Source organism: Salmo salar, chromosome 26 (genome assembly GCF_965601325.2).
Source record: "Salmo salar chromosome 26, fSalSal1, whole genome shotgun sequence".
In the NCBI taxonomy this organism is placed as follows: Eukaryota; Metazoa; Chordata; class Actinopteri; order Salmoniformes; family Salmonidae; genus Salmo; species Salmo salar.
Genome location: NC_138316.1, coordinates 1,371,838 through 1,511,471, shown reverse-complemented (window position 1 = coordinate 1,511,471; position 139,634 = coordinate 1,371,838). Strand labels below are relative to the sequence as shown.

General features: G+C 41.2%; 3 protein-coding genes across 5 annotated transcripts; all 3 read right to left on the bottom strand.

Moving 5' to 3' along the window:
- Window positions 1-10,321: 10,321 nt before the first annotated feature.
- On the bottom strand, window positions 10,322-15,843 carry rab14 (RAB14, member RAS oncogene family). 2 transcript variants are annotated; one of them, XM_014174799.3, is made up of 8 exons: window positions 15,696-15,843; window positions 14,734-14,792; window positions 14,436-14,489; window positions 13,539-13,716; window positions 11,241-11,307; window positions 11,038-11,125; window positions 10,884-10,914; window positions 10,322-10,775 (listed from the first exon to the last, which is right to left on the bottom strand). In XM_014174799.3, the coding sequence occupies exons 2-8, from the start codon at window positions 14,783-14,785 to the stop codon at window positions 10,598-10,600; spliced, it is 648 nt and encodes a 215-aa protein (XP_014030274.1). In that variant the 5' UTR covers window positions 14,786-14,792; window positions 15,696-15,843; the 3' UTR covers window positions 10,322-10,597. The 2 variants fall into 2 exon arrangements, with proteins under 2 accessions (XP_014030274.1, XP_045564049.1); XM_045708093.2 differs by lacking the exon at window positions 15,696-15,843 and adding an exon at window positions 15,104-15,290.
- A 51,197-nt stretch (window positions 15,844-67,040) lies between these two features.
- Window positions 67,041-123,911, bottom strand: c5 (complement C5). Of its 2 annotated transcripts, none has more exons than XM_014174798.3 (40): window positions 123,764-123,911; window positions 123,328-123,523; window positions 122,753-122,909; window positions 122,532-122,602; window positions 119,622-119,716; window positions 119,422-119,504; window positions 119,189-119,279; window positions 118,757-118,859; window positions 118,367-118,499; window positions 117,973-118,088; window positions 97,308-97,511; window positions 95,586-95,789; window positions 95,098-95,307; window positions 94,781-94,930; window positions 94,273-94,402; window positions 94,012-94,077; window positions 93,686-93,889; window positions 86,634-86,718; window positions 86,256-86,341; window positions 85,588-85,736; window positions 85,024-85,260; window positions 84,561-84,621; window positions 83,440-83,529; window positions 82,850-83,062; window positions 82,504-82,582; window positions 81,866-82,118; window positions 81,599-81,770; window positions 81,264-81,469; window positions 72,269-72,424; window positions 71,862-71,924; window positions 71,230-71,323; window positions 70,878-70,917; window positions 70,198-70,300; window positions 68,850-68,924; window positions 68,565-68,670; window positions 68,388-68,474; window positions 68,111-68,200; window positions 67,849-67,932; window positions 67,611-67,749; window positions 67,041-67,498 (listed from the first exon to the last, which is right to left on the bottom strand). In XM_014174798.3, the coding sequence occupies exons 1-40, from the start codon at window positions 123,826-123,828 to the stop codon at window positions 67,366-67,368; spliced, it is 5,079 nt and encodes a 1,692-aa protein (XP_014030273.3). In that variant the 5' UTR covers window positions 123,829-123,911; the 3' UTR covers window positions 67,041-67,365. The 2 variants fall into 2 exon arrangements, with proteins under 2 accessions (XP_014030273.3, XP_045564857.2); XM_045708901.2 differs by having other exon boundaries at window positions 123,472-123,523.
- Window positions 123,912-124,227: 316 nt separating this feature from the next.
- Window positions 124,228-128,866, bottom strand: prdm12b (PR domain containing 12b). The gene is made up of 5 exons (XM_014174797.3): window positions 128,338-128,866; window positions 126,834-127,024; window positions 126,482-126,637; window positions 125,942-126,056; window positions 124,228-125,779 (listed from the first exon to the last, which is right to left on the bottom strand). The coding sequence occupies exons 1-5, from the start codon at window positions 128,552-128,554 to the stop codon at window positions 125,346-125,348; spliced, it is 1,113 nt and encodes a 370-aa protein (XP_014030272.1). The 5' UTR covers window positions 128,555-128,866; the 3' UTR covers window positions 124,228-125,345.
- Window positions 128,867-139,634: the final 10,768 nt, after the last annotated feature.

The following is a 139,634-nucleotide window of genomic DNA, read 5'->3' as shown; positions in this document are numbered from 1 at the left end:
GTGCTTTGCTGGTGACAATGTCTGTGATTTATTTAGAATTCAAGGCCACACTTAACCAGCATGGCTACCACAACATTCTGCAGTGATACGCCATCCCATATGGTTTGCACTTAGTGGGACTATCATTTGTTTTTCAAAAGCACAATGACCCAACACACCTCCAGGCTGTGTAAGGGCTATTTGAACAAGAAGGAGAGTGATGGAGTGCTGCATCAGATGACCTGGCCTCCACGATCACCCAACCTCAACCCAAATGAGATGGTTTGGGATGAGTTGGACCGCAGAGTGAAGGAAAAGCAGCCAACAAGTGCCCACCATATGTGGAAACTCCTTCAAGACTGTTGGAAAAGCATTCCAGGTGAAGCTGGTTGAGAGAATGCCAAGAGTGTGCAAAGCAGTCATCAAGGCAAAGGGTGGCTACTTTAAAAAATCTAACATGTAAACTATATTTGGATTTGTTTAACACTCTACAATGTAGAAAATAGTAAAAATAAAGAAAAACCCTTGAATGAGTAGGTGTGTCCAAACTTTTGACTGGTACTGTATATCCATTGATTATTGAAGAATGTAATTTATAAATGCCTCATGAGCTTAGTGCACTCCATGAGAACACAAAATATAAGCTTGTTTTTCTCCAATGTTTGTAAACATTGTAAATATAAACAAACACTGTATAGCGTCATATCATGGTTAAAACAATCATTTTGATATCATGGATGGTTAGTCCTTGCATCCATAGCTCTATCTATTAATCTGAGAGTGGTTACATTTCTCCAGGCCATCCCTCAGCTTTTTACCAAAACAGAGGCGGGGCGACCATTTTGTTATTGTTTCATCTATGGATTTGTCCTTTAAACAGCTGCATATTATCAAGATATCAAAGGGTCACCAACAATAGGCCTATAGCAAATGTAGCATATGGTATACATTTTTCACATGTAAATAGCACTTTTCAGTAGTGCTCAAAGCATGCCATTCCATGAGCACAGTATTTATTTTTCAACTCGAATCAATGAGCCCAATCAGTCCTCCATGACAACAAAATAATAAACAAAATAGTAGGGCTGGCTAATAAGTCCTTAGTTTTGGGGTTATGTTCAGGTTAAACAATTCGGTTAATCTATACTTCCATATTTCAAAGTCCTATTATCGAAAATCAAGGGGTATAAGATTTGTTGGAATGACTGGAATTCTGATAGACTTTGGTTTTTAATGTAAATATATAATTTAATCATATTATTATATGTAGTAGAAAGCGATGGGTTAGAAGAAGCCTACATAACCAACCCATAAAGTAAAATGTATCATCCATATATGGCCAGCTATGTAAACTTTAACATTGATTTATCCTGCAATATATGTTGTTTAATTGGTGACAAACATTTTTGTCTTCCTCTAATGCCTCTTAAAGGGAAAGTAATCCAAAAGTACTGCAATGTAATGAGATTATATTACTGAGTTTGGGTAATCCAAAAGTTACGTTACTGATTACAATTTTGGACACGTAACTGTAATGGATTACATTTAGAAAGTAACCACCCAAACCTCACCATAACCCTAACCTTACACATAACCAAATCCCTTACCTAACCATTTTAAATGTCAACTTCAATGGGGTAGGGACGTCCAAAGGATTCTGAATATCACGGACCATATGTTTATCATCTGAGAGCTATATCCATGAATACTGGTGTGAGACACAGACAGCGGCCTGACCATAGAATTAGGAATTAGAATACTTTTATGACATAGCCTGACAATAGATCACAGACAGTAGTTATTTTCTGAGGGAAATTTTTGATCATTTTGAATTTTTGAAAAACACTTCAATTACATTTCCTCCTCCGAAACTTGAGATATGGCATCTATGGAACAAGGATTTTCAACGCAATATTTTCCAGACTAGTGTGTCAAACAACTGACCAATAAATATTAATGTGGGCGTGGTCTGTCACATAAATTCATATAAATCAGACACAAATATTTGTATTGTAACCAAACTTAGTACACATGTTCCAAACCCTGTCAAGACTCAACATATCCAAGCAAATTCGGATTGACCACAAGGTAGCGCTACAACAGGCTCATATTTATCTCTTGATCTGTTTCACTCAGTGTTGAAATCTGTTTGACTCCGTGTTGAAATTGAAAACCTCTATGGTTATTGTGCTGTGTTGATATACCTCCCATTTGAGGTCTGGATTGTGATTCCTAGGATTTTTGTGTGGTGTCAAAATCTGACTAATTGTTGTAAATACTTATTTTGCTCTTTTTTCTGTTATTCAAAAGTGGTTCCTCTCTAGGTTTCTTCCTAGGTTCCTGCCTTTCTAGGAAGTTCTTCCTAGCCACCGTGCTTCTACATCTGCATTTCTTGCTGTTTGGAGTTTTAGTCTGGGTTTCTGTACAGCACTTTGTGACATAGGCTGATGTAAAAAGGGCTTTATAAATAGATTTGATTGATTGCTGCTGACAAACACTTTCACATCCAAAGTTTCAGATATAGAGCTGGAGAAGTTCGTCATAAGGTGGCTGCAGCTTGCACCAGACAGAGACGGAGGCAGAAAGGAGAGGACAAAACACAGCAAGGAAAGGGTGGATAGACCCAGAGAGACATAAATACATTTACATACACACATGCATCCAAAAGTTACTAAATTCCCTTAGTGGTAATACTATACATTTCTCCATGTTCTCGGGAAGATACAGTAAAAGGCAAAACTGGTCAGAGTTAGCAACAGTTTGACTTAATTCTCCATACTGGCCAATGATTATAAAGGTGATTCGGATCCAACAATAAATTCATACATTGTGTCCCTGGCCTGAGAGGATGGAAGTTCAACATGTAGCTAGCATTTTAGCCAGGTAGCCTAGGACAACAAAAACTAGAAGCGGGTACTGTATGACAGAGTCATAGATCATTCAGGCAACATGAAAGAGGAGGATGGCATTGGCGTTTCTCTACAATTAGGGTGAGTCAATATGTTTTTTCTACTTGCGCGCGCACACACACACACACACACACACACACACACACACACACAAATTAGTACCATGGACAGCCACATCATATTTAGCTTACATTGATTGGACTAAATCATTTTTGGTAACTTTTAGTTGTCACTATTAGACTAAGCATAGGTGCTTAGGTTATGTTGAAGTTGAAATGGTGCTGGAATAGTGGAGGCAGCTCCTGTTTTCTTTGCGACTTGGTGTAACTCTCCATGGTTCTAAATCAGTAGTTGTGTAGTTGTCCGAAAATGTCTTAACCTACAGCATGGTGAATGAAGTTAATGTTTATGTAACCGTTTGTTACAAGCAATATGTTTTGTGGACTTCACCAGACATATGTTGCTCTCCGGTTTTGTGATTAAACAAAGGTGTGGTTGAATTTATTGTCTCGGCCTTAGGCCTATATATCACGGTGTCAAGGCATATGAACTAACAGGTTATACAGCAAGCAACGCAATTATCGCAACACATGTCATGGATTTTTTTTCCTGGCTTGATTCCTCGGTGATTTTACCCCCGCACCACTACTACAACACAATCAAATTGTGCAACATCTGCCGGGACTGTTGTGTTACCCAATATTATATTAAGGTGATAGGACGACAAGTGGTTTGAAGTGCGTGCACCCAGGTGGAATTGGCATCCAAAATAACGTGAAAAAGCAAAAAAGTGATATCATTACTGTAATTAGCCAAATTGAATATGTCAATTCCTTTAGACATATATTTTAAGATGAAAAATCACCCTGAAAATGTACCTGTCCTTCAAATGAGGGGGAACTATTTTACCAGACGCCATTCTGCTGCCCAGTTGTGATAGCTATTGGTTGAAGTATCACTGCGCAGGTCCGTGTGGACAACGCAAGTCCCTACAACGCGCAATGCCGTCGAGGGCACGCCAAATAAAAATGTGATTCACAAAACCACAAGATATAAATGAAAATGAAATAAATACATTTCTTCACATTTTCAAACAGTCCATTTACATTTTCCAAAGAGGCTATACATTTGGGTGAGTTTTTTTTCACACCTGAGTAGCCTCGTTTCAATGCCAAAAATAAAATTAAACCATCTAGTGTTAAATAACTACACAATGTCAAATACAGGTAGCCTAGTCAAATAATTAACATCCAATCACATTAACTGTTACTCTCTCGCGGGAATCCCATTAACGGTCCGTATGTAGCCAAACGTAGCTGCTGCGCGTTCCGTTTGCTCAAAAATGGATGAATGGTTAAAAAATGGTTTAAAAAAGTAAGGCAGACTGGTAAGTCCATAGAAACCAGCTCTACTGTACTGCTACTACCAGCAGTACTACACCTGCACCTGTCGACGACACAAGTTGTTCTGCTTCTACGAGCACATTCAATGCTAGCATCAGTAATTATACATTGTTGTTAGCCCAGCTAGCATGGACACTGACAGTTGTGCATCTGATGCAGCCGAAGAGCTACTGCCCCTTACCCGGGAAAGCACTGAACAACAGACCGGGACATTGGACCATCGAAGAGACGCAAATATGATGAGAACTACATTGATTTGAGGTTCACTTATATTGGGACTAGTGCCTTTCCTCAGCCACGGTGTGTTATACGTGTAAAAGTACTATCTCACAATTCGATGTAACCACTCTTGCGCAGACGTTTAGAAACAAAACATGCCAAATTGAAAAATAATCCACGGGAGATTTTTTGAGCGAGAATTAAGACGACTTTCGAGTAGTAAGACATGTATAAAAGCAACAGATACCATTAATAAGAAGGGGCTAGAAGTATCTTATATGGTGAGCTACCGAGTGGCTAGAACAGGCAAGCCCCAAACTATTGTGGAGGACTTAATTCTTCCTGCTGCCGCGAATATGGCTGGGACAATGCTGGGGGAAAAGGCCAAAAAAACTATACCTTCATCAAACAACACTGTTTCGTGACACATCAGTGACATGGCAGGAGATGTTTTGAAACAATTACTGCTTCGCATACAAGCCAGTGAATTCTATGCGTTACAACTGGACGAGTCAACAGACGTGGCGGGCCTGTCACAGCTCTGGTATACTTATTTTTATGGGGGTCAATTAAGGAAGACATCCTCTTCTGCAAACCACTGGAAACCAGGACAACAGGAGAGGATATGTTTAAACTACTGAACAGCTTTGTGACATCAAATGGACTTTGGTGGTCAAGATGTGTTGGTATCTGTACTGATGGTGCAAAAGCCATGACTGGGAGACATAGTGCAGTGGTAACTCGCATGCAAGCAATTGCCCCCGACGCCACTTGGGTACACTGCAGCATCCACCGAGATGCTCTTGCTGCCAAGGGAATGCTTGACAGCTTGAAAGACGTTTTGGACACTACAGTGAAAATGGTTAACTTTGTTAAAGCAAGGCCCCTGAATGTATTTTCTGCACTATGCAATGATATGGGCAGTGACCATGTAACACTTTTACAACATACAGAAGTGCGCTGGTTATCAAGAGGCAAAGTATTGACACGTTTTAAAATTGAGAGACAAGTTTAAAGTTTTCTTTACTGACCATAACTTTCAATTGTCTGACCACTTGTATGATGACGAGTTTCTCACACAACTGGCCTATCTGGGTGATGTTTTTTCTCTCCTGAGTGATCTGAATCTAGGATTACAGGGACATTCCGCAACTATATTCAATGTGCGGGACAGAATTGAGGCTATGATTAAGAAGTTGGAGCTCTTCTCTGTCTGCATTAACAAGGACAACACACAGGTCTTTCCATCGTTGTATGATTGTTTGTGTGCAAATAAACTCAAGCTTACGGACAATATATATATATATATTTATAGCGAAGCACCTGAGTGAGTTGGGTGCGCAATTACACAGGTACTTTCCCGAAACGGATGACACAAACAACTGGATTCGTTATCCCTTTCATGCCCTGCCTCCAGTCCACTTACCGATATCTGAACAAGAGAGCCTCAATTACATTTAATCAGAAGTCACTGTCAGATTTCTTGATTGGGCATTGCTCCAGAGTATGCTGCCTTGGCAAATCGCGCTGTTAAGACACTGATGCCCTTTGCAACCACGAACCTATGTGAGAGTGGATTCTCAGCCCACACTAGTATGAAAACTAAATACAGGCACAGACTGTGTGTGGAAAATGATTTAAGACAGACTCTCCAATACAACCCAACATTGCAGAGTTATGTGCATCCTTTCAAGCACACCCTTCTCATTAACCTGTGGTGAGTTATTCACAATTTTTGATGAACAAATAAGGTTTAATATGTAAGATGGTTGAATAAATTATTGATTATTATTATTTGTGCCCTGGTCCTATAAGAGCTCTTTGTCACTTCCCACGAGCTGGGTTGTGACAAAAACTCACACTCATTCTTATGTTTAACAAATGTATTGTATAGTGTGTGTGGCAGGCTTACAATGATGGCAAAAAAAACATTTGAGAGGGCGCTGACCCTGATGCTAGAGGGGGTATGCAGCTGGAGGTTGAATGTTTGAAGGGGTACGGGACTATAAAAAGTTTGGGAACCACTGATATAAGGAAATCAGTCAATTGAAATTAATTCATTAGGCCCTAATCTATGGATTTTACATGACTGGGCAGGGGCTCAGCCATGGGTGGGTCTGGGAGGGCACAGACCCACCCACTGGGGAGCAAGGCCCAGCCAATCAGAATGAGTTTTCCCCCACAAAAGGGCTTTATTACAGACAGAAATACTCCTCAGTTTCATCAGCTGTCCGGCTGGCTGGTCTCAGGAGAAGCCGGATGTGGAGGTCCTGGGCTGGCATGGTTACACGTGGTCTGACATTGGAGGCGGTTTATAGTGGAAAACTTAACATTCAATTCTCTGACAACAGCTCTGGTGGACATTCCTGCAGTCAGCATGTCAATTGCACACTCCCTCAAAACATGAGACATCTGTGGCATTGTAGTGGCCTTTTATTGTCCCCAGCACAAGGTGCACGTGTAATGATCATGCTGTTTTATCAGCTTCTTAATATGCCACACCTGTCAGGTGGCTGGGTTGTCATTGCAAAGGAGAAAAGCTCACTAACAGGGATGCAAAGAAATTTGTGCACACAATTTGAGAGAAATAAACTTATTTGGTGTATGGAATATTACTGGGATCTTTTATTTCAGCACATGAAACATGGGACCCACATTTTACTTGTTGCATTTATTTTTTTGTTCAGTATAGATACGTACCAAATCATCTTTAAAGAGAAAGATGCACATCCCTAGTTGCCACACACAAGATTGCCCTTAATCCAGAGCTGTTCTCAGAACAAAATCTAATTACAGAAAGGTCCAAACTGAGATAAAGAGTTGTTAATCTATAAATATTTTACCATGGTTAAGAGGTGGTCCTTCAAAGCCAGTATTATTACACAAATCATTTTTATAATCGGGTCTTGTCAAGAGCATCTGTGCTTAGATTCACAGGAGTAAAAAAAATGTACAATAATGGTTATCTAAATAAAGTAATTCAATAATGAAAGTACATTATGCGATCTCAATTGTACATTTGCTCAAGCCAAAAATGTTACATTAATCAAAGAAAATCATTACAAACAAATGGCTAGCAATCAGTGAACCAATTCCAACACTTAAGATTTTTGACCAGGGACCATATGTATCAAGCCTATCAGAGTAAGAGTGCTGATCCAGGATTAGTTTTGCCTTTTAGATCATAATGAATAAGACTACATGGACAGGGGGGACCTGATCCTAGATTCTCTCCCACTCAGCTGCTTTGTGAATATGAGACTAGAGCTACGTGATGGAGCTACATTTAATGAGACCAATTTAAATCCTTCTCAACACTTCCAAGGAGACCGTTTGGGGAAAAGCACAACAACTAATATTAGCCAGTATCTTCATGCCACCAAAAAACTTCAGTGAAAGGCGGACTGGACCAGTCTTTTTACAGTGCATCGAGCTTTGAGAAATTGCACTACAGTTGTATCTTTAAGCCCATTTTCAAGATAACACTACTGCTGCGTCGCGATACTGGGCCCTGAAATACAGCACAAGCAAATACAGATTGAACATAACACACTAACACCTCTGAAGGAAAAAAAAAACCCTTCAGAATCATAGCTCGACATCTCTCCGACTAAGAAATCACATACATCAGTGATGTCAAGGTAAATGGAAATATGTAATGACTTCAACGAAAGATTAGTAAGAAAAATATATTTCCCAAAACATGAAAAACATAAGCTCTCTACAGAATGCACCACGTGCGGTCATCCCAATGTGGAGATCATTGTTGTGAAATGGTTGAGGAATGAGCTTTCCTGTCCTCTGGGGTGTATTCATTAGTGCAAAACGATTTGCAGTCGAAAACATTTTGCAACAAAAACAAGGGTTTGTTATTGGACAAATGCAGGTAGGTCCTTACCCGTTTGCTTTCATTTGGTTCATAGTGTATACACCAGAGGAATCTGGTGGGAGGAGCGATAGGAGGAAGAGTTCATTGTAAAGTCTGGAATGGAATCATAGCATCATGGGAGGAGCGATAGGAGGAAGAGTTCATTGTAAAGTCTGGAATGGAATCGTAGCATCAATCACCTTATCAACTTGTTTGACTCCGTTCCATTTCTACCATTAAAATGAGCCCGTCCTCCTATAGGGCCTCCCACCAGCCTCCTCTGGAATACACCCCTGCTAAGAAATGAAGAAAAGGGACAGGAACCGCTTTAGGTGAGTAGCTAAGATAAACTGCTCTCATTGTGTGGCTCTGATAGCGCTCCTGGATGCTCCATTACAAGAAGGGAATGAATCTGGTGTTATTAGAACCGGAACAAACCAGACAAAAAAGACAAAATATTTTTGTGCCTTTGAACAGGGTATGGTAGTAGGTGTCAAGAACTGCAACACTGCTGGTTTTTCATGCTCAACGGTTTCCCTTGTGTATCAAGAATGGTTCACCAACCAAAGGACATCCAGCCAACTTGACAAAACTGTGGGAAGCATTGAGTCAACATGGGCTAGCATCCTTGTGGAAAGCTTTCGACACATTGTAGAGTCCATGCCCCAACAAATTGAGGCTGTTCTGAGGGCAAAAGTGGGTGCAAGTCAATATTAATGTGTCCCTAATGTTTTGTACAATCTGTGCATATGATCTGAAGAGAGGCAGTAAAATATATCAAAATAGAGTTATGAATCTAATATAGTAGCCTATTGAATTTACAGAAAGGCGTTCTACATTAGTTTGCATAACAAGTTAACACTAAATTAGGCAAAAACAATCACAGAGAGAATGATATGGGGGGTGTGATCAGGGGTCGCGTCCCAAATGACGCAATATTACCTATGCAGTGCACGACTTCTGACCAGAGCCCTATGGGTACAATTTGGAATGCAACCAGTGAGATGAAGTCCCTGAGATTACATCAATCAAAGGGAGAGAGGTACATTGCTGAACCACCTCACAACCTCAGTTCACCAGCTAAGTCCTACTAAAGTGCCCCAGGGGACAAAGGAGTGAGATATCCCTCTAATACAAAGCCGCAGGATGACCAATTTTCACAGCCACCATAGATCCACATACAATACTCCCATTTGAATCACAGCTGGAGTGGGCATCTGAGATGTCTCACTGATCAGAATCTCTACTGATGGGGTGTATTCATTGGACAATTTCAGGTTAGTCCCTCCCTGTTTGCTTCCATATGGTTTCTAGTGACCCCCCCCGCTGGAGCTCCATCTCCACAAAAGATGGAGCTCCATCACAAAAAAGTGCAAAGATTTCTCTTGGACTCCACGCCCAGTGTTCTGTCTAACTTTCCAATAGTACATGCTACAGGTCAGATCTCTCTCATTGAGGCACCTAAGAAATTTGACAATTTGGTCTTTCACATGCTCATATTCTACATTATACTGTACCCATCATTTCCCACTAATTTTCATTAAAATAAATGGGTAAAACAAATATTTTATAATAATTATATCGAACAAAAAGTCAATCCAACGTATTCCAAGACCGATAAAATCTCCGGAAACATTTTAAAAGAATGAACAATTTGGTAAATGGTTATACACTTTGAGTGACTCATGCATCCATTATCTTTGGTATCTGTGCCTGTTTGCTGAGTATTTTGCAGCCACTCTTAATAATTGAATTTGAATTAAAACAGCACTACATTCAAAACACCACAAGAGTGATGAATCATTCCATTTATAGTTATGCACATCATGGTTTCTTCTGTGGATAGAAAAAGGCTTTTTCTTCAGTAGAGCAGCCAGCCAGAAAAACCTATTTTCTCTGTTGCTGTGTTCTAATCACAATGTGTGACCCATGAGGCTTGCTCATCTCATCATAGGTGCTAGGTGCACTGGGTTATGTAGGCTATGGGCACATACAGCATAGCTGTGTGAGATAGATATGGGGAGACAGAGAGAGAAAGAGAGAGATGAGAGGGAGATGGATGTAGATGGCTGGGAGTGGTATAAAGCCCATCCCTGGCTCAGAGCCTACTGGGGCCCAGACTGTCAGTGCCTTGGTGGAGGCATGTGGGCTCCTGGGTGGTGGAGGGAGGCGGTGGCACAGGGGGCAAAGGTCAGCTGGAGGGTCAGCGGGTGGGGTCATTAGCAGCTGCAGCCTTCCTTCTGGGGCTGCGGTTCACTGGTCAGCCGGCCGCCCTGCGGGGCGGAGGGCTTGTGCTGGACACCAGACTCGGCGGCGTTCAGGTCCAGGCTTCCGTCCTGAATGTTCTGGTAGATCTTCTTGGCTGCCTCCAGGAACGCGTCCTCCACATTCTCACCCCTGGGTTACAGGAAAACAACAGACTCAGGCACAATGGACTGACTAGTCCCCTAGTAACTTCAATGCACTCTTTGATGCAAGTGAAAACATTTGGGTGTGTTAACTTACGTCTTTGCACTAGCCTCTAGGAACAATAGACCTACAAAAACAAAAGACTGAATTAGGTTCATTAGAAAAGTTGTTTCGCAAATAGAAAGTGATTGTTCAAACTTTGATTTCCCATGATCTACAGTACATGGAGATCTGCTGTGATAAACCTTACCGTTCTCCTCAGCAAACTGCTTAGCCTCCTCATAGGTTACATCTCGCTGGGCCTCCAAGTCTGCCTTGTTACCAATAAGAATGATCACCTGGGGAGATAGCACACAGGCCAGGGTTGTCATGGCAGCATGGAAATATTCAACTGTCTTGTAAAGACATCCCACAGTCTGATCAGGAGTTCAGATTTCCAGCTGGCTGACTCACAGTATTAGGGTTGGTGAGGTTTCTAGCATCAGTCAACCAGCTGCTAAGGTGGTTGTATGTGCTTCTCCTACAGGAAAGGACAAGAGAACATTTGGAACCATAACAATAATAGAATTTCAGTTCAAATGTACAAAGACGTAATACCAGATAAGTCATTGTGAATACAAGACAATGGAAATTGGACAAAAGGTTAAATGCGGTTACTGAATCCATGCTAATTCTCAACACTCGAATGCTGGGCACCTTATGGGCTGGTTTGCCGAAACCCAGATTTTGCATAGGCCTGGATTTAAAAAGCACTTTAAATTGACATTCTCCATGAAACATGCTTTTCTTCCAGGGCTAGGCTTAATCTGTGAGGCTAGATAAATAATCAATGTAATAGTCGCCAGGGCCAGCGTTATGGGTGGGCCTTAAGGGGCCTGGTCCGCGCTACTGTATCCCCTTGCCCGTCCAAATCAAATATTGATCATTTATTTGAACGGGACGCGAGCCGACAGAAAGACGCATCAATCAAGTCACCAGAACCAGCATTCCTCTGTCTCAGTGTGGTGTGGCCCGTGTATGTGATGCTGTCTGGACAAAAAAACTATGGCATGTCATACTCTTTTTGTCCAGACAGCACCAGATGTACACTATATATACACAAGTATGTAGACACCCCTTCAAATTAGTGGATTTGGCTATTTCACCCACCTTCGTTGCTAACAGGTGTATAAATTTGAGCACACAGCCATGCAATCTCCATAGACAAACATTGGCAGTAGAATGGCCTTACTGAAGAGCTGTGACTTTCAACGTGGGATGCCACCTTTCCAACAAGTCAGTTCTTCAAATTTCTGCCCTGCTAGAGCTGCCCCGGTTAACTGTACGTGCTCTTATTGTGAAGTGGAATCGTCTAGGAGCAACAACGGCTCAGCCGCAAAGTGGTAGGCCACACAAGCTCACAGAACTGGACTAAAGCACGTAAAAATCGTCTGTCTTCGGTTGCAACACCCACTACCGAGTTCCAAACTTGCTTTGGAAGCAATGTCAGCACAATAACTGTTTGTCGGGAGCTTCATGAAATGGGTTTCCATGGCCGAGCAGCCGCACACAAGCCTAAGATCACCATGCGCAATGCCAAGCGTCGCCTGGAGTGGTGTAAAGCTCAACGCCATTGGACTCTGGAGCAGTGGAAACGCATTCTTTGTAGTGATGAATTACGCTTCACCATCTGGCAGTCCAATAGACGAATCTGGGATTGGCGGATACCAGGAAAACGCTACCTGCCCAAATGCATAGTGCCAACTGTAAAGTTTGGTGGAGGAATAATGGTTGGAGGCTGTTTTTCATGGTTCGTACTAGGCCCCTTAGTTTCAGTGAACAGAAATCTTAACACTACAGCATATAATGACATTCTAGACCAGGGGTAGGCAACCCTGTTCCTGGAGTGCCGCAGGTACTGTAAGATTTTGTTCCAACTAGGCACCACACTTGACCAACTGAGCTAATTGATCAGTTCAATGATTGCGTAAATTCAACACACCTGGTCTTCCAGGTCGGTTAAATCAAAACCATGAACTGCCTGCAGCACTCGAGGACCAGGGTTGCCTACCCCTTTTCTAGACAATTCTGTGCTTCCAACTTTGTGGCAACAGTTTGGGGAAGGCCCTTTCCTGTTTCAGAATGACAATGCCCCCCCGTACACAAAGTGAAGTTCATACAGAAATGATTTGTCAAGATCGGTGCGGAAGAACTTGACTGGCCTGCACAGAGGCCTGACCTGAACTCCATCGAACACCTTCGGGAAAAATTGGAAGGACGACTGCGAGCCAAGCCTAATCGCCCAACCACACTAATGCTCGTGGCTGAATGGAGGCTGTTATAGCAGCAAAGGGAGGGGACCAACTCCATATTAATGCCCATGATTTTGTAATGAGATGTTCGACAAGCAGGTGTCCACATACTTTTGGTAATGTAGTGTATATCCAACAGTAACAAACTAATGAAAATGGTTTTGTGTTATTTGAAAAAAAATCGAATCGTATTCTAATGTTACCTAAGACCTTCATAAACACAACCAAATTATTATATTTGCGATAGCATATATGAAATGTATTAATAACACTGTTAAATGTTGCAGTCAAGCTCATTCGCTTGAAGGGGGGGGGGGGGGGGGGGTCCCTCGAAGCAAAGCAGTTCTAGCGTAAAACATTTTTGTCCCCTTATGGAAATCAAATGCCCGTCCAACTGCTTAGTTCTGGTGCTGGCCCTGATAGTCACTTCAAGTAAAGCCCTGCTGAGATCCTGGCCTACCTGGTGATGTCATAGACCATGAGTGCCCCTGCCGCTCCCCTGTAGTAGCTGCGTGTGACGGCCCTGAAGCGCTCCTGTCCCGCAGTGTCCCAGATCTGCAGTTTGATCTTCTGGCCGCTCACCTCGATTATCCTTGTGCCAAACTCGACTCCAATAGTATGGGGGCAGTCTGCCATGACTGTTGGGAAAACAGATAGGCCCTATTAGCTTACTAAAAGTATCTATTGAAGAGAGTATCTTGAGTGCAGTGCACATTTCTTGGTTTGTTAACAGAGGTGTATTCACTAGGAACCAAACTAAACAGGAGGGTCTAATCCCAATTTGTCCAATAAATCCTATTCTGCATGGTGACTATGTTGACTTGTGTCTGTATTCTGTTTGTATATTGCTGTAAATGTACTTGGCAAATAAAGATCATTATGATACTGAAGAAACACTTGATTCTGTTGCAAAATGTTTTGCCAGTGTGCACTAATGAATACATTTACATTTTAGTCATTTAGCAGACACTCTTATCCAGAGCGACTTACAGTACATTTCATTTCATGCATTTTTTTTTTGTACTGGCCCCCCGTGGGAATCGAACCCACAACCCTGGCGTTGCACACACCATGCTGGCGTTGCACACACCATGCTGGCGTTGCACACACCATGCTGGCGTTGCACACACCATGCTGGCGTTGCACACACCATGCTGGCGTTGCACACACCATGCTGGCGTTGCACACACCATGCTGGCGTTGCAAACACCATGCTGTACCAACTGAGCCACAGGGAAGGCCTGGATTATGTAACCTTGAATGGAAAGTAAACTTTGTAAACATGCAGTGGTACAATAACATGATTGTGTACAATCTTCCATAAAGGAGACACCACTGCTTTTTAGACCATACTCACATTTCTTTTCTGTGAACTGGTGAAGCAGGCATGATTTCCCTACACCCATATCCCCTGTAGTGGGAGAAAACAAAGCAATATAGGCAACGCTTACAATTATTCAAAGGCTTATATGAAACAGTAATGTTGAAGATTTATGGGAAGAGTGTTGTAGTTATGCTCATTTATAAAAGAGTTCAGGTTAAGTTCTCATTGAGGGCACTTTTACATAAGACCAAAACAACTGCGATGAGACATCAACTAACATTCAGATTCGTTTCAGTGAGCTATGTAAAATATGGGAATCTTGGCCACTTACCAATAATAATGTATTTGAAGATGTAGGAGTAGTTGTATGGAGCAGTAGTCATTTCGGCTCTTGAATAAAGAAAGAAACGTCCATTTTAATTAAACGTTCTAGCTAGCAATAACACCAACCAGAATGTAAACTACAAACAACCATGTCACAACCTGAGGCCCATTACAACAGTCAAGCTGGAATTGAAAACCATAAGCTAACTATAACGTTAGCTAGGTAGCTAGCTAGCAAACTGATACATTTTGTCGTCATCTAGCCTATGCCATAATAAACATATTGCGAACTGCAAATTCTCTTTGGTTATCTACTCCGATTTCAGAACACTCTCGTCAGTGTGCCAGAGCACAGAAAACCTGATGAATTTACGAACGCTCAACACCCGTTGAATATGGCCCGTGCTAGTAAACGTCGGCAAAAAAAACGTAATTAACGTGTTGCCAGCACAGCAACAGCCACCAACTACTAGGGTGAGTAAAATGTTCAGAGTGAGGTGTTCTCTGAGTTAGTTTTGGTGCATGACTGCCGTTGTGAGATTAGAACACTCGGACCCTATTCCTCCGCCAGAGCGTCCAGTGTGCGCTCTGAACACTCATTTACGAACGGACAATCTAACAACGCTCTGAATTTACAAACGCCCAGAGCGCACTCTGGCACTCAAAAGTAAATTTACGAACACACCCTAAGTTAGGCCTATTCGATTTTTTAAAGTGTGGTGCTAACTAGATCAGAGGAAAAGGGCGAAACAGTAATGGAATGGGGAAAACCTAGCGTGCACATTGGCAACTGTAACGTTGGCCAAAGGGAACTCCCATTCAGTTGCTAGCTAGTTAGCTAGCTGACTCTTGCACAAGTTAGCATTAGCTAGCTAACGTTACGCATTTAGCTAATTTAAAGTAACGTTGAGCGGTACCAAACTTGAATTCCCCAATTTCAGATAAACATGATACATGTCTTTGTTTTACCTTCTATTTGAATACTTATCTAGCTGTCTAACCCGGCGATCTGATGAATCGGTCCTTTTAAGAGGCTTTCACAATTCTTCATCAATAACAGCTAGCGCAACCAAGTTCAGCTGTATACCGCAACCTACTGGACAGGAGTACACTCAGCTAACGCTGCACTGATATGGAAGTGATAATTTTTTTACCATGGGGTTTTTCCAATGATGTGTAACTGATGTGATGATGTGTATAAATGACACTGTTGGGGAAGCTTCTCTGAAAAGACAGTTTACCAAGCGACCAGTTACTTCACTCTGAAAGAAGTTAAGCTAGGCTAGTGGCCAATCCTCAAAAATGGCTTTAGTTTTTTGAGATACCCCTACCAAATGTAGAACAAAACACAACCATGTTTAAAAAAAATCTGTCTCCCATTTATGAAATGGATTGTTGTGAAAAATATTTTACTGCAAAAAGGGTTACATTTATATATATTGGGACACACCAAAACATGCAGAATAATGCCTGGCTGGAGGGGGGCACATATCAAATCAAATTTTATTTGTCACATGTGCCGAATACAACAGGTGTAGACCGTACAGTGAAATGCTTACTTACAAGCCCATAACCAACAATGCTTTCACTTTTTAGGGTATAGGGGGCAGTATTTTCGTTTTCGGATGAAAAGCGTGCCCAGAGTAAACTGCCTAATACTCTGGCTCAGAGTCAAATATTTGCATATTATTAGTAGATTTGGATAGAAAACACTCTGAAGTTTCTAAAACTGTTTGAATGATGTCTGTGAGTATAACAAAACTCATATGGCAGGCAAAAACCTGAGAAAAAATCCAACCAGGAAGTGTGGAAATCTGAGAATTGTAGTTCTTCTTTTGAATCCCTATCGAAACTACAGTGTCTGAGGGGTCACGTTGCACTTCCCAAGGCTTCCATTGGCTGTCAACAGCCTTCAGAAAGTTTTTCCATCATTCTCCTGTTACTGGGCAGAGAATAGTAGCTCAGTCAATGAGTGGACTGCCTATGGACAAAGGACTTGGTGATGAGCACGCCCCTCCTTCTTTTTCTTCTGTATTGTCCGGTTGGAATATTATCGACGTTTTATGTTAAAAAATACCCTAAGGATTGATTGTAAACAACGTTTGACATGTTTCTACGACCGGTAATGGAACATTTTGACCTTTCGTCTCTGGTACTGCGCTCGCGCGTTATGCCTTTGGATCTGAACGCACAAACAAAATGGAGGTATTTGGACATAAATATTCTAGTATTTCGAACAAAACAAACATTTCTTGTGGAAGTAGGAGTCCTCGGAGTGCATTCTGACAAAAATCAGCAAAGGTAAGAGAATGTTTATAATACTAATTCAGAGTTTTCTTGATGCCAGAACTTGGCGGGTAGCTGTATAGCTTGCTTCGATAGCTGAGCTATGTACTCAGAATATTGAACAATGTGCTTTCTCCGTAAAGTTATTTTGAAATCTGACAAAGCGGTTGCGTCAAGGAGTAGTGTATCTATAATTCTTTCAATAACTGTTGTAAATTTTATCAACGTTTATGATGAGTATTTTTGTAAATTGATGTGCACATTCACCGGAAGTTTTGGTGGGAATACATTTTCTGAACATCACGCGCCAAAGTAAAATGCTGTTTTTGGATATAAATATGAACTTTATCAAGCAAAACACACATGTATTGTATAACATGAAGTCCTATGAGTGCCATCTGATGAAGATCATCAAAGGTTAGTGAGTATTTTAGCTTTACTTTTGGTTTTTAGAATGCATGTCCTTGCTTGGAAAATGGCTGTGTGGAGTTTCTTGTGAAGTTTATGTCCTAACATAATCTAATTTTATGCTTTCGCCATAAAGCCTTTTTGAAATCGGACAATGTGGTTAGATTAACGAGAGTCTTATCTTTAAAATGGGGTAAAATTGTTTGAGAAAATGAAATTATGAGATTTTTGCCCTTTTGTATTTCGCACCATGCTATTTCACTGGCTGTTGAATAGTGTGGGATGGTCACGTCCCACCTAGCCCAGAGAAGTTAAGTAAAAAAAAAAAAAAAGTGTTAAAACATTGATTTCTTATAAGGATTTCTTAGAAGCTTCCGGGTTGGAGTCCCGCTCCTTGAACGTAGCAGCTCTACTCTTTAGCTCAGTGCGGATGTTGCCTGTAGTCCATGGCTTCTGGTTGGGGTATGTACATACAGTCACTGTGGGGACGACATCATTGAGGCACTTATTGATGAAGCCAGTGACTGATGTGAGAACACTAAGGTAACCTGCCTAAATGACTACTGACCCGTGCACTCACGTCTGTAGCCCTGAAGTGCTTTGAAAGGCTGGTCATGGCTCACATCAACACCATCATCCCAGAAACCCTAGACCCACTCCAATTTGCATACCGCCTCAACAGATCCACAGATGATGCAATCTCTATTGCACTCCACACTGCCCTTTCCCACCTGGACAAAAGGTACACCTATGTGAGAATGCTATTCATTGACTACAGCTCAGTGTTAAACACCATAGTGCCCTCAAAGCTCATCACTAAGCTAAGGACCCTGGGACTAAACACCTCCCTCTGCAACTGGATCCTGGACTTCCTGACGGGCTGCCCCAGGTGGTAAGGGTAGGCAACAACACATCCGCCATGCTGATCCTCAACACGGTGGCCCCTCAGGGGTGCATGCTCAGCCCCCTCCTGTACTCCCTGTTCACTTGCCAGGCACGACTCCAACACCATCATTAAGTTTGCCGATGACACAATAGTAGTAGGCCTGATCACCAACAACAACGAGACAGCCTATAGGGAGGAGGTCAGAGACACCGTGTGGTGCCAGGACAACAACCTCTCCCTCAACGTGATCAAGACAAAGGAGATGATTGTGGACTACAGGAAAAAGAGGACCGAGCATGCCCCCATTCTCATTGACGGTTTTGCAGTGGAGCAGGTTGAGAGCTTCAAGTTCCTTGGTTTCCACATCACCAAAAAACTAACATGGTCCAAGCACACCAAGACAGTCATGAAGTGGGCACAACAAAACCTATTCCTCCTCAGGAGACTGAAATGATTTGGCATGGGTCCTCAGATCCTCAAAGGGTTCTACAGCTGCACCATCGAGAGCATCCTGACTGGTTGCATCACTGCCTGGTATGGCAACTGCTCGGCCTCCGGCCACAAGGCACTACAGAGGGTAGTGACTCCAGCCATCCTGGTCATCGACTGTTCTCTCTGCTACCGGTATCGGAGCGCTAAGTCTAGGTCCAAGAGGCTTCTAAACCGCTTCTACCCCCAGCCATAAGACTCCTGAACATCTAGTCAAATGGCTACCCAGACTATTTGCATTTTCACCCCCTCTCTCCACACCACTGCCACTCTCTGTTGTCATCTATGCATAGTCACTTTAATATCTCTACCTACATGTACATACTACCTCAACTAACCGGTGCCCCCACACATTGACTCTGTACCGGCACCCCTCTGTATATATTGTTATTTTTTTCTGCTGCTCTTTAATTACTTGTTACTTTTATCTTTTATTCTTATCTGTATTTTTTGGAAACTGTACTGTTGGTTAGGGGCTCGTAAGTAAGCATTTCACTGTAGTCCGCGCATGTGACTAATAAAATCTGATTTGACACTCAGATTTTCTGATTTGACACGCAGTGAGTGAACGCCCTACAGAATACTAAAGCTGCATGAACTGTCAAGGTTAAACATGGCCTGAGAAGAAGTGGATCGTTTTTATGCACTGGTAATTGGCCTTGATATGGTCCAGGGTGGGCCCAAGTGGCCACGGCATTGTGGCGAAGGCACTCTGAAATGGAGACAAAGGACTCCTCTCCCGCCACTAGATGACTCCTGTATGAAGTGTCACCTGCTGGTGGGATCCACCAAGGTGGGCATCCTTTACTTCCCAATGCCACTTGCAATTGTAACTTTCACTCTAGTCCACATGGACCACAGTTTCATCTCCCTTCACGCTTTCTATTAGCATCTTCAGCCTGTCAATCTGGTGCCCTGCATTGTACACAGGTGTACTGAAATGGGGCATCTCTTCTTGTGTCAAAAAGACCCGTTTTTCGATGCTGGATAACCTTTTTTCCAACATTATGACCTTTATTTCACACTCACCTACAGAGAGCCATCGTTTTTTTTTTTGTGAATGGGGTTGACCTACTCACCCACTCCAGAACATGACATTGGTTTTGGTAGTAAGATCAAGAGACACTGGGAAAGTTTTTCATGGTTTGGGCTAGGCCCCTTATTTCCAGTGAAGGGAAATCTTATTACATTACAATTACATTATAGATTTACATGATATACAATTCTGTGCTTCATACTTATTACATTACAATACAATTACATTATAGATTTACATTATATACAATTCTGTGCTTCATACTTTGTGGCAACAGCTTGGGGAAGGCCCTTTCCTGTTTCAGCATGACAATGCCCCCGTGCTCAAAGCGAGGTCCATACAGAAATGGTTTGTCGAGATCGGTGTGGAAAAACTTCACTGGCCTGTACAGAGCCCTGACCTCAACCCCATCAACCACCTTTGGGATGAATTGGAACACCAGCTGCAAGCCAGGCCTAATTACCCGACATCAGTGCCCAACGTTCTTGTGGCTGAATGGAAGCAAGTCCCCACAGCAATGTTCCAACAAATAGTTGAAAGCCTTCTCAGAGAGTGAAGGCAAATCAGCAAATGGGACCAACTCCATATTAATGCCCATGATTTTGGAATTTACATTTTTTATTGAACCTTTATTTAACTAGGCAAGTCAGTTATGAACAAATTCTGCCTTGTTCAGGGGCAGAACGGCAGATATTTACCTTGTCAGCTCAAGGATTCGATCCAGCAACCTTTCAGTTACTGGCCCAATGCTCTAACCACTAGGCTACCTGCCGCCCCGATGAGATGAGATGTTGGAATGAGATGTTCGACGAGCAGGTGTCCACATAACTTTGGTCATGTAGTGTGTATACAATGCATTCGGAAAGTACTCAGACCCCTTTACTTTTTCCACATTTTGTTATGTTACAGCCTTATTCTAAAATGGATTAAATATAATTGTCCCTCATCAATCTACACACAACATCCCATAATGACAAAGCAAAAACAGGGTTTAGACCCTTTGCTATGAGACTCGAAATTGAGCTCAGGTGCATCCTGTTTCCATTGATCATCCTTGAGATGTTTCTACAACTTTATTGGAGTCCACCTGTGGTAAATTCAATAGATTGGACATGATTTGGAAAGACACACCTGTCTATATAAGGTCCCACAGTTGACAGTGCATGTCAGAGCAAAAACCAAGCCATGAGGTCGAAAGAATAGTCCGTAGACCTCCGAGACAGGATTGTGTCGAGGCACAGTTTTGGGGAAGGGTACCAAAAGATGTCTGCAGCATTCAAGGTCCCCAAGTGGCCTCCATCATTCTTAAATGGAAGAAGTTTGGAATCACCAAGGCTCTTCCTAGAGCTGGCCGCCCGGCCAAACTGAGCAATCGAGGGAGAAGGGCCTTGATCAGGGAGGTGACCAAGAACCCGATGGTAACTCTGATAGAGCTCCAGAGTTCCTCTGTGGAGATGGAAGAACCTTCCAGAAGGACAACCATCTTTGCAGCACTCCACCAATCAGGCCTTTTATGGTAGAGTGGCCAGACGGAAGCCACTCCTCAGTAAAAGGCACATGACAGCCTGCTTGGAGCCCACAGGACTCTCAGACCATGAGAAACAAGATTCTCTGGTCTGATAAAATCAAGATTTTAACTCTTTGCCTTGAGTGCCAAGCTTCACGTCTGGAGGAAAACTGCCACCATCCCTACGGTGAAGCATGGTGGTGGCAGCATCATGCTGTGGGGATGTTTTTCAGTGGCAGGAACTGGGAGACTAGTCAGGATCGAGGGAAAGATGAACGGAGCAAAGTACAGAGAGATCCTTGATGAAAACCTGCTCCAGAGTGCTCAGGACCTTAGACTGGGGTGAAGGTTCACCTACCAAAAGGACAATGACCCAATCACACAGCCAAGATAATGCAGGAGTGGCTTCAGACAAGTCTCTGAATGGCCCAGCCAGAGCCCTGACTCGAACCGATTGAACATCTCTGGAGAGACCTGAAAATAGCTGTGCAGCGACGCTCCCCATCCAACCTGACAGACCTTGAGAGGACCTGCAGAGAAGAATGAGAGAAACTCCCCAAATTCAGGTGTGCCAAGCTTGTAGCGTCATCCACAAGGAGACTCGAGGTTGTAATCGTTGCCAAAGGTACTTCAAAAAAGTACTGAGTAAAGGGTCTGAATACTTATGTAAATGTGATATTTCTGTTTTTAATTTTGTAATACATTTGCAAACATTTCTAAAAACCCATTTTTGCTTTGTCATTATGGGGTATAGTGTGTAGATTGATGAGGGGGAAAAAATATTTTATCCTTTGTAGAATCAGGCTGTAACGTAACAAAATGTGGAAAAAGTCAAGGGGTCTGAATTCTTTGTGTGTGTGTGTGTGTGTGTGTGTGTGTGTGTGTGTGTGTGTGTGTGTGTGTGCGCTTCTTTATTATTTTACTCTAACCCTACCTCCCCTAAATTGGAGTAAACTATATGGACAACAATACTTTGGCTTCTACTTCCAGCTTAAACATCTTTTACACATTTTCCGGACACAGTATATTTTACGTTAGTTATCTTTTGTTTGTTTTTAGTCCCATCTTTCAGCTACCTCAATCACGCCCATCTATGTCTGAAAACCATCCAGTTTTGATTTCTAGCTGCCATATTTGTTTCCACTGTGCTGTGATGTTTCACAAAAAGTCTGAACATTTCTATTCTCATAGTTTCTACAGATTGTAAATTCAAGATAAACATTTTTACTAAGAGTATTATTGATAGATTGACTGTGACTATTCAAATCACCCAGCAGTGCTATTTGCAGAGTTAGCTCCAAGTAAATGTTGCAATTTGTCAGCCATTCCTGAACCTGCGACCAAAATCAAGCTACATATGGGTAGTACCTAAACGAGTTATCTAAGTTTGGAATCCGGTGTCGTTTTGTGTATCAGTTCATAAACCATTTGCCATGGAATCGGTACATCGCAAATCTCCTCCCAACTATTTTGCAACCTGTATGGCGCAGCTGTCAATTTTCTGGTCCTTAAAAGAAACTGGTCTAATTTATTTATCACAGTTTTCTTTAGCTAATTTTGGTCTTTAATGCAGGGCCGACGGACAAGTTCTTTACCTTCTCCCCCTTCCTCTTGCCTCTTCCATTTTTGTGGTAATGCTGCAATCAGTTGTTTGTAATTTTGGATAGAGTAGAAATGTCCATATATTTTTGTTAAATACATGTGTGACATAACTCCACCAGTCCTATTTGTAATATTGTTTGCAAAGATGATACTGTTTAGAATTTTTTTTAAATGTTTTTTGATCAATTAGCTTATTTGAGTTTAATCATATTTGTTGTAATCTTTGTTCTGTCTTTTCTGGTGGATTAAACTGAAATTGCAATAAGCTTTCAATGACTTGTTTTAAAAATAGCAATATTTTGGAAATTATTTAATCTTAAAATAACTGAAAATGAGAGGTTGTAATCTGAATGAAGAGAAGGCCATTCTTGAACACGGGGTGAGCCATTCTTACTAATCTGCTAGAGAACCAGTTTGGATTTAAGTATAGTTTTTGTATGACTGAAGCCTTAAGTGAGAGGTCCAGTGCTTTAATATTGTACGGTTCTGCTTTTATTTTCTTAGTGAACCTTGTGTTCTTTTTCTTTGTGTTCTTGAACGTAGCCCTGTTCCTTTGTGTTCTGGAACGTAGCCCTGTCTTTCATTTTTGTTCATTGATTTCACCTGTGTTCGTTTCTCACCTGGTCTTATCAGCTCCCTATTTAATTCAGTTGTTTCTGTTTGTATGGTTGTGAGGTATTTGTTTTTGACTGCCTACCTGTGTTTGACCATTGCCTGCGGCCACGATTCCTGCACTCTGCGATGCCTTAATAAACATCTGCTGCGCTCTGCGCGTGAATCTACACCCTTTTCTCCCTGAGTATTCATTACAGAATACCTCACCCAAAAACGGAATGAATTCAGCGGAGCTACAGAGGTGCCTAACCCAGCAAGAGGAGCTTATGGAGGAAATTTGCCATCTTCTCCGCCAGCCTATCCCTACTCCTCCGATACCAGGTATCTTAACCCATAGCCCTCCTTCGTTCATACCCATGCCTGGAAAATATGACGGTTCACCTGGGAAATGTCAGGGATTTCTGATGCAATGCAGAACATGCATTGAGCACAACCCCACTAACTTCGCCACTGACAAGAGCAGGGTGGATTTTGTGTTTCTACTCACAGGCAAAGCCCTGGATTGGGCCACCGCTATATGGACTGCCAACAGCACAGAACTCTGATCCGAGAACCATTTCCACACGCTCTTCAAAGAGGTATTCGATCACTCTCCCTCTGGTCGTCCTATAGGAGACCTACTCATAGAACTTCAACAAGGACGCAATTCAGCTGTCGGGTATGCCCTCGAGTTCTGCACCATGGCTGCAGGGAGTGGATGGAATGGGGCTGCTTTACTTACCGTCTACCGAAGTGGGCTCAACAGGGAACTTCAGGTGGAGCTGGCCTGTAGAGGTGACGTTCAGGACTTAAATCAATACATTCGTATCGCCATTGACCACCTTATCGCCGACCGCCAAAGAACTCTGCCACCCAGGAACCCAAAACCTTCTCTTTCCATGATACCGTCATCCCGTCTGAGTCTTCCAGAGCCCATGCAGTTGGGCCATGCTCCTCTCCCATGTATCAAACGTCAAAAACGAGCTCAATGCCATACAACACTCCTTCCGTGGCCTCCAACTGCTCTTAAACGCTGGTAAAACCAAATGCATGCTTTTCAACCGATCGCTGCCCGCACCTCTCCCACCCCGCACCTCTCCCACCCGAATAGCATCACTACTCTGGACGGTTCTGACTTAGAATATGTGGACAACTACAAATACATAGGTGTCTGGCTAGTCTGTAAACTCTCCTTTCAGACTCTTAACTTCTTTGGGATAGGGGGCAGTATTTTCACGGCCGGATAAAAACCGTACCCGATAAACTGGTTACTACTTTTGCCCAGAAACGAGAATATGCATATAATTAGATTTGGATAGAAAACACTCTAACGTTTCTAAAACTGTTTGAATGGTGTCTGTGAGTATAACAGAACTCATATGGCAGGCCAAAACCTGAGAAGATTCCATACAGTAAGTGCCCTGTCTGACAATTTGTCCTTCTGTTGCATCTCTATCGAAAATACAGCATCTGTGCTGTATACGTGACATTTTCTAAGGCTTCCATTGGCTCTCTAAAGCCGCCAGAAAGTGGAATGGGGTGTCTGCTGTCTCTGGGCGAAGAACAGCAGCAGAATTTGTGAGTGGTCAGCCTGGGGACAGTGACACTGGAGATGCGCGGTCACGAGACTACTCCATTTTTTTTTCTTTCAGCCTTTGAATGAATACAATGTTGCCCGGTTGGAATATTATTGCTATTTTACGAGAAAAATGGCATAAAAAAAAAAAGATTTTAAACAGCGTTTGACATGCTTCTAAGTACGGTAATGGAATATTTTGAATTTTTGTCACGAAATGCGCTCGCGCGTCACCCTTTGGATATTGACCTGAACGCACGAACAAAACGGAGCTATTTGAATATAACTATGGATTATTTGGAACCAAAACAACATTTGTTGTTGAAGTAGAAGTCCTGGGAGTGCATTCTGACGAAGAACAGCAAAGGTAATCCAATTTTTCTAATAGTAAATCTGAGTTTAGGTTGTCCCAAACTTGGTGGGTGTCAAAATAGCTAGCCGTGATAGCCGGGCTATCTACTCATATTGCAAAATGTGCTTTCGCCGAAAAGCTATTTTAAAATCTGACAACTGATTGCATACAGAACTCCTTTATCTATAATTCTTAAAATAATGATGTATTTTGTGAACTTTTATCATTAGTAAATTCACCGGAAGTTTTCGGTGGGTATGCTAGTTCTGAACATCACATGCTAATGTAAAAATCTGGTTTTTGATATAAATATGAACTTGATTGAACAAAACATGCATGTATTTTATAACATAATGTCCTAGGAGTGTCATCTGCTGAAGATTATCAAAGGTTAGTGCTGCATTTAGCTGTGGTTTGGGTTTATGTGACATATATGCTTGCTTTTGAAAATGGCTGTGATTATTTGTGTCTATGTACTCTCCTATTATAATCTAATGTTTTGCTTTCGCTGTAAAGCCTTTTTGAAATCGGACAATGTGGTTAGATTAACGAGAGTCTTATCTTTAAAATGGTGTAAAATAGTTGCTTATTTGAGAAAATTGAATTGTGGTATTTTAGTTGTTTCGCGCCGTGCGACGCTGTTGGCTAGGGGTTCCGCAGGCGGCACGTCTGTCCTCAACAGGTTAAACATCTCCTATCCAAAATTTAATCTAGAATCGGCTTCCTATTTCACAACAAAGCCTCCTTCACTCACACCGCCAAACATACCCTTGTAAAACTGGCTATCCTACCGATCTTGGACTTTGGCAATGTCACTTACAACATAGCCTCCAACACTCTACTCAGCAAATTGGATGCAGTCTATCACAGTGCCATCCGTTTTTCACCAAAGCCCCATACCCACCCACCACTGCGACCTGTATGCTCTAGTCAGCTGGCCCTCGCTACATATTCGTCGCCAGACCCACTGGCTCCAGGTCATGTATAAGTCTTTGCTAGGTAAAGCTCCGCCTTATTTCTGCTCACTGGTCACGATAACACCCACCTGTAGCACGCACTCCAGCAGGTATCTCACTGGTCATCCCTAAAGCCAACAACTCCTTTGGCCGCCTTTCCTTCCAGTTCTCTGCTGCCAATGACTGGAACGAATTGCAAAAATCGCTGCAGCTGGAGAATTACATTTCCCTTACTAACTTTAAACGTCAGCTATCTGAGCAGCTTACCGCTGGGTGGGCTATGTACAGCTAATCTACCTACCTCATCCCCATATTGTTTTTATTTACTTTTCTGCTCTTTTGCACACCAGTATTTCTACTTGCACATCATCATCTGCTCACCTATCACTCCAGTGTTAATTTGCTAAATTATAATTACTTGCTACTATGGCCTATTTATTGCCTTACCACCTCACACCATTTGCACACACTGTATATAGACTTTCTTTTTTTTCTATTGTGTTATTGACTGTACGCTTGTTTATTCCATGTGTAACTCTGTGTCGCACTGCTTTGCTTTCTTGGCCAGGTCGCGGTTGTAAATGAGAACTTGTTCACAACTAGCCTACCTGGTTACATAAAGGTGAAATAAAAATAATAAACATCTGCCACGCTCTGCGTGTGACTCTACACCTTTTTCTCCCTGAGTATTCATTACAAATATTTAATAACTTATTCCCTGTGAATTCATATTCCTTATAAGTATGCCCGTTTAATTTTGTCTGGCTGTTCCAAATAGTGTTTATTTTTTATTTTTTTCCCCCTCATAATTTAAAAAAACAAGTCGTTTGTGTAGGCAGGGTCTTAAGTAAAAAGGTAAACTGGAATATGACTAAAGAATTAATCAGGGAGATTTTTCCACAAATAGACAGGTGTCCTTTTCATGGTAGCAAGATCTTATCTAATTTGGTTAACTTTCTATCAACACTTTATTGTAGTGAGATTATTTCTTTTGGGGTATGAATACCGAGTATGTCCACTTCACCGTCGGACCATTTTATTGGTAAACTACACCATTACATAATTGTTTTTTTTAAATATTTTTTTTTACGATCCAACACGTAGTGTACATTTATCATAATTTGTCTGTAATCCAGAGGTGGGAAAGTATCTAGATCCTCTGAGGCTGGGCAGGGATCCAAATTGCGGCTTTAAAAGATAACATGAATCTTCAGTGTACAATGACACCTTTCTTTTTAAGCCCTGAATTTCTAGCCCTTGTACTTTTTTTTTTTTTATTTTTTTTTTTTAACTCCTTGACAATTTAATACTTTCTGAGAAGTACCCATTATTTACTATTTTACACATAGGATTACTATAACTTTAACCCATTTGTATAAGAGATTCTCCAAATTTAAAACAGTCCAGGCATTTATATATATAAGTTCCAGTCATACTTTATCAAATGCCTTTTCAAAGTTGGCTATGAATACCAGGCCTGGTTACCCATATTTTTTTAGTGTTCTATTGTTTCCAGTACTTGTCTTGCATGATCTCCAATGTATCGTCCATGTAAAAAAAAAATATATAAATTTTTTCATTTTTTTTTTAATTCCATTTTAATTTAACTAGAAAAGTCAGTTAACAAATTCTTATTTACAATGACAGCCTGGCAAAAGGCCTCCTGTGGGGACGGGGGCTGGGATAAAAAAAGAATATAGGACCAAACACATCACAAGAGAGAACACAACACAAAGAGAGACCTAAGACAACAACATAGCAAGACATCAACACATGACAACACAGCATGGTAGCAACACAACATGGTACAAACATTAATGAGCACAGAGGAACCGGACCGCAGATCATCGCCGGAGGCTCCGTACTGCAGGCCGCCGCCGGAGGCTCCGGACTGCAGGCCGCTGCCGGAGGTTCTGGATTGGGAACTGTCGCCGGAAGCTCTGGACTGGGAATGCGCACTGGAGGCCTGATGCGTGGGGCTGGCACAGGTGGCGCCAGACTGGTGACACGCACCTCAGGGCAAGTGCGAGGAGCAGGCACAGGGCGTACCAAGCTGGATAGACTCACTGGAGGCCAGGTACGTGGGACAGGCACAGGATATACTGGGCCGTGGAGGTGCACCGGAGGCCTCGAGCGTAGAGCTGGCACAACCCGTCCTGGCTGGATGCTTACTTTCGCCCGGCAAACGCGGGGCGCTGGCACAGGATGAACTGGGCTGTGAATACGCACTGGCGACACAGTGCGCAGCGCCGGCGCAGGATATCCTGGACCGAGAAGGCGAACTTGAGACCAGGAGCGCTGAGATGGCACCACCCTTCCTGGCTGAATGCTCAACCTAGCTCAGCAAATGTGGGGTGCGGGCACAGATCGCACCAGGCTGTGAATGCGCACTGGCGACACAATGCGCATCGCCGCATAACACGGTGCTTGCTTAGTCACTCGCTCCCCACGGTAAGCACGGGGAGTTGGCTCAGGTCTCCACCCTGACTCTGCCAATCTCCCCGTGTGACACCCCCCCCAAAACATTTTTTGGGGGCTGCCTCTCGCACTTGCCTCATGGTTGGTATAGTGCCTCGTAATATCGCCGCTCCGCCTTCGCTGCCTCAATCTCCTCTTTAGGACGGCGATACTCCCCAGCCTGCCTCCAGGGTCCGTTCCCGTCCAATATCTCTTCCCAAGTCCACTGGTCCCTTCCACGCTGCTTGGTCCTTTGGTGTTGGGAGATTCTGTCACGGTTGTCGTAGGAAGGAGCAGACCAAAGTGCAGCATGTGTGTCGTTCCACATTTTATTTTCACTGTGAAACTATGCAATACATTCACAATAAACTGAACGAACAAAAACAACAAACCGTGACGCAGAGTAGAAACATACACTAACTCTAAATCAATCTCCCACAAACCCAGGTGGGAAAAATACCTACTTAAGTATGATCTCCAATTAGAGACAACGATGACCAGCTGCCTCTGATTGGAGATCATCCCAAACAAAACCCAACATAGAAATACAAAACTAGAGCATGACAACATAGAAAAACTAAACTAGAAAACCCCCCTGTCACGCCCTGACCTACTCTACCATAGAAAATAACAGCTTTCTATGGTCTGGACGTGACACACGCAAAGCAGCCACAACTGTCAGTAAGAGTGTCCATGATTGAGTCTTTGAATGAAGAGATTGAGAAAACTGTGCAGTTTGAGTGTTTTTATTGCAGCTCCTTCCAGTCGCTGGCTGCATCGAACTGAAAAAATGAGCGACCCAGCGATGGACAGTGTACCGTCTAACCATACTCCCAATTACTTTTATGAGGTGACTACCTCAAGCTCTAAACCCACAGAGGTAGTAATCACACCTGTGGGGAGAGGGGCATTATTCTTACAAAACCACATGACCTTTGTTTTGGAGGTGTTCAGAACAAGGTTAAGGGCAGAGAAAGCTTGTTGGACACTAAGAAAGCTTTTCTGTAGAGTGTTTAACACAAAATCCGGGGAGGAGCCAGCTGAGTACAAGACTGTATCATCTGCATATAAATGGATGAGAGAGCTTTCTACTGCCTGAGCTATGTTGTTGATGTAAATTGAGAAGAGCGGGGGCCTAGGATCGAGCCTTGTGGTACTCCCTTGGTGACAGGCAGTGGCTGAGACAGCAGATGTTCTGACTTTGTACACTGCACTCTTTGAGAGAGGTAGTTAGCAAACCAGGCCAAAGACCCCTCAGAGACACCAATACTCCTTAGCCGGACCACAAGAATGGAATGGTCTACCGTATCAAAAGCTTTGGCCAAGTCAATAAAAAAGCAGCACAACATTGCTTAAAATCAAGTGCAATGGTGACTTTGAGGACCTTTAACTTCCCTGGGCTAGGTGGGACGCTTGCGTCCCACCCTAGTCAACAGCCAGTGGAATCGCGTGGCGCGAAATACAAATACCTCAAAAATGCTATAACTTCAATTTCTCAAACATATGACTATTTTACACCATTTTAAAGACAAGACTCTCGTTAATCTAACCACACTGTCCGATTTCAAAAAGGCTTTACAGCGAAAGCAAAACATTAGATTATGTCAGGAGAGTACCCTGCCAAAAATAATCACACAGACATTTTCAAAGCAAGCATATATGTCACAAAAACCAAAACCACAGCTAAATGCAGCACTAACCTTTGATGATCTTCATCAGATGACACTCCTAGGACATTATGTTATACAATACATGCATGTTTTGTTCAATCAAGTTCATATTTATATCAAAAAACAGCTTTTTACATTAGCATGTGATGTTCAGAACTAGCATTCCCACCGCAAACTTCCGGTGAATTTACTAAATTACTCATGATTAACGTTCACAAAATACATAACAATTATTTTAAGAATTATAGATACAGAACTCCTTTATGCAATCGCGGTGTCAGATTTTAAAATAGCTTTTCGGCGAAAGCACATTTTGCAATATTCTGAGTACATAGCCCGGCCATCACGGCTAGCTATTTTGACACCCACCAAGTTTGGCCCTCACCAAACTCAGAATTACTATTAGAAAAATTGGATTACCTTTGTCAGAATGCACTTCCAGGACTTCTACTTCAACAACAAATGTTGTTTTGGTTCCAAATAATCCATAGTTATATCCAAATACCTCCGTTTTGTTCGTGCATTCAGGTCACTATCCGAAGGGTGACGCGCGAGCGCATTTTGTGACAAAAAAATTCAAAATATTCCATTACCGTACTTCGAAGCATGTCAAACGCTGTTTAAAATCAATTTTTATGCTATTTTTCTCGTAAAATAGCGATAATATTCCAACCGGGCGACGTTGTATTCATTCAAAGGCTGAAAGAAAATAATTGTGAATTCTCATGAACGCGCATCTCCAGTGTCACTGTCCCCAGGCTGACCACTCACAAATTCTCCTGCTGTTCTTCGCCCAGAGACAGCAGACACCCTATTACACTTTCTGGCGCCTTCTGAGAGCCAATGGAAGCCTTAGAAAATATCACGTTACAGCAGAGATGCTGTATTTTCGATAGAGATGCAACTGAAGGACAACAAATTGTCAGACAGGGCACTTCCTGTATGGAATCTTCTCAGGTTTTGGCCTGCCATATGAGTTCTGTTATACTCACAGACACCATTCAAACAGTTTTAGAAACTTTAGAGTGTTTTCTATCCAAATCTAATTATATGCATATTCTCGTTTCTGGGCAAAAGTAGTAACCAGTTTAAATCGGGTACGTTTTTTATCCGGCCGTGCAAATACTGCCCCCTAGCCCCAACAGGTTAAGGTTGCAGTGACACATCCATAACCTGAGAGGAAACCAGATTGCATACCAGAGAGAATACTATAGACATCAAGAAAGCCCGTCAGTGGCTTATTTAGTGGGCCTATAGTTTTTCCAACACTTTTGATAACACTTTTCTACGCGCTAAGCATTTTTGCTAGAATTTTGGCATCACAACGCTGAAGGGGTCTCCAGATTTTTATATTTACCACCTGGGTCCTGTTTCAGTGATAGTGAAATCAGACCTTCTTGCTGAGTATCTGATAGTCAACCCTTTTTATAGGAGTGTTTAAAACATGTTAATAATGGATCTTTGCGTATTTTGAAAAATATGCCAGAAGGGGCTGTGTTTTCAGAACTGTGCCCAGGAGAGTTTTAGGTGGGTGTTTTCAATCAGGAACGTTTTGTGAAGGTTTTCCATTGTGACTATCAGATTATTATTTTATTTTTTAAATCTGACCATTTATCCTTACTTCTACAGCTTTTCCATTTATCATGGTGGTAACATCATCTCTGTGAAGATATGTTTGAATTAGGTTTCCCATGTTCTTCCTTTTGCTCACAGTGGATGCCAGCCTCTGTCATCTCTCCTGGGCCTGACTTGCACGTAAGATCCCTTTGCTTCTCATCTCCATTCTTCTTAATTTCTTCAATCTGCCGAGCTTTCTTTTTAAGCATCCTTTCTGTATTTTTGATCTTGTCCGTCAGTTTGGACATGGTCTGCTTTCTTTTGGGTTTTTAACTAGATGTCAGGGTTCTCAGAGATGGCTGAGGCTGCTCCATGACTTGGACCATGATGGGGGTATCTTTATTTGGAGCCTCGGGTTCATCCATAATTGACGGGGGTGTAAGATTTTATATTGCCTGTGTTTGTGTTTTTATTTTCATAGTACTTCATGGAATTCTGTCTGAATTTCTGCTGTTGTTTTTTATGTTCTTTTAGGAGTCAAGTCTGCCACAGACTGAAGAAGTCCATTTATTTTAGTTTCTTTGGTACCTGTGAAAATATGGAAATTAATATAAATCTGAAGAACAGTCTCTCCCTATTCCTCTTATGTAATTATATAAACAGCTAAACCCTATTAGTATGTAATTACAATGCAATAACAAGATTACAGTGTTACTAGTGTAACTATTGTGTTACAGCACAGGTATAAAAGCAATGTCATGTGCATTGTTACCAAACCTTTCTGTAAGGACATGTGAGTCATCAATAACACTCTTGTCTGAAACTTTTCCCTCTATATACCTCATTCTTTCCTTTCTTCTGTAATCCTTAAGCAGCTCTGGATTTCTGTACAGTTCCTCTCTGTTTCTTCACCCTAGCTTTTGATGCAGCCCTCTTTCTTTCCTTATCTGCCAATCTTAATGTAATGGTCCTGTGTGTAGCTGGTGTAGAGAGTCAGGCGTAGGACAGCAGATATGAGTAATCAATGTACTTTACTCAAAATACACAAATACAAAGCAATATAGCGAGCCCACAATAACGGACCGATTTACAACGACCAATCACTCACAAAGAAACACGGGGAACAGAGGGTAAAATAATGAACAAGTAATTGGGTGAGTGAAACCAGGTGTGTAAGACAAAGAAAAAACAAATGGAAAATGAAAAGTGGATTGGTGATGGCTAGAAGGCCGGTGACGTCGACCGCCGAACACCGCCAGAACAAGGAGAGGGACCGACTTCGGCGGAAGTCGTGACACTTAACCCTTGTGTGGTGTTCATGTTTTTGTTATTAACCAAAGTATGTGGGTCTGATGGGCCCACAACATTATTGGGTTATTAAAACAATACAGCCATAACAATTTACGTAAAAATACTTAATACTTAGACGTTGACATATCAATTACAAGCAATATAGACAGCATACATGGTCAATATTTGCCATTTACCTCTGCTAGATCACATTTCTCAATAAATATTCATTTTTTTAAATAAAATGTGATTTTTGTAAACACAAATCTATTATAATCAAGACATGTTTATCTTGAACAAATATAAATGAAACAAGGTTTTCATCATTATTGATGTTTATTGCTTTGAACTGAACAAATTGGAAGGACAAATTTTACAAATAGTATTTTATGGAAAGGATAAATTAAGACTGGTCTACACACCACATGAGGGACAGAGTTTTACTGTGTGTGTTGCAAATGTATTTCTTGCAGCTCTTCTTGTTGCTCCCGGCTACAATCTAGAATGATGAAAACACTTGGTTCAGGAATTTTACTAAGATCTCACTCACTCACATATATTGTTACAGCAGGATAAGGTAGGAGAGTCAGATACGCACACACATGCAACAACATCACTCACACTTACTTCCAGTATTGGAGTTGTTGGTTCTGTGAGTCAGGCGGATGGGGCACCAGCATCTTCCTCCTGAATCATCCTCACGATGGTGCAGAAGCTGGGGTCATTTTTGCCTTTCTTTGGCACGTGTGACACTAGGGACGTGTCGGTCGTGAACACAAACTTGCATCCCTTGGTTCTCCTCAGGGGCTCCTCCATCTGGCTTTCCCGTATACACTTGCAAGTTCCACGCATATGATGAAGCAGCATCACAGGCAGCCCAGATCTTGATTCCATATTTTGCGGGTTTAGACGGTATGTACTGCCTTAAGGGGCAGCGGCACCTAAATGGCATAAGCTGCTCATCAACAGTAACGTTGACCCCAGGGTTGTAAAACAGGGGAAGGCGGTCCACCCACTTGTCCTTCACTGACATGATTGCAGCTACAGTGGTTCCTCCTTTAAAAGTTGCGTCATACTGCGGCACACCCTGCGTGCTGCTGCAGCATTCTGTGGCACGTCATTTAATTCTCAGCCATTTCTTCTGTTACTGCAAGTTGTTGCTAGTTTGACCACCATCTTTGAGAAGCATTTGATAGTATTCCGTATTGGCATTACCAGAGAATTTAAAACCTTTTTTGTAATAACATAGTATATGGGATTGATTTTAAGAAATGTGTCTTAATTAATTTGATTAATATTATGGTGTTTCCTTTCAGAGAGAAATTGTCAGTTTGTAAATTCATACCGTTTTTCGCACAATGGACGTTCAGGCCGAGGAGTAGGGTTGATTTAAGCATTCTGGCCTTACAACGGCCGTCAAGCACCCAAGCTAACGTTGGCTAGCTATAATCAAGTCAATAAACGTTGGGTAATTAGTTAGCCTATAGTTAATATACTGGCATGTTTGATGTATAACTACTAACAATAGGTAGCTAGCTAACATACTGCTGTAATGATATGCTATGTGGCTCGTAAGGACAGCGTAGCTAACAAATTGCCAGCCAACATAACCAACATAACATGTAAGGTAACTCATTAGAAAAGTCATTACTTTATTACATTGAGTAGCAAGCTACCCCTTGGTCGTTGGGGCAAATCTGGTCTGTGATAGGAGGGGGGGTCTTCACACCTAGCTCGGCTATTAGACTATTCTTTAGTAAAGGTTGAATAGTCTATTGTTCAGCTATTAGCCCTCCTCCCCAACTTGCAACAACTTGCTGTTCCCATCTCATTCCTTTTCCTCTTCCACGCGTCATCATTGTGCTCCTGAGTGGCTCGCTTGTGGGCGTGCTGGCAGGATATGGCAGCATCTTCGGTTGTGCGTCAAGAATTCTGCATACAGTAGCACATTTGTATGAAGGTGTGGTTATTCACAGGCAAATTGTTACATGCTATGGAGGAACATTTGTGTTTTTTTGTTTTTGTCGAGAGCAAAACCTTTTTATTTTCAATCAAAAATAATTGTTCTGAAAACAACTTTTTTCCGAAACAAAGGAAGTCAAAGCGGACACATACGAAGATGGCATCTCTGGTAAGCAGCACTGGGCTGTATTCACATATCTGCTGCTTTAGATTGAACAGTCATATCTCAGTTATTATTTTCATATCTATAAAAAATAAACAGGTGTCTTTACTTTCAGAGAGCTAGCTGACCAAGGGGTCGAAAATGTAGATATTGCCAGATGTTCACTGTCTGAGGAACAGGCCTTGGAAGCTTTATTGCTGGCAAAAGTGTCCATAACCAGATGTAATTAAACTGTTCTGTGTTCTTTTTCTCCATCTCTGCATGTCTTGTTGTACATGGAACCTGTCTCACATGCATTAATTTAAAAAACCTGAAGATGTCAGCTGCTAATTTTCAGATTTCCGCCTCATAAACACAGCCATTTTCACTGGACTATCTGTTGCTGCCAAGTCATGATTTCCCTGGGGGTTAGCCTTGCAATAACCAAGTGGTGAGACACATAGCCCTCTATATTTAAATGTTTCAGGTACACTCCGATAGGTGTCTGCGTCACATACAGTATCTTCTATTGACATTATCTTCTATTGTTTGTCCTCATGTGTCTGTTTTTCAGCATAAAGTACTCTGTAGCCACTTAGTGTGGACACCAGGTGAGACCACACACACACAATAACAGTCTCTCTTCTTCACTTCATCCCTCTCCCCCTTCTCCCTAAATCCTCTAGGTTATATCAGCTGTTTTAGTGAACCCCTCCTGCATGTGAACTGGCTGACACAGGGCACAGCATGATCATAGGTTAGATGTCACTTGGTCGGGTCAACAGGAAGTATTATTAAAGAGATGCTTTACATTGAAATACAGACAGAGATGTAGTAGTCCCAGAGTTAATGATCCAATGTTTTGTATTTCACCTCCTGATTTAAGATGACTGACCGTGTTAGAATAAAAAAAAACAAGGCTTAATCATGCTCTCTCTATCCATCCGTCTCTCATCTGCAGGTATGTTTTGATGTGAGAGAGGAATCCAGTCCCGTCATCGCCACCTAACCCACTCTTAAGATAACCTTCGGGCCAACTGGGGGCCCAAAGCTAGTTAGGAGACACCGCAATTGTGATGAACTGTGAGAATATTAGGGTAGCACTGTAATTCATGAATCATATGCTGTCTGCTGCTGTTCTTACCTCTTTCCCTTTCTGTCTTCTACACCTCTCTCCCCACCTCGTTTTTCTTCCTCGTTTTATAATGCACACCATATGTGCACTGAAGTACAGATTGAACTTGTATTTATAATATTACAACTATCATAATTATAATGTATTTATAACATCTGGATAATTAACTTCTTTCAACAAAGCGTTTCACATTCTCCACTGGTTGAAATTAAGTATCTCAGATTAATGCAGATGAATGGAGTTAGATACGCATAGTTTTTTTTCTGTATATATGAATTACAAATCAATCATGTTTCTAGTCTATTGCATAGTTACAATGTGTAATCATTGATGTCCCAGGAGCAGGAGTGGTAATCACTGTTGAAGTGTATAATTGTAATACATGCATGTAACAGTGCCTCGTCCGGAGTGTCCGGCAACAGTGCCTCGTCCGGAGTGTCCGGCAACAGTGCCTCGTCCAGAGTGTCCGGCAACAGTGCCTCGTCCAGAGTGTCCGGCAACAGTGCCTCGTCCAGAGTGTCCGGCAACAGTGCCTCGTCCAGAGTGTCCGGCAACAGTGCCTCGTCCAGAGTGTCCGGCAACAGTGCCTCGTCCAGAGTGTCCGGCAACAGTGCCTCGTCCAGAGTGTCCGGCAACAGTGCCTCGTCCAGAGTGTCCGGAACCGGGGGAGACGGCCCACTGTCCGGAACCGGGGAAGACGGCCCACTGTCCGGAACCGGGGGAGACGGCCCGCGACCCGGAACCGGGGGAGACGGCCCGCGACCCGGAACCGGGGTAGACGGCCCGCGACCCGGAACCGAAGGAGTCGGTCTACGATCCGGAACTGAATAAGTGTATATTTAACTGTGAACTAAATTAATCTGCCTACAGCGTTGACCAGAAAGAGTCTGCCTACGATCCGCAACAGAGTGAGTCTGTCTACGACCCTGAACCCAATGTGTCTGCCTACAGTCTGGAGGGCAGTAGGCCGGAACCAGAGCCACCTCCAGGATAGGTGGGTTGGGGAGGGGGGGTGTAGCACAAGTGCCGTCGTTGACGGCAGCCACCCTCCCTTCCCTCCCTTTTTGTTTAGGGGGGTATTATTTTTAGTTTTTTGTTGTGGTATTGGGGATTTTTGTGTTTTCTTTTAAGGTGCATTCCGGGGTCTGCACCTTTAGGGGGGGGGGGGGGTACTGTCACGTCCTGACCAGCAGAGGGAGTAGTTGGGTAGTATTTTGGTCAGGAAGTGGCAGAAGTCTGTGTATGTGTGTTCTGGGATGTCTGTTTCTATGTTGGTCTGTGTGGCTCCCGATCAGGGACAGCTGGTTATCGTTGTTCCTGATTGGGAGTCATATATTAGGAGTGTGTTTGTCATCTGGGTTTGTGGGTTGCTTCGTTAGCACTGCTATTATTGTAAGTATAGCCTGTTAGCCTGTCTTTAGTCGTTCTTGTTTATTGTTTTCCATGTTTGCTTTATTCATCGTCATTAAAAGATGAGTATTCACATCCGCCTGCGTTTTGGTCTATTCAACACGGCTACACCTGTGACAGCGTGTGCATGATCGTGATATAAAATATATGTCATAGTTTCCTTTTTCATGATCATAATCTTGTGAAGCCCGAACCCTCCAAGATCCCCCCACAGTTCCCCAATAATGTCCCTCAACCATTCGAGACCCCTCCCACAGTCTCCCCCCAGAAAAAATACAATTAATTCCATTCCCAACCCCCAAGAACCCCCCATTGCACCAACAACCAAGAGAATGAACTAAAGAGAAAAAAGGAAAACACAGAAGAAAACAGCAAACAACAATGCAAAAAAAATAAAACAAAACAATAAATTTAAAACAAAGGACATCAAGGGCAACTGAAATCATAACAGCAATGCCTACTTTATATGTTTGTGTGCATGTCTGGCACTATTACATGTATATGTGTGTTCTTGTATTGTAACGCCCTGGCCATAGAGGGGTTTTTTGTTCTTTATTTTGGTTAGGCCAGGGTGTTACACTGGGTGGGCATTCTATGTTCCTTTTTCTATGTTTTTGTATTTCTTTGTTTTGGGCCGAGTAGGGTTCCTAATCAGAGGCAGCTGTCTATCGTTGTCTCTGATTAGGAATCATACTTAGGCAGCCTGTTTCCTTTGGGGTTTTGTGGGTAGTTGTTTCTGTTGTGTGGTTTGCACCGACAGAACTGTTGGCGGTCGTTTGTGTCTTATGTTCAAGTGTTTTGTATTATTAAAATTCAATATGAACACTCACCACGCTGCATCTTGGTCCCCTCTTCCAGACGATCGTTACATGTATGTGTTTATTTGAATGAGAGTGTATGTATATGCATGTGTACAAACACCTGCACGGCATCAGCCTCAGGCAAACCGGCATTAGTTGTAAAAACACTGCCACTTAGTGTCATTCAAATGTACTTTTATTATGTTTTATTTTGACTGTTTTTTTCCTTTATCTTTTGACCATCATTCTCTCTCTCACACAGCATCTCCACTCCCACTTGTCTCCAATTCCACATACCAACCCTCAGCTTCCCTCAGCCCATCCCACCTATCTCTGCTGGCCATCCACTTCGTGTTTCTACGCAACACATGTCTTTCAACTATGCTATGATGTTTAACATACAACTTCAATCTATCTAATCGAATAGAATCTACAGATTGCGTGTTGAAGATAAATACTTTTACTAAGAGTATTAGTATATTAGTAATTGACTGACCTGGTCTCTCTAGATCTCCTAACGATACTATTTCTAGGGTAAATTTTAGATCAATGCTATGCATTTTCAGCCATTCCTGAACCTGAGACCAGAAACAGGCTACCTGAGGGCAATACCAAAATAAATGGTCTATTGATTCTGTATCCTCACAACAAAATCTGCAGAGCTTCGATGATTTTATGCCCCAAATATTCAACATTTTGTTGGTGGCAAGAATTCTATATAATAATTTTAGCTGAAAAGCACAAAGTCTTGAATCTTGTGTTGTTTTCTATATCAACTCATACACCCTGTACCATGTAATCGGTACATCAATAATCTCTTCCCAACTATTTTGCAATCTATATTGCACAGTTGTCAACATCCTGGTCCTCAAATGAAACTGGTATACTTTCCTATTTATGCTATTTTTATTCCTCCGCCAGTTTTGATCCTTTCTATTGGGCAGACAGACCAGATCCCTACCTCCTCCCGCTGCCACCCGCCTCCTCCATTTTTGGGGCAATGCTGTAATCAATTGGTTGTACTCTTGGATTGAGCAGACCTTCCCGTACAATTCTGATATGTCACGTCCTGACCAGCAGATGGAGCTGGTGTAGTAGTTTGGGGGTCAGGACGTGGCAGTCTTGTGTGTGTCTTGTGACTCCTGATCAGGAACAGCTGGGAATCGTTGTTCCTGATTGGGAGTCATATATGTAGGAGTTGTTTGTCACTGGGGTTTGTGGGTGGTTGTTTTGCACTGCGTTTTTTAGCCTGCAAACTGTTGCTGCTGTCACGTTTATTGTTTCCTGTGGATGCTTTACTCCTTTTGTTGGGTAATTTAAAAAATGAGTATTCACACACCTGCTGCGCCTTGGTTCATTTCAGAAGACAGTCGTTACATGATAACTCCACGAAGGACATAACTCTACCATTATAATTTACAATATCATTTAAGAACAAAATACCCTTTTCAAACATCTTTCCCATAAATATAGGTATTTTATCAACCAGCACATTTGAGTTCAGCCATAATATTTGTTCTATCTTTTCAGGGGGATGAAATTTAAATTGTAGCCAGCTCTGCAATGCTTGTTTGAAAAAGACAGATACTTTGAAAAAAGTATTATTTTCAATTAATCGAAAATGAGACATGGCAATCTGCACAGAGGCAAAAGGGCCATTTTTAAACAATGGATGAGCTTTCCTTGTTAATCTACTTGAGAACCATTTAGAGTTCAAATAAAACTTTTGAATGAGTGAAGCTTTTAGAGAGGTTTAGTGCTTTTATATTTAATAATCTCAACCCACCCTATTCATTATATAGATAGGCTCATTTTATTTTGTCTGGTTTAGCATCCCAGATAAAGCGAAATAATTTTTGCTCATATGATTTGAAAAACGAATCACCAGGAGTAGGCAGCGCCATAAGTGAATAAACTGAGATATGACTACGGAGTTAATCAGGGCAATTTTTCCATAAATAGACAGGTATTTACCTCTCAATGGTTGCAGGATCTTGTCTATTTTTACAAGTTTTCTATTGAAATTCATTGTGGAGAGCTTATTTATATATTTTGTCATATGAATACCGAGTATGTCTACTTCACCATCAGCCCATTTTATAGGTAAGCTGCAAGGTAATGTAAAAGTTGTATTTTTTAAGGATCCAATACGTAATATTGTACACTTATCATAATTAGGTTTTAGTCCAGAGAGTACAGAAAAGTTATCTAGATCTTTAATGAGACATTGCAGGGATCTAGCTTGCGGACTTAACATAAAACTTGAGTCATCGGCATACATGGACACCTTTGTTTTTAAGCCCTGGATTTCTAATCCTCTAATGTTGTTATTGGATCTGATTTTAATAGCTAGCATTTCGATGGCCATAACGAATAGATATGACACCCTTGTTTAACTCCTCTTGACAATTCAAAACTCACTGAGAAGCAGCCGTTATTTACTATTTTACACCTGGGGTTGCTATACATTATTTTTACCCATTTTATAAGATAATTACCGAAATTGAAAAAATCCAGGCATTTCTTAATAAAATCCAGTCTTACTTTATCAAATGCCTTTTCAAAATCCGCTATAAATACCATTCCTGGTTTCTTATATGTTTCATGATGTTCTATTACTTCTAGTAGTTGTTGTATATTATCTCCAATGTATCGTCCATGTAAAAAATCTGTCTGATCAGGATGAACAATACCTGGTAAAACCCTTTTAATTCTGAGTGCTATCCATTTTGCTAGTATTTTTGCATCACAACATTGAAGTGTAAGGGGCCTCCAGTTTTTTAGATAGACCGGGTCTTTATATTTGCCATCTGGGTCTTGTTTTAATAATAGAGAAATCAGACCTTCCTGCTGAGTACCTGACAGACTACCATTTCTATAGGAGTAGTTAAAACAATCTAACAATGGAGCTTTTAGTATATCAAAAAATACTTGATATACCTCTACCGGTATGCCATCAAGCCCTGGGGTTTTTCCAGACTGAAAGGATTTAATAGCCTCAAAAAGTTCTTCCTCTGTAATTTGGCCTTCGCACTGATCTTTCTGTACATTTGTTAATTTTCCATTTTTTATATTATTTGGCAAGAATTCCTTACCGTAATCCTCATTCAGTGGGAGAGGATGAGACGAAAAAGAGAACATCTGCCTAAAATAATTAGCTTCCTCTTTTAAAATATCATTCTGAGAATCATAGATGACTCCGTCTTCAGTAACGAGGTTCTGCAAAATATTTTTGTTAGCGTTCCTGTATTGGAGATTCAGGAAGAATTTTGTGCATTTTTCTCCATATTCCATCCAGTTTGCTTTATTTTTGTAATAGATTACATTAGATCGTTCTTGAACAAGTTTTTTTGTTTTTCCTCTAACTTATTTTGTATCTCTGTAGTATCGTTTTTATTGCTATCTACCTGTACTATTAGTTCATGGATTTCCCTTGTTAGTCTTGTTTCTTTAGCCAGAAACTGCTTTATTATTATTGATGAATATTGAATTGAATGACCCCTAAAGGTACATTTAAAGGTATCCCAAACAATAAGAGGGTTTGCTGAACTTATATTATACTGGAAAAATTCAGTTATAAATTATTTTGTCTTAGTTAAAAATAAGTTGTCCTCCAGTAAACTTTGATTAAATTTCCAATATCCCCGTCCACATGGAAAATCTATAAGAGTTATGTGAATGCCAATTAGATGATGATCCGATCGCGTTCTGTCTCCTATTAAAACTTTTTTAACCTTTGATGCAAGAGAGAAAGAGACGAGAAAGTAGTCAAGACGACTAGCTTGATTGTCTCCTCCATGTATATCTCACTAGGTCGGGGTTTTTTAGTCTCCAAATATCCACTATTTCTAATGTGTCCATAATATTTGTGATTTCCTTAAGGGTACGTGATGATAGTTTGTAGAGTGATTGCCTTTACGGTCCATTGAGGTACGTAACACTGTGTTATAGTCTTCTACCATAATGATTAGATCATTTGTAAGTTCAATAAATTGGTATAAATGTTTTCTAAGAAGTGTGGATCATCCTGATTTGGACCATATAGATTAATGAGCCAAATCTCTTTTTCGTCCACTTTCATATTAAAAAGAATCCACCTTCCTTGCGAATCATTCCTGATTATTTGCACATTCAGATTGAAATTTTTGTTAATTAATATCATCACACCCTTTGAGTTCCTTTATTCATGACAGAAAATTATTTCACCACCCCATTCCTTTTTCCACGCAACTTCATCTAAAGATGTAGAGTGAGTTTCCTGTAAACAGTATATATTATATTCCTTTTCTTTTAGCCATGTAAAGACTGATCTTCTTTTTTTATAATCTGCCAAACCATTACAATTATAACTAGCTACTCTTATTTCGTCCCTTACCATAACTAGATACTATTCTCAGGCTAAATTGACCATAATTAGTGCTTGTAAAGTTACTGCCATCAGCGGTATTATGAAGGTCAAAACTAGAGCTTTCAAATGTCTGATATTTAGAACTCAAGAAATAGGTTCTAGCAATATTTTTTTTATTCCCTTGCCTGTTTGCCTGTGAGCCAATGCCACAGATGTTAGAAAATTGAGACAAATTATGTGTGTAACAAATCTGAGTAGGTTGATGTGTATGATATTGGATATGATATAATGAGAGTGTGTATGATGTCTGTATAAGAGTAAGACTATAATGTGTGATGTCCAAATAAATAATAACTCTGCCAATTTGCATGTTTGAGTGTCTATGTGTGTAACATGTAGTGCGTATAGCCTTAATATTCATAATTGTAATCCATATCGTATCACCATCATAGTTGCATCATAATTACCTTTAACATCATTGAAAAACACATCCCAGCATTTCCATAGCAATTGACGTTTCACATGATCATGAAAGAGACCTTGCATTACTCTAGAGACGGCTTCACTACAGTACAAATGTATTCCATACAATATGTTATTATTCCCCAATGCCCCTATTCTGATATCTTCCCCTTGCTTGTTGTAAACATATATAAACTTGTAGACAAGTACATAAAAAAGACAAACAATAAACACATTAAATTATAAAACAGTTCTCGACATGAGAGAGAGGGAGAGAAGAGAAGAGAAAAGAGAGAAAGTGAGAGTGAGAGAAGAGAGCGAGATCAGGTGTGTGTGTGTGTGTATGTATAAGTCCGTATGTGTAAGCAAGCATGTAGTTGAGTACGTGTGTGTTCATATCCACTTCATAATGTTCAGATATTTTAAACAGTTCCATACCTTCTTTTTTTTCGTAACCTGAAGTCCCTGTAGAATTTAGTACAGCCACGGTGTTATGGAGCTGTCTCGGAATAGCTGTCCATCTATAAAGAGTTTGTCCACAATGATAAAGGCACGCCTACCATCCATCCTTTGTTGTCTTTGTACCAGATACAGTCTCTTACGACGTTCATTTATCTCCTTTGAAAATTGGTCATTGAGACTGAATTTGGTCCCTTTAAGCTCCCTTCCTCTGCTTTTGATCAGCTCCTTTTGTTGGTAGTGTTCACATTTTGCGATGATTGCTCCGAGCCCCAAGTCTGTGTACTCGTTGGAAAGCCACCTTGTTTACAGTCTCTATAGGAAGTTTCGATGCGGATTTCATGAATTCTATGATCGCGCCCTCTGGATTATTGGATGCGTTCTCAAGAATACCAGAAAAAATTGATTTTCACACATGCTACGACTTTGTATGTCTAGTAGCGTCTCCATCACCCTGTTTTCCCTGAGTAAACAATCCATGTTGGAATCGTGTATTTTTCCTTGGCTGTGAGTGTCTTGTTTTGTCTTTGGAGGTTGAGAATTTCACTCTGGCTGAACTCCAACCCTAATGTTAGCTAGTCAGTAACTTGCTAAATAGCAATTTTCGTAAATATAACTTTATGACAAAAAATATGCACAAACGTTAGTCTCTACATTAACTAACATATTCCTCTCAATTGTAAATGTTTTGCTTGACTCATTATGGCGTTATAATAACTTACATCTGGTTCCACCGAAATGTCAGCCATCTTTGTTGAAGAACACCACAAGGCAAGGGTGGCTCGCGTCAAAATTCGCCATTGGAACCACTCAATATGATTGGTCATATAAAAACCTTAGGACCCAAATGCATAATGAGTGCTCTAACTCCCCCTTGTGGTGGTCTGGCGCAATGAAGCTGTGAAGCGGGGTACCTCTAAGTCCCTTGACGCAAGCTCTCAACTTTTAAAAGGAGGAACCACTGTAGCTTGTCTCCGCCGCCGAGCTGGTATGGTGTCTTGGTTATCGAATCGGATAATTCTGGAAATAATGTGGAAGTTTTCCAGAGACATTGTTGCACAGAAAAGACAAATTAGGGCAGTCAATAATTATTTTCTGGATGGTGTCTGGGATGAACAGTTCAAAAGAAGACTTTATGTCCTGCACATGAGTAACCGGCCCTGGTTGCATCCTTATCACATTGGCAGCAACGCGGGGTGGCTCATTCCTTGGGCAAGGACATCCATATTTCTCCACCTGCAGGCTGCTGGCTGATGAGCTGGTTGCTAACGGGCTGGTCCTGGCTGCTGACTGGCTGGTCCTGGGGCTGGCTGAGGGTCAATCTCATCCTCTTTTTCCAACTCACTGTCAGACTCCGAATTGGCAGAGACATGATCCTCATATTCTGAAAATTCGTCATCGTCCAAAGTGGAAGACGTTCCTTCCACACTAGCTTCTCTCTCTGCAAAAAAATATTTCGAAGTGCCTCTGAGCAGAGGATATTTTTTGCCATACTGATTGATTGTGATAAGGAGCCACATATGCAAAGCTATTTATTTGTTGTGTCCCTCCCACCCAATTTGCACCTAGCTGGGATAGAGTGTGGGAAATACATAATTTTTTAAATAATAATTGTCACGTCCTGACCGGTATAAGGGTTATTTGTTATTGTAGTTTGGTCAGGACGTGGCAGAGGGTATTTGTTTTATGTGGTTCGGGGTGGTGGTTTATTTAGTTGGGCGTTTGATTTATTATTTCCGGGTTTTTGGGTAATGTTCTATGTTTGTATTTCTATGTGGTCTCTAGTCTTTTGTATTTCTATGTCTAGTTTATTGGGGTTGGACTCTCAATTGGAGGCAGGTGTTTTCTCGTTGCCTCTGATTGAGAGTCCTATATATGGGTATGTGTTTGGTTTAGTGTTTGTGGGAGATTGTTTCTTGTTTTGCCTGTGTGAGCCTGACAAGACGTTTGTTGTTCGTGCGTTTTTTTTCGGGTTGTTATTTTGGTGTTCTCTTGATTTAAAAATAAATACAAGATGAGCATCCACATTCCTGCTGCGTTTTGGTCCTCTATTCCCGACGACAACCGTTACAATAATATCCTCTGTAATAACATTGTGCAGGTTCCTGTAATATATTGTGTAGTTTCACACACTTACAAAGGGTAAAGAGTGCGAGAAAATTGGGAGACAGGCAGGGAGACAGACAGGTTCTTGGTGCTATGTTGAAACAGCAGGCCCAGGGAGGAGGAAGACAGAGTGAAGGCACACAGCAAACGTTTTTGTTTCATTTGTACTTGTTTTCACCCACACACACAATTTTATTAACCTCGGGTCCAGTTGACCCGAACACCACATATGTGACTCACCACCAATGGTGGAAAAAGTACCCAAATGTCTTAAGATACCTTAATAGAAAATGACTCAAGTAAAAGTGAAAGTCACCCAGTAAAATACTACTTGAGTAAAAGTCTAAAAGTATTTGGTTTTAAATATACTTAAGTATCAAAGTAAATGTAATTGCTAAAATATACTTAAGTATCAAAAGTAAAAGTATAAATCATTTCAAATTCCCTATATTAAGCAAACCATACATAAGGCACAAGTTTTCATTTTTTATTTATTTACGGATAGCCAGGGGCACACTCCAACACTTAGACATAATATACAAACGAAGCATGTGTGTTTAGTGAGTCCGCCAGATCAGAGGTAGTAGGGATGACCAGGGATGTTCTCTTGATAAGTGTGAGAATTTGACCATTTTCCTGTCCTGCTAAGCATTCAAAACGTGAGAAGTACTTTTGGGTATCAGAGAAAATGTATGGAGTAAAAAGTATATAATTTTCTTTAGGAATGTAAAAGTAAAAGTGAAGTACAGATACCCCAAAAAAGTAGTACTTTAAAGTATTTTTACTTAATTAAGTACTTTACACCACTGCTCATCACCTGGATTTGGTCTTATGTTGCAAAATTTGAAATTGTGTTTTTTACATTGGATAAAAGTAGAGACTCAGAGCTACAACATGATATATCATACACTGCATTTTTGAGGAACAATGGGAACGTAATTCTGCTTTGAAAGTTGATAAACTTGTAAACTCACTTTTGAGAAAATGGCTTTTGAAGATTTTGGTATCTAGTGAAGAGCTCCTCTTTGTCTATACCCATTCAGCATCGTTCACACCCTCTTAAGATTTAGCCCCACCCATCTCGTTTCACTCTCGGAGTGTTCAGAGCGCACACTTGACGTGGGGGACAAAATACATTTATGCACGATGGCTCACGATGGCGCACGCGCGCAGCCGGTTTGGATTCCATGTTACTGCCACCGACCTTGTTCGTCTTTCAGTACCTGCTTCTATAAACCAATGGGGAGATGGGAGAGGCAGGACTTGCACCGCGATCTGCATCACAAATAGAACTGACTTCTATTTTAGCCCTTGGCAACGCAGACGCTCGTTGGTGCGTGCGAGCAGTGTGGGTGCAATAATTTAATAATATAGATTTCTACATTTATTTTGCAACGCTCGCGCACGCGACATGAGCGGTGTAGTCAGCCTGTTAATGTGAGTCTGGAAGGAGAATCTACAGTCTAACCAGACACCTAGGTATTTGTAGTTGTCCACATATTCTAAGTCAGAACCGTACAGAGTAGTGATGTTAGGTGGGCGGCCGGGTGCAGGCAGCAATCGGTTGAAGAGCATGCCTTTAGTTTCACTAGCGTTTAAGAGCAGTTGGAGGCCACGGAAGGAGAGTTGTACGGCTTTGAAGCTCGTTTGGAGTTTGTTAACACAGTGTCCAAGGAAGGGCCATATGTATACAGAATGGTGTCGTCTGCGTAGAGGTGGATCAGAGAATCACCAGCAGCAAGAGCGACATCATTGATATATACAGAGAAAAGAGTCGGCCCGAGAATTGAACCCTGTGGCACCCACATAGAGACTGCCAGAGGTCCAGATAACAGGCCCTCCGATTTGACACACTGAACTCTATCTGAGAAGTAGTTGGTTAACCAGGCGAGGCAGTCATTTGAGAAACCAAGGCTGTTGAGTCTGTCGATAAGAATGCGGTGATTGACAGAGTCGAAAGCCTTGGCCAGGTTGATGAAAACGGCTGCACAGTACTGTCTTTTATCTATGGCGGTTATGATATCGTTTAGTACCTTGAGCGTGGCTGAGGTGCAGCCATGACCAGCTCGGAAACCAGATTGCATAGTGGAGAAGGTATGGTGGGATTCGAAATGGTCGGTGATCTGTTTGTTAACTTGGCTTTCGAAGACTTTGAACATGAAAACAGCCTAACCAGCTTTGCTGGCAACAATTTCATTACGCTTTTTTGCCGACGTTTACTGACGTTGGCCATATTCAATGGGTGTTGTACACTTTAGCTTAAGACCATGTACGTAGCTAGCTAGCTAGGTAAACAATGAACCTAGCTAGGTAAACAACGCATAAGATCACACATGTCACGTAACGTTAGCTAACGAGCCAGCCAGCTAATGTTAGCTAGTTAAAGAACAATGAACATAGTGCCAAATCATGTTGTTATTACCCTGCATGAATCTGCTGGGAGCTAACCAACCAGGTTCAATGTTAGCTAGCTAACATTAGGCTCTAACTTGCAAAGTTGTTCTGGGTTACGAATAATAATGTCATACACGTAACGTTAGCTAGGTATCCAGCCAGCTAACATTAGCTAGCTAGCTAACAGTAGTACACTTTTTAGCTTGAAATGAAACCCCTTTCTGTAAAAATTAGAAACGTGTAATATCTGAAAATGTTGCTAGCTAGACTATCTTACCCGTATAAATCATCATGCATGATGGACGCGTCGCCCTGTCACGGATGCCATTCCACGGTTGCCCTTAGTTTGAAGATGGAATCCGGAGACAGGTGTTTTAGGGAATCTCTTTAGCTATCATACTCTCATTCCACTGATTTCAAAACTCGATCCTCCAGAATGTGGAGAGCAACACTTATGCAGCTCCACTACGCAATATATTTTTTTTAAAGCCACGTTCGACAGGATTACCAACACAGACTGACAAGCTGAAATAGACAGAAACCTTCTATATGGCAGACCAATCCGAACTCCTCTCTCGGCATGTCCAGCCCACTCACTATCTCAGCCAATCATGGCTAGTGGGAAGGTTGCTGACTTTTTCTGTGGCTTAACCAACAAGGCTCATAATTTAACAATTTTATTTGTATTTACAGATGGCATACAAATGTGTTAAGACACATGAAAGTTCACATGTTCCAGAAGGCATTTCTGACCATAAAATACACATTTTGATTTAAAAAAAAGAAAAGGAAACGTTCAAGTGATTCTCCTGTGAAGTCGTGGCTTGCGACATATGCCTAGTTTCCTGAAACGGGTCACATATGTAATATAAATGTGTAGGGGGTGCACAGTGTGCACTCAATGAAAATGTGTTCTTTTACATGTTCTTTACAGAAAATGAGCCAAGGCCAATGAGTCTCAGGTTGAAAAAATAATTTGTTGTATCATGTTTCTTTTAGTAAACATTGAAAATGGGTTGCACAGAACCAAACAAGGGTTAATAACAAGAAGTTTAGATTAATAAGATGATCTGTTTATTAATAGTACATAGTTCTTTATTACACAACCCTTAAAGGGGCATTACACCATTTTTTTTCTTTAGATGTTTTCATACCTCAAAAGTAATTTTATGTCTCATAAGTAGACTTCGAGGGATAGTTCACCCAAAATTACATTGGTTTCCTTACAGCGTGAGCAGTCGATGGACAAGGTTAGACAGCAATCCATGCTTTGGTTTTATTTAGCATGCATAGCACAAAACCAATGCAAGTGAATATCAACGATTCTAAACATTTTTACGTTCCATGTCCAAATCATCCCAAAGTGTCACAAATTGATTGTATAATCTCAATAAAGTTACTTTTAAATGATTTGGACATGAATTGCAAAAAAATTGCAAAACTCTTTACTCAGTACTTTGTTGAAGCATTTTTGGCAGCGATTATAGCCTTGTGTCTTCTTAGGTATGACGCTACAAGCTTGGCACACCTGTATTTGGAGAGTTTCTTACATTCTTCTCTGCAGATCCTCTAAAGCTCTGTCTATTTTCAGGTCTCCAGAGATGTTTGATCGGGTTCAAGTTTGGGCTCTGGCTGGGCCACTCAAGGAGATTAAGAGACTTGAACCGAAGCCACTCCTGCGTTGTCTTGGCTGTGTGCTTAGGGTCATTGTCCTGTCGGAAGGTGAACCTTCGTCCCAGTCAAGGATGATCAATGGAAACAGGATGCTCCTGAGCTCAATTTCGAGTCTCATAGCAAAGGGTCTGAATACTTATGTAAATAAGGTATTTTGGTTTTATATTTTTAATACATTTGCAAAAATGTCTACAAACCTGTTTTCACTTTGTCATTATGGGATATTGTGTGTAGATTGATGAGGAAAACATAATTTAATCAATTTTAGAATAAGGCTGTAATGTAACAAAATGTGGAAAAAGGGAAAGGGTCTGAATACTTTCCGATTGCACTGTATATCTGAGCTGTTGTCAGACAGAACTTAAAACCTTTTGGTTTCTAGGAAATTGGCATTTTACACAGAAAGGGGTGAATTGAATGGAACGCCTGAAAGATAACTTAATAATAATAATCTGTGGAAAAGGGAGGTTCAGAGGGATCGGGGTCATTTCTAATGGAGCAATCTGGATCCCCAATGAAAAGGGAGACAGTGGCGAGCACTTTTGTTGTCATGACCATCTGGCGGGGAGGAGATACTGCTGTTTTACACAATCTCCTCTCCAAGGTTGTCAGGCATGAGATCAGACAGAACATTCTTGACCCACCACCGCACAAGTTTCTCCCTTAGATGCTAGGATAATATCCAAAGCCAATCTATTCTGTAAGACCATAGTACACATAGACAAAAGTTCAGCAGTTAATTCTTCAATAACAGTAGCAGTAGCATTACCCATTATTTTTACTTAATTTGATAGTTCTCTAATGGAATCAAGCACAGTTGTCATGCCATGATTGGGAATTAATACAGAGAAAAAACATTTTGCAGGGCCAGGTACAATTGTCCTATACAAGTGGGAGAAAGGGTGATTTGGGGGTACTGGGGTAGCACACACACCAGGATCATATAGTAGGCAGCATAGCATGACCCTGACCAGTTTGTAGGCAGATAATATTAGGCTTTTCCCCCCACACACATACATAGTTCCACTCACTGAGGCAGTTGGTTTAGCATACACACTGACATTCTTAAGTTTATAACATATTCCCAACGACATGTTAGGGTGGAATGTTCAATTTCTCAACAGTAATGGCAGGGTACGGTTATTGTGGACAGAAATATTATACTAACAATGACTTTCCCCTAACTGGGGACCTATTCCATTTGCTTCTGTATATAAGACAAATAACCTGGGGGAGAGTACAGTAGGCCAGGGTGATGGGTTGCTTAGGCAGAGAGGTGGGATTATTAAAATCAAATCTTCTCATATAAATCACATTATCCGTCATCCAATCAAGCTTTCGGTCTGTAAGGTTACCTGATTTTGTAATTTAACTAGGCAAGTCAGTTAAGAACAAATTATTATTTACAATGACGGCCTACCCCGGCCAAACACAGACGCCGCTGGGCCAATTTTGCGCCGCCCTATGGGACTCCCAATCACAGCCAGATGTGATACAGCGACATCGACCACCGGAGGGAGGGAGCAGGAGTAGGCATGACACATTCAGTGCTTTAACCTTATCAATATCAAATATCTGTAAGGGGACCACTGAACATTTCTCAGAATACTTTTTACACCACTTACGTACGTCTACGTGTTGGTGTATATACAGTTGAAGTCGGAAGTTTACATGCAACTTAGCCAAATACAATTAAACTCAGTTTTTCACAATTCCTGACATTTGATCCTAGTAAAAATTCCCTGTTAGGATCACCACTTTAGTTTAAGAATGTGAAATGTCAGAATAATAATAGAGAAAATTATTTATTTCAGATATTTTTATTCCCAGTGGGTCAGAAGTTTACATACACTCAATTAGTATTTGGTAGCATTGCTTTGAAATTGTTTAACTTGGGTCAAACGTTTTGGGTAGTCTTCCACAAGCTTCCCACAATAAGTTGGGTGAATTTTGACCCATTCCTCCTGACAGAGCTGGTGTAACTGAGTCAGGTTTGTAGGCCTCCTTGCTCGCACACACTTTTTCAGTTCTGCCCACAAATTTTCTATGGGATTGAGGTCAGGGCTTTGTTGATGGGCACTCCAATACCTGGACTTTGATGTCCTTAAGCCATTTTGCCACAACTTTGGAAGTATGCTTGAGGTCATTGTCCATTTGGAAGACCCATTTGCGACCAAGCTTTAACTTCCTGACTGATGTGTTGAAATGTTGCTTCAATATTTCCATATAATTTTCCTCCCTCATGATGCCATCTATTTTGTGAAATGCAGCAGTCCCTCCTGCAACAAAGCACCCCCACAACATGATTCTGCCACCCTCGTGCTTCACAGTTGGGACGGTGTTCTTCGGCTTGCAAGCCTCCCCCTTTTTCCTTCAAATATAACGATGGTCATTATGACCAAACAGGTCTATTTTTGTTTCATCAGCCAGAGGCTTTCTCCAAAAAGTACAATCTTTGTCCTCATGTGCAGTTGCAAACCGTAGTCTGGCTTTTTTATGGCGGTTTTGGAGCAGTGGCTTCTTCCTTGCTGAACGGCATTTCAGGTTATGTCGATATAGGACTCGTTTTACTGTGGATATAGATACTTTTGTACCTGTTTCTTCCAGCATCTTCACAAGGTCCTTTGCTGTTGTTCTGGGATTGAGTTGCACTCTTTGCACCAAAGTACATTAATCTCTAGGAGACAGAACGCATCTCCTTCTTGAGCTGTATGACGGCTGCGTGGTCCCATGGTGTTTATACTTGTGTACTATTGTTTGTACAGATGAACGTGGTACCTTCAGGCATTTGGAAATTGCTCCCAAGGATGCCCAAGCCTCCCCAGCTTCTCCTTCACTCAAATCCAGATAGCAGATGTTCTGAAAGAGCTGCAAAACCTGGACCCATACAAATCAGCTGGGCTAGATAATCTGGACCCTTTCTTTCTAAAATTATATGGCGCCATTGTTGCAACCCCTAATACTAGTCTGTTCAACCTCTCTTTCGTATCGTCCGAGATTCCTAAAGACTGGAAAGCTGCCACTGTCGTCCCCCTCTTCAAAGGGGGAGACACTCTAGACCCAAACAGTTACAGACCTATATCCATCCTGCCCTGCCTATCTAAAGTCTTTGAAAGCCAAGATAACAAACAGATCACTGAACATTTCGAATCCCACCGTACCTTCTCCGCTGTGCAATCCGGTTTCCGAGCTGGTCATGGGTGCACCTCAGCCACGCTCAAGGTACTAAATGATATCATCACCACCATCGATAAAAGACAGTACTGTGCAGCTGTTTTCATCGACCTGGCCAAGGTTTTCGACTCTGTCAAATCATCATATTCTAATCGGCAGACTCAACAGCCTTGGTTTCTCAAATGACTGCCTCGCCTGGTTCACCAACTACTTCTCAGATAGAGTTCAGTGTGTCAAATCAGAGGGCCTATTGTCCCGACCTCTGGCAGTCTATGGGGGTGTCACATGGTTCAATTCTCGGGCCAACTCTCTTCTCTGTATATATCAATGATGTCACTCTTGCTACATGTGATTCCTTGATCCACCTCTACGCAGACGACACCATTCTGTATACATCTGGCCCTTCTTTGGACACTGTGTTAACAAACCTCCAAACGAGCTTCAATGCCATACAACACTCCTTCCGTGGCCTCCAATTGCTCTTAAACGCTAGTAAAACTAAATGCATGCTCTTCAACCGATTGCTGCCTGCACCCACCCGCCCGACTAGCATCACTACTCTGGACGGTTCTGACTTAGAATATGTGGACAACTACAAATACCTAGGTGTCTGGCTAGACTGTAAACTCTCCTTCCAGACTCACATTAAGCATCTCCAATCCAAAATTAAATCTAGAATCAGCTTCCTATTTTGCAACAAAGCATCCTTATCTCATTCTGCCAAACATACCCTCGTAAAACTGACTATCCTACCGATCCTCGACTTCGGCAATGTCATTTATAAAATAGCCTCCAACACTCTACTCAGCAAACTGGATGCAGTCTGTCACAGTGTCATCCTTTTTTCCCACCAAAGCCCCATACCCACCCACCACTGCGACCTGTATGCTCTTGTCGGCTGGCCCTCGCTACATATTCGTCGCCAGACCCACTGGCTCCAGGTCATATATAAGTCTTTGCTAGGTAAAGCTCCGCCTTATCTCAGGTCACCCTAACAACACCCACCCGTAGCACGCGCTCCAGCAGGTATATCTCACTGGTCATCCCCAAAGCCAACACCCACTTTGGCCGTGTTTCCTTCCAGTTCTCTGCTGCCAATGACTGGAACAAATTGCAAAAATTGCTGAAGTTGGAGACTTTTATCTCCCTCACTAACTTTAAGCATCAGCTATCTGAGCAGCTTACCGATCGCTGCAGCTGTACATAGCCCATCCTGTACATAGCCCATCCAGCTAGTGATTGGCATAAAGTTGGGAAAATGTATATTTTTCATGCCACGTTCTCATCGCCCAAAGGTCCCCTGCTTCTCACCACTTTCCTGCCATTGAAAATTAATGGGAAGCGTAGTTTCAACGCGCGGCACTTGGGCTATTGTACATGGGGCATTATGTAAATGTATTATTTTATTTATTTGTTTTTATTTAAAAAAATAAACATGTTTCTTTTGTCATTATGGTGTTTTGTATGTTTTGTAGATTGATGACGGGAAAAAAACTATTTAATTAATTTAAAAATAATGCTGTAATGTAACAAAATGTGGAAAAAAATGGTCTGAATACTTTCCAATTGCACTTTATAGTGTATCTGCAGATCCAGAAGCATCAGGCAGTAGGTCCTCTTATCCTGGTCCAAAAAAATGGTGGTAGAAAATTCCCATTACATTCTGAATCATAATCTAGCTTTATTGTTGCCATGGGACCTTTGGCCAGCATAGTGTCCACCAAAATTCTAATGAAAAACACCATATGAGAGCTTTTAAACCTAAGCTCTGCTTTCTGTGTTGTCCATTTTTGTAATTACTATATCCTATGGGAGCAGCCATAACATTTTGGTACTGAAGTAGAAAATCTGTCAAAAAAATATGACTGAGGGGCGCAAATGAGCGAGATTTACTATTCAAGTGTCATCTGTCAACTTTTAGTTGAAAAAACACACTTGAAGCAAATGTAAACATTTAATTAAACCGATTTAATCAAAGAGCAGTTGAACAAGAGTTAACAAAGTTTAGGATGTTGTCTGGCAGCCTGGCAGGCGTGGTGCCAACCGCAAAGCAACTTTCCCTAATGTATCCTGGAGAGAAAGAGAGAGAGAGCAGGTGGCAGTGGAGGGATCCTTCAAATTATGTGAAAGGGAAGCAGTATTCTAACACACAAGTAACAAGTAAAATAGCCTGATGTGGATACCAATTCAGAGGCAAACTATGTGAAAGTATCTAGGAGTCATCTATAGGTAATACCACACAACATGAGAAAGAAACACCTTGAGAGCATCATGCCAAACAGGAAGTATAAAGAAGGGTCTTTCCTCAAAATACGGGGAAGGAGAGGAGGGTCTCAGCTGAGGTCAGAGTTTCTGGAACATCAGCATTTGTGGGTTCGATTACAGGCTCAAAATGGCCAGAAGAAAAGTACTTTCTTCTGAAACGCGTCAGTCTATTCTTGTTCTGAGAAATGAAGGCTATTCCATGCGAGAAATGGCAGAGAAACTGAAGATCTCGTACAACGCTGTGTACTACTCCCTTCACAGAACAGCGCAAACTAGCTCTAACCTGAATAGAAAGAGGAGTGGGAGGCCTCGGTGCACAACTGAGCAAGAGGACAGGTACATTAGAGTGTCTAGTTTGAGAAACAGACACCTCACAAGTCTTCAACTGGCAGCTTCATTAAATAGTACACGCAAAACGTCAACAGTGATGAGACGACTCCGGAATGCTGGCCTTTTAGGCAGAGTTTCTCTGTCCAATGTCTGTGTTCTTTTGCCCATCTTAAACTTTTCTTTTTATTGGCCAGTCTGAGATATGGCTTTTTCTTTGCAACTCTGCATAGAAGGCCAGCATCCCGGAGTCGCCTCTTCAATGGTGACGTTGAGACTGGTGTTTTGCAGGTCGCAAATTAATTCTGGAGGATGTGGAACTTTCCATACTGCCTTCGTTGTATTGATGGGAAGCACGTCCAGGTCAAGGCACCACCTTTAGTGGGTAGTGACTATTTCAATTACAAGGGCACACACTCCATAGTGCTTCTTGGAGTATGTGATGGCCACTATCGTTTCACCATGGTAGACATGGGGGCACATGGTCGGCAAAGCAACAGAGGAGTGTTACAGGAGAGCACCTTTGGGTCTTGTCTCCTTGAAGGGAAGCTCGAGTTGCCACCAACTCAAGACCTGCCTGGCACCACAACCACAGTCCTGCATGTGTTTGTTGGAGATGCCGCTTTCCCCCTCCATGTTAATCTCATGTGCACCTACCCAGTTATGTATAGATATACACTATGAGTTTACCAGTGAGACGTTCAGGCCCAAGGTACTTGCTATGTGTTGGATGTACTGCTGTTCCTTTTATACATTACGTATGCTTCAGCAACCATGGGCAACAAGGACTTCAAATTGTAGCTACAATCATTCTATAGGAAAAAGTAGTGCTCTCCAGGTTCCTTAGGATATCCCTACCCTAAACCCCTACCCTACCTTAACCTTTTAAATGTCAACATCAGTTGGTTGACGTCAGTTGGGATGTCCCAAGTTTCCCATTTAGACTTTTCCCTCCCAAATAGGCCTACTTAATTTTTGCATCACAACACTCGACAACGTTCTGACAATTGTAGCCAAGGAGTTGTTTATTGTAGCGCACACAAAAAACACAACATTGTGTGAATGAATGCTTTTATATTTACATTCTTTTCTTGGTCCAGCATCAGTAATGTTTAATGCCTTTGGTATGTTCAGCACCACCTCTACCTGTATTTATCTCTTGTAATATTTAGTACCACAATTGTCATGCCAATGAAAACCAATGGCTTGTATTTGTCTTTTTACTCAATTTACAGGTACCAACCTTGATAAAGAACAGAAAATGTACAACTACCATCATTGCTGTGCACAACGCATCATTGAGAACTCTTTGGCATCTTGACTGCCAGGTGGAGGATCCTTTGCTGGCCAATTGAGTTCCATCCCGACAAGGCGGTGGACATTGTAAAGGCATGCATCGCCCTTTACAACTACTTGTCATAAACCGATGCTGCCAACACCTCAACTGCCAGTTACATCCCTCCCAACTTCACAGATTCCACCACGGCATCTGGTGAACAACAACAGCCAGGAGAGCGGAGAAGGCAGGTGATGTGTGATGTCAACCTTCAGGATCCAGGGCGACTCTGCAATACCAGGGCATCACGGGCTGCATTGGGGACCAGGAAATAACTTAAGACATTCTTTATGTCACCTCAGGAAAGTGTCTCTTGGTATCAGACTTGTCAGAAGTGAAGTAATACAGTAATAAAACATTGATATGTAACCTGTTGAATGACTGTTGATTTTGTCAACATACATTTGAAGTGACATGACAAATGACATGACTTGAGAAATGTTTGCAAAACAAAAACTTTAATTTCTCCAATTTGGTAATTCTACAAGTGCAAATATATGAGGTAGTGCTGCAGACTTGGCCAACTCAACAGATCAAAGTGCAAACATAAATTCGTTATATATTATTAAGGGTTGGCACAGCATTTATACTTAGTTTATAGACATTTAAACATAATTTCTGTACATTTAAATAATTTTATGAATCAGTTATCAACAGAGAAGTTATTCATTCACTAATTAACAGTTAAATTAAACAAATTAAAGATGCAATACAAACCCTTTACAACATATCTCAACAATATAAAGTGTCACAGAATCTTTTTTAAAGAACAAAACATTTATTTTGAGTGTGTGTGGTTGTGTACTCTTCAGTGCCCTGCTGATCCTCAGACGCTGGCTACTCATACATAGCCAGCTCAATGTATGAGTTTCAAAGAGGAGCTTATGTATCGCAAACTTTGCACGGGATTGAGCAGAGTTGTTTAACTCAGGACTAAATGGGCCTGATCCTGCGCTGCAGTCATCTGACATATGCAATTACATCAGTTCATAAAACGTTACGTGTACAATAACCAGCCGGTGTAGTTTTTTCATAACGGTAATGTTTACTGATCAGTAATACAACGTGTAATGATAGCATAACACCCATCTACCATATGGATTTATTAAACTTATTATAAACACCATGTCTTTAACTCGCTTCAATCTATCCATCACTATCTATGTAATCTCTCTAGCTCGAGCGGGGCGTAGAGAGAGAGTGATATATATTTTTCCCGGGGGGAACTTGATGTGTGGCAATCGGTAGGACAGAAATACACAATAAATACATAACAGCTCAATACATACAAACATTACAATTACAGATACAGTTTACATGACAATTACAAACTACCATGTTCAAACAGTGCTCATTTAAAAGTGTTAGAGGTTGGCACAAAACTGTTCAGGGCTCTGTTGAATGTTGTTGGTCTGCACCACTTAAAACGCACCACTCGTAGTGATTCAGGGCTAATCTCTATATAGCTAGCCAGCTAATTACGAGCGGCTGGCTAAACAAAAAGACCTTACCTCTTCTGATATGTTGGAGTCGGTTCCCCGGTGATTGACATAGGAGCTCAGCCATGATAGCATGAAGTAAAAAGGCGGCACCGTTTTCCCACCTGCATCTCCACTTCGACCCTTCATTTAAAAAAAATCTTAACCAACTGCCTCCACTTCTTGTAGCAAGCTTCCCCCTTCCATCCCCATTACCTCCCTGATCTCTTTCCAGTTGTTGAAACTAAACTATTGTCTTTGAAATCCCTACACTTGGTATCATAAAGATGTTTATATTTGCGAACTTCGTCTGATAGCCTTTCGTAAAAATTCTCCATGTTTGTTCTGAAGGAAGTGAGTTTGTGTTAATACAGGATGTACCGCCTCCACCTATCGTCAACCAATCATGTCATTGCTGAGCTTTACAGAGCTAAACGGAGCCATCTGCATTGTTACAAAATGTGAGAGGCGCACAGCGATGTGTGACAGACCTCAATTTGGCCTCTGCATGCCTCCGGAGGCTCTGCAATTGCATCACACCCTCCATACGGAGCCTCCGACCACATTTATGGATCAAGCATAAATTGGCTTTTACGGTCGGCTGTCATTTCAGCACCACAAGCCTGTCACTTTTGATGTGACACTGTTGTTGTTGCTATTGGTGATAGTGTGATATTGGTGTTATGTTATGTAAACTGTGTGTTTTTTGTTTTGCTTCTCGCACTATTAATGTTACGACCTATGCTTTTCCAAACTTTCCAGAATTCTTGAAGCATCCCAGGATTCTGACAAAGAGTCGTTTGGGTTTCCTGAAAAGAATGTGTGTGTGTGTAAGGCCTTAGTGTTCAGTTTGTCCCAGACTCTAATTAGGTTCTATCATTTTCTTTCGTCTTTATTTACTTTTGACTACTGAGGTGGAAATACTTTATCTGGTGGGAGTACTTTGACCTTTTTAACCTGTCTCTCCTCTCTGGGGAGGTTCCCATTGCTTGGAAGGCAGCCACGGTGCATCCTTCATTGAAAGGGGGAGATCAAGCTGATTCAGATGACCATCCTAGATTACGGAGACGCAATTTATAGATCGGCAGGTAAGGGTGCTCTCAAGCAGCTAGATGTTCTTTACCATTCGGCCATCAGATTTGCCACCAATACTCCTTTGGGACACATCACTGCACTCTATACTCCTCTGTAAACTGGTCGTCTCTGTATACCCGTCGCAAGACCCACTGGTTGATGCTTATTTATAAAACCCTCTTAGGCCTCACTCCCCCTTATCTGAGATACCTACTGCAGCCCTCATCCTCCACAAACAACACCCGATCTACCAGTCACATTCTGTTAAAGGTCCCCAAAGCACACACATCCCTGGGTCGCTCCTCTTTTCAGTTCGCTGCAGCTAGCAATTTGAACGAGCTGCAACAAACACTCAAACTGGGCAGTTGTTTTCTCCATCTCTTCATTCAAAGACTCAATCATGGACACTCTTACTGACAGTTGGGGCTGCTTCGTGTGATGTATTGTTGTCTGTACCTTCTTGCCTTTGTGCTGTTGTCTGTGCCCAATAATGTTTGTACCATGTTTTGTGCTGCTACCATATTGTGCTGCTGCCATGTTGTGTTGCGTTTAATGTTGTTGTCATGTGGTGTTGCTACCATGCTGTGTTTTCATGTGTTGTCATATGTTGCTGCCATTTTATGTTGTTGTCTTAGGTCTCTCTTCATGTAGTGTTGTGGTGTCTCTGTTGTCGTGATGTGTGTTTTGTTCTATATTTAAATTTTTAATCCCAGCCCCGGTCCCCGCAGGAGGCCTTCTGCCTTTTGGTAAGCCGCCATTGTAAATAAAAATGTGTTTTTAACTGACTTGCCTACCGTAATTTCCGGACTATTGAGCGCACCTGAATATAAGCCGCACCTACTGAATTTTTTAAAAAGTATTATTTTGAACATAAATAAGCCGCACATGTCTATAAGCCGCAGGTGCCTACTGGTACATTGAAACAAATTAACTTTACACAGGCTTTAACGAAACACGGCTTGTAACAAAAATAAATAGGCTTTAACGAAGCACGGCTTGTAACAAAAATAAATAGGCTTTAACGAAACACGGCTTGTAACAAAAAATAAAAAATTAGCAGTAAACAGTAGCCTACCAAGAAAGTCATTGGTCACTATCTTTCTCCTCCTGTGCACTAAAACCACTGAAGTCATCTCCTTCGGTGTCGGAGTTGAATAGCCTCAGAATTGCTTCATCCGATATTGGATCGTTTTCATTGTCGCTCTCGTCACTGTTTGACCTTAACCCGTTCGGCAATTTCATTGGTCTAATGAAAGCTTCATGCCGCCAAAAAACTGAGCACGTCACAGAATGTGTTTTTTTGGAGAAAAAAAAATTGAAAGCGGGAAAAATCCATATATTAGCCGTGTCATTGTTTAAGCCGCGAGGTTCAAAGCGTGGGGAAAAAGTTGCGGCTTATAGTCCGGAATTTACGGTAGTTAAATAATGGTTAAATAAATAAAATACAAATATATTGAGGATATGTTTTTTTTTATATATACTGCTCAAAAAAATAAAGGGAACACTTAAACAACACAATGTAACTCCAAGTCAATCACACTTCTGTGAAATCAAACTGTCCACTTAGGAAGCAACACTGATTGACAAAAAATTTCACATGCTGTTGTGCAAATGGAATAGACAACAGGTGGAAATTATAGGCAATAAGCAAGACACCCCCAATAAAAGAGTGGTTCTGCAGGTGGAGACCACAGACCACTTCTCAGTTCCTATGCTTCCTGGCTGATGTTTTGGTCACTTTTGAATGATGGCGGTGCTTTCACTCTAGTGGTAGCATGAGACGGAGTCTACAACCCACACAAGTGGCTCAGTGTCACGTCCTGACCAGCAGATGGAGCTGTTGTTGTAGTTTTGGGGTCAGGACGTGGCAGTCTTGTGTTCTGTGTTGGTCTTGTGACTCCTAATCAGGAACAGCTGGGGATCGTTGTTCCTGATTGGGAGTCATATATGTAGGAGTATGTTTGTCACTTGGGTTTGTGGGTAGTTGTTTTTACACTGCGTGTATAGCCTGTAAAACTGCGACTGTTGTCACCGTCATTGTTTTTTCAAGTGGATGCTTTACTCTTTTTTTGGTAATAAAATAACCATGAGTATTCACATACCTGCTGCGCCTTGGTCCATTCATGAAGACAACCGTTACAGAACTACCCACCACCAAAGGACCAAGCAGCAGAAGAGGAGGAAGCCACAGGAGAAGGAAATGGAGGAATGGACCTGGCAGGACGAGAGAAAATTCTGGGCGGACAAGTTAAGGGAGCTAAGGGAACCCGAGAGGCAGCCCCAAGATTTTTTTTTGGGGGGGCACACGGGTAGTTTGGCCAGGCCAGGGAAGAGCCGTAAGCCAGCTACCCGTGACTACAGGGAGGTGCGTACGGGGTGGAGGGCGTCATGTTACGCTGAGGTGCGCACCATCTCGCCTATACGGAAGCACAGCCCAGTGCGCCCAGTACCAGCGCCCCGCAGGTGCCAGGGCAAGGGGAGCATCGAGCCGGAAGGGGTGATGCCAACCCTGCACTCAAGACCGCCAGTGCGCCCTTTCGGTCCGGTGTTTCCCGCTAGACACACTAGCATGGAGGTGCGTGTCTCCAGGCTGGTACGTCCAATACCTGCCCCACGCATCAGGAGTCAACAGTCGTCGGAGCTGCCCGCCAGTCAACAGTCGTCGGAGCTGCCCGCCAGTCAACAGTCGTCGGAGCTGCCCGCCAGTCAACAGTCGTCGGAGCTGCCCGCCAGTCAACAGTCGTCGGAGCTGCCCGCCAGTCAACAGTCGTCGGAGCTGCCCGCCAGTCAACAGTCGTCGGAGCTGCCCGCCAGTCAACAGTCGTCGGAGCTGCCCGCCAGTCAACAGTCACCGGAGTGGCCGGACTGCGCTGAACTGCCGGAGTGGTCGGACTGCGCTGAACTGCCGGAGTGGCCGGACTGCGCTGAACTGCCGGAGTGGCCGGACTGCGCTGAACTGCCGGAGTGGCCGGACTGCCCTGAACTGCCGGAGTGGCCGGACTGCCCTGTTCTGCCGGAGTGGCCGGACTGCCCTGTTCTGCCGGAGTGGCCGGACTGCCCTGTTCTGCCGGAGTGGCCGGACTGCCCTGTTCTGCCGGAGTGGCCGGACTGCCCTGTTCTGCCGGAGTGGCCGGACTGCCCTGTTCTGCCGGAGTGGCCGGACTGCCCTGTTCTGCCGGAGTGGCCGGACTGCCCTGTTCTGCCGGAGTGGCCGGACTGCCCTGTTCTGCCGGAGTGGCCGGACTGCCCTGTTCTGCCAGAGTGGCCGGACTGCCCTGTTCTGCCAGAGTGGCCGGACTGCCCTGTTCTGCCAGAGTGGCCGGACTGCCCTGTTCTGCCAGAGTGGCCGGACTGCCCTGTTCTGCCAGAGTGGCCGGACTGCCCTGTTCTGCCAGAGTGGCCGGACTGCCCTGATCTGCCAGAGGTGCCCGCCTGCCCTCCGGTCCAGCCCGAGGGGTCCTCCTGCCCTCCGGTCCAGCCCGAGTGGTCCTCCTGCCTTCCGGCCCAGCCCGAGTGGCCCGCATGCCTTCCGGCCCAGCCCGAGTGGCCCGCATGCCTTCCGGCCCAGCCCGAGTGGCCCGCATGCCTTCCGGCCCAGCCCGAGTGGCCCGCATGCCTTCCGGCCCAGCCCGAGTGGCCCGCATGCCTTCCGGCCCAGCCCGAGGGGCCCGCATGCCCTCCGGCCCAGCCCGAGGGGCCCTCCTGCTCTCCGGCCCAGCCCGAGGGGCCCTCCTGCTCTCCGGCCCAGCCCGAGGGGCCCTCCTGCTCCCCGGCCCAGCCCGAGGGGCCCTCCTGCTCCCCGGCCCAGCCCGAGGGGCCCTCCTGCTCCCCGGCCCAGCCCGAGGGGCCCTCCTGCTCCCCGGCCCAGCCCGAGGGGCCCTCCTGCTCCCCGGCCCAGCCCGAGGGGCCCTCCTGCTCCCCGGCCCAGCCCGAGGGGCCCTCCTGCCCCCCGGCCCAGCCCGAGGGGCCCTCCTGCCCCCCGGCCCAGCCCGAGGGGCCCTCCTGTTCCCCGGCCCAGCCCGAGGGGCCCTCCTGTCCTCCGGCCCGGCTCGAGGGGTCCGTCTGCCTGGTGCAGCTATCGGCTCCACCAAAGTGGGCGACGCCGAGGGTGGAGCAGGGTCCACGTCCTGCACCGGAGCCACCTCCAGGATAGGTGGGTTGGGGAGGGAGGGTGTAGCACAGTGCCGTCGGTGACGGCAGCCACCCTCCCTTCCCTCCCTTATTGTTTAGGGGTTATTGTTTATGGGTTTTGTTGGGGATTTTGTTTGTTGGTGTTTTTTCGTTGTTAGGTGCATTCCGGGGTCTGCACCTTGAGGGGGGGGTACTGTCACGTCCTGACCAGCAGATGGAGCTGTTGTTGTAGTTTTGGGGTCAGGACGTGGCAGTCTTGTGTTCTGTGTTGGTCTTGTGACTCCTAATCAGGAACAGCTGGGGATCGTTGTTCCTGATTGGGAGTCATATATGTAGGAGTATGTTTGTCACTTGGGTTTGTGGGTAGTTGTTTTTACACTGCGTGTATAGCCTGTAAAACTGCGACTGTTGTCACCGTCATTGTTTTTTCAAGTGGATGCTTTACTCTTTTTTTGGTAATAAAATAACCATGAGTATTCACATACCTGCTGCGCCTTGGTCCATTCATGAAGACAACCGTTACACTCAGGTAGTGCAGCTCATCCAGGATGGCACATCAATGCGAGCTGTGGCAAGAAGGTTTGCTGTGTCTGTCAGCGTAGTGTCCAGAGCATGGAGGCGCTACCAGGAGACAGGCCAGTACATCAGGAGACGTGGAGGAGGCCGTAGGAGGGCAACAACTCAGCAGCAGGACCGCTACCTCCGCCTTTGTGCAAGGAGAAGCAGGAGGAGCACTGCCAGAGCCCTGCAAAATGACCTCCAGCAGGCCACAAATGTGCATGTGTCTGCTCAAACAGTCAGAAACAGACTCCATGAGGGTGGTATGAGGGCCCGACATCCACAGGTGGGGGTTGTGCTTACAGCCCAACACCGTGCAGGACGTTTGGCATTTGCCAGAGAACACCAAGATCGGCAAATTCGCCACTGGCGCCCTGTGCTCTTCACAGATGAACGCAGGTTCACACTGAGCACGTGACAGACGTGACAGAGTCTGGAGACGCCGTGGAGAACGTTCTGCTGCCTGCAACATCCTCCAGCAGGACCGGTTTGGCGGTGGGTCAGTCATGGTGTGGGGTGGCATTTCTTTGGGGGGCCGCACAGCCCTCCATGTGCTCGCCAGAGGTAGCCTGACTGCCATTAGGTACCGAGATGAGATCCTCAGACCCCTTGTGAGAACATATGCTGGTGCGGTTGGCCCTGGGTTCCTCCTAATGCAAGACAATGCTAGACCCCATGTGGCTGGAGTGTGTCAGCAGTTCCTGCAAGAGGAAGGCATTGATGCTATGGACTGACACACCACAGACTGTCCAGGAGTTGGCGGATGCTTTAGTCCAGGTCTGGGAGGAGATCCCTCAGGAGACCATCCGCCACCTCATCAGGAGCATGCCCAGGCGTTGTAGGGAGGTCATACAGGCACGTGGAGGCCACACACACTACTGAGCCTCATTTTGACTTGTTTTAAGGACATTACATCAAAGTTGGATCAGCCTGTAGTGTGGTTTTCCACTTTAATTTTGAGTGTGACTCCAAATCCAGACCTCCATGGGTTGATAAATTGGATTTCCATTGATTATCTTTGTGTGATTTTGTTGTCAGCACATTCAACTATGTAAAGAAAAAAGTATTTAATAAGATTATTTCTTTCATTCAGATCTAGGATGTGTTGTTTAAGTGTTCCCTTTATTTTTTTGAGCAGTGTACTTATTGCAAGTCACTTTGGTGTATAATAATGAATTTACAAAAGTCCATCATGAACATTTTTTTATATTAGATTTCATATGTAATTTTGGAACTCAGAAGAGGTTTTACTTTTGCTTTTAAGGTATCTACATTTGATATTTACTCACCATGTTAATACACTCATCAACCCTAACAAAACCTATTGCATAGCATTTCTTATTCTGTGATACACTTAAGGGAAAGTTCAGTGATTTTACACACTGCAAACAACTAGCAACATTTTGTGATCAATTCCCCATCTAAGTCAATGTATTAAAGTAGTATGAACAATTAGTATGTAGTTAAATGTCATGCCTGATATTGATTGTGACCAATGAATTGGTTGAAAGGTAGACAACATTTGTAGTGTATTGCATTGGATAGTATGGTATTGTACTTGTACTCATCCTCTGATTTAAACACGCGCAAACACACACACACACAGTGGTGTGTATTCATGGATGCCAAGGGAAGTCAGGATCTCCACCCCAACCCCCCCTTCCAAAAATGCGCAAGAGGCGGAATGTATCTCACTGGAGAAAGCATCCGAGCGAACGAAACAGCGCCCCTTGGTCTCAACATGTGTAGCCCATCTAACTGATGCTGTCTGGTCAAAAGGAGTATGACGTTGTTGCCCGTAGCACTGAATGCAAGGGACGCCATCGAGCATTTGGCCTCCCTTGATATATATATTTTATAGCCAATTAGCGTTGAGCTAAACTGAGTGAGCTCAGCTGTAAATGGTCCTGGCACACCAAAAAAAAGTGTCAAGGGAAACCAGTTTGGTTTTGGCTTCACACCAATCACATCACATCAGAAGCCAAACATCATTGACAGAAAACTTGAATTGTTGCATCTCGTTGTGTCGTCGTCCTCCGGTGGCTAGCTAGCTAACTAAAATTGTCCCTTTCCTAAATTAGCCACAGATGGAGATAGGGATTTGGACTTGTGGTTTTACTTAATTCTCCGTACTGGCCAATGATTATAACATCGATTCTGATCCAACCATAAATTCATATATTATGCCCCTGGCCTGAAAGGATAGAAAGGTCAACATGTAGCTAATGTGTCTTCTTATTGTCTCGGCCTTAAGCCTATATCTCGGTGTCAAGGTACAGTTTATGAACTAACAGGTTATAGAGCAAACAATGCAATTATCACAACACATAGGTTGTAATATCTATTTTTTTCCCTGGCTTGGCATCCCTGATGATGTTACCCACACACCGCTACTGACACACAACACATGAAATCCATATCATCTGTTTATTTGTACAAAATGAATGAGACCTATGGCACCTTTATGTATTCACAATAATCCTAAAAACACCGTATCATAAAATTATGTTGTGTCTTCCTGAGTTAGTATCTTGCTGTTTCCTTTTATATTTAGCTGCTATAAACAAAAAATGCCTAAATGTGTCTAAACCTTTGTAAAGTAATCTTTGCCTGCTCATAGTTGTCACGTGATGCACACCAGATTATGTCATCAGTGTCTCCTGAACTTAGAAACCTGACGTTTTTTGGGGTTGGTGCTGGAGATTATGAATTTGGGTGAAAAAGGGTGAAGTGCCCCTTTAACAGCCTTCAAACAGAACACGTTCTGCATAATCATTCAGAATGTCTACATATTTAGTGCAGGCGGGACTTCCCTCACATTCAGTTGGCCACATCTCAACTGTAGCCTGGGAATCCAAAGGGTATCTATACCTGAAACATAGGGTTAGGGTCAGACCTGAATCAAAAAAGACGTGGTTATAGTCAGTAGCCAAGTTTTATAATTTTTTTGTAATCTAAAATAAAGACCAATGCACACACTCACTTATAACTTCTGCCAACTCGTATCTGCATGCTGTCTGCACCCATGATCAGGTACTGCCCACTAATCTTCATATCCACAGAACTGCAACTGGCCTTTTTGACAAATTCCACCTCTGTGTTGATATTGACATTGTCCAACCCTGTCATTTACACAAAACAGGAATAAAGTTAAACATATCATACAATTGTAAATATATATTTCTTCACTTTAAAAAGTTTTTTATAGGAGATAGACTTACCCCTTTTGAAGGGATCCTCCACATTTGCCACATAAGTAATAAAATCACCTTCTTCCACAATGGATTTGATTTTTACCTTGAAAGCTGTGAGAAAAGACGCAAACATATCATATGCAAGGCCTCCTAAACGAAACAAATAGAATAAGCTCATCATACCAAAAAGACTGCCTACAAATGTGAAATTTCTTCAATAAATCAATTGGGCATTGGAGACAATTTTTACTGATGAGGTGGTAACAGTTCTAACAAAGTATCATCTTACCATATTTAATATTGTCACGGCAGGTAGCTTGTCTTCTTTCCTCAGCAGTGATGCTGGGATCCATCTCTGATTTGAAGTTGCAGCATTCCGCTATCATCACAGCAACAGATTGCAGTCACAAATAAAAATAAACAAAGTAATCACCCATAATTTACATCAACTTGAACAAATGACCGACCAGTTTTCTCCAAACCCACTCACGTTCCACCCTCCATACATCTTCAATGCTTATAATTTACTCGCAACCACCACTGTCCTCTGAGCCCATATGACTTACCTGCCATGCAGTGGCACTGTTCCTCTACACAAAGCCGTAGTAGCTTGGTTTCAATAGGCGGGGAGTAGAGCTTGGAACATTGGCTCTCTGTGGAGCAATAGAGAAGGATTATTTTTAGGTTGGTCAAACTTCCTGTGGTATATTCGTTTGTGGGTTTTGTTTTCCGCCATACTGTACCTTGATCATTGTACTCGTAGATTTTAAACAAGGATGCACTGACCATGCCAACTCGGAAGAGTTCTTTTATACGGAATCCCACACAGACGAATTGGTCAGTGGGGACCTGTAGTGTGAAGGCAATGACAGTGTTAACATTATATGACTCAATTGAACAAAAGTATAGGACTACAGTATTAGGACAAATTTAAACTACAGTATAGGACTACATTATATGATTCATTTGAATGTCCACACCTAAACCAACATGTTCCAATAGCAGAAGAGAAGATAAGTGGAACTTACTGAGTCCAGCTGAAGCACAACCTTGTCTCCTGTGATCTTGTAGTCAGATATCACAGATTCCAGTCCATCCCGAAACTGTGAGGGAATTGATCACACAACTGAAAACAGGCCATGTCATTCATGTGGAACAGTGTACAAATACACTGAACAAAAATATGGATTTTACTGAGTTACAGTTCATATAAGGAAATCTCTCAATTGAAATAAATTAATTAGGCCCTAATGTATGGATTTCACATGACTGGGAATACAGATATGCATCTGTTGGTCACAGATATCTTTAAAAAAAAAGATTGTGGCGTGGATCAGAAAACCAGTCAGTATCTAGGTGTGACCACCATTTGCCTCATGCAGCGCTACATCTCCTTCGCATAGAGTTGATCAGGCTGTTGATTGTGGCCTGTAGAATGTTGTCCAACTCCTCTTTAATGGCTGTGCAAAGTTTCTGGATATTGGTGGGAACTGGAACGTGCTGTCGTACACGTAGATCCAGAGCATCCCAAACATGCTCAATTGGTGACATGTCTGGTGAATATGCAGGCCATGGAAGAACTGGGACATTTTCAGCTTCCAGGAATTGTGTACAGATCCTTGCGACATGGGGCCGTGCATTATCATGTTGAAACATGAGGTGATGGCGGCGGATGAATGGCACAACAATAGGCTTCGGATCTCGTCACGGTATCTCTGTGAATTCAAATTGCCATCGATAAAATGCAACTGTGTTTGTCCATAGAAAACTGCAGTCAGGTCAAGACCCTGGTGAGGACGACGAGAATGCAGATGAGCTTCCCTGAAACGGTTTCTGACAATTTATGTAGACATTCTTTGGTTGTCAAAACCCACAGTTTCATCAGCTGGCTGGTCTCAGATGATCCCGCAGGTGAAGTAGCCGGATGTGGAGGTCCTGGGCTGTTTGGACGTACTGCCAAATTCTCTAAAACGACAATGAAGGCGGCTTATGGTAGAGAAATGAACATTACATTTTCTGGCAACCGCTCTGGTGGACAATCCTGCAGTCAGCATGCTAATTGCACGCTCCCTCAAAACTTGAGACATCTGTGGCACATTTTAGAGTGGTCTTTTATTGGTGCACCTGTGTAATGATCATGCTGTTTAATCAGCTTCTTGATATGCCACACCTGTCAGGTGGATGGATTATCTTGGTAAAGGAAAAATGCTAACTAACAGGGATGTAAACAAATTTGTGCACAAAATAGGAGAGAAATACATGTTTTGTGCATATGGAACATTTCTGGGATCTTTTATTTCAGCTCATGAAACATGGAACCAACACTTGTTCAGTGTAGATTTAGGGGAAACTGGAAAACATGAATATGTTAATTACCATATTCAGATCTTCTTGGAAAGGTTGCACCCCAGTGGGTAGTTGGATTTCCATGACTGTGTGGCTGGAGTCAGTGAATGCCTCGTTTGGAGGGGGTTTATATCTTTAAAACATATGAGAAAATATAAGCACTGTTCTGTGAAGTATATTTTACTATACAGAAATGCACATTATCTTTACAGTGGTGGCATTAGGTTTTCTTTGTATTTTAATTACATTAAAACAGATTTAAAAAACACCTTATGGAACAGCGGGGACTGTGAAGCAACACAAACATTGGCACAGACACACGCATACACACGCATACACACACGCTATGCATACACATGGATTTAGTACTGTACATATGTGGTAGTGGTGGAGTAGGGGCATGAAAGCACACATTGTGTTGTGAAATCTGTGAATGTATTGTAATGTTTTAAATTGTATAAACTGCCTTAATTTTGCTGGACCTCAGGAAGAGTAGCTGCTGCTTTGGCATACAAATACAAATAAAACAATGATGATTTACTCAATAAATGACTGTGAACTAAGATATAGAGTGTGTGACTATTTATTTCATAGCTTATAGTTTATTCTCCATCAGTCAGCAACTCTCCATAAAATAATTTCCTCTGAGTGTGCGCCAGCTCATTTTCTTTATTCGATTAATAAAACAAAACACCAAATATTTTACTCACTTTGCACATGCGACAATTCGAGAAGAATGCAGCATTGTATCTGGTGAAGTAGAAATTAAAGCTACAGTACCATTCAAACGTTTGGACACACCTACTCATTCCAGTGCTTTTCTTTATTTGTACTATTTTCTACATTGTAGAATAATAATGAAGACATCAAAACTATGAAATAACACATATGGAATCATGTAGTAACAAAAAAGTGTTAAACAAATCAAAATAGTTCAAATAAAGAAAACCCTTGAATGAGTAGGTGTGTCCAAACTTTTGAGTGGTACTGTATATTTGTTTCCATATTTATTGTGAGAGAAATGGTTGTAGTAAGTTTACAGACATTGATACACTGTCATACCTTTGGACTTTTTGTTAGGATGATGCACTTCAATGGAAATGTCAAATTTGCAGTTTTTGTTGGTCTCTGTTGTTTTATAATAAACAGTTTTCATCTGTTGTCAGATAAGAATTGAGCATATTGTTTAAAGGGGCAATCTAGAGTTGAAACAACAATTGGGTATGACAGTTGAACTAAGCTCATGAGGCATAAAATAAATTCTTCAATAATTAATGGGTATATGTAAATCATTACTTAAATGTACAGTGGCAAGATAAAGTATGTGAACCCTTTGGAATTACCTGGATTTACACATGAATTGGTCATAACATTTGATCTGATCTTCATCACAATAGACAAACATAGTGTGCTTAAACTAGTAACACAAATTATTGTATTTTTCTTGTCTATATTGAATACAGCATTTAAACATTCACAGTGTAGGTTGGCCGACGCTGGGCCAATTGTGCCCCGCCCTATGGGACTCCCAATCACAGCCGGATGTGATACAGCCTGGAATCAAACCAGGGACTGTAGTGACACCTCTTGCACTGAAATGCAGTGCCTTAAACTGCTGCGCCACTCGGGAGCCCATAATCAACTTCTGTTTAGAAGGACATTGAGTAACGCAACAGAGGATGGATGGAACTTACCTGGACAACGGAGACTCCTGTACCAAAGCCTGTGGACACTCTGACATCTTTATCCTCAGTCACCTGTTAAAATGAGACATGAATTAGATGGGAGACAGAAAATAGCAAGGAAACATACAAACACAGCACATGAGAGATATAATATATAGTCTGTACTGCAACTTCAGGGTTTATTTAGCAAAGATCAGTATGAAATGTGCCATAGGGGTAGATGCTGAAGAAACTACATCAGTACATAAATGATTGAGATCATGATCAGGTTATACTGCAAATATCATTGACCCGATACATCCTAGTCACAGGAAAACCCAAGGAAAAGATGGTCTCATTGAGCAGAAGTGGTCCTTTTGCAGGCAGTGTGTACATTTTGGGTCACACAGCGTGTGAGGGTGGAGGTAAGCCCTTACCTCAATTGGTTTGCCCACAGGTTTCTTCTGGGTGAGCACGATTTTCCCCAGTTGTTCCCTCGTCTTTATGTAGGACGCCTCGATCAACAGATCCAGCTTGGTATATTTGACCACTTTGCTGTACTCAGTCAGAGCCTCCAGGGTGAGAATAGTGTCCTGAGTAGAGATGACATATAGTAGTGTGATGAAGAAGGTGTAGGTGGTCCTCTGTCTTCTGTAGCTCAGCTGGTAGAGCATGCACTTGCAACATCAGAATAGTGGGTTTGATTCCTGGGACATATGTTAAAATATGTGCATGACTGTAAGTCGCTTTGGATAAAAGCGTCTGCTAAATGGCATATATTATGTACGGGATAATCAACAAGGGGCTATGTGTTATGGAAATTATTGAACAAAGTGGAAGGTATGTGCCATGACTAGTTGTGGGGAGTCCATTCCTCAACTCCCATTTCTGTGTGTCAAGCCCCTATTCCGCTAGGAATCGAGTCCTAAGATTCAGTATTTTTGCAATGGAGGAAACTAGCTAGTTGCCATAGGCTACTTCTGAGAACGCAAACAGGGAGGGAGAGAGGGGAGGGGCACAGCCAGGCATGCCGGCCACCAGGCAGTCAGTCAGAACCGTGCATCCAAATCAAATCAAATTTTACTTGTCACATGCGCCGAATACAACAGGTGTTGACCTTACAGTGAAATGCTTACTTACAAGCCCTTAACCAACAATGCTTTAAGAAGTTAAGAAGAAAAATGTGTTAAGTAAAAAATAGATAAGTAGAAAAATACAAAAATAAACGTAACAAATAATTAAACAGCAGCAGTAAAATAACAATGGCGAGGCTATATACAGTGTGTACCGGTACAGAGTCAATGTGCGGGGGGATCGGTTAGTTGAGGTAATTGAGGTAATATGTACATGTAGGTAGAGTTATTAAAATGACTATGCATATATAACAGAGAGTAGCAGCAGCGTAGAAGGGGGGGGGGGGGCAATGCAAATAATCTGGGTAGCCATTTGATTAGATGTTCAGGACTCTTATGGCTTGGGGGTAGAAGCTGTTTAGAAGCCTCTTTGACCTAGACTTGGTGCTCTGGTACCGCTTGCCATGCGGTAGCAGAGAAAACAGTCTATGACTAGGGTGGCTGGAGTCTGACAATTTTTAGGGATTTCCTCTGACACCGCTTGGTATAGAGGTCCTGGATGACAGGAAGCTTGGCCCCAGTGATGTACTGGGCCATACGCACTACCCTCTGTAGTGTCTTGCGGTCGGAGGCCGAGCAGATGCCATACCAGGCAGTGATGCAACCAGTCAGGATGCTCTCGATGTTGCAGCTGTAAAACCTTTTGAGGATCTGAGGACCCATGACAAATCTTTTCAGTCTCCGGAGGGGGAATAGGTTTTGTTGTGACCTCTTCACAATTGTCTTGGTGTGCTTGGACCATGTTAGTTTGTTGGTGATGTGGACGCCAAGGAACTTGAAGCTCTCAACCTGCTCCACTACAGCTCCGTCAATGAGAATGGGGGCGTGCTCGGTTGTCTTTTTCCTGTAGTCCACAATCATCAACGTTGTCTTGATCACGTTGAGGGAGAGGTTGTTATATTTGCACCACACGGTCAGGTCTCTGACCTCCTCCCTATAGGCTGTCTCATCATTGTCGGTGATCAGGTCAGCCACTGTTGTGTCATCGGCAAACTTAATGATGGTGTTGGAGTCGTGCTTGGCCGTGCAGTCATGAGTGAACAGGGAGTACAGGAGGGGACTGAGCACGCCCCCCTGAGGGGCCCCCGTGTTGAGGATCAGCGTGGCGGATGTGTTGTTACCGACCCTTACCACCTGGGGGCGGCCCATCAGGATGTCCAGGATCCAATTGCAGAGGGAGATGTTTAGTCCCAGGGTCCTTAGCTTAGTGATGAGCTTTGAGGGCACTATGGTGTTGAACGCTGAGCTGTAGTCAATGAATAGCATTCTCACATAGGTGTTTCTTTTGTCCAGGTGGGAAAGGGCAGTGTGGAGTGCAATCGAGATTGCATCATCTGTGGATCTGTTGGGGCGGTATGCAAATTGGAGTGGATCTTGGGTTTCTGGGATAGTGGTGTTGATGTGAGCTATGACCAGCCTTTCAAAGCACTTCATGGCTACAGACGTGAGTGCTACGCTTCTGTAGTCATTTAGGCAGGGTGCCTTTGTGTTCTTGGGCACAGGGACTACGGTGGTCTGCTTGAAACCTGTTGGTATTACAGACCCAGACAGGAAGAGGTTGAAAAGGTCAGTGAAGACACTTGCCAGTTGGTCAGCACATGCTCGGAGTACACGTCCTGGTAATCCGTCTGGCCCTGCGGCCTTGTGAATGTTGACCTGTTTAAAGGTCTAACTTACATCGGCTGCGGAGAGCGTGGTCACACAGTTGTCTGGAACAGCTGATGCTTTCATGCATGTTTCAGTGTTACTTGCCTCGAAGCGAGCGTAGAAGTTATTTAGCTCGTCTGGTAGGCGTGTGTCACTGGGCAGCTCTCAGCTGTGCTTCCCTTTGCAGTCTGTAATAGTTTGCAAGCCCTGTTACATCTGACGATCATCGGAGCCAGTGTAGTACGATTCGATCTAAGTCCTGTATTGACGCTTTGCCTATTTGATTGTTCGTCGGAGGGTATAGCGGGATTTCTTATAAGCTTCGGGGTTAGAGTCCCGCTCCTTGAAAGCGGCAGTTCTACGGTAGCCTAGTGGTTAGAGCGTTGGGCCAGTATCCGAAAAGTTGCTGAATCAAATCCCTGAGCTGACATGGTAAAAATCTGTCATTCTGCCCCTGAGCAAGGCAGTTAACCCCCTGTTCCCCAGGCACTGTGGATGTTGATTAAGGCAGCCCCCGTACCTCTCTGATCCAGAGGGGTTGGGTTGAATGTGGGAAGACACATTTCAGTTGTGTGACTGACTAGGTATCCTCCCTTTAGCTCAGTGCGGATGTTGCCTGTTATCTATGGCTTCTGGTTGGGATATGTACGTACAGTCACTGTGGGGACAATGTCATCGATGCACTTATTGATGAAGCCAGTGACTGATGTGGTGTTCTCCTCAATGCCATTGGAAGAATCTGTGCTAGCAAAACAGTCCTGCAGTTTAGTTATTCCGTAATCAAAATATGTATGTGTTTAATCCTATACTTACAACTTGTGCTAAATTAAGATATTATACTGAGTTAAATCAACCAGACTCAGAGGTAAACTTCAACATGTCTTTACTCCATCATTGTCCGTGTAACAAGTCCCACATTCCTTTACTGATGTGGTGACGTCATATATCAGTACGTCACATCAATACACGACATCCCTCCTTTACTTGGACATGAACTTCAATGTCAACTTGACATACACAACAACACTAGTTCTTTACCTATATAGCAACCTTTGTTTTTACCAATAAACAACTGAAATATGTTCAATGTCTTATTATAACTGTTCTCCTAATGGACTTTCCTTTTTAAGCTTACTTCTAAGCAAAACAAAACAGTATTATTATTATTTTTCTTACTGTAACTAAACATTCTGCACCTTTTTCACAACATAACAAACATTCAAAGTCTTCGCATTAGTTCTTTGTACTTGTCATTTTTCAGTTTATTCTAGTTTTCTTTACCCCTTGCAGTACAGGATAATTATTTTATGACAAAGTTTGTTAACTTCTGTGGCAGTTTAATTTGTCTGTGAGGCCTGACTGGCTTGGGTGTCAGTGGTCTTTGTGGTGATCCCTCACAGATAGTCTGGTTGGACTCTATGTAATGTCTCAGAGTAGGACTCTGTTCCACAGTCTCTTTCAGTTGTGTGATGTCCTTTGGTTGTGGATCTGGCTCCTCAATTGTATACCTCTTTACAAATGTTGTATTCCTTGAATACCTGGTCCTGGTTGGAGATTGAACAATCACATTGTTTCCCTCTTCATTGATCACAGTGTGTGGTATCTTTTTGATGGTTGTTGTGAACTTGTGTGTTTTGTCCTGTTTTAGGAGAACCTGGTCTCCGATGTCCACGTCAGAGTGTTTGGCTCTGCGACGGTTGTCTGCATAGATCTTGGATTTCCCTTTCTGCTGAGCATCATATTCCTATGACTCCAGGTCACTGTGGTGTAGCTATATCCTGAAGCTTCCACCTCATTTTCCTTTAGAAAAGGAGCTCAGCTGGGCTCCTGCCCGTGGTAATAGCGATCAATGGACCTGTAGACTGTGACGTACTTGCATAGCTCCTGCTTCCAGTCCAGCCCCTCAGCTTGTGCAATGCAAATTCATTTCATGAAGGAGGCATTTTGCCACTCCACTTCAGCATTTACCTGTGCCCATTTTGGCATCGTTTTTTCATGCTGTATCCTATTTTCCTGGCAGAAGTTCTGGAACTGGGATAACATGTACTGTGGGCCAAAATCAGATCAGATTGTTAATGGTAGACCATGATGACTGAAAATAGTCTCCAGACTATCAATCACCTTTTCTGCGGTAGTAGATTGCATGATATCATTTTCATAATATCTGCTGTAATAGTCTACAACTACAAGTATTGAGTGTCTTGTTGGTAGTGAACCCAATAGGTCAGTGGTGATGTCCTGCCATGGCCCATCAGGCAAAGCTGTGGGTCTCAGTGGTTCTGGCACATCTGGTTGTGCTACAATCAGACAACCATGGCATGACTTGACGTGCCTCTCTGCATCCTTGTCTTTGCCCAGCCACCAAACTTTACTCCTGAGATGTTGTTTTGTGCTTACAATGCCCAAATGTCCCTTGTGAGCTAAGGCTAGAACCCTCGCTTTAAGTGCATGTGGCAAAAACAATGTGTTCCCCTTAGGACTAATTGTCTGATTACACACAGTTAATTTGCTATAGGTGAATATGCCTGGCATGTCTCTTAACACCCACTGTCTCATTAGTTGTTAAAATGTCTGTCTCGCAAACGCTGTGTTTACCTGTGGCACAAAGTATGCATTTAACGCAGCCACAGCCCTGACGTATTCTGTTGGTTCTCCAGTGTCTGCGAGTGTGGAGAAAATGTCCTGCACAGCTGTCCCAGCATGATGTAGATCAAAGCTCTCCTCCATTGTTTTGTAACCGCATCAACTTCACTGGATAGTATTAATCCTTCACCATCCGCGAACAGCTCAAACGCCATCAACCACCTGGTCCAGCGTGGACCTAGCGTAGCAGGCTCACTGTAGCAGTCAAACTTCGGCAGATTGTTTTCCATCTTGATTACGCTAACTCACTTTTCAGATTTAACTATAGTTTTCAAACGCTATCATCTTCGGCATTGTTTAACCCTATACTTAAAACTTGTGCTAAGTTAAGATATTATACTGAATTAAATCAACCAAACTCAGAGGTAAACTTCAACATGTCTTTACTTCATCATTGTCCGTGTAACAAGCCCCACATTCCTCTACTGATGAGGTGACGTCATATATCAGTACGTCACATCAATACATGACAGTATAGGCTTTGGCAATGCTGTATCTCTCAATTTCTACGGAACCCAAACTGGCTGCGCGCATGCGCCATCGTGCATACATTTATTTTGTCCCCCCACACCAAACTCTTTCATGACACGCAGGTTAAAATATCAAAACAAACTCTGAACCAATTATATTAATTTGGGGACAGGTCAAAAGCATTAAACATTTATGGAAATTTAGCTAGTTAGCTTGCACTTGCTAGCTAATTTGTCCTATTTAGCTAGCTTGCTGTTGCTAGCTAATTTGTCCTGGGGTATAAACATTGAGTTGTTATTTTACCTGAAATTCACAAGGTCCTCTACTTCGCCAATTAATCCACACATAAAATGCTCAACCGAATCGTTTCTAGTCATCTATTTTCCTTCCAGGCTTTTTCTTCTCTTGACTTTATATTGCGATTGGCAACTTTCATAAATTAGGTGCATTACCGCTACTGACCTCGTTCGTCTTTCAGTCACCCACGTGGGTATAACATGGAGGAGATGGCACATGGGTACCTGCTTCTATATACCAATGAGGAGATGGGAGAGGCAGGACTTGCAGAGCGATCGCAGACGCTAGTTGGCGCGCACGAGCAGTGTGGGTGCAATAATTGAATAACATAGATTTCTAAATTTATTTTGCAACGCTCACACACGCGAGCGGTGTAGTCACCGCAATGCCTCGCGCAAGTTCACTAAAGTAGGGGCTGTCAATGAGTAGGCTGAGCTATTCTACACTCAACAGACCAAAGACCAGACACTCATTTTTCATAGCGAAGAGAAAGATCAGGCTAGCCAGGGAGGGAGAGAGATAATCAGGGCAGGCAGACAGTTGGAACCGTGTTCATAGGCTATATCTTGGTAATCTGCATCTCACAATGTCTTGTCTTGCAATGCCTCATAAATTCACCAAAAGTATATGAAAGTATATATTAGGCTATCAATGAGTATGGCTAAGTTTTCCTTATAGTGCCAGTGAATTGAAGTTGAACATTACCAAATGCATCAGTTTAATTGGCTGTTGATGTCCTAGGTCAGGGCTCTCCAACCCTGTTCCTGGAGAGTTACCTTCATGTAGGTTTTCGCTCCAAGCCCAGTTGTAAATAACCTGATTCATTTTATCAACCAGCTAGATTAGGGTTGGAGTGAAAACCTACAGGATGGTATCTCTCCACGAACAGGGTTGTAGAGCCCTGTCCTAGGCAATAGATCGCAAAGCAGGGCATCCCTGCAAGTTCACTTTAAATATTTGGGGGACACCTATACATTTGGCAGCCAAGCACGAGTTCATCAGAGTAACCTTTTAGACATGACTTTGAAATATCTTCATGCCTAGAGTAAAACCTCCAGGCTTCCGTCATAGGAGTCAATTAAATTTGAAAAAAAATTGAATTACGGGGGGAGTTTGGAAAAACGAATCCTGTGTGAATCGTCCTCTGGAATAGTGCACATGCTTGGATAATAATTAGATAACTAACGTCTCTAGTAATACCTGTGCAATAGGGCTATAACATGGCAAAGAATAAGCTTATCAGCGTAGAGTGCACGGCATCATCCCATGGGATCTGTCAAGGCTGTGCACAGCAGAAATATCACTGAAACGTTCTAGTTCCTACACATTCCGCTAAATTGATGCGGAAATGGGCAGCATTATGCTCATGTCAGTCCTCTAGAACAGGGTTTTCCAAACTCGGGCCTGGGTCCCCCTATGGATGCACATTTTGTTTTTTTCCCTAGCACTACACAGCTGACTCAAATAACCATCAAGCTTGCTAGGTTAGCTAATTCCTAGCTTGCTATTATGAAAATCGAAGTCAACAATGCCAACAGTGGTGTACTGCAATGTTTTTAGGTGAGAGAACAAAAAAAATATATACATAATTTCTCAATTAAAGTTAGTACCGACAGAATATCCAACACACTATTACAGTTTATTGTGAAATAGACACAAATTACTTATTTGAAAAGTTTTTGTGTGTATTAAATTATTTTCTTTCTTCATAACGCATTTGTGTACATTACACGAATTCCAATTTGATGTGGCTAACATTAGCTAGGCTAGCAAGGTGGCTAACGTTAGCTAGGCTAGCTAGGAGGCTAGCTTGGCTAGGGGTTAGGGGTTAAGGTTAGGTAACATGCTGGCTAAAAAGTAATTGCAAAGTTGCGAATTAGCTCAAATGCTAAAGTTGTCCGTGATGAGATTCAAACACGCAACCTTCGGGTTGTTTGATGTTTGCGTTATACGCCAACCCATCCTCCCGAACAGTCTCCCTCCTATCGTTTCTGTCTTAAGTAACCTACTGTCTTTATCTATGATTGAAAGGCACTGTACACAAAATCGTGTACTGGACATGAACAAAATCAACTTTTTCGTGTGCCTGTCACGAATTTCCAATAAGCAATTTGTATCTTTTTCACAATAACCTGTGATACTGGGTTGTGAATATCATTGTAGAATAGGCCTATGCATAAAATATATCTTCCAATTGCAACGTCTCCCGACACCCACACATATTGTCTCAATATACCATCAAACACCAAGTTAGGAATACCTCATTTCAAAATAAGCCATCATCACTGTCAATCGTGAATGATAATTGTTCACGTTTTACCGGTGAAATGTCCAAACTGCATGCCTGCCAATCAAATGCCTGCCAATCAAATGATTGGGAATATGCTTCATGGGAATATGCATTTAGATCTAAAGTAGGAACTAATTAACTTATATGTTTATTAAAGTAGTCAAAAGTTGAGTATTTGGTCCCATATTCCTGGCACGCAATGATTACATCAAGCGTCTGACTTTTAATGATGAGTGAGAAGTTACAGACACACAAATATTATACACCCAAGACATGCTAACCTCTCACCATTACAGAAACAGGGGAGGTTAGCATTTTTTTGGGGGGGGTATGATATTTATGCCTCTAACTTTCTCCATCATTATTCACGATTCAGTCAGGATTATCTATAATCATGGTACCATCCACATTCATGTTAGAAACATATTATATTCTTATTTACAATAAAAGTAGCTCCAAAATGACACAATACATTATTTACCATTAATTTCTATTGGGAACATAATAATCTGAAACACAAACAAAACAAACAGCAAATGCATCTAACAAGTTTGAAGACTCACAAGCTTGATGTAATCATTGCGTGCTAGGAATATGGGACAAATACTAAACTTTGGACTACTTTAATAAACATATAAGTTAATTAATGCCAACAGTTTTGGTCCCCTAAAATGGGGGGACTATGTACAAAATGTCCTAAATGACACATTAAAAAACAACTGTTAAGTATATTGAGACCTGGGTTCAAATAGTAGGCCTATTTTGATTTATTTCAAAAACTTTAACTGCGCTTGATTGAGCCGGTCTGGCGCACTGTAACCAATGAAATAGTCCCTAACGTTCAATCCCTGCCCATTTTGCATTTTGTTCAGGCAGGCTCAATCCAATGCTCAAAGAATATGAAAGTAAATGAAATACTATCTGATACCAGTGTTAGTATTGCTATGGAACCTGAGTTGAGTGAAAGCCCCCTCCATAGCGCTGGTCCTGGGTCAGCCAGTTGATGATGGGCAGGGCGTAGTTGTGTTTGGCTTTGATCAAGCCTGTGAGTAGGACGTAGGAGGTGGTCTCCACGGTCTGGGCCGATACCTTGTCAGGCTTTAGCGGGTTCAGACTGGCATCTATCTCATGCCAGTAGCGATATTCAACTGGGTTTCCTTCACAAGAAGACACAAGAGTACAGACATCACAAGATTATACTGATAATTTGGAGCTACAGTATGTTCTACATTGAATTCTAAATTGTATCCAGTAATCTTCGCCTCAGATTCCACACCACTTTGTACCTTTTTCCCTGGCTTGCTTCTCAAGGCTATCATACAGGATCACGGATTGCATGCTGTCCCTGTCGTCCAGTGTGAGAGCATAGGCAGCCACAGCTTTCGCATACAGGCTTTTCACCCGGGGAGCATGATCAGAGATGTAGCCTGCAGCACGTTTCAGAGCCTGACTAAACTCCTGAGGATAATCACACAAGTCTAGGTTACCACATGGTACTGGAAATATTAGAGCCTATATTTGATAGCCTACTTCCACATTTGCTATAGCCTCACCAGCAAGCCACACTTTTCCACCGCCATGGCAGTCTTGATTCCAATCATGACGAAGGATGTGAAGAAGACTGATTGATCCACGGGATCTACACTGGCAGCCTGTACTCTGGGAGAGGTGGAGAATTCACGGAAGGAACCATCCTCATTTTGAGCCTTGTTGATTAGCCAGAAGATGGAGTTAGACAGCATGTCACCGTCTACTTTGACGTATTTGTCTACCTGTCCCAAAGTCTTCACCACAAGAGCTGTTAACCTACAGGAGAGTCGGTCACACAACAACACAACAAGGTGAGGTGCATGAGACAGCGCCCTGAGTTTCCTCTAGCCTAGTTGCTGACCCATACTGTATGTACTGTATATATATGCTGACTGGCAGCAAGAAGGACAACAGAAAGATGACAAAACATCATTGTTTGGCTACATTTACACAGGCAGCCCAATTCTTAAATGTTTCCCACAAATTGGACTTTGACCAATCACATTAGATATTTTTTCAGAGCAGATCTGCTCAAAAGACCAATTAGTGAAAAAACTATCCGAATTGGGCTGTGGCATGACAATGATAGGGAAGTTGGCTACAGCACACAGTATGGGACCAGGCTCTGTCTGTTCAACCCTATACCAAGCAGCAGACTCACCATGTACTAGCCTCCTTGTCTTTCCACATGCTGAAACTAAATTCACGAGGCCTCTTAAAAGAGAGGATGCTTGTGATGCCTTAATGACACAGAACAACAAAAAGAAACACAATTGAGCAACACCAATTCAAATCTCATGAAACAAAAAGATTACAATTTTATTTAACCTTTGTTTTACCAAATGTTGAAGTTAGGAAACTTTTTTGCAAGGAGGACTTAGCAAACAAAGGAGCAAGGGATTCTAAACAACATGTTCCTGTAGAGCAGGATAATTAATGTAATGTGTTCACATTTGTATTTTAGAGAAACAATAAGTGTTACAAAAAAAAAAGAGTAAATCTCCCACCCTCTCTGATCTTCCTCTTAAGCTCCAGGGGACTGTTGTGTTCCTCTAGGCCCATGATGTTCCAACGGCTCGTGGTCTCCAGGTAGTGGTAGACAAAGTAGATGGGGAGGACTCTCATGATCTCGCCCTCAGCAGAGCCACTGGGTAGGTTGACAAGCTGGCGCAGGCCATCGGGGTTGTTCAAGATAGCCAGTACCTCTCCCAAAATCTCACCTAAAAGATGTGGTGAGGAGGATACAGGCTCATTTAAATGCAAGATGGAGAGGGAGGAAAAGGAAGGAGTGATAACAATTAGACACAATAACAAAGATTACGATAATGAGGTAAGATTAAGCTATGAGATTACGATTTCTACAATTATTTTAGGCTAAATAAAGAGCAACTGGGTGCAATTCACAAATCATACGGCACAACTTATTGATATGAACTTAAAGACATGATCAATAATTTGATATTGTACAGTTTCAGAAATTATACACATTTGTATAATTTCTGCTGTTGAAGTTCTGCCACATTTGAGGAAACAAATAGATATCACAGTGCAACCTCTATAGCATACCATATCATTACAATGGAATAGAATAAAATACCATTAATAGTAAGGAGACGTTCCACAGAGGTCTTAGGCACCAGTTGTGAAGGAATGCTATTACTGAGTTCTACCTTTCTGCTGGCGGGGCCTGATACACACAACACAGAACATACATCAGCAGTTAGGAGAAATTATATCAACAATGGTCAACAATTTGAATGTCTATGTGTGGAACATATGCATCCAATGGAATGCTTTGTTCATCAATTTGTTTTGTTTTTCCAAGAAAAGACAGCCCAGCATTACAGAGGGCATATTTATTGTTTAGGAATGATGATCCACAGAAGGCTGGTGAGGGGAGGACGGCTCATAATAATGGCTGGAATGGAGTAAATGGAATGGAATCAAACACATGGAAACCATGTGTGTGAAGTGCTCGATACCATTACATTTATTCCGTTCCAGCCATTAATGTGAGCCTGTCCTCCACAATTACGGTGCCACTAGCCGTCTGTGATAGAGATAGAGATTAAGCAGGCAGAACCATGACAGAGGTTTGGAGAGTATACTAAGAAAGATATTATGTACTGTATATCTGCAATAGCTTTGGGACACAACATCGGGAGTCTGTGTATTGGTTGAACTCCCTGAGTTGTGCATCTTTCTGGTGGGTGGCAATGGAAAATAACCCAACCACAATATAGCCGGCTTAACCACCCAAAGAAATCCTGTCTACAAAGGCATATGTATAATCTCTAGGAACTCTACTTACAGTCTAAAGTGAAATGTGTCCAACTTTTGTCCGAACCACATCATATTCCTGCTGAGTTAAACATTACACCATGTACTTCACGTGAAGTACCACAAACTCAACCATATGGAGGTTCGGACAAAAGTTGGATTCTGTTGTTGAGTTGTTAGCGAGGGATACATTTCACTTTACGTCTGGTAAGTAGAGTTCCTACAGATTATGCATTATACATATGATTATACATATGCCTTTTCCTGTCAACAGAGGCCAACTCTGTTGACAGGAAAAGTTTTTTTGGTGAAGCAGGATATATTGTGGTAGGGTTATTTTTCTTCACCACACACCAGAACGATGCACAACTCAGGTCCAATACACAGACTGCCAATGTTGAGTCCCAGCACTAATGTGAAATAGCTTTGAGCCCATACCATAAAGACCCTGTGGGTCCAATTTTCCTCCGCTGAGCTCCTCGGTCCTGATGCCTTCAGGCTGGTAAAAAGACAGATAATACACAGCTTTTAAAACATCATACTGTCATATACTGTACATAATATACTGAACGTACTGTGTATGTAATCACAATATTCATTAGGTAGTTGCAAAGATGTTAAAGAGATAATTTACTGAAAAAACATATATTATAGTTTTTTTTCGATGCAGTACATTTTTTGCATGTCATCAGTTTTTAAGATAGAGCACTTAGTAAAAATCTAAAAGTGTGATGATGAATTTTGTGTCAGTTCCATTTTGCATCATCATCACCCCTTTTGTTTTGTCATATCCTCAATAATACCAGAGGGTTTGCAACTGTATAATGGTGCGGATGACGCTCATTCTAGTACAGTTAAGTGCAGAAGTAGCAGCAGTTGAACTAGTTGCCTATAAGCTTACCACTACACGGATCGTCTTCACAATTTGGTCGTTGAACCTTAGCTTGTCAGTGCGTAAGGTGAATGTGAGAGTGTGACTCCCCACTTCCAAGGCCATGAGAGTGAAGGTGACAAGACCAACTGAGCCGCTTTCCAACAGAGTGGTCTTGTCACAGTTGGTAGTCTTTATGCCGTCATCTTTTGTTGGTTTTCCTTGGAAGAGGCACACCCCTGCCCCAGCGGTCAGAGTTACACAATACTAGCCACGGATGATACAGACAGAAAGAAGAATGGAAGCAATAAGATGTAAGTAAATCAGTGCTTAAAATGGGCAGGTATACACCGGTACTGAATACCAGTAACTCAATTTTTGACTGCTTGAGTACCGGCACATTCTATAGAATATTGTCTTAACAAAAAATAGTAATACTGGCCCTTATTTCATTCCACTTCAAGCACATCATAAAATCATCAAAATATGCATTATATGATAAATGTTCTCAATCCTAATTACATAAATAATGCCAGGTATTTTTTTATTGTTATTTTCAATGCATTTCAATAGAACCTCTTTTACTGGCTTCACCTTAATATTGTCTTCTGCCTGGTTATAGACGGAGCCTCGCAGCTCGATCTGCTCTCCACGCACCATGGAATAGGGCAGGGGCACATCTACACTCACTGCCTGAGTAACTGAGACCTTGATGGGGTCCGCCACACAGATCCCTGACCTCCCTGGGAAGAATAAGAAAAACATTAACAACAAAACCGGGGTGACCAAGGGTTGATTCACTCTACTGTTTTGAGCCAAGCTTTGCTGGCCTGGCTACACAACTAAAATGGCAGCGGGGAGCCATGTAGCTCATACAGGAGTGCTACAGGAGTGATAAAGCTCTAGTGACCAATTTAAAAAATATATATATTGTGATTTATCAGGAGTGCTGAATCACCCACAGCAACCCTACATCCCTCGGCTATGACAACTACCATAGTTGCTGGAACTGTGCTGGAAAGGACAATGTGTAGAGAAAATACTAGAGCCTGCATGGTACGGTTCATGTTGGCACAATGTGGGAAAGGGGTACAACTGATTGTGTAGAACAGTGGCTAAGGACTCCAGCAAAGATAGTTGCTATTATATGGATGAAGAAATAAATAAGATTAAGATTGCTTGGTGTGTTGAATGACTGTGGTAAATGTACCTAATTTCTCCTGTGGGTGGTGCTAGGCGTCAGTGTTTGTTCACCAACTTACCCTCCTTCTTGAACACGCCAACAGCTTTTATCTCCCAAGTGGTCAGAGAGTCTGGGAGATTTCTGTTCAAGGTCATCTGCCCTGACCTAGTTGATGACAACAGTAACACACTTACTTGGCCTCAGGTCAACCAAGACACAAGGGCCACTGGGCTAGCACACTCCCCTTTTAGATGCTGTTAGATAACAGTACAGTCAATGAACATAGAGAATACACATGATAAATCTGTCTTTCAGTTTTGTCTCAAGTAACTTACTTTGCATTAATTGTCAACCTTAAGGTTCCATATTTAATATCTCTTCCAGGTAAGAAGATATATTGCATTTATAGTTTGTTTAGATTTTTTTATGCTATGCCAAGAACCTTTGTTTTTCTCACCTGACTGGTTGTACTTCCCATAGCCAGCTCTCTGGGAAGTAGCTGCGTATCTGAGTGGGCATCAGGTCAAAGAGAATAGCCATCTCTGCATAGAAAAGGCAGGGATTGTAAGTTAAAACACAACTATGCTAACCCTCAACATGGGGGACCCTCAGGGGTGCCTGCTAAGTCCCCTCCTGTACTCCCTGTTCACCTGCGACTGCATGACTCCAACACCATCATTAAGTTTGCTGATGATACAATGGAGCTCCCTGCCATCCAGGACCATTGTGAACCAGAACAGGACCACAAAAAATCCACAGGACCACAACAGGGACTACCCATTGGGCACACACTGGTTGAATCAATGTTGTTTCAACGTAATTTGCCAATGTATTGTGACATGGAATCACTCCGAATTTACTTTCACATACAGATTGTACAAGAAAAGTTTGAGGAGTTACTATTCAATGTTATTTATGTAGTCTATGCAAATTAGTATGGAAGCTGATCAATGTCAAAATGTGTTGACATGATAGCTCAGCTGAATTGTACACAGTTTGTTTCCAAAGTTAAGCAGAGTACAGGCAGAGGTAGGCATCTGGATGGTGGACTTGTTCTCACTGATGTGCATTACCTCTCATACACCAGTAGAAGTCAATGTCCAGGCAGGAATCGTTGGACTGTGGCTTCAGATTTTATTTCAAGGTTGATACCATGACATTGAAACAAGGACATTGATTAAAAAATACAATTTTATTATCAACATTGAAACAAGGGCAAATCAAATGTGTGCCCCGTTTCAAGAAACTATGCGTATGTCGCACGTCACTACTTCCCAGGAGAGGCATTTGAATGTTTATTTTTATTTTTATCGAAATACATTTTTGGGCAGAAATTCCTTCTGGAACATATGAATTTACATATGCCTTAATTTGTATGCCATCTGTAAATAATTGCTTTAGCCAGGGAAAAATACAGGAACCTTCCCGCTAGCCATGATTGGCTGAGTTAATGGATTGGCTGGACATGCCGAGAGATGAGTTTGGAGAATGCTTCTATAACGTGAACTGCTAAGTATGTGTGGATAATCCGGTCTACTGCAGCTTTTTTTTTAAAGATTTCATGAATAACTGAAAAAGTTTTGCTACTGCTCTCAACATTGCTGCCCTGAGGTTAATAGCGCTATCGACAAAGCTCAGTGGGAAAATGTTGTGATGGACAACTTTCTGGAGGTTGGTCGTGCCATGCTGACTTTCTGACTGAAAATTAATCAGACAATGAGGAAATCCCTGATTTAGGTAAAAACATTTTAATTGAACCAGACATTGTAGTCTTCTGATGACAATGGTGGGGAAGAAACGGTATTGTTGTCACGGAAGAAGTTGACCGAGTTTTGAAATCAGTGGAATGCTCAGTGGAAGCAGAGAGATGATTGCCAAATGCAGAGAGTCCAAAAAGAGAACACAGAAAGAATTCTGTAGTAGAAAACACCTGTCTACGGATTATATCTTCAAACTAAGTGAAACCATGGCTTCCATGACAGAGGGAGAAGCGTTCATCCATAAGTGCCCAGCTACATTTTCAGATATTATACATTTCAAATTTTGTCAGGAAGTTGTTTTCATTGCAAGTTAAAGCGTACTGTTAGCTAGCTAGCTAACGTTAGCTGGCTGGCTCGCTAGCTAATGTTCTGTGTAGGATCTGTGTAGGAGCTCTAGAAAGCAGCCCCAGCTCCCGAGTTGGAATTCCAAGTTGGAAGACCATTCAAATCGATTTTTCTCAGTCAGAGTTTGTTTTTTTACGGGATTATGGTTAACTGTTTAGCTTGCTAGCTAGCTACATTTCTAAACAAAAGACTCCACTATGCAAGTAACCATCTTACTGTACTGTTTACACCTTCAGTATCCTGTGCATGTGACAAATAAACTTCGATTTTATTTGATATAGTGTGATTACCAGAGACGGTAATATGAAGAACAACAAGACATGCACCAAAGTCAGATTAGGATATATCAAATCAAAGTTTATTTGTCAATAAGCCGAAAACTACAGGTGTTTAACACTTATTTGGTTACTACATGTTTCCATATGTGTCATTTCATAGTTTTGATGTCTTCACTATTATTCTACAATGTAGAAAATAGTAAAAATAAAGAAAAACCCTTGAATGAGTAGGTGTGTCCAAACCATTGACTGGTACTGTATGTGACCCACCACCTGTATTCGGTCCTATTTAGCAACATTTTTTACATAGGATCAAAGTAGAGATTCTGAGCTAGAAAATGGTATATCATACATTGCAGTTGAGGAACAATGAGAAAGTAATTATGCTTTGACAAAAAGTTGTATTAAAAATAAACTTTATCTAGTTCTTACTTACAGGCTCTAACCAATAGTGCAAAAAAGGTATTAGGTGAACAATACAGAGGCCAAGAACTAGATAAAGTTTATTTTTAATACAACTTTTTGTTACTACTATCAACCACTTTTAGTCTTGAAATCGTTGGTTGTGAACGATGCTGAATTGGTGAAGAAAAGGAGGAGCTCTCCAGTAGGTCTATCAAAACATTCACAGGCCATTTTCTCAAAAGTGGGGTTAAAAGTTTATCAACTTTCAAAGCATAATTACTTTCTCATTGTTCCTCAACTGCAGTGTATGATATACCATTTTATAGCTCAGAGTCTCTACTTTGATCCAATGTAAAAAATGTTGCTAAATAGGACCGAATACAGGTGGTGGGTCACATACAGTACCAGTCAATGGTTTGGACACACCTACTCATTTCTACATTTTTACTATTTTCTACATTGTAGAATAATAATGAAGACAACAAAAATATGATATGACACATGTGGAAACATGTAGTAACCAAATAAGTGTTAAACTAATATATATAAATATACTGCTCAAAAAAATAAAGGGAACACTTAAACAACACATCCTAGATCTGAATGAAAGATATAATCTTATTAAATACTTTTTTTCTTTAAATAGTTGAATGTGCTGACAACAAAATCACACAAAAATAATCAATGGAAATCCAATTTATCAACCCATGTAGGTCTGGATTTGGAGTCACACTCAAAATTAAAGTGGAAAACCACACTACAGGCTGATCCAACTTTGATGTAATGTCCTTAAAAGAGTCAAAATGAGGCTCAGTAGCGTGTGTGGCCTCCACGTGCCTGTATGACCTCCCTACAACGCCTGGGCATGCTCCTGATGAGGTGGCGGATGGTCTCCTGAGGGATCTCCTCCCAGACCTGGACTAAAGCATCCGCCAACTCCTGGACAGTCTGTGGTTCAACGTGGCGTTGGTGGATGGAGCGAGACATGATGTCCCAGATGTGCTGAATTGGATTCAGGTCTGGGGAACGGGCGGGCCAGTCCATAGCATCAATGCCTTCCTCTTGCAGGAACTGCTGACACACTCCAGCCACATGAGGTCTAGCATTGTCTTGCATTAGGAGGAACCCATGGCCAATTGCACCAGCATATGGTCTCACAAGGGGTCTGAGGATCTCATCTCGGTACCTAATGGCAGTCAGGCTACCTCTGGCAAGCACATGGAGGGCTGTGTGGCCCCCCAAAGAAATGCCACCCCACACCATGACTGACCCACCGCCAAACCGGTCATGCTGGAGGATGTTGCAGGCAGCAGAACGTTCTCCACGGCGTCTCCAGACTCTGTCACGTCTGTCACGTGCTCAGTGTGAACCTGCTTTCATCTGTGAAGAGCACAGGGCGCCAGTGGCATATTTGCCAATCTTGGTGTTCTCTGGCACATGCCAAACGTCCTGCACGGTGTTGGGCTGTAAGCACAACCCCCACCTGTGGACGTCGGGCCCTCATACCCCCCTCATGGAGTCTGTTTCTGACCGTTTGAGCAGACACATGCACATTTGTGGCCTACTGGAGGTCATTTTGCAGGGCTCTGGCAGTGCTTCTCCTGCTCCTCCTTGCACAAAGGCGGAGGTAGCGGTCCTGCTGCTGGGTTGTTGCCCTCTTACGGCCTCCTCCACGTCTCCTGATGTACTGGCCTGTCTCCTGGTAGTGCCTCCATGCTCTGGACACTACGCTAACAGACACAGCAAACCTTATTGCCACAGCTCGCATTAATGTGCCATCCTGGATGAGCTGCACTACCTGAGCCACTTGTGTGGGTTGTAGACTCCGTCTCATGCTACCACTAGAGTGAAAGCACCGCCATCATTCAAAAGTGACCAAAACATCAGCCAGGAAGCATAGAAACTGAGAAGGGGTCTGTGGTCCCCACCTGCAGAACCACTCCTTTATTGGGGGTTTCTTGCTAATTGCCTATAATTTCCACCTGTTGTCTATTCCATTTGCACAACAGCATGTGAAATTTATTGTCAAGTGGACAGTTTGATTTCACAGAAGTGTGATTGACTTGGAGTTACATTGTGTTGTTTAAGTGTTCCCTTTATTTTTTTGAGCAGTGTATATTTAATATTTGAGATTATTCAAAGTAGCCACCCTTTGCCTTGATGACAGCTTTGCACACTCTTGGCATTCTCTCAACCAGCTTCATGAAGAATTATTTTCCAACAGTCTTGAAGCAGTTCCCACATATGCTGAGCACTTGTTGGCTGCTTTTCCTTCACTCTGCGGTCCAACTCATCCCAAACCATCTCAATTGGGTTGAGGTCGGGTGATTGTGGAGGCCAGATCATCTGATGCAGCACTCCATGACTCTCCTTGATCAAATAGCCCTCACACAGCATGGAGGTGTGTTTTTGGCCATTGTCCTGTTGAAAAACAAATGATAGTCCCACTAAGCACAAACCAGATGGGATGGTGTATCGCTGTAGAATGCTGTAGTAGCCATGCTGGTTAAGTGTGCCTTGAATTCTAAATAAATCACTGACAGTGTCACCAGCAAAGCACCCCCACACCATCACACCTCCTCCTCCATGCTTCACGGTGAGAACCACACATGCAGAGATCATCCGTTCACCTACTCTGCGTCTCACAAAGACATGGCGGTTGGAACCAAAAATTTCAAATTTGGACTCATCAGGACAAAGGGCAGATTTCCAACGGTCTAATTACATTTACATTTAAGTCATTTAGCAGACGCTCTTATCCAGAGCGACTTACAAAATGGTGCATTCACCTTATGATATCCAGTGGAACAACCACTTTACAATAGTGCATCTAAATATTTTAAGGGGGGGGGGGGGGGGTTAGAAGGATTACTTTATCCTATCCTAGGTATTCCTTAAAGAGGTGGGGTTTCAGGTGTCTCCGGAAGGTGGTGATTGACTCCGCTGTCCTGGCGTCGTGAGGGAGCTTGTTCCACCATTGGGGTGCCAGAGCAGCGAACAGATTTGACTGGGCTGAGCGGGAACTGTGCTTCCTCAGAGGTAGGGGGGCCAGCAGGCCAGTGGTGGATGAACGCAGTGCCCTTGTTTGGGTGTAGGGCCTGATCAGAGCCTGAAGGTATGGAGGTGCCGTTCCCTTCACAGCTCCGTAGGCAATCACCATGGTCTTGTAGCGGATGCGAGCTTCAACTGGAAGCGGGGTGACGTGAGAGAACTTGGGAAGGTTGAACACCAGACGGGCTGCGGCGTTCTGGATGAGTTGTAGGGGTTTAAATTTTTATTTTTGGATAAAGTAATCCTTCTATTTATTTGGGCTGCGATCTGAGGTGCAGTTAACTCTAATGAACTTATCCTCTGCAGCAGCGGTAACTGTGGGTCTTCCTTTCCTGTGGTGGTCCTCATGTGAGCCATTTTCATCATAGCGCTTGATGGTTTTTGCGATTGCACTTGAAGAAACGTTCAAAGTTCTTGACATTTTCCACATTGACTGACCTTCATGTCTTAAAGTAAAGATGGACTGGCGTTTCTCTTTACTTATTTGAGTTGTTCTTGCCATAATATGGAATTGGTATTTTACCAAATAGGGCTATCTTCTGTATAACACCCCTACCTTGTCACAACACAGCTGATTGGCTCAAATGCATTAAGAAGGAAAGAAATTACACAAATTAACTTTTAACAAGGCACACCTGTTAATTGAAAGAATCTAAAATATAAAAAATATTTCGATTTCTTCAACACTTTTTGGGTTATTACATGATTCCATATGTGTTATTTCATAGGTTTGATGTCTTCACTATTATTATACAATGTAGAAAAAGGTAAGAATAAAGAAAAACCCTTGAATGAGTAGGTATGTCCAAACTTTTGACTGATACTGTAGTTCTGATGATTATGTTGAAATTAGTCAGGTTAATTAGTCAGGTTAAGTCAATGTATTAAAGTTTAAGTGTTAACCTAATTTATATATTTACAACGTTGGTTGAAATGAGATGAAAACAGTTGTGGTTAATTACTTTTTTCAAATCCAATGTATTTTCTATGTTGATTCCACGTCACAATAAGTTGACAAATTACGTTAAAACAACATTGAGTCAACCAGTGTGTGCCAAAAATCTATAATTTCTCATAAAGTGTGCACTTGTGCCACCTTCACACATATTTAAAAGAATTTGCATCATATTTCTTATACCAATCCATGAAAAGAAGTAAACTATCACGGCTGTTCGAAGGATTGGACCAAGATGCAGCGTTTTCGTAGTTCCACATATTTATTAAAAGTGAAACTGAATGCAATATACTAATAACTTGAAAATAGGAAAACAACAAACCGTGACGCAGAGAGGACAACACACAACTCAAAAGACAATAACCCACCAACAACATGCAGAAACACCCCTACTAAATATGACCTCCAATCAGAGGCAACGAGGACCAGCTGCCTCCAATTGAAGGTCAACCCAATAAAACCCAACATAGAAATAGACAAACTAGAACTACAACATAGAAATAGAAAACATAGAAGAAACACAAAAACACCCCCGGTCACGCCCTGCCCTACACTACTATAGAAAATTACATCTTACTAAGGTCAGGACGTGACATAAATAAGTGCACACTTTGGAAGAAAGGATTGTGATTCAAGGAATAACACATTAACAAGAAGAAGTTTTGTGTCAACATAATCATAGGGGCTGTGATTGCCATCCAAAATATGCACTCACCAACACGTGCCAAGACATGACCACTACTGGTTTGGAGAAGCTCTAGGCTGTAATCACAGCACTCAGTGAACACTGCACGACACTTCTTCGCATCACTGGATTGTTTAACCTTAAGTCTATTGGCACGGTGAGCACAGGTATCCAGGGTTGGGATTTGATGCAATCCCTGCCAGCAGCAGAAATAATCCTTGCCATATTGTTTGGCTGTGGGACAGAGACACAGTTAGGGCCTTGATTTATCTCAACAAAGTACAGCTTTTTCATCGTAACATTTATAATAAAAACAACATTTGTTGTGATGGGGAGTTAGCTCACTATTTACTTGCCTTTCTCTTTCTGTTGGCCATAAGAGAGCGCACGCTTTGGTCTCACAGAAGCAGTGCATGTGTCATCTGATGGAGAGAACATACATGGATAAAAGTGTGTGTAAGGATGCTTATTCTCAATGACGCTTACATGTTCTCCAGTCCTCCGCGACTTTATCTGCATCCGAAATGGCACCCTATTCCCTTTGGTCTAAAGTAGTGCACTATAAAGGGAATAGGGTGCCATTTCGGATGCAGACTGTGACAGACACTGTACATTACCTTCAGATTGGGAAGCCTGAGCATTTGCATTGGTCATAAAAGTGAGTCCAGTGAGACGGAAGACATCAGCGTTATCTTTGCCACCTCCTCCTCCACACCCTTGGTCACTTTGCTCAATGTGGCGGAGCACCTAAAGAAAGAAATAACAATGATTGTCACCTCAGCTTCTACATGCCGAATTTTTGCTTTCTATGAAATGTGCCCAGTTCAAGTGTTCAGTGTTACATTTGGCGTAGTCGGCAGAATATTCATTTTTATCAATAAATCCCCATTACTAAGGTTCCATTCACCAGAGAAAATGCCATTCATCCTCTCTGCTCTAACCATGCTCAGTAAGAGTTTGCTGGATTAACCTGTATAATGTACACTGTGTGTAATGCTGAATGCATCTTTTAACTCAGAGTGCCAAACACAGATGTAATTTTTTTATGTAATGGACAATAATGTTTTCTTAGCTAACAAGTTAAGCATGGCTGTTGTGTGTTTTCTGAGTCTTGAATGGTCTCACTCTTGTCACTGGGTCCTGGAGTGGGGCTCTAAGTGAGTAGACAGCAGTGTCAATAGCAGATAAGGCCACCAGGGAATCCTGCCCAGTTTTCACTTCAAATATCAGTTCATCCTTAGGCTTGTAATCCTTCTTACGAAATGAGAGCTCTGTCTAAGAGATAAAAAAACAGAAAATGTTCTGGTGAATAAAGATGGGGTATGCTCATTGTGAAAAGACAAATATTCTGTGCATTCTCAGCTTATTCACAGTTAAATGTGACAACACGATCAGGAATTAAGAGTTTTGAATGGGTTGTGGTGGAGGCGGAGCTACAGTACCTTAAGTCCATTGACACATTTGTCCTTGACGTCTATCCACACCGAGTCGGCAACCAGCTCAGGCGTCTTCTCCCCATGCAGTATGTAGTAGACTAGCAGGCGTATCGATGGCACCATGTCTGAGGTCACTGTGAAACTAATGGCTTGGGAACCTGTACCTTGGAGACGCTTCTCAGAAGCAAACTTCACTATCTTCCCCCTCGAGATGATCTGGCATAGAAGTCAGATAGGTAGGTCAAGAAGAGGTAAATTGTTAGAATTACTGAACATTTTTGGTCCTTATTTTGTTTTGTTATATTAACTTTTTTTTACGCAAATCATTTTCTTTTTACTTTGACCTAATGGAGTATTATGTGTAGATCAGTGACAACAAATCCCAATTAAATCATTTTAAATCCCACTTGGTAACAAAACAAAATGTGAAAAAGCCCAAGAGGGGTGAATACTTATTATAGGCACTATATGACTAGAAAACTAACATCACTTACCTGGTAGCTGAAAGTCTCAATTCGGAGGTAGCTGCGGGCATGGAAGTAGATTTGAATGCTGACATGTTGTCCAACTTGAAGGCCGGAGTAATCGGACGGCAAATCAATGTACAAGTAGCGTTCGTTGGGGGACGAGTATGCCTTGGCTTCAAGTGTATATTCCGCTTGATTACCGAAGGGTAACCTCTCATCAGCGGTCTTGAACTGAAACAACATTACAGCATTACATACATTCTATCACAAGCCTCACAAAACCAACAGAAAATAGAGCAAGCAAAAGATGTGTGGCATGTGCAGAGCCTGTGGTCTAACAATAACATGCCTGGCTTAGACACATTTAAACTCCCTCTCCCCACTGGAGACTGGGATTCAATCCCAGCTCCAACCTTTAAATCTGTTTCTCCCACATCCCTGTCTAAACAGTGTCAAAATACCTCCAGAAATATATATAAAGAAATAGATGTACACTACCGTTCAAAAGGTTGGGGTCACATAGAAATGGCCTTGTTTTTTTTAAAGAAAAGCAATTTTTTTGTCCGTTAAAATAACATCAAATTGATCAGAAATACAGTGTAGACATTATTAATGTTGTAAATGACTATTGTAGCTGGAAACGGCTGTTTTTTTTTAAGGAATATCTATATAGGCGTACAGAGGCCCATTATCAGCAACAATCACTCCTGTGTTCCAATGGCACGTTGTCTAAGCTAATCCAAGTTTATAATTTTAAAGGATAATTGATCATTAGAAAATCCTTTTGCAATTATGTTAGCACATCTGAAAACTGTTGTTCTGATTAAAGAAGCAATAAAACTGGCCTTTAGACTAGTTGAGTATCTGGAGCATATATATTTGTGGGTTCGATTACAGGCTCAAAATGGCCAGAAACAAAGAACTTTCTTCTGAATCTCGTCAGTCTATTCTTGTTCTAAGAAATTAAGGCTATTCTATGCGAGAAATTGCCAAGAAACTGAAGATCTTGTACAACGCTGTGTACTACTCCCTTCACAGAACAGCGCAAACTTGCTCTAACCAGAATAGAAAGAGGAGTGGGAGGCCCCGGTGCACAACTGAGACAATGGACAAGTACATTAGAGTGTCTAGTTTGAAAAACAGACGCCTCACAAGTCCTCAACTGGCAGCTTCATTAAATAGCACCCACAGAACACCAGTCTCAATGTCGACAGTGAAGAGGCGACTCCGGGATGCTGGCCTTCTAGGCAAGAGTTCCTCTGTCCAGTGTCTGTGTTCTTTTGCCAATCTTAATCTTTTCTTGTTATTGGCCAGTCTGAGATATGGCTTTTTATTTGCAACCCTGGCTAGAAGGCCAGCATCCTGGAGTCGCCTCTTCACTGTTGACATTGAGACTGGTGTTTTTTTCTAATGATCAATTAGCCTTTTAAAATGATAAACTTGGATTAGCTAACACAACGTGCCATTGGAACACAATAGTGATTGTTTCTGATAATGGGCCTATGTACACCTATGTAGATATTCCAACAAAAATCTGCCGTTTCCAGCTACAATAGTCATTTACAACATTAACAATATCTACACTGTATTTCAGATAAATTTGATGTTATTTTAATGGACAAAAAAATGTATTTTCTTTCAAAAACAAGGACATTTCTAAGTGACCCCAAACTTTTGAACAGTAGTGTATGTCAAGCTGCCTTCACTTAATCATACATTTAATGAGACTCAATCCACATTGGTACTTACAATAAATCTTGCACTCTCAACTTCTGAATGAAGGTTGCAAATATAAAGAGCAATCCCATCGTCGTTGGTCCTCTGACTGTTATCCGCTGTCAGTGTAGGACAATGAAGTTTCTCGACTACACCACGTTTGTTTTTGGTGAAGGAATTCACCAACCTCACTGGTACCAATGCCACAGGGTCCCCCAAATGGTCCTTGACCGACACCTGGTGGCAAAACCCCCATACAGTCTTATAAAAAAGGGTTCCAAAAGGGTTCTTTGTGGTGGGATAGGTATCTACCAAGACCTGTTTTCATCTGAAGAACCCTTTTTGGAAGACAAGGCTTCTTTATAAGGCAAAGGGTTCTACCTAGAACCTTTAAAGGGTGTATATAAAACAAGGGATGGTAGAGAAGGAAAGCCTTCTGCGCGCACCATAGTATTATTTTTCATTCTATTTGTTAACACTTGATCCCCAAAAAATAAACAATATGAATTTTAAACCAACAGATTGCATAGTACTTTTGAACGTTACGGACGTTTGTCGTTCTGAAACAATGGACTTTGACATCACTTGGGAACCAGTCAATCAACTACAGCATCCCAGTATGCAATAAATGTCCTCCCTCTTGCTATTTTCCTCTTTACGTATGCCCAAGGCTATACATTCTTTCCACCAGCAGGGGCGAGCAGAGTTTGCAGTTCAAGGTGTGATTTGCATCTCTGGCGAGTAACCCTTACTCATAGGACCGCAATAAGCCCTTGGCAGGCCGCTTTTGCTTCTATGCCATTTAGCCTGCACTCAGAGGACAGCAATAAGCCCTATTGTGAAAGACAATAGCAAAGAATTTCTCTAATCTCAAATTCGGCCTTCCACTTTCCAGCTAACCACAGCTAGCCAGAGGCAGCAAGCTGTTTTTGTTGTTTCTATAAATACCTTACATTTATTGTGATTTTAATTTCATTTATTTGCCAATTAAAAAACATAATTACAACCACACATGTGGACATAATACATTTAAAAGCATCAAGGATTACAAAAAATGTGATACACCTAATAATTTAGTTTAAGTAAATTAATGATATATTGATTATGCCCAAAAATAGCCTAGATTTTTGCCATTGCTTTAATATACTATATTTCGAGGCAATACCTTTCTAGCAATAATGCCACTCCCTTAAACCGCCTCATCCACTTGAATAAAAGTGTTGATCACTACAAACAGTATGTGGCGGCACCTCTTAAACCCCACAGAAGAAGCCGAAAAACTTTAAACTGGAAGTTATCTTTCTTACAAACCTGTCTTTGATACTTGATACTAGCCAGTAGCTTTTAGAAAATAAAATTCCCCATGCTTTTGGAACAAAACAACAGTTTAATTATTTTTATATATCATCACCGAATGTTTTGAAATACCGAACAATAATACACTAATGGCACCCATTCAGACGATATAGATCAGGGAAGGGTAACTTTGATGGGGGTGGGGGCCACAAAAAATTTGAATGTTATAATGCAAGTTTGCTGCAAATTTACATATTTTACCATGGGGCAGAGAGAAGATTTTGCAATTTTATAACTAATTTCATGCAATTCTACACAATTTGCTATAGGGTGGAGAGGAATGTTTATTCAAATTTTTTCTTTTTTTATTAACCTCTCCACCACTCCCCCTCTTCGGAGGACAAATATCTTTTAGTTTCTTTACAGCTTTTTTTCTACATATACATACATTTTACATATACATTTTACATACACATTTAGCATACACATTTTACATACATGGTACTTTTATATAAAGCAGTCACAAAACAATAATACATTACTAAACATAAGCTATTTAATCCCAACCCTCAGCCACTCTCAACCCATCCCACCTATCACCACAGACCACCCTCGTTTGGTTTCCATGTGCCATATATTTTTCAATTGTGCTGTGATGTTTTACATACATTTTTTACATTTCGAATCGTATAGTTTCCACAGATTGTGAGCTAAAAATGAAAACCTTTCCTATGAATATTATTCTATTATTTACACTGCTATTTGTAAGATAAATTTTTAGAGCATGTTGTGATTTTTTACATTCCTGAACCTGTGACCAGAAACAAGCTACATAGGGGCAATACCTGAATAAGCTGTTGATTCTGTCTCTTCACAGCTAAATCTACAAAGCTGAGATTGTTGTATTTATTTTTTTATCTTTATCTAGGCAAGTCAGTTAAGAAGAAATTCTTATTTTCAGGGGGGAGAACGACAGATTTTAACCTTGTCAGCTTGGGGATTTGATCTTGCAACCTTTCGGTTACTAGTCCAATGCTCTAACCACTAGGCTACCTGCCGCCCAATATAGACATAGCATTCTGTTGGTGGCAAGAATTTTATATAACAATCTAAATTGAGAAACTCTAAGTCTTGAATCAAGTGTAGTTTTTTGTATCAGTTCATAAACCATATTCCATAGAATTATTACATCGAAAATCTCTTCCCATTTATATTGAAACTTGTATGGCGCAGCTGTCAACATTTTTTTCCTCAAATTAAACTGGTATATTTTTTTATTTATGCCAGTTCCTTTCAGCCAATTATATGGCAGGCAAACAAGTTTTTGTGGTAGTGCTGCAATCAGTTGGTTGTAAATTTGGATTGAGCAGATATTTCCGATAACTGCATATGTGACATAACTCCTCCGTTTCTATTCATAATATCATAAACAAATATAATATTTTTTTATTTATGCCAGTTCCTTTCAGCCAATTATATGTCAGGCAAACAAGTTTTTGTGGTAGTGCTGCAATCAGTTGGTTGTAAATTTGGATTGAGCCGATATTTCCGATAACTGCATATGTGACATAACTCCTCCGTTTCTATTCATAATTTCATAAACAAATATAATATTTGTTTATTTTTTATTCCATAAAGAATGTTTTTTTTAAACTAATCAGTAAATTTGAATTTATCCATAACATTTGTTGTAATATATGTTCTATCTTTTCTGGAGGATAAAACTAAAATTGTAACCAGCTTTGTATGGATTGTTTAAGAAAGGGTGATACTTTAATCGAAATTTTCAAGTAGTCGGAAAGGAGAAATCTGTATAAAGGCAAAAAGGCCATTTTTGAACAAAGGATGAGCCTTTCTTAAAACTTCTTGGGGATAAGGGGCAGTATTCGGAAGTTTGGATGACTGAGGTGCCCAAATTAAACTGCCTGTTACTCAGGCTCAGAAGCTAGGATATGCATATGCATGGTAGTATTGGATAGAAAACACTCTAAAGTTTATAAAACTGTTAAAATAATGTCTGTGAGTATAACAGAACTGATTTGGCAGGCTAAACCCTGAGGACAATCCATCCAGGATTGTTTGTTGTTGAGGTCATTGGATTTTCCAATGCTTTTCTATGGCGAAGCCGAATTATCGATTATTTACATTTTAGGGTACCTGAGGTTGGATTAGAAACGTTGTTTGAAATGTTTGGACCAAGTTTACAGGTAACTTATTAGATCCTTTGTAGGCATGTTGGGCGAGTTGGAACCGGTGTATTTCTGAATCAAACGCGCAAAATAAACTGACATTTTTGGGATATAACGAAGGACTTTATCGAACAAAACGACCATTCATTGTGTAACTGAGACCTTTGGGATTGCAAAAAGATGAAGATCTTCAAAGGTAAGTGATTTATTTTATCGCTATTTCTGACTTCCGTGATGCTGGTTGGAAAATGTTTTTCATGCTTTTGTATGCGGGGCGCTGTCCTCAGATAATCACATAGTATGCTTTCGCCATAAAGACTTTTTGAAATCTGACAAAGCGGCTGGATTTCCTTCATTGGGATAGGGGCAGCATTGGGAAGTTTGGATGAAAAGCGTGCCCAGAGTAAATTGCCTGTTACTCAGGCCCAGAAGCTAGGATATGCATATAATTTGGTAGATTTGGATAGAAAACACTCTAAAGTTTCCAAAACGGTTAAAATAATGTCTGTGAGTATAACAGAACTCATATGGCAGGCAAAAACCTGAGAGAAATCCAACCAGGAAATGGGAAATCTGATGTTTGTAGTTTTTTTAAGTGATTGCCTATCCAATATCCTGTGTCTGTGGGGTCAAATTGCACTTCCTAAGGCTTTCAGTAGATGTCAACAGTCTTTAGACGCCTGAAACAGGCTTGTATTGTGAAAGCGGATCGAATAAGAGCTGTTTCAACAAGTGTCAAGCTGAAAGACATTAGTTTAGTCTCGCGCGTGGCCGTGAGGGCGACGCTCGTTCTCTTTCCTTTATAATGACAATGGAATTGTCCTGTTGGAATATTATTGAAGATTTCTGATAAAAACATCCTAAAGATTGATTACATACATCGTTTGACATTTTTCTACTAACTTTAATGGAACTTTTTTGACTTTTTATCTGGACTTTGTGCCCGCGCTTTGTGCATTTGGATTACTGGACTAAACGGGTGAACAAAAAGGAGGTATTTGGACATAAAGATTAACTTTATCGAACAAAACAAACATTTATTGTCTAACATGAAGACCTGGGAGTGCCATCAGATGAAGATCATCAAAGGTAAGTTATTAATTTTAACGCTATTTCTGACTTTTGTGACACCTCTCCTTGGTTGGAAAATGGCTGTATGGTTTTCTGTGGCTAGGCGCTGACCTAACATAATCGCATGATGTGCTTTCGCCGTAAAGCCTTTTTGAAATCAGACACAGCTGCTGGATTAACAAGAAGTCTATCTTTAATCCTATATATTACAATTGTATCTTTCATCAATGTTTATGATGAGTATTTCTGTAATTTGATGTGGTTCTCTGCAAATTCACCGGATGTTTGTTTGAGACAATGCATTTCTGAACATAACGCGCCAATTTCAAATGAGGTTTTTGGACATAAAGATGAACTTTATCAAACAAAACACACATTTATTGTCTAACATGGAGTCCTGGGAGTGCCATCCGGTGAAAATCATCAAAGGTTAGTGATTAATTTTAACGCTATTTCTGACTTTTGTGACACCTCTCCTTCTTTGGAAAATTGCTGTATGGTTTTCTGTGGCTAGGCGCTGACCTAACATAATCGCATGGTGTGCTTTTGCCGTAAAGCCTCTTTGAAATCGGAAACTGTGGCTAGATTAACAAGAAGTTTATCTTTAAAATGGTGTACAATACTTGTATTTTTGAGGAATTTTAATTATGAGATTTCTCTTGTTTGAATTTGGCGCCCTGCAATTTCACTGGCTGTTGGCGAGGTGGGACACTAGCGGACAATCCCAGAGAGGTTAACAAGAAGTTAATCTTTAAGCCGATGAATAACACTTGTATTTTCATTCATGTTTATTATGACTATTTCTGTATTTTGAATTTGGCGCTCTGCAATTTCACTGGATGTTGTCGAGGTGGGTCGCTAGAGGACCGCCTGCGCCAGAAAGGTTAATAATCTACTGGAGAACCATTTTGGGTTAAAGTAAAACTTATATGAGCGGAACTTTTAGTGACAGGTTTAAAGCTTTAATATTTAAGCATTTTAGCCCCCCAAACTCATATTCATTATATACAGTTGATGTCGGAGGTTTACATGCACTTAGGTTGGAGTCATTAAAACTCGTTTTTCAACCACTCCACAAATTCCTTGTTAACATACTATAGTTTTGGCAAGTCGGTTAGGACATCGGTTAGGACATCTATAGGGTTAAAGTAAAACTTATATGAGTGAAGCTTTTAGTGACAGGTTTAAAGCTTTAATATTTAAGCATTTTAGTCCCCCAAACTCATATTCATTATATACAGTTGATGTCAGAGGTTTACATGCACTTAGGTTGGAGTCATTAAAACTCGTTTTTCAACCACTCCACAAATTCCTTGTTAACATACTATAGTTTTGGCAAGTCGGTTATGACACCTGATTTTTCCAACAATTGTTTACAGACAGATTATTTCACTTATAATTCACTGTATCACAATTCCAGTGGGTCAGAAGTTTACATACACTAAGTTGACTGTGCCTTTTAAACAGCTTGGAAAATTCCAGAAAATTATGTCATGGCTTTAGAAGCTTCTGATAGGCTAATTGACATCCTTTGAGTCAATTGGAGGTGTACCTGTGGATGCATTTCAAGGCCTACCTTCATGCTCAATCCCTCTTTGCATGACGTCATGGGAAAATCAAAAGAAATCAGCCAAGACCTCAGAATTTTTTTTTTAGATCTCCAAGTCTGGTAGATCCTTGGGAGCAATTTCCAAATGCCTGAAGGTACCACGTTCATCTGTACAAACAATAGTACGCAAGTATAAACACCATGGGACCACGCAGCCGTCAACCGCTCAGGAAGGAGACGCGTTCTGTCTCCTGGAGATGAATGTACTTTGGTGCGAAAAGTGCAAATCAATCCCACAACAACAGCAAAGGACCGTGTGAAGAAGCTGGAGGAAACGGGTACTAAAGTATCTGTATCCACAGTAAAATGAGTCCTATATCAACATAACCTGAAAGGCCGCTCAGCAAGGAAGAAGCCACTGCTCCAAAATCGCCATGAAAATGCCAGACGACATTATGCAACTGCACATTGGTACAAAGATTGTACTTTTTGGAGAAATGTCCTCCGGTCTGATGAAACAAAAATAGAACTGTTTGGCCATAATGACCATTGTTATGTTTGGAGGAAAAAGGGGGAGGCTTGCAAGCTAAAGAACACCATCCCAACCGTGAAGCACAGGGGTGGCAGTATCATGTTATGGGGGTGCTTTGCTGCAGGAGATGCCATCTATTTTTTGAAGTCAGAAGTTACACACACCTTAGCCAAATACATTTAAACTCAGTTTTCACAATTCCTGACATTTAATCCAAGTAAAAATTCCCTGTCTTGGGTCAGTTAGGATCACCACTTTATTTATCCACTCAATATATCCACACAATTTTCCTTCCACATGATGCCATCTATTTTGCACTTCACAAAATAGATGGCATCATGTGGAAGGAAAATTGTGTGGATATATTGAGTGGATAAATAAAGTGGTGATCCTAACTGACCCAAGACAGGGAATTTTTACTTGGATTAAATGTCAGGAATTGTGAAAACTGAGTTTAAATGTATTTGGCTAAGGTGTGTGTAAACTTCTGACTTCAACTGTAAATAGGCATGTTCAATTCAATTTTGTCTGGTTTAGCATTTAAAAAACAAGACATCTGGAGTATGCATTGCCATTAGTAAATAAGTAAACTGTGATAGGACCAAAGAGTTAATCAGTGTGATTTTTCATAAATAGACAAGTATTTATCTCTCCGTGGTTGCAGAATCTTTTCTATTTTAGCTACCTTTCAATTGAAATGAATTGTGGTAAGTTCATTTATATTTTTTGAGATGTGAATACCAAGTATGTCTACTTCACCATCCGCCCATTTTATTGGTAAACCCCAAGGTAGTGTAAACACTGTATTTTTTTACGATACAATATTTAATATTGTCATAATTAGGTTTTAATCCAGTGAGGGTAGAAAAGTGATCAAGATCTTCAATGAGACTGTGCAGGGATCCAGATTGTGGACTTACGAAAAAACTACAGACATCGCATACATTGACACTTTTGTTTTTATCCCCTGAATTTCTAACCACTTGATGTTCTTGTTGGATGTACTTTTAATAGCTAGCATTTCAATGGCCATAATAAATAGATATGGAGACAACAGACAGCCTTGTTTTACTCCTCTTAAAAGCTCAATACTTTCTGAGAAGTAACCATTATTTACTATTTTACATCTGGGGTTGCTGTACATAACTTGAACCTATTGTTTAAGGGATTCACTTAAATTAAAGTAATCCAGGCATTTATATATAAATTCTAGTTGTACTTTATTGAACAGCTTTTCAAAATCTGCTATGAAGACCAGGCCTGGTATCTTCGATGTTTCATAATGTTCAATTGTTTCAAGTATATTATCTCCAATATATCATCCATCTAAAAAACCTGCCTGATCATTATGAACAATATCTGGCAAAACCTTTTTTATTCTATGTGCTATGCATTTCGCCAGGATTTTCACATCACAACATTGAAGTGTTAGAGGCCTCCAGTTTTTTAAATGGACTGGATCTTTAAACTTACCACCTGTGTCCTGTTTTAGTAGTAATGAAATCACACCTTCTTGTTGAGTACCTGAAAGTCTACCATTTGTATAAGAGTAATTAAATGGATCTTTGAGTACATCAAAGAGAGGAATGTTTGCAGTTTTTAATATGACATCTGACTGAGAGTGAATAACAAAATCAATGGGGATCGCCCGGTTGACTATTTGACCATGATTACTACAAGTTTAGATAGCTGGCTGCAAGACTAATTTACAATCCAAAAATATTTTGCTGACATGGGTTAATTGAGTGACTGTCAGTGACTGACATAACAAGAGAAAAACTGCTGATGCTAAACAAAATTTCGAAATTGCACCTTTTATATTCTACTATTCTAACGTTCAACAATAAATTGAGGCCCCGACGTCTTTGTACCTACAAAAGGCACCACTTTTTTGGGGCAGTTGCCCATCCCTGATATAGATAGATGGAGCACCAATTCGCTAGCCTGGATTTTGAATCATGCATGGAGAGACTAGAGTAGAATCATTCACCAGAGACAATAGAACAACGTTTGAACATTTCTAATTTTTAGTTTTCTCATCTGTTCATGCACCAGATTAGAATGCAAAGTTTGTTTGCTTAAGTAAGTAACATTACTGCTTTCCCTCATTTTATGTAGGTTTACTTGGGTAACGTTAACAAGGACAATAACGCTAGTTAGCTAGCCTAGCTATTTAATGTTACTTGGCTAACTTGGCTTGCCAAAGTTAGATGTCTTGCTAACATTAGCTAGCTAGTGAGAAACATGAACTTGGCTGTTGCTAGCTAACTAAATTATGGTAAATGCTGTTAAGTTGGCTAATTTGCCATATGATGGTGTCCTTGCTACCCGAATTAGCTACTTAACCTGTTAGGGCTAGGGGGCAGTATTGACACGGCTGGATAAAAAACGTACCCGATTTAATCTGGTTACTACTCCTGCCCAGTAACTAGAATATGCATATAATTATTGGCTTTGGATAGAAAACACTCCAAAGTTTCTAAAACTGTTTGAATGGTGTCTGTGAGTATAACCGAACTCAAATGGCAGGTCAAAACCTGAGAAGATTCTGTACAGGAAGTACCCTTTCTGACCATTTCTTGGCCTTCTTTGCCATCTCTATCCAAAACAAAGGATCTCTGCTGTTACGTGACACTTCCTACGGCTCACATGGGCTCTCAGAAGGCGGCAAAAAGCTGAATCGTGGCTTTGCAGGCTCTGGCTGAAAAAAAGTAGCGCATTTGGGTAGTGGCTGGTTACAGTACTGTGAGACTCAGGCGCGTGCCCGCGTCGACCGAATGCTTTGTTTTCTTTCCTCTGTTTACCTAAACGCAGATTCCCGGTCTGAATATTATTGCTTTTTTACGAGAAAAATGGCATAAAAATGGATTTTAAACAGCGGTTGACATGCTTCAAAGTACGGTAATGGAATATTTAGAATTTTTTTGTCACGAATTGCGCCATGCTCGTGACCCTTATTTACACTTCGGATAGTGTCTGGAACGCACGAACAAAACGCCGCTATTTGGATATAACGATGGATTATTTTGGACCAAACCAACATTTGTTATTGAAGTAGCAGTCCTGGGAGTGCATTCTGACGAAGACAACAAAGATAATCAAACTTTTGTAATAGTAAATCGGAGTTTGGTCAGGGCTAAACTTGGTGGGTGTCTAAATGGCTAGCCGTGATGGCTGGGCTATCTACTGAGAATATTGCAAAATGTGCTTTCACCGAAAAGCTATTTTAAAATTGGACACCTCGATTGCACAAAGGAGTTCTGTATCTATAATTCTTAAAATAATTGTTATGTTTTTTGTGAACGTTTATCGTGAGTAATTTAGTAAATTCACCGGGAGGTTTGCGTGGGGTATGCTAGTTCTGAACGTCACATGCTAATGTAAAAAGCTGGTTTTTGATATAAATATGAACTTGATTGAACAAAACATGCATGTATTGTATAACATAATGTCCTAGGTGTGTCATCTGATGAAGATCATCAAAGGTTAGTGCTGCATTTAGCTGTCTTCTGGGTTTTTGTGACATTATATGCTAGCTTTGAAAATGGGTGTCTGATTATTTCTGGCTGGGTACTCTGCTGACATAATCTAATGTTTTGCTTTCGTTGTAAAGCCTTTTTGAAATCGGACAGTGTGGTTAGATTAACGAGAGTCTTGTCTTTAAAATGCTGTAAAATAGTCATATGTTTGAGAAATTGAAATAATAGCATTTCTAAGGTATTTGAAAATCGCGCCACGGGATTCAACTGGCTGTTGCATAGGTGGGACGAATTCGTCCCGCCTAGCCCAGAGAGGTTAACTAAATAGCTTGCTAATGTTAGATAGTTTGCTAGCAAGCTAACTAACAACATTGACTAACGTTATGTCTACACTCAGAGGAGAAAAAAATACCCTTTATTTATGTAGCTAATCTGGTGTGTCATTAAATTGGGCCACTCAAGGACATTCAGAGACCTGTCCCGAAAGCCACTCCTGCGTTGTCTTGGCTGTGTGCTTAGGGTCGTTGTCCTGTTGGAAGGTGGACTTTCACCCCAGTCTGAGGTCCTGAGCGCTCTGGAACAGGTTTTCATCAAGGATCTCTCTGTACTTTGTTCCGTTAATCTTTCCCTCGATCCTGACTAGTCTCTCAGTTCCTGCCACTGAAAAATATCCCCACAGCATGATGCTGCCACCCATGCTTCACCATAGGGATGGTGCCAGGTTTCCTCCAGACGTGATGCTTGGCGTTCAGGCCAAAGAGTTCAATATTGGTTTCATCAGACCAGAGAAACTTGTTTCTCATGGTCTGAGAGTCCTTTAGGTGTCTTTTGGCAAACTCTGGGCTGTCATGTGTGCCTTATACTGATAAGTGGCTTCCGTCTGGCCACTCTACCATAAAGGCCTGATTGGTGGAGTGCCGCAGAGATGGTTGTCCTTCTGGAAGGTTCTCACATCTTGACAGAGGAACTGTCGAGCTCTGTCAGAATGACAATCGGGTTCTTGATCACTTCCCTAACCAAGGCCCTTCTCCACCATTTGGCCGGGCGGCCAGCTCTAGGAAGAGCCTTGGTGGTACTAAACTTTTTCCATTTAAGAATGATGGAGACCACTGTGTTCTTGGGGACCTTCAATGCTGCAGACAATATTTGGTACCCTTCCACAGATCTGTGCCTCAACACAATCCTGTCTCGGAGCTCTACGGACAATTCCTTCGACCTCATGGCTTGGTTTTTGCTCTGATATGCACTGTCAACTGTGGGACCTTATATAGACAGCTGTGTGCCTTTCCAAATCATGTCCATTCAATTGAATTTACCACAGGTGGACTCCAATCAAGTTGTAGAAACATCTCAAGGATGATCAATGGAAACAGAATGCACCTGAGCTCAATTTCGAGTCTCATAGCAAAGGGTCTGAATACTTACGTAAATGACACTTTTTTTAGTTTTATTAAAAAACTGTTTTCGCTTTGTGTGTAGATTGATGAGGAAGAAATGAGGTACAATTTATTTCATCCATTTTAGAATAAGGCTGTAATATAACAAAATGTGGAAAAAGTGAAGTGGTCTGATTACTTTCCGAATGCACTGTATTTACCACAGCACCATGTGGATGTGATAGCCATTGAGGTATGTAAACGTTACATTCACTTAGCCCAGATGGGACTTTGCTTATCTGTTCTTTCTTACACAGTATTTAATTAATTTCAATGTAACATTATTGTTTCAAACAGGGCCAGGACTGAGACACTACAACGGGTCAACGTTGCCAAGTTTGGGCCGCAGACATGAAGGGAAGAACATAGCTAACTGTTACCAACTTGAATGTAAATACGTATTGGAAATATCTTCCATCTGTCTTTACAGACTATCACAATAAATGTACATAAAATATAGGGGGTGGAGGAGGAAATATTTTAACATAGTTTGGCATTTATAATACTTCTCTTGCATTTTGTAGCTTCGGTTTCTGGCTGTAATGGGTGCCAAGGACCTTAAGTCGCCAGAGTGTTGGATGCTACCTTGCATTTTGTCAAACTGTCTTGCCATCGCCACAACCGGTGATAAGGCCTGTTTCAGGGACTTGTTTCTGAAAACCATTCTTCACAGTAAGTTTTGATATTATTAAATGAGTTAGTACTTTTAAGTACATTCTTAAACTCTTGTAAGACCATGTGCAATTCAAATGTAACTCAATGTTCTATTCTTTGTGTATATGAGCCATTAGGAAGAACCCTACAACCCGAGATGCCACGGATGAGGGGGTCCAGATTCAGGTCACTCGTTACCTGAAAGGGGCCTCCGATCGTAAATATATGCTGCTACTACACTTTACCTTATTCCACACACTATCCACATGGACAATTTTTTTTTATCGTATTTTATTTTATATGCTTGCCTCTTGTATTTGATTTAGTTTATTTAGTATTTTTATTAGTATGTTATATATTTACAATGTCACTTACTTGATTGCTTTCTTATGTTACAATTTTTTGTTATTTGACTGGATTTGGATTTGATTTGTCGTCACCAGTGGATCCAGGTGACCAGGACTGGCCCTTGTTATCTGATATATATTGTATGCAAATAATAATTTACAGTAATTTGCCACAAACCTTTTTCAAATGGCACCCAATGTATCTTAAATATTACAATTCAATGGTAACACTTCATTTGAATAGTCCATCTACAGATGCCCTACAACATTTCAACTAACTACACTGAACAAAAATATAAATGTAACATGCAACAGACCATTGCCTAATACCAGAATTAAGATGGACTTGCCTATTCCTTCACATAGGTACAGTGCCTTCAGAAAGTATTCAAACTCTTTGACTTGTTCCACATTTTGTTGTGATACAGCCTGAATTAAAAATGGATTGAATAAAATGTATATTTGATAGAACTTGAAGAATTTTGATAAGAATAATGGGAAAATATTGTACAGTCCAGGTGTGCAAAGCTTGGTTGTTGATCATTGCTAGACAACCATTTTAAAGTCTTGCCATAGATTTTCAAGCAGATTTAAGTCAAAATTGTAACTCGGCCACTCACGAACATGTACTGTCTTCTTGGTAAGCAACTCCAGTGTAGATTTGGCCTTTTGTTTTGGGTTATTGTCCTGCTGAAAGATTAATTAATCTCCCAGTGTCTGCTGGAAAGTAGACTGAACCAGGTTTTCCTCTAGGATTTTGTCTCTCCTTTGCTCCATTCATTTTATTTTTTATCTGGAAGAACTCCCCAGTCCTTAATGATTACAAGCATCCCCATAACATGATGCAGCAACCACTAGGCTTGAAAATATGGAGAGTGGTGCTCAGTAATGTGTTGTATTCGATTTACCCCAAACATAACACTTTGTATTCAAGACAAAAAGTTAATTGCTTTGCCACAGTTTTTGCAGTATTACTTTAGTGCCTTATTGCAAACAGGATGCATGTTTTGGAATACTTGTATTCTGTACAGGCTTCCTTCTTCTCACTCTGTCAATTAGGCTAGTATTATGGAGTAACTACAATGTTGTTGTTCCATCCTTACAGCCATTAAACTCTGCAACTGTTTTAAAGTCACCATTGGCCATGGTTAAATCCCTGAGCGGTTTCCTTCCTCTCTGGCAACTGAGTTAGGAAGGACGCCTGTATCTATGTAGTGACTGGGTGTATATATACACTATCCAAAGTGTAATTAATAACTTCACCATGCTCAAAGGGACATTCAATATCTGCTTTATTTTATTTGTACCCATCTACCAATAGGTGCCCTTCTTTGCGAGGCAATGGAAAACCTTCCTGGTCTTTGTGGTTGAATGTGCGTTTGAAATTCACTGCTTGACTGAGGGACCTTACAGTTAGTTGTAGGTGTGGGGTACAGGGATGAGGTAGTCATTCAAATATCTGGTTAAACAATATTATTGCACACAGAGTGAGACCATGCAACTTATTATGTGACTTGTTAAGCACATTTTTACTCCTGAACTTATTTAGGCTTGCAATAACAAAGGGGTTGAATACTTATTGACTAAAGACATTTCAGCTTTTCATTTATTACATTTATTTTAATATATATAATTCCACTTTTACATGATGTGTGTAGATCAGCGTCCAAAAAAATCTAAATTTAATTCATTTTTTATTCAGGCTGTAACACAACAAAATGTGGAAAAAGTCAAGTGGTATGAATACTTTCTGAAGGCACTGTAGAACCCTTATGAACCTGAAGAAGATGTTTTATTATAACAATTTTTCTTTCTTTTAAATAATACTAGTGTTTACCTCAGTGTTAAACTTTAACATCAGGAGTTTGAGTAATCTGATCAGTTTAAAAAGATTGGTGTGAGACTGTACCTACTGTATATGGGAAGATTTTTGTACTTATCTGGTGGTCCCAACTTCTTTGGGGTAGGGGGCAGTATTTTCACGTCCGGATGAAAAGCATGCCCAGAGTAAATTGCCTGCTACTCAGGCCCAGAAGCTAGGATATGCATATTATTAGTAGATTTGGATAGAAAACACTCTGAAGTTTCTAAAACTGTTTGAATGATGTCTGTGAGTATAACAGAACTCATATGGCAGGCAAAAACCTTAGAAAAATCCAACCAGGAAGTGGGAAATCTGAGGTTTGTAGTTTTTCAAGTGATTGCCTATCCAATATACAGTGTCTGTGGGGTCATATTGCACTTCCTAAGGCTTCCACTAGATGTCTTTAGAACGTTGTTTCAGGCTTTTACTGTGAATGGGGAGAGAATAAGAGCTATTGGAATGAGGTGTCTGGAAAAATGGCATGAGCTCAGTCATGCACGCGGCCGTGAGAGCGAGCTGAGTTCCTTTTCATTTCTGAAGACAAAGGAATTGTCCTGTTGGAATATTAAGATTTATGATTTAAAAAAAACAAAAGATTGATTCTATACATCGTTTGACATGTTTCTACAAACTGTAATACAACTTCTTTGACTTTTTGTCTGGACTTAGTGCATGCGCGCCTTCTGCATTTGGAATAGTGAACTGAACGCGCGAACAAAAAGGAGGTATTTGGACATAAACATGGACTTTATCGAAACAAAACGAACATTTATTGTGGAACTGGGATTCCTGGGAGTGCATTTCGATGAAGATCATCAAAGGTAAGTGAATATCTATAATGCTATTTCTGACTTTTGTTGACTCCACAACATGGCGAGTATCTGTATGGCTTGTTTTGGTGACTGAGCGCTGTACTCAGATTATTGCAAAGTGTGCTTTCGCCGTAAAGCTTTTTTGAAATCTGACACAGCGGTTGCATTAAGGAGAAGTTTATCTTTAATTCTGTGCATAACAGTTGTATATTTTATCAACGTTTATGATGAGTATTTATAATGCTATTTCTGACTTTTGTTGACTCCACAACATGGCGGGTATCTGTATGGCTTGTTTTGGTGACTGAGCGCTGTACTCAGATTATTGCATAGTGTGCTTTCACCGTCAAGCTTTTTTGAAATCTGACACAGCGGTTGCATTAAGGAGAAGTTTATCTTTAATTCTGTGCATAACAGTTGTATATTTTATCAACGTTTATGATGAGTATTTCTGTAAATTGATGTGCTCATTCAGTGGAAGTTTTGGAGGCAAAACATTTCTGAACATAACGCGCCAATGTAAAATGGGTTTTTTGGATATAAATATGAACTTTATCGAGCAAAACATACATGTATTGTGTAACATGAAGAACTATGAGTGCCATCTGATGAAGATCATCAAAGGTTAGTGATTAATTTTAGCTGTATTTCTGGTTTTTGTGACGCCTCTCCTTGCTTGGAAAATGGCTGTGTGGTTTTTCTTGTCTTGGTGCTGTCCTAACATAATCTAATGGTATGGTTTCGCCGTAAAGCCTTTTTGAAATCGGCCGGGCTATCTACTCAGAATATTGCAAAATGTGCTTTTGCCGAAAAGCTATTTTAAAATCTGACACCGCGATTGCATAAAGGAGTTCTGTATCTATAATTCTTAAAATAATTGTTATGTATTTTGTAAACGTTTATCGTGAGTAATTTAGTAAATTCACCGTAAGTTTGCGGTGGGTATGCTAGTTCTGAACATCACATGCTAATGTAAAAAGCTGTTTTTTTATATAAATATGAACTTGATTGAACAAAACATGCATGTATTGTATAACATAATGTCCTAGGAGTGTCATCTGATGAAGATCATCAAAGGTTAGTGCTGCATTTAGCTGTGGTTTTGGTTTTTGTGACATATATGCATGCTTTGAAAATGGCTGTGTGATTATTTTTGGCAGGGTACTCTCCTGACATAATCTAATGTTTTGCTTTCACTGTAAAGCCTTTTTGAAATCGGACAGTGTGGTTAGATTAACGAGAGTCTTGTCTTTAAAATGGTGTAAAACAGTCATATGTTTGAGAAATTGAAGTTATAGCATTTATGAGGTATTTGTATTTCGCGCCACACGATTCCACTGGGCAAGCGTCCCGCCTTGCCCTGTGAGGTTAATGAGAAGTTTATCTTTAAAATGGTGTATAATACTTGTATGTGTGAGAAATTTGAATAATGAGATTTTTGTTGTTTTGAATTTGGCGCTCTGCTATTTCACTGGCTGTTGGCGAGTGGGATGCTAGCGTCCCACATACCCCAGAGAGGTTAATAATTGTGCATATACAGTACTTTGGTATCTTTGCCATGTTTTCTGTCTTTTAAATGAGTATTTTCTATGATGTTACTGAGCAAGGAGTAGGGGAATAGAAGGGAGTATGAGTGAAACACTCAAAATCACAACCATTATATTTCCAAGCATGCTCTATTGCACATTGGTCTTTAGAATTGTTTGTTTCAATATGTGTGTTTTTGCATGTACATTGGTTGCATGTACAATGTTATGCTACACAAAGATAAATAACATACATTTTTCTAAAGTAATCCAATTTGTTCGTAGTTGGACTTATTGCACCCATTACTGAGATGGTTGTTCCAGTTTAGATGATTTAGGTACAAAGTAAACAATCTTCTCTACCCAGGCTATTCTTTAAAGACATGCTCCGGTACTTTGGCAACTAACACTTCTTTTTTAAACCTCACACTTTGGCCTGGATGTGTCAATGTGTAGTTCATACATGCATAATCTATGAGCAGAATTACTGTTTTACCTTAATTAGCCAGGAAATCCCTAGATTGAAAGTGTCTGTTTTCTTGAATCTATGTGGCGCCATTTTCTTTACATTTACCATTTATTTAAGACATACACACAGTAGAGCGAGAGACAGCATTGACATGGTGCACATATCTGCACACTTGTGACTCAGTATGCAATTTTCGGGGACCACTTTTGGGTCGTGGGCGCTACTTTCAGAACTACTGACTAAAAGGTATAAAAAACTACCAGGTAATATCTTTAACGCAGGTTGCAGGTGATTAATAGGTCCAATTGTTGAATATTCTCACTCTGGCTGGATTCCAATAGGAATTACACATCACTTTGCAAGTCAGCATAATATGACTTGCTGGCCTAATGTGGTCTGTAAACCAGGAGTTTCCTAAAACCACTGTGTTAGGGTATAACTAGGCACTCAAAGAAAGCCCGTATGATATATGTAAAGTATTGTCATAAAGTCTTTCATTTAAAATGCTAATAAGGCTGGTGGAACCATTCATAGAGGGTTCTAGGAAGAACCGGTAGAGGATAAAAAGGTTCTTGAGTGAACCATCGTAGAGGGTTTGAGGCAGAACCCTTCATACAGGGTTCTAGGTAGAACCATTTAAAAGGGATTCTATGAAGAACCCAACAAAGAGGGTTCTATAGTAGGTAAAACCATCTGCAAAATGTTCGACCTAGCACCAAAAAGGGTTCCCCTATGGGGACAAACTGAAGAACCCTATATGGTTCTACTTAGCACCTTTGTTTCTAAGATTGTAGAATTAAGCAATAAGGCACAAGGCGGTGTGATATATGGCCAATATACCATGGCTAAAGGCTGTTCTTATGCATGACGCAATGAGGAGTGCCTGGATACAGCCCTTAGCCGTGGTATATTGGCAATATACCACAAACCTCAGAGGTGCGTTAATGCTATTATAAACTGCTTACCAATGTAATTAGAGCAGTAAAAAGAATTGTTTTGTCATACCCATGGTATACGGTCTGATATGCCACGACTGTCAACCAATCAGCATTCAGCGCTCGAACCACCCAGTTTATAATTACAATTATGTAGTCATGTGAAAAGTAAGTACACCCCCTAGAAAGTGGTCTTATTTTTTTTTACATATTTGGACAGATAGATATTTGATCTTCATTCCAACCACATTCATTGATAAAGGTTACCAAATTTAACAAATCACACAAAACATGTTTTACTTTGAAAATGTTGCAATTTCCTTATGCGGAAGAAGTTCGTAGACCGCTACCTTTACAATCACATAAAATGGCTACAATTAGAATCAGGTGCACCAAAGCAGGTGCAAATGATTAGAGACTAACTTGGGAGGGTCCAGCCTTCCATAACAATTAGAAACTTGGTCTGGTTTGGTCTTAACCACATGGGTGTGTGGTAACACATCATGCCAAGATCAAAAGACCTATCTGAGGCCCTCAGAAGAAAGATTATTGATGACCATGAGTCTGGGAGGGGGTTACAAATCCATTTCCAAGCAATTCAAAGTACATCATTCCAACAGGTCATCGACAAATTAAGAAAATTCCAGACCACTGGCAATCTACCTAGGACAGGTTGTCCCACCAAATGCAGCTCTAAAGCTGACCAAAATATGTCATAGAAGTCTCTAAGAACCCCAGGGTAACATCAAGGGGTCTACATGCCTCTCTTGCCACAATCAATGTCAAAGTGCATGAGTCAACTGTCAGAAAGAGACTGCACAAGGTCAGGAAGGAAGAAGCCTCTGCTATCAATTTATTTTTTTATATCAAGACACAATTGACGTTTGCCAGACAACACCTGGGTAAAGACAGATGCTCTGGACAGATGAGTCAAAGGTGGAGTTGTTTAGTCACAATGCCAAATGCCATGTTTGGTGAAAACAAAACACTATCAGGTTTCAGGAAAGACCCAAGTGCAGACTGTGTTGAAGTAACACTGTTTATTGCAACAACAGGGGCAGGCAAACAACAGGTCAAGGCAGGCAGGGGTCAATAATCCAGAATAGTGGCACAGGACGGCAGGCAGGCTCAGAGTCAGGACAGGCAAAGGTCAAAACCAGGAGGATGAGGAAAAAGAGATACTGGGGAAAAGCAGGAGCTGAGACAAACCACTGGGTGACTTGAACAAACAAAACAAACTGGCATAGGAAACACAGGTATAAATACCCAGGGGATAAGTGGGTATGATGGGCGACACCTGGAGGGGGGTGGCGACAAGCACAAGGACAGGTGAAACAGATCAGGGTGTGACAAACACTGCCTTTGAATGCCAAATGCCATGTTTGGTGAAAACAAAACACTATCACATCAACCTCATATCAACTGTAAAGCATGGAGGCGGTGGCATTACGGTTTGGGGCTGCTTTGCTGCATCAGGGCCTGGCCAACATGCCATCATTGAGTCAACCATGAATTCATTATTGTACCAGAGAATTCTTGAGGAAAAGGTGAGGCCATCTGTCAAAAAGATGAAGCTGAACCGAACATGGATCTTGCAACAGGACAATGATCCAAATCACACAAGCAAAGCTACAACAGAATGGCTCAAAAATAAGAAATGGAGGGTTATGGGAATGGCAGAGTCAAAGCCTAGATCTCAATCTTGTCGAAATGCTGTGGGGGGACTTGAAGCGGGCCATGCATGCAAGAAAGCCCTCGATCATGACAGTTGAAGCAGTACTGTAAAGAATGGGAAAAATTCAACTGAGTCGATGTAAGACTGATAGACAGTTACAAGAAATGGCTACATGGAGTTATCTCAACCAAAGGGGGCAACACCAGCTATTGAAGTTAGGGGTGTACTTGTTTTTTTCCGCACCATGGAATTGCATTTCTGTAGATTTTTGATGAATAAATGATTGCAAAGTATAATATTTTAGCGTCATTTGTTAAATTAGGTTACCTTTATCTGTCAATAGTGTTGAAGTGAAGATTACATATCCACCTGTCCAAATATGTACAACAACAAAAAAGACTACTTTCCAGGGAGTGTACTTACTTTTTCACATGACTGTATTTACTTCTGTACAGTAGATCTTACAGTGAGAATATATTCAGTGTCTACTTAATTTGCAATTTTATTATTACATGTATTTCAATTTGTTCATAAAAGGTAGCTTGGTCCCAGATCTGTCATGTTTGGCAGAACAATGACCATAGGAGTTGGGAACTGTCAAAAGAGTACGCATCAAGACGTGTCAAATAACAGTCTAAAAATCACTTGAGGGCATATAAATCAGATTTGACCATTCAGACACAAGTCGCATGGCCAGAAATCAGATTTAGGTGGTTTGAAATTAGGCTTGAAACATCTGATTCCATATGCTTTTTGACTGTTCAGACTGCAGGAAAAAGAACAGATTCTAATCAGGTATGCAACAAAATGGGATTTGAGTCACTGCAAACTGCCAATGTGAACAAGGCTATAGAGGTGCCCTACCCTGATAGTGTATGGCAGTCCTGGTTTGATGAAAGGAGGAGTAGCGACAAGACTCAGTCTGTACGGGGACTTTAAGAACTTCACATTGGCCATCTCAGCTTCCTGGGTGATACCACCTAGAGAGATTAAAAATAACCCTGTCTGATAAAAAATAGAGTAATAATATGTTCCTGCTAAACTAAATGATGCAATCATTTCGCAATAATGGAATGATCTTCTTTGAATGATCAATCAAACTCTAGGTCAAAGTGAGCAAATCTTAGATGCATCACAACTTATTATTGTTTAAATGGATAGGCCTAATGGAGCTGTTTTTTTATATAGAGTATGTATTTCGGCATCAATACTGTAGGTTTGTGTACAACAAGGGGGGCCTACACTGTGCGTCTCTCACCAGTTGGCTCTTGTACCATCACAGCCATATACAGGAACTTTTCCACCATCCCTTCCAGTTCTTTGGGTCCATCTTCAAGTGATAGAGCTTTCTTCATGTTTATGCACACCTCCACATCACCACTTTCTGTCATCTGAAAAGTTTGATCACAATGTTGCTTAAAAACCCCCAGTGGCTCTAGAAGATCAATGTAAAACAATAACATCATATAATAATATATATTTAGCTGACATTTTTATCCAAAGCAATTTACAATCATACGTGCATACATTTTTCTTGTGGGTGGCACCAGCGGGACTCGAACCCACTATCTTCTTTCTCCATGTGTAGTGCACTGACACACACACCCAACCGCACAAACATAACTTGTTATTCATAACTAATTCTTACTTGCTCTCTTCTCACTGATTTGTGTAGGATGACAGTTGTTTTCCCAATGTATCCAAACCGTAGGAATACCTCTGCATTTGCAACTGGAGCACCATGAATATACCTGATACACAGCACAAATAACAAAGAAACTCAATATCATCCAAGATAATGTACAACCGCCCTGACTACTAACAAGGCGTAAGACAAGACTTAACTTAATCAAGAATTAATGCAACAGTGTAGGTTAATTAATGCAACGTATCTCAATCCAACAATATTCAGTCTGTCTGATCATTTTGCCTAGTTAAATAAAGGTTAAAAAAATATATATATATATTTATTTATTTTTACCTTTATTTAACTAGGCAAAATGATCAGACAGACTGAATATTGTTGGATTGAGATACGTTTCAGTTCAAAAAAGCATAACTTTTCTGTTCTTAAACCCACCTGGCGGATATCTTGATCTTAAAAGCTTCAAAAGTACCGGAACTGATGTAGTTAGCCTCTGGCTGCATGTGGATGGATAGGCTGGGTAATACTAATAATAAAGAAAGCACAGTTAAACTCAAAAGTTAGACTCAAAGGTGTCTAAATAAATGTAACTTGGTGGGAGGTATAACTATACTTTTTTTAAGTATAATTCAATCATCAATCACAATCAATATTTCTTGTAGAGTTACCGTATTCTTTGACTTCAAATTCAGCTTTGTTTTTTGTGGTGAACTCATCTGTGTAAGAAGCTTCAATTATCCAGATACCTAACCTATGACATGGACCACACCGTATGTACTGTCATTAATGATAACATACAACCGATATTATCATGCTGAATCATGACTAACAGTTTGATGTCAAATGTTGTGTTGTAGATACCACTTACTTAGGTTTTAGAGGGATTTTGAAAGGATTTTGCATTGATGGGATTCCATTGACATCTGTCATGTCTACAATTTCCACCTTCTGTAACTCTGGGTCCTATACATTGCCAGACAAAAGAAAGCCCCATATCAATGTAGTGTATGGCTAAGTGTATGGCTAAGTACATCGCTACTGCCTTCCTGAGACCTAGAAGTACTGTCGTCCAGGACTCCAGGAAATAACTTAGCTTAACTGGATCACTGGTATTGAAGGTGCTTCGTAAAGGGACCGTTCACCAAAATGACAAAGTTCCATGTCATTCCAAAGAGTAGGTTTAACTGAGCAAATGAAATGTGACCATACTTTATCACTCATATATCATCAATTATGCTATTTAGGTCTATATAGCGTTTGCAAAGTCATCAACAGCGATTGTTTCAATTCAACCCAGAATTCCACTAAAAATAGACAATACAATAGGCCGAGGGTTTTAAGCTCTGGTTGATTTGAAATTTAAAGATATTTAGTGATATTGAACTGTTTAGTTTACAACGCCACCAATTATCCACATTTGAAGGAGAAGTATCGGCTGGTTGGATAGTTCCATCTGTGCCACTGACTTAGTCTGGAGTTAATTCCATTTTGTCTACAAATTCATAATTGATATGTTGGATTCAGTAAGATTTGAGCTCGATCCAGGCTGTATCACAGGAGTCCCATCACTCACAATTGGCCCAGCGTCGTCCGGGTTTGGCCAGTGTAGGCCGTCATTGTAAATAAGAATTTGTTCATAACTGACTTGCCTAGTTAAATAAATACAAAATATATATTAAAAAATCCTCCAAAAGACAAGTACTGTAGCTTTCGAAAGTGGGAGTGGGTAGCACTCAAGCTCCACGGAACAGGTACCCCAAACTATGTTCAAAGTTTAACAGGTTAAAGTCAATTTAAAGTTGCATTTAGTCATATTCTTTAACATATGTAAGGGATAATCAACGAGGGACTATACGTTCTATGGAAAATAATGAACAACGTGGTGGAACGTTATTTGGATGAATTTATTCATACTATTTCATCCTTCCACAAGATATTGTCCCGAAACCAATCTAAGGTTGCTACCCAAGCCGGCTGGTCGTTAGTTCTATCCGTTCGGTTGCTAGATACGCGACCCAGTCATAGTCTTTTTTTTCTGTATCTATGGACGCGACCCAGTCGTTCGTTCTAAATGTTCCATTGCCATACTGGCTGGCAACAGTCTTATCACTTGCTTGCTAGCTAGTCAGCCAACTACGACTAATTTAGCCAGAATAACAGCAAAGTAGCTGCATTTGCATTTGTTTAAACTATTTTCTAGAGACATTTATTTGGATACAACCATAACAATGAGATAACGAGGCGCGATTTCGCCTGGCATATAGAATGTGCTCTCTCGTCAGGTCACTGTTGTTCAGAGGAGCTAGCTAGCTAACACAATCACTTCAAACTGAAGCTGGAAAGACTGCAAACTAGCTGCACTTCATTTCACCTTTTTTCTATTGGCATTTCTTTGTCTATATCCATAAAAATGATACCAATTGATTAATGATTTTGGCTGATTGAGAAACGCTGCCTGCCATTCTGTCTCGTTCCGACTCCCGACACATTCATTACTATGGGACAGCAGATCGAATTTGAATATTGAAACAATGCTGCAAATGTCGGAGAGACAGACAAGGTTTATTCAAATCTCCACTGTTGAAAACTAAATGTGAGATAATGTCTAGATGCTTTTTATAGTGGAGATCAAGTTTATAAAGTGCCTGGCTGGGTTGATGAGACAGTGGATTGCCAGTCAGATGGAACCGAGTAAATAGGCATTTTAACATCATAGATGTAGCTGGTAGTAACTTGTGGAAAAGACACCGGCTGGAATGCGGTTTTAACCAATCAGCATTCAGGATTAAACCCACCGGTTATAGAAGTAAGGGATAATCAACGAGGGGCTATGCATTCTACGGAAAATAATGAACGAATCTGTCTTCCACAGAGTTGCATTATTTTGCCTAGTAGTTGTCTTGGTAATGCAAAATACTCCAGTCAGAATTTAGACGACATAAACCAGGTAGAGAATGTGTATAAATTATAATGAATTAAAAAAAAATAGAATTTAATCTAAGAAATGTTTTTCTTCAATCACAGTATTTTCAATATAGAGCTATTAGTAGCACTATTTTGGTTGATTTTGTGGTCTCAAGCTAGAGAGTTTATTCAAATGTTTCATCAAGAATATGGGCAAAATGTTATTATTGACAATGAAAGAGGTGGGAATGTTGTTCTCTTGTCATATAGTTGCAACATTTACTATCAATATACCATTAAAAATAGTTTTCCAGATTGTATTTTGGCGATGCGAATATTGGGTCGTGACTGAGACAACCTGGTTCAATTTGGGTCCCGAGGTAAAACCAGTTGAGAACCACTGATATAAAGCATGCATGTTCAAGATAGCAAGCATAGGTTGTCGCAGTTCCGTGGAGATCTTCACAATTTCTGTAATAATCTGTGCAGATTGTCGAACGACATTGATCAATTGCACCATATACATTTAATGTTATCTCAACTGCAATCCATGTCCTTTGGTTCTGCTATTAGATAAAGCATATAATCTATAAATAAACAAAATATCTGACACTGTATTCCCATTTAAACGTTGCTGTGCTTTTAGTGTGGGTGACACCTAAACCAAAAATCAAACATTGTTTTTCCATTGGAATATGGTTGTGCTTTTAGATGGTTGAAACAATAGTGAAAACTAACTTTTGGCTGTCTTTTTATGTGGGTAAATATAGGTTGTAATCTCATTGATCAACGTCTCTCAACGAAACATTCCCCAGTTATCCACGATGAAATGACGTGGTGTGCCCAGTGGAACGTCCATTTGTGATACACTCACCCTGAAAGTTAGAGTCACAGGTCGAAGGGCTGGCTGCAGATCTTCATTGAGAGAAAATGCTCGCACTTTCACTGTTGGATCATGCTTAGCATTAGAAGGGGTATGTGTATCCACTTCTCACAATGGCATACAACTAGCAACAGATATGCTCAAACACACATGCACATACGCACCAACACACACACACACACACACACACACAATGCTGTTATCATCCTCACCTGATTGTTCTGGGGTATAAATGTGTTTGTCAGTCTGAATGAAGAGGAAGCCATTTTTACGAGAGACTGGTATCTTCACGTGCTGCGCAAACTGTTCTGGAATTCTAACTTCAAGGTATGTATGAGTGGCATCCTTAAGGAACGTACTAGGGAAAATCTGTGGAGAGTTAATATATTGATTTAAAAAATCCTTACTAAGAACAAATATCTCAAATAAAATTCATACAAACCCGGTATGCCCTATTGCAAAGAAAGATGTGAAAAAAATTCATGCTAAATCATAACCACATACATTTCATAACCAACATAACATAAACATTTCAAATCTCCATGGTCTTTGTATTACTACGTATTTCCTGTTTTACACAGATATAGACACTTGGGCCTGTATTTGTAAAACATCTCAGAGAAGGAATGGTGATCCAGGACCAGGTCCCTCTTGTTTTCGTTTTTTATTATAAAAGGCTAAACTGATCTTAGATCAGCACTCCTACTCTGAGGCACTTTGTTAATACTGCCCTGTCCTTCAAAAGGAAACATGGCTGCCTGTTTCACTCGTTGGAGCTTTGTCTGACCCTCAATGTGACAGCCTCCAGGAAGCCATTCTGGGTGTTGAGGGTCACAAACTGATCAGCATATTTTATATGGGCTGCATCCATAGAGCTTTTCAAGTAAACATGGACATTGGCTTCTTGGGTATAGCCAAACAGCTGAATCACCACTTTCTCAGATGCATCCAGTCGGAGGAGTTTAGGAGCAGTGATCAGGTACCTTAAGAGTTATATGGGAAAAACAGGGTTATAGAAAATATGTCACTGTGACACACTAGTGTCCTGTTCAGGGAATGTACTTGTACATTAAGCTGCCTCATGCTACAGAAACAGGAGATAGGCTCCTGCCCTATTGGCCATTCTGGCTCAGACAAAGCTACTTACTATACTTACTAATCCAAACAAGTCAAAACTAAAAAAATGCACAATTGCCAGGATTGTCATAAATGCAGCCACTTACGTCTTTTCCTGAGCACCTGCCAAACAGCAGCAATGAAAAACACAAAGAAGCAGTAAGAGTTTCATCTTCCACTGCCGATGAGACTGACTGACTCTGCAAACCCAACCGCTGATGTTTTTATCCAGCCCACTAAGGAGTTATGCAGTCTGCTTGTTTTCAGTTAATCATCAACTGTGGTCATCAAAACTCAGAATTTCCAACCATTTCTAGTCACAAAGGTGAGTTTGCTTAAGCTCTGTTTTTACAGCATTATTTCAAAAGAGGGATTCTGTTGGCTCTGTGATGCAAGTTGATAAGGAGGTTACTGGAAACCATGTTTACTTAATGCAATTTGGCTTATCAATGGATTAACTCACTAAGGGAAACTGAATTTAGACATACAGTATATGGTACAGTTAATTATATATGGAGAGATTGTGTGATATAAACAGTTATAATCATGGGACAATTAACAGAAGACAAGGAAGGTTACAATGATTTATTTGGAGTACTAGGTGAAAATACAAAGTAATTCATATATGCAAACATAGTATAGGTAATACACTGCACCCCGTTTTGTCATTTAAGTTATACATACTGTACATGTAGAGATAAAGTGACTGTTCAATAATTCTGGAAATAGAGTACATTTTAGGATTATATTTACATCTTATATAGTGTATTTACATGTCATGAATCATTCTATTCCCTGACTGGGACACAACAAAGCTAACGGTTACTGGGAGAGTCTGGAAAATCCTGTTAAGTGACCAGTTCAAATGATCCTTCATCCATTACGGTTGCAAAATATGCAATTCTTGTTACAATAGTAAAAAATATGAGTTAATCAATGTTAAGAATGTGTGAATGTCCTCCCAAACCCAGATCTTGTTTGTACAAATCAATTTGACTGTCAGCCTGGGCTACCTCATTCAGGTGGAAACAAACAAATAGCATTATTTTCCAAAACATAAATAAAAAACTGCATGCAAACAAAAGTGAACTACATTTGCCTCCCAGATACAGTACCTCTGAAGATGTACAAGAACATCCCAAGACTTATGGTCATTGAGTAGACAAATATTGTCCCATGCACTGGTAAGAGAGAAAAATAACTTCCAATAACTTCAAAATGTTAAACCATTCAGAACTTGACCAATAGATTTTTTTTATATCTATAAAATCAATGGATTTCTATATGTTATCAGTATGACGGTACCTGGCATGACCAATCAATACACTACATACAGTACTGTATATTATGGACCCAAATATATATAAAAACTTAATCTCACAAGAACGGTCACAGTGACAACATCAGGTCTAGTTACATTTTTGACAGTAAGTTAACAGAATTCCAGTACCTAGATCACCTTCGTCCTACATAGTGCATTGTAAAAGAGAAATTGTGAGGGCCAAACTATTATATGTGATCAGAAAGTCCATTTGCCGGTAGCTCTAACAGTGACACCACTAAAGCCAGTTAATTTACATAAAATATGTGCAAGGAAGTGCAGACTTGTAGAAAAGCATCACATTTTGCAGTACGATCATCACTGTCGAGGGGGATGTGCCTATTGGAATGAATGTACAAGGCTTTCCTTCACAGGACCATGGTGGGGATGTGGTGCACCAGAGAGGCTGGGTGGGGCACCGTGGTCATCTGGGGGGGTGGGGGGGAGTGTGCCTGGTGGAGGCCCACCACCACTCCCCCGGCACCACCGGGCCGGTGTCTGGCGCTCTTCTGGTGCGCCCGCAGTCCTGCCAACTGAGAGTAGGCACTCTGGCACACGTGGCACTTGTATGGCCGCTCGCCAGTGTGCAGGCGCACGTGGTTGCGCAGGGTGGACGACTGGCTGAAGCGCCGATTGCAAAAGCGACATACAAAGGGCTTGTCCAGGGTGTGGATGCGCATGTGGGAACGCAGGTTGCTGCGAGAGTTGAAGCCCCGGTGGCAGATGACGCAGCGCATCCGGCTAGCGGTGGTAGGCAGGGCAGAGGCCGAGGAGGTGGAGCCGTCGCAAATATGAAACTCATCTAGGAGAGAGAGAGAGAATAGAGTCAGACTCATCTCGACAAACACTCTCAATGTTGTACATGAAATAAATAAATCTAAACTTTGGCAGCCTATTTCAGAAAGCGATAGTGAAAAGCCAATCTGCATCTTTTGGCCTAAATCGTTTCCGACTAAAGACTCACCGGTTTTGCTCTTTTTCTGCTGGTCATCCTCTATTCCTGGAACTCCGGGTATCCCCAGGAATGTATTATGTGAGTTTCCATACCACACTAGCAGCTCCTGGTCGGGGGGAATGGTCTGCGCAGGGTTGACATACAAAATACATTACTTTTATGGAATAACAATAACATCAGAAACAACACAACAATACATCATAACTAATGACTGCCTAATTGATTGATTGATTGACTGATGGACTGACCGACTAATTTACTAATAATCTTAAACACACAAAGGGCCCAGCTCATTTGGGTCTGTAAGACAACTTCTTGTGAATATAGTATTAGTATAACATTTGTATTATTATTTGTACAATATCATGTAGAAGTAGAATGTAGTGCATATAGATGTAATAATGTGAGTAGTCGTGATAATAATAACAATGTAATGAAATAACGCTGTTCTAGGGGTCTAGCCATAGAAATTGAATCTCATAGAGAGGGATCATTGACTTGAATGAGGATTCCCGTTCTACTCATTCTAGTTCTGTGGGTCAAACTCACCTCCATAGCTTTGTAGAAGATACTGCTGCCAATCTGCACCACTTCCAGGTTCTGCTCCTGCTCGTTGCGGGCACATTTGATATAGGTCATCCAGCTGCGGTGATCCTCCTGACTAGCATCAATGAAGTAGCGCACAGTACCATCCTCATTGAACACCTAAGGGAACACACAAAAACAATGGAGTGTCCATCTATATCCATACAAGCAATAACCTGATCCTATTTATTATTTTCATGTGTATGTGGTTGTATGTGACAAACAATTGTTAAATGACTAGCATTGGGGTGTAAGCCTGTACATGACCTACCAGTGTCTTTTCTGCTACATGCATGCACACTCCACCTTTGCTTACCTCCCACATGAGGTTGTTGTTCTTGAAGAGATCCACATGCTCAGGCGAGATGACTCGGCCAGTAAAAGGCCCCATCTCTGTCCCAGCTTTGATCCAAGTTTTGGAGAAGATTCCTAGGCCCTCGCCAGGGATGGAGCTCTGGGCTATTATCACTTCACTTGGCAACACCAGACTGGAGAGCTTGTGAACCTCTGGGGAACAGAGAGGCCCATTTAGCATGATAACATATACCTGTATTGTAGCAACATCATGCAACATTTCAGTTGTCTAGGCTGCAATTGCGATCACTGGTCTCAATGCTTTCCTATGAAATTGCTCTTTGCAGCAGAAATCAGTGCTTTCACAAATGGGATATTGAATATCGTGGGCCATCAATTTTCACCAGTTGACAACAAATGTTGTTAGTATTGTTACAAATACCAAAGGATGTCTTCATGTCTTTTATAAACTCAATTTTATACAAGCATTGTTCATTGGGTGCCTAATCATTTAGGGTGTGAAAACCAGTGACATTTAATTTGAGCCTAAGCAGAAAAGGGTTAAAAGCTCATTTTCCAACCTGAAAGCAGCACATTGTTATGCTTTGGATGTGATGGGCCCTTACACATTAGAGGCTAAATGCAAGTGGAAAGAAATGTATAATTCCACATTCATGATCCACTTAAAAACGTTGTAGCAACACATGTAGGGCCAATTGAATGAGGACTTGTTTAAAAGGCCTTGGAATTTCTGGGGGGGAAAATGGAAAGGCGATTTAGACGGCTGACATGGTGTGAATAGCAATAGAATTAGCCTTCACCGCATATTAACGGAGGAACACCAATCTTTATTAATGGCGACTGAAAGAGAAAAGTGTCGGGCGTGTAATAGCTGCCAAAGCGGGGGAGAGAGGCTTTTCTGAGATTGTTGAATGCAAGATAAAACCTGGGACATTTAAAATAAAGGGTTTTTCTTTCCCTCTATAGTCCGTGGTCTGTGTGGAAACTTTCTTAGGTCAAGCACAACTTTAACCAAATTCATTTAATATCCCTATTTAAGTCACCATCAGTTAGCTACACGCGATCCTAAACGAGTCTCTAAATATGCTACGTGGGATCATGTCGTGAAACGGTTGATACGCTTAATGGTATGGAAATAAATGGAATTCAAGGAAAAAGTGCATGGGGACCAGAACAGAACTTTAGAAAGGGTTGTCTGGAAAATTCTGTAAGCCTATAGGCTATGTGAATATGATCGCTTATAGTTCACAGTTAGTCTATATGCTGCTTCTAGACAGACGGCATTTCAACACTTGAATTACGTAAAAAATGATCAACACACTTTAGAGTCGCCTAGGAAATTCAAAATAACGAAACTCAATTATATCAATAAAATATATGTAACTTTGTTTTACTTTATACTAATACATAAACAGGCTATACGTGGATAAAGACACGGAAACAGTTGAAAGGATACAAATAATAAAGGCCTGCATAGTTCGAAATGAAACATCCAATATACTCACCCCCTGAGAATGATTGCGCAAGGACCTCTGCGGTGAAAGCTGTTTTGGGACTGACGTTTATCTTCTCCTCCAAAAGGTGTTCCCCAAGCACGTTCCTCCATCTACCATAGAGAAAACTATGGAGAATGTCCGAGGTGATAATTTCAGACAGAGACAAACTTTGTTGTTTAAATCCAGACTTCAGCACCAATGCTTCAGCGGGCAACACCGAACCCATGGTGCCACAAATCTGTGAGGTTTATCTAAAAAATGCCGAAATATAAGTAAGCTAGTCTGTGCGCAATTTCAGATGTCCATCTGCCTTTTTTAATGGATGGAGAATAAATGGAACACACACACAAATAAAAATAAACGAATACTTATATGCACAACAATTTCAGACTAGGCTATTTGCCAAATACACGTCCTCCTTTGCTGGCTGAAGTTTTAAAATGTTTCGCCGTTTCAAAGTCCTGGTAGTCTTTATATCCTGCTGGTGTGACCCCCTCTAATTAGTTATTAATGACCCTCCCCTTATGTTCTGGAGCCTTGTTGTACCAGGAAAAAAGCCTAGCTCTTTATTGAGTGGCCAATCCTCAGGGGGGCAGGGGAGGGAGGTGTGTGTCAAGGGAACGGGACTGTTAACGGGGGTGTCTAATGGTGCGAAATACAACCACCTTGCCCGAGGAATAACAAGCTCAGTCCACCACTCTCTCACCAACCTCCTGCGTCTTGCGTTGCAGCAGCAGTAGCGTGCCCCAAAATGCTCCGGGCAGGGGAAAAACCCAACAAGGCAGCAAAATAAAGACAAACTTAGTTTAGCATAAAAAACAAGTTAATAACTGGAATAAAATTATTTTACTTCAGAGCATTAGTCTATTGAGAAAATAAACGTTTTGCCTCATTGACTGTGAATATGACCAATTACACGTAGGCAACATTTACTTTTTGTAAAGGACCATAACTTTGTTCTGAATCATTAAATAGTAGGTTATACAACACGACATACCTTTTCAGCATGGCATGTTGTTATTAGCCTATACAGTAATAGTCGAATTGATAGCCTATAGCAAATGTAACCTGCATCGCAGACGCACAATCACATAGCATTCATAACATACATGCGAAATTATGTATTTGGGCTAATTAGCCTGTATTTATTTCAAATATAAACGGAACAAGTAAGAAGTTAAATAATCTATGCATCATCTACATGTAGCATTACAGTGCAAATCTAACCACATAATTTACAGTGACTCAAATAAGGTCACAAATTGTTTACTTGCTAAATTACTAGGTTAGGCTACATGCCTACATGATCTAGAGATTATGTAAATTGGTGTAGACCTATAGCCAATAGGTTTATGCATCACAAGTGAAAATGGGGATATTGCAGTCATTTTTACACTCATGGAAGTAGAACTTTACAAAGTCTACACCAATAGAAATAGGCTTAACACAACCGTTCCCTTCACAGCCCTGCCATACAGCCAATTAATAACATTACTGAATTTGAGAGGCAAAAAAATGCTAAGCAATTTATGCGATGGGAGATTCAGCTATCGCATCCCTGCCTTAAATATTAATGAATGTTACTATAAAGCCTTAAGAATAGTTTAGAGGTGTACCGGCCTCTCTTTGAATAGACAGGGCTCTTTATTTTCCTGTTTTTCAGGGTTGATGGACTGGGAGTAAATGGGTAGTTTTCCCCCTTTTCCAGCAGAGAGAACATCTTTATTCCACCCAAGCTCGCGGGTTCCCTATTCTGCCCTCTTCGCAATAATGTCAGCTGAAAGGAAAGTGCTGCAAATCAATCTTTCATGGTGTTTTGAGAGCAATTTGACATCGATGCACTCATCTTTTATATGGATAAATACAAGGGGATGGTTGGGAAATCTGGACCAGGTTGGGGTCTTACAAGTGCTAGACGAGATTTTTTTTTTGATGAAAATGAAGAAAAGGCGCTCGAAGTGAGAAGGCTGCATGCGACAAAGTGACAAGGGAAAACGAAGGTGAGTGACAGGGCACGAAAAGAGATTACTGCTCAACACCTGCTTTTTAGGGGGCTCCCCCCTCCTCGATTTTTCTTCTCGGGATTTTTTTCTACGCTTTTGAATAGGATTTGCACACATTGAGATTGATTTATATTTATTGCAGTTTAACATTTATTGCACGCGAATAAATTTGATTTTAGACAGTTGAACAAGAAATGCGCCGGGAGGGATGGACAATATCTAGGATATTGAAGAAATATAAAAATAGACCTTATGAATAAGCAGTAAGAATTACATTTGATATTTCCAGTAAACAGTAGCCTAGCTCATACAGTTATTATTGGTCTGTAATATCATCGATGTAAAAGGGAAGGTATAGGCATATGAAGTAAAAGGACATGCAGATAAGATAAATTCATGAAATCCCTAAATAGATATAGGAAAAAATATGTTGGCAAATCATTATTATACAATATTTTTTTATGACGTTGTCTTGGTGAATTTGAGTTAGCATACAGTAGGAAACTAACCTAAACATGTTATGGAGTGTCTAGTTTTGCATGTTAACGAGTACTATAGCTAGCCACACACACACACACACACACACACACACACACACACACACACACACACACACACACACACACACACACACACACACACACACACACACACACACACACACACACACACACACACACACACACACACACAATATGCAAAACGTTATCAGAGTAGATTGGAGTAGTTAATAATGATTTATCAAATTCCCTTTGGCAACAACAGACCATTTCCAGTTTGATATTGCTAATTTGGACGCTTGAATTTCAACAAGTGTTTTTGTAAAACTCCCATGGGCACATGTGGGACCCATGGACACAGATTATGCGAGCGGCAGTATCACGACCCAGTTAACCTACTGAAACAAACAACTTTATGCTACATACAACTATTAATAAAAATGTACTTAATTGTGAATAGAAAATAACCTGGATATGCTATAGAATAAGTGATTGCGCGCATATCATACAATTAATTTACCAGCGTATTAGTCCATATTTAGGGGCAACTAAACTCAGGCAGAAACACTTATTTAAAACGATGTCTTATTAGTATTGCGTAAAAGTTTATTGCAAACAATAAAGTGAAAAAAAAGAAAAGCTGTAGGCTACACAGAAAGATAAAGAGAGGTACCCCAATGCGTAATTTATTTAGAATTCATAGCTTCCCTGAGCGGCTCAGTTGCACAAAGCAGCAAGCTGCTTCTGTGGCTTTTGTGAAAAGAGAAAGACAAAAATCCACGAATAATGGAGATTTGCAAATGTTTTTCAATTGATTTGACTCGATGAACAGAGGATTTTTTTCATGGGGTAAAAATGGGGGAGTTTGGCTGGAAAGCGATGGGCGAATTTAATAGGAGCGAGGCCGGGAGATGCTTTTTTATTTGGTAGGATAAACTTTAATTAGCTTAGTACAGCCCTTGAGAGACAATGGGAACTCAATATGTACCCAATCTGAATCTATTTAGAGAAACAGACTACTGAAAGTCAAAAGAATTGGTAAGAGAAAGGCAAGCTTCTTTAAACGGGGGTAGAGAATGAGGACGGCTAAGGGAGACAGCAGGTGACTGGCACGCGTAAAAACAAGAGGGACACTTTTGGCACACGGCTGATTATTTGAGAGAGAAAGAATAGGAGACAAAAATGTAGGTTTCTTACAGGCCAGGTGAAGACGAGGATTTGAAAAGAACGAAAGAAATAGAGGGCTCTAAAGCAAACAGAAAGCATTAAAAGACGTTTCGTAAAAGGTTGCGACATCACATAAGTGGTTATGGGAATGTACCCAAATGGCACACTCAAATTGGGACCCAACGACCCACCTAATATCCAACACAATCCAACCAACACAATATCACCAATAATGTAAACATATTAATTTACTGAATGCATACAATAATGCTAAATACTAATTAATCCAACACTAACCCATAGACAAGCGAGGACATGTGCACAGTCTTAATAATCCAAAAAGAAAGCCTCTTGTCCAGTCTCGCGTTTCGCTTCATTATGGCGATAATGTGAATAGATAATGCATGCTGGTTCTAACCGCTTTGGAGTTTATCATATCAAATGCACTTTAGGTTTCCATCTGAATAAAGGACGGTGTCTGCTACACACGATAAATTAGTGCACAATAAGCGCCCTGTTCAATTAAATTATACACCCAGATTTTGTGGCACAATTCTGAATACGGCAGAAACAATAGTGTTTAGAGACCAAGCACATGTGCTCAAATTAGTGAAGAGTTACAATTGAATTATTAAGCGCACCAATGAAAGGTTTAAAGAGCATTTTACTACATGAAACAAATCGATGCGCATCCCCACGAGGCAAGGATAGGCCTAAGTGTAATCACAGGTGGCTGAGTTAGTAAGCTTCTTATTTTCACTATAGAGTAACAGAAATAACGAATGGTTGAAGACGGGAGTGCAAGGCACACAGCTCGAGATGTATTTATCAGAAGTAGATTTTGAATAGCATAATTATGGTTGAAATTGCCTGCCAAGAGTTTGAATGAGTGAATTTTCAGCCTTTAGGAAATACAAATTACAATTTCAAAATACCAAACAGACCATTGGTAATTTGACATGCAGTAGCTATTTTGCAACACTAATTAGTTGGATGATTGTCAATTGTCAATCATTCAACAGATTATACGCACCACAAGTTACGAAACTATTGGTATATTAATAAAACGACAGAAGTAGAAACTTTTTGGCTAACACAAAACAATGTAAATGTAAATGTCTGTCCTCACATTTATTAAATAAGCGTGATCAACGGAAGCCTATGCATTGCTACATAGTCATTTTGGGTAAACTTGAATGACCACACTTGAATAACCACACTAACAAAACATAAAATCAATCAAATTAAGGCCAATATTCCCTGATATTAAAATACCATATAGGCTATAGCTACAGCAGTGGCCAAATTTAGCTACACACAACAATCATAACCTTTCGTAAATTAGCGCTACATCCCAGAAAAAAAGGTTCCTTATACGAACAAAAATATAAACGCAACATGCAACAAATTCAAAGAAGTTACAGTTCATATAAGGAAATCCGTCAATTTAAATACATTCCATAGGCCCTAATCTACGGATTTCGCTCGACTGGGAATACAGATATGCATCTGTTGGCCATGGAAAAACGGGGACATTTTCAGCTTCCAGGTATTGTGTACAGATCCTTGAGACATGGGGTCGTGCATTATCATTCTGAAACATGAGGTGACGGTATATCTCTGCGGTATATCTGTGCATTGCCATCGATAAAATGCAATTGTGTTTGTTGTCCGTAGTTTATGCCTGCCCATACAATAACCCCACCGCCACCATGGGTCAATCTCACAACGTTGACGACTCAATACACGCTGTCTGCCCGGTATAGTTGAAACCGGGATTCATCCGTGAAGAGCACACTTCACCAGCATTTGCCCATTGAAGTCAGTTAAGACTCAGAACTGCAGTCAGGTCAAGACCCTGGTGAGGATGACTAGCTTTCCTGGTTTGTGCAGAAATTCTTCGGTTGTGCAAACCCAGTTTCATTAAGTGTTGTAGTGGCTGGTCTCAGACAATACCACAGGTGAAGAATATGGATGTGGAGGTCCTGGGCTGGCATGGTTACATGTGGTCTGTGGTTGTTCGGACAGTTGGACATACTGCCAAATCCTCTAAAATGAAGTTTGAGGCGGCTTATTGTAGAGAAATGAACATTCAATTATCTGGCAACAGCTCTGGTGGATATTCCCGCAGTCAGCATGCCAATTGCACACTCCCTCAAAACTTGGAGACATCTGTGGCATTGTATTGTGTGACAAAACTGCACATTTGAGTGATCCTTTATTGCACCCAGCACAAGGTGCACCTGTGTACTGATCATGCTGTTTAATCAGCTAATTGATATGCCACACCTGTCAGGTGGATGGATTTTCTTGGCAAAGGAGAAACGCTCACTAACAGGGATGTAAACAAATTTGTGCACAAATTTGACAGAAATAAGCGTTTTGTGCTTATGGAAAATGTTTGGGATATTTTATTTCAGCCTATGAAACATCGGACCAACACGTTAAATGTTAATGTTATATTTTTGTTCAGTATAGAACCAAAAAGGGTTCTATTGCTTGCTTCTATGTGCTACTTGTCCCAGACCTGTTGTCCCAGACCTGCTGGAACCCTGACCTATTCACTGGATGTGCTACCTGTCCCAGACCTGCTGTTTTCAACTCTCAAAGATCGGCTATGAAAAAGCCAACTGAAACTTACTCTTGTGTTACTGACTTGTTGCACCCTCGACAACTACTATGATTATTATTATTTGACAACGCTGGTCATTTATGAACATTTGAACATCTAGGCCATGTGCTGTTATAACCTCCACCCGGCACAGCCAGAAGAGGACTGGCCACCCCTCATAGCCTGGTTCCTCTCTAGGTTTCTTCCTAGGTTTTGGCCTTTCTAGGGAGTTTTTCCTAGCCACCGTGCTTCTACACCTGCATTGCTTGCTGTTTGGGGTTTTAGGCTGGGTTTCTGTACAGCACTTTGAGATATCAGCTGATGTAAGAAGGGCTATATAAATAAATGTGATTTTTTTTTTGGATTCCACCCTAGTTCTATACAAACTCAACAAAAAAGAAACGTCCTCTCAGTGTCAACTGCATTTACTTTCAGCAAACTTAACATGTGTAAATATTTGTATGAACATAACAAGATTCAACAACTGAGACATAAACTGAACAAGTTCCACAGACATGTGACTAACAGAAATTGAATAATGTGTCCCTGAACAAAGGGTGGGTTAAAATCAAAAGTAACAGTCAGTATCTGGTGTGGCCACCAGCTGCATTAAGTACTGCAGTGCATCTCCTCCTCATGGACTGCACCAGATTTGCCAGTTCTTGCTGTGAGATGTTACCCCACTCTTCCACCAAGGCACCTGCAAGTTCCCGGACATTCCTGGGGGGAATGGCCCTAGCCCTCACCCTCCAATCCAACAGGTCCCAGAAGTGCTTAATGCTCAATGCTTGTGGCATTGTTATGCTGGAGGGTCATGTTAAGATGTACCACATGAGGGAGGAGGATGTCTTCCCTGTAACGCACAGCGTTGAGATTGCCTGCAGTGACAACAAGCTCAGTCCCATGGTGCTGTGACACACCGCCCCAGACCATGACGGACCCTCCACCTCCAAATCGATCCCAATCCAGAGTACAGGCCTCAGTGTAACGCTCACTCCTTCGACGATAAACGCGAATTCGACCATCGCCGCTGGTGAGACAAAACTGCCAGTCCTGTCTGGTCCAGCGACGATGGGTTTGTGCCCATAGGCGACGTTGTTGCCGGTGATGTCTGGTGAGGACCTGCCTTACAATAGGTCTAGAAGCCCTCGGTCCAGCCTCTCTCAGCCTATTGCGGACAGTGTGAGCACTGATGGAGGGATTGTGCGTTCCTTGTGTAACTCGGGAAGTTGTTGTATAACAGAACTCATACGGCAGGCCAAAACCTGAGAAGATTCCATACAGGAAGTGCCCTGTCTGACAATTTGTTATCCTTCTGTTGCATCTCTATCGAAAATACAGCATCTCTGCTGTAATGTGACATTTTCTAAGGCTTCCATTGGCTCTCAGAAGGCGCCAAAAAGTGGAATGACGTGTCTCCTGTCTCTGGGAGAAGAACAGCAGGGGAATTTGTGAGTGGTCAGGCTGGGAACAGTGACACTGGAGCTGCGCGTTCCTGAGAATTCCCCCCAAAATTATTTCAGCCTTTGAATGAATACAACGTCTCCCGGTTGGAATATTATCGCTATTTTCCGAGAAAAATAGCATAAAAATTTATTTTAAACAGCGTTTGACATGCTTCGAAGTACGGTAATGGAATATTTAGATTTTTTTTGTCACGAAATGCGCTCGCGCGTCACCCTTCGGATAGTGACTTGAACGCATGAACAAAACAGAGCTATTTGGATATAACTATGGATTATTTGGAACCAAAACAACATTTGTTGTTGAAGTAGAAGTCCTGGGAGTGCATTCTGACGAAGAACAGCAAAGGTAATCCAATTTTTCTTATAGTAAATCTGAGTTTTGTGAGGGCCAAACTTGGTGGGTGTCAAATTAGCTAGCCGTGATGGCCGGGCTATGTACTCAGAATATTGCAAAATGTGCTTTCGCCGAAAAGCTATTTTAAAATCTGACCCCGCGATTGCATAAAGGAGTTCTGTATCTATAATTCTTAAAATAATTGTTATGTATTTTGTGAACGTTAATCATGAGTAATTTAGTAAATTCACCGGAAGTTTGCGGTGGGTATGCTAGTTCTGAACATCACATGCTAATGTAAAAACCTGTTTTTTGATATAAATATGAACTTCATTGAACAAAACATGCATGTATTGTATAACATAATGTCCTAGGAGTGTCATCTGATGAAGATCATCAAACGTTAGTGCTGCATTTAGCTGTGGTTTTGGTTTTTGTGACATATATGCTTGCTTTGAAAATGGCTGTGTGATTATTTTTGGCAGGGTACTCTCCTGACATAATCTAATGTTTTGCTTTCGCTGTAAAGCCTTTTTGAAATCAGACAGTGTGGTTATTAAGGAGAGTCTTGTCTTTAAAATGGTGTAAAATAGTCATATGTTTGAGAAATTGAAGTTATAGCATTTTTGAGGTATTTGTATTTCGGGCCACGCGATTCCACTGGCTGTAGCCAAGGGAAGTTAATGACCGTTCCACAGGTGCATGTTCATTAATTGTTTATGGTTTATTGAACAAGGTTGGGAAACAGTGTTTAAACCCTTTACAATGAAGATCTGTGAAGTTATTTGGATTTTTACGAAATATCTTTGAAAGACAGCGTCCTGAAAAAGGGACGTTTCTTTTTATGCTGAGTTTTGAACCCTTTTATAGGTTTCTTTGATCAGAACCCTAGTGTTTCTTCTTCACTGAACAAAAATGGTTCAATTTCTGAATTATGGCTACTACTATAAAATAGTTTTAGCTAAGAATATAATTTAATAAAAAATGTAATAATGGACAAAATAATATCTGCGTAGTTTTTATAATGTATTGTCATTATATGCAAACATAGTTTGGAAATATGCACTGGTGGCCAGGGAGGCATCTCTTTGTTTGAATGATGGCTCATGTCAACTCTGGTTTACTTCTTTACCATACAATTCAACTTTGTCCACTAGTTACAGCGAACAACAAAAATGGGTCTTCTGCTCCATTCTCAACCAGCTGAGATGGGCACAGGTTCAATCTGCAGTGCAGTGCCCCTAGATGGAAAGCATGTTGTGGGGTTTAAGGGCCATGCTCAAGGACGCAACGGTAGGGGAATGTTTTAAGGATGTGAAGCCAGCAGCCCTGCAGTTGTCAGATCAATTACACCCGTTTTTTCCCAGCGCCGGCCCTGGATTCGAATCGGCCACATTTCCAACCAGGGCCAGCGCTAGAACGAATCAGTTGAACTGGCCTTTGATTTCCATATGCGGACACTTTTCTTTCAAGGGACCTCCTTATGTGTGCACGCGCTTGCTCGTTCATATGTCTTTTTAACATCTTAAATCTAGGGGGCAGTATTTGGAAGTTTGGATGACTGAGGTGCCCAAAGTAAACTGTCTGTTACTCAGGCCCAGAAGCTTGGATATGCACATGCATGGTAGTATTGGATAGAAAACACTCTACAGTTTCTAAAACTGTTACAATAATGTCTGTGAGTATAACAGAACTGATTTCGCAGGCGAAACCCCGAGGACAATCCATCCAGGATTTTTTGTTGTTGAGGTCATTGAATATTCCAATGCTTTTCTATGGGAAAGCATAATTATTAGGACCCAGATTGCAGTTCCTATGGCTTCCACTACAGTCTTTAGAAATTGTTCAAAGTTTTTTTGTTGTTGAAAAATGAAGAAGTAGTCGTATTCTTTCTAAGTGTCACTCAGGTGGACTCTAGTCTTTTTGTGCGCATGAATGAGAGCGTGCTCCTCGTTGTTTTTCTCCAGTATTGGAAACAGTTTATTCCGTCTTAAATTTGATCGATTATTTACATTTTAGGGTACCTGAGGTTGGATTAGAAATGTTGTTTGAAATGTTTGGACCAGGTTTACAGGTAACTTATTAGATCCTTTGTAGGCATGTTGGGCGAGTTGCAACCGGTGTATTTCTGAATCAAATGCGCCAAATAAACAGACATTTTTGGGATATAAAGAAGGACTTTATCGAACAAAACGACCATTCATTGTGTAACTGAGACCTTTGGGATTGCAAAAAGATGAAGATTTTCAAAGGTACGCAATTTATTTTATTGCTATTTCTGACTTTCGTGATGCATCTGTTTGGTTGGAAAATGTTTTTCATGCTTTTGTATGCGGGGCGCTGTCCTCAGATAATTGCATGGTATGCTTTTGCCATAAAGCCTTTTTGAAATCTGACAAAGCAGCTGGATTAACAAGAAGTTAAGCTTTTCAATGATGTAAGACACTTGTATCGTCATGAATGTTTAATATTACGAATGTAGTATTTTTGAATTTCGCGCTCTGCAATTTACCGGATGTTGTCAAATCGATCCCGTTAACAGGATTCTAGCTGTAAGGGATCCCTAAGAGGTTTTAATGGGTGTAATAGTAGAGACCATACATAGGCAGCTCATGAGTTTCAAGTTTGGGGAAGCTTACAATTTATCTTACCAAAGCTACCGATCTGCTTGCCAGTTATGATTATTTTTATATGCACATTTTTGTTGAACATTTTAATTTCAATAGTAATGTTTTCATTTCTCAAAATCATTGTCACGTGGTTAATCATACAACTCTGAAGTGAAATGATAAAAATCTCAAAATAAAAATTCAAGTATGGGGAGAGCACTGGCCACTGCCATATGGAGACATTGACACACTGTGAAATGAGCATAGAACTCAGAGGTAGCCTATAGGCCAATGCAGCAGTAGGCCTATAATTTACATTGACAACTAAGTAAAATACATAGGCCTAAAGCCGACAAATAAAAACAGTACAAAATATCCTAAAGAAAATGAATCTATCTACTCCCCCTGTATTCCTCCTTTTCTGACTAAAATGTTTTCTATCCATCTCGGCTTGAGCTATTGCTAGTAAAGTGCAACATTGTATCATATCATCACTAGGTGTCCAGAAGCTGTCGCTAGCGAACTTGGAACATTTTATCAACTAGCCTATGTGCCAGTGACCTCGGGACAAACAGTTTTTTTTAACGACGTTTCCACTTGATATATACGATCATCA

Excerpts from the sequence above, each read along its gene's own strand:
- prdm12b (XM_014174797.3), bottom strand. The coding sequence starts at position 128,554 with ATGGGTTCGGTGTTGCCCGCTGAAGCATTGGTGCTGAAGTCTGGATTT. Across the intron at positions 126,057-126,481 it reads TCTTCTACAAAGCTATGGAG|ACCATTCCCCCCGACCAGGA; the intron begins GTGAGTTTGACC and ends AACCCTGCGCAG. Across the intron at positions 125,780-125,941 it reads GCAGAAAAAGAGCAAAACCG|ATGAGTTTCATATTTGCGAC; the intron begins GTGAGTCTTTAG and ends TCTCTCTCCTAG.
- rab14 (XM_014174799.3), bottom strand. The coding sequence starts at position 14,785 with ATGACTACTGCTCCATACAACTACTCCTACATCTTCAAATACATTATT. Across the intron at positions 13,717-14,435 it reads CCAGTTCACAGAAAAGAAAT|TCATGGCAGACTGCCCCCAT; the intron begins GTGAGTATGGTC and ends TTTTCCCAACAG. Across the intron at positions 10,915-11,037 it reads GCAGTTTGCTGAGGAGAACG|GTCTATTGTTCCTAGAGGCT; the intron begins GTAAGGTTTATC and ends TTGTTTTTGTAG.
- c5 (XM_014174798.3), bottom strand. The coding sequence starts at position 123,828 with ATGAAACTCTTACTGCTTCTTTGTGTTTTTCATTGCTGCTGTTTGGCA. Across the intron at positions 83,530-84,560 it reads GGACCCACAGGGTCTTTATG|GCCCCGCCAGCAGAAAGGTA; the intron begins GTATGGGCTCAA and ends TGTGTGTATCAG. Across the intron at positions 83,063-83,439 it reads ACGTCTCCTTACTATTAATG|GTGAGATTTTGGGAGAGGTA; the intron begins GTATTTTATTCT and ends CACATCTTTTAG.